The following is a 144179-nucleotide window of genomic DNA, read 5'->3' as shown; positions in this document are numbered from 1 at the left end:
ATGATACACTTCAGACAAGTGTAGATACATCACTTGCTGCTCTGAAAATGTAAGCTTGGACCTAGCTCCGAGCAGAGCTACTGTGCAAATGCTTGACACATTCTTCTTTCTGCTATTAGACAGCGTCTGTTAAAGCAGTGGAGGGAGGAAGTTAATAGAAGTGTATTGAGATTTTCTCAGATAAAATCAGTCATAGTCAATTCCAGGCTATAATTATGGCATTAAGGTTTATTAGTACAAGATCCTCTGATGACCCAATTGTTCTTGCGCCACAGGGCCTGGCAATGAGCCAATAGTTTCCAAATTTGATTCCTGATAAGGCATATACGAACTGGAGAAGACCATTCCAACCTTTGTTTAAGTTTAATGTTTATTTATTAGTGCCACAGGTAGGCTTACATTAACACTTCAGTGAAGTTACGCCACACTCCGGCGCCTGTTCGGGTACACTGAGGGAGAATTTAGCACAGCCAATGCACCTAACCAGCACGTCTTTCGGACTGTGGGAGGAAACCGCAGCACCCAGAGGAAACCCACGCGGACACGGGGAGAATGTGCAGACTCCGCACAGACTGTGACCCAAGCCAGGAATTTAACCCAAGCCCCTGGTGCTGTTAGGCAGCAGTGTTAACCATTGGACCACCGAGGCTGCTCCACCAGGAAGAGGCTATTGAAGGACGGGGAATAAAGGCAAAATACTGCTGATGCTGGAATCTAGAACAAAAACAGGAAATGCCTCAGAGTTCACGAAGGGTCGTCCTGACTCAAAACGTTGGCTCTATTCTCTCTCCAAAGATGCTGTCAGACCTGCTGAGTATTTCCAGCATTTTCTGTGTGAAGGATGGGGGAGGCTGGCAAAATCGGGGAGAGTGGGATCAACTGTGATCAGCTATTTTATTTTAATTTATTCTTTTCACCGGATGTGGGCATCGCTGACTAGATCATCATTTGTCGTCCATATCTAAAAAGGAAGAGAGATTGACAGAGACAAGGTCAAACGCATTCCCATTTTTTCATCTTTCAGCCTCTTCCACCCGTTCACGTTGGAGGAGTTTAGTATCGAGGCCAATAATATTTAACCGGGTTCAATGGCTTTACTGTTCATTATATTCTGAGAATAGTTCTAATATTAAAGAGAATAAAGGGATCCTAATTGCTTAATAAGTCAAAATCTGAAAACAAAATTGGAACGTGCTGGGACTCCATTTATTTCTAACAAGTATTATTACTATAATATTGAGGTAATATGTTACATGAATTAAGGAGAAAGATTAAATTAAGGCTGGTGTTTGAGGTGGTATATTGTAACTGGGTTAAACATTGGTCTCTTGTTACTCCTCACTGTTTTATAGATTAAATATATTTTCAGCCCTAGCTTGCGATCTAATTGATCCATTTCGTCTCTCTGCTAATGCAATCTTATATTCTGCAGAAACCCAATTCCCCTCAGTGATTTTTTTTGCTTGTTATGTTGTTTCTGGCACAGTGACACAGTGCTTAGCACTGCTGCCTCACAGCACCAGGGACCCGGGTTCAATTCCCGGCTTGGGTCACTGTCTGTGTGGAGTCTGCACGTTTTCTCCCCGTGTCTGCGTGGGTTTCCTCCAGGGTGCTCTGGTTTCCTCCCACAGTCCGAAAGATGTGCTGGTTAGGTGCATTGGCCGTGCTAAATTCTCCCTCAGTGTACCTGAACAGGCGCCAGAGTGTGGCGACTAGGGGATTTTCACAGTAACTTCATTGTGTGTTAATAATGTAAGACTACAATGAATAAACTTTCCTTTTTTTTTATTCGTTCATGGGACGTGGGCATTGCTGGCAGGACCAGTATTTGGTTACACCTAATTGCCCTTGAAGTTAATTCATAGAGAAGGAAATGTGCTGTCCTTACCTGGTTTGGCCTACGTGTGACTCCAGAGCCACAGCAATGTGGCTGACTCTCAACTGCCCTCTGAAATGGCCGAGCAAGCCACTCAGTTGAAGGGCACCTAGGGATGGGTAATAAATGCTGGCCAGCCAGCGACGCCCATTCCCACGAATGAATATGAAAAAACAAATGGCTTACGAGGCCATTTCAAAGGGCATTTAAGAGTCAACCATATTTCTGTAGATCTGGGGCGAGATTCTCCGGACTCCCAGCCACGTGCTTCCCGCCAGCGGGAGGTGGCCTGATGTTTGCTAGTGGCGGGATTCTCTGGTCCTGCTGCTGTCAATGGGAATTCCCATTGACGTCACCCCACACCGGCAGGAAACCCGCGGGCGGGGGTGCGCTGCCGGCGGGACTGGAGAATCCCTCCGGCATGAACAGCCTGAGAATTCCGGCCCTGGAGTCACATGTAGGCCAGACCAGGTGAAGATGGCAGATTTCCTTCCCTAAAGGATACTAACGAACGAGATGGGCTTTTGCATCAATTGGCTTTCAATTCTAAATTCTATTTATTGAATTTAAATTCCACCAGATGCCGTAGTGGGATTTGAACCCGTGTCTCCAGAGCATCAGCCTGGGCCTCTGGATTTCTCGTGCAGTAACACGAGTCTAGCCACCATCTCTCCAATTCTGTTAAAGGGAAGAAAAATATGGCATAATGTTTTCTAGTCTTGTCCTACAAGAAGTTATGTGAAAATACCTCCCAGCTTTTATGTAGTTTCTTTGACAAGAATCCTTTCTTGAAGGGCAGGAGTTGAGGTCAGCTTCTGGGACCTCACTGACAGAATCATAACATGGTCAAACACAATAATGAGTTATTCAGCTTATTGTGCTTCCCCCTGGTTCTTTGTGAGAACTATCATGTTAGTGCCACGCGCTTTCCCATTTCAAGCATTTGTCCAATTCCCTTTTACAAAGTTACTGTTGAATCTACTGCAGCCTCCTTTCAGGCAGTGAATTCCAGATCCGAACAAATTGCTGCTTAAAAAAGTCTCCTCAGCTCACCAATGTTCTTTTGTCATTATTATATGGCATGGTGGCAATGGGCAGCACGGTGACACAATGGTTAGCACTGCTGCCTCACAGCGTCAGGGACCAGGGTTCGATTCCCGACTTGGGTCACTGTCTGTGTGCAAACTCCATGTTCTCACCGTGTCTGCGTGGGTTTTCTTTGGGTGCTCCGGTTTCCTCCCACAGTCAGAAAGACCTGCTGGTTAGGTGCATTGGCCATGCTAAATTCTCCCTCAGTGTAGGAGAACAGGCGCCGGAGTGTGGTGACTAGGGGATTTTCACTGTAATTTCATAGCAGTGTTAGCGTAAGCCTACTTGTAACAATAATAAATTAAATTAAATTTCCATCTGGGACTACTGACCATTGTGCTACTGGAACCAGTTTCTCCTTATTTACTCAATCAAAACCTTTTATGATTTTCAACACCGCGAGCAAATCTCCCCTCAACCTTCTCAGCTGATGTGGCACAGTGGCACAGTGGCAAGCACTGCTGCCTCACCGCACCAGGGACTAGGGTTCGATTCTGTCCTTGGGTGACTGTCTGTGTGGAGTTTGTACTTTCTCCAGAGTCTGCCTGGGTTTCCGTCGGGTGCTCCAGTTTCCTCCCACAGTCCAAAGATGTGCAGGTTAGGTGGACTGGCCATGCTAAATTGCCCTTTAGTGTCCCAAGATGTGTTGGTTGAAGGGATTAGTGGGGTAAATACATAGGGTTACGGGGTTAGGGACTGGGTGGGATGGTCTGTCAGAGAGTTGGTGCAAACTCAATGGGCCGAATGGCCTCCTTCTGCACTGTAGGGATTCTATGATTCTCTGCTCCAAGGAGAACAGCCTCAGATCCAGCGCAGAAAAAAGCCATTTGGCTCACTAGGCCCGTTGGGATTCCATTTCTACTGCTCTGTTCTTTATTATTTCCTCTTTAACTCTATACATTCTTCCTTACCAAATACTGATCCCATATTCTGAATAGAGCTACGGTGCGGAATTCTCCCATTTTGGGACTAAGTGCCGTGGCGGGGGTGGCAATGTGGAATGTTTCCCACTGCGGTGGCTGGCGGGAAATCACAGCAAATCTCCCAGCCCCAACTCAATGCACCCAGGCATTTTATGCCATTTTCAGCGGCAGGGCAGGCTTGGATGGCACGGAGTCCGCTATTGAGTTTGGGTGCCATATTGAAAAGGTGTCCAACATTAGTGACCCGCTGTTGAAGCAAGAAGGTGGACCTCTTGAGAACAGAGATGGATCTCCAGGAACATTCTGAGGCTGGAAGATGGGCCCTCTCCAGTACACCAAATCTGGGAGGTCCACCCGGGGATGTTTCCCCCACTCTCTGCTGTGGTGTTCCAGGATTCAGGGTTGCCAGAGGCTTCCATCACAAACTACTGAGGGGGCCCCAGGCATTGTTCAGGTGAGTCCTGACATCTGCATGGGAATGATCAGACGTGGAAGCCTGATGATGACATACAAATCTATTGTAATGGGGATCCTCATCTTCTACATGGTATTCCCATTACGTCACTGGTGAGAGGGGGGTGCAGCGGTGGGAGACAATCATGATGAAATTTCCCGCCAATGTAAATATACAATTTGAGGAGATTTTCCACTCCTGTTACCAAACTTGCCCGTGAAGAATGGGAGTGGAAAATCCCGATCATGCCTTCAAGTTGCTCTGCGGAGAGTCTGAACTCCCACAAACTCTTTTTTTTAGCTATATCCAATCAAACCCAATCAAAGTCCAATTCGAAGTCTCAACCAAGCTGACAAGACAGGCAAGCCTCTTCCCGTCTTGGGCTTGATCTACATGATCCAAGCTGATAGGAGCAGGCATTGCATCCCCTCCAGTGCTTGATCTCATTTGCATCTTAGCCAAAAGGCCGAGATGCCATTTAAAAAAAAATTGCTTCAAGTGAAGCCTCAGTGTAACCTCTTTGACTTCTATCAAGTGCAGGATTGCCAATACTACACTTGATCTTAGCCAAAAGACCGAGAAACTGGCACAAACTCTTTCCGCTGTATAAATGAATCCCAAGAGAAGGCTGTCCACAAACCACTTGCTTTGTTCTCTGACAAAACAGTAATGACTGCACTTCAAAGTAAGTCATAACCATGAAATTCTGGGAGAGATGCTGAAGCTGTTGCAGATCCTGTAACAATGGAAAATCCTTTGTTCCAGTCACAGTTTAAGAAGGTTTGCATGTATTTCCTAAAATTGTTAATTGCAGAAAATTCCACACAATAAGAACAATTCTTATCCATTGTCCTTTCCACTTTGACCTTTCACCTTGATTCTGGACTTAGTTCACTTTATTCTAAGTTGCTGTGTTGTCTCTTTCTCAGAAGTGGATACCGCCAGCAAGGGCCGTACTTATTGTTGATGCCTTCTTGTCCTCAGAGGTGTTTTTCTTTTCACCTTACGGGATGTGGATGTTGCTGGCTAGGCCAGCATTCATTCCTAACTGCCTGTCCATTTGAGAGTCAACCACATTGCTGTGGCTCTGGAGCCACATGTAGGCCAGGCCAGGTAAGGACAGCAGATTTCCTTCCTTAAAGGACATTAGTGGACCTGGTGGGCTTTTATGACAATTGGCATCATTGGACTTTTGATTCCAGATTTTTTTTATTGAGTTCAAATTTCACCACCTGCCGTGGTGGGATCTGAACTGTCTGGTTTACTAGTCCAGTGACTACACCACTATACCACTGCCTCCCCCATGATGGGCCTTCTACTTATACCATTTTAATACATGCTCCCACAAGGCGGTTAGGTAGGGAGTTCCAGGGTTTGGAATTCAATTCAATTCAATTCCCTCTACCCCCCCCAACTCCACCCTCTCCCTCTACACCCCCCAATGCCGGTGTTTCCCAGCCAAGTCCCACCAATACCCTGGACTTACCTGCTGTCCAACCTGCATTAACTCCTCTTTGTCAGGGACTGCCTGTAGTCCCTGCAGTGGCCACCACTCAAACGTACAGAGAGCTCGGGTCTACAGCGCGAGTGGCCAATTAGCTTGACCAGCAGCTGTCTATGACAGTGCATCCTCTGCAGACATGAATCCAAGTCTTGTGGACTCAACGGTGAGCATTGAATGGCTGCAGAGCCACTGGTATCAGCATTCTGTGTCAACCCTTCAGGTAGGATCACTGGAACCTAGGCATGAGGAGTGGGAGTACGCAATTCAGCCCTTCGAACCCGCTCCGCCATTTAACACAATCATGGCTGATCTTATCCTGGTCTCAACTCCACTTTCCTGCCTGCTCCCCATTGCCCTTTATTCCACTTTCCATCTAAAACATATCTATTCCTTTCTTGAATCTATTGATTGATTCTGCCTCCGTTGCACTCATGGGGCAGTGAGTTCCACAGATTCACAACCCTCTGAGAGAAGTAGTTTCTCCTTATCTATCAGTTTTGAACAACCTCCCCTCACTCTATGGGGAGAATTTACCCGACAACCCACCATGGGGCGGGGGGGGGGGGGGGGGGGAGGGGGGGGGAGGTGTGGCCATGCAAAGGTTTGTTGACCTTGGGCAGGATTTTCCGGTTTTGCGGCAAGCATGGGTGGAAAATCCCACCCGATATCTATGACCTGATTTGGTGGATTTTCCCCAGTAAGTGCATAGGTTTACGGGGGTAGGGCAAGAGGGGTGGGCCAGGGTAGGATGCTCTTTCAGTAAGTCGATGGGCTGAATGGCCTCCTTTTGCACTGTATGGATTCAATGGTTCTATGGTGGCAGCAAGTCCCTGGCCTCTGATTATTTAACATAAGAACATAAGAACTAGGAGCAGGATAGGCCATCTGGCCCCTCAAGCCTGCCCCTCCATTCAATAAGATAAAAGTTAAAGTTTATTTATTCATCACAAGTAGGCTTACATTTGCACTGTAATGAAGTTACTGTGAAGATCATGGCTGATCTATTCATGGACTCAACTCCACTTACCCGCCCACTCAGCATAACCCTTAATTCCTTTATTGTTCAAAAATTTATCTATCCTTGCCATAAAAACATTTAACGAGGTAGCCTCAGGTGCAGTTTGTGGATGGGAAGGTTGTCCATCTAACAGAAAGATTAAACTTCTTTCCTTGAATTTATTGCAAAGCAATGCACAACAGAAGCGCAATTACTGTACCAGTCCGATGGATCATGTAAAATATTCATGCCACACAATTCAAAAATAGAGGCAATCACTGATTCCTGCAGCAAGGCAGGGGCACAGCTTGCTTTCAGTGGCTGTGTATTAAATACTTGCCACATTCACGGCCCCTGCAACCTTTGCTTTTCTTCTCTGGCATTTAGAGAGTGAGTGAGTGACTGTCGGGGGCACCCATTTTACTGAGTGCACCGTGCATTACAGTTCACCTGGAAGGAAGATATTCTATTAGTTTGTCTTTGAGAGAGACATCACAGGGCACAGACTTATTGTCAATCCATTTTGAAAGCATTTTAGCGCATGGAAGGTTTGGTGTACTGGCTGCGTCTCCAGTGCTGACGCTTTTGCTCATAAATATATTGCAGATTTGAAAAGCAGCTGTTCTTTTTTTCAGCGAATCTGCCAACTTGATTCAACTTTCAGTAAAGTCATGAAATATTTACATACATAATAAGCTAGTTAACAAGCATTTATTTATGTTGCAGTTGCTTGCACGTGATACACAATGTAAACCAAAATCTGCTCAGCCAGCTAGAGAAACCATAGAAACCTTACAGTGCAGAAGGAGGCCATTCGGCCCATCGAGTCTGCACCAACAACAATCCCACCTAGGCCCTATTCCCGTAACTCCACAACCCCGCTAACCCCTCTAACCTACGCATCCCGGGACACTAAGGGGCAATTTAGCATGGCCAATTCACCTAACCAGCACATCTTTTGGACAGTGGAAGGAAACCGGAGCACCTGGAGGAAACCCACACAGACACGGGGAGAATGTGCAAACTCACATAGACAGTGACCCAAGCCAGGAATCGAACCCAGGTCTCTGGAGCTATGAGGTAGCAGTGCTAACCACTGTGCTACCATATCGCTTATCATGCACCTCGTATGACAAATTGCTTTACATGAAGTCAGTGACGGTGGCTGCTTGGCCGAATAGATTATAGATTCAGAGAGCCACATGCCCAGCAGAGAGCACTGCAGGGTCAGGGATGGCGATACCAATCCTCTCTGAACAGCATTCCCATTCAGTTATCTTTCCTTGCCAGTGATATCGGAATGCTAAGTGAACCACTCAGCATTTCTCCCATTTCCTCAATTCACAATTCCGTTTTCCTTTCCACTTAGTAGCTAATAAACGGGCAGAATTTTCCCATCCTGCCACCATGGGAATCGAAGCGGGTGGGACACAGACCATGCAAAGGTCCGTTGACCTCGGGCGGGATTTTCCGGTCTTGGGGCGATCGTGGCTGGAAAATCCCACCCTCTATTTCTATAGTTGAAGCCAAAATGTTGTGTGATTTCAAGAAGAAATTAGATATAGCTCTTGGAGCTGAAGGGTCCAAGGGATAGGAGGGGAAAGACGGGATCAGGATATTGAATTTGATGATCAACCATGATCAAAATGAATGGCGGAGCAGTCTCGAAGGGCTGAATGGCCTACTCCTGCTTCTATTTTCCATGTTGCTACCTTTAAGTCAAGAAAGCCTGGTTAAATTGACTCCTTTTAAAACATAAATAGTGGGTCAGGGTGGGATTTTCCAGTCGCGTCGCCCCAAGACTGGAAAATCCTGCTCGAGGTCAATGGACCTTTGCATGGTCCAGTCCCATCTGCTACGATTCCCATGGTGGGCAGGACGGGAAAATTTGGCCTCCTTTTGTACTTTAGGGATTCTATGGATAGCCTGGCAGTACAGAGATTACAATCGGAGAACTAGTAATTGGAATTCAAGGACATAGGGAAGGACAGGGGAAAGACAAACCTCTGGGGAACCTCACATGGGGCTGGTCGTAACATCAATCAGAGCCAACTGGCCTGGTTTGAATTTCAACAAAAGCTTGGCAGTTAACTGTTCCCTGGTGCATTCTTCCTAGCAACGCCTCTACCAATCAGTTGCCAACCAATCAGCAGACCTTGCTCATGTTGGTTGTTCCCTTTAGAATTGTTATTCTTAAGAATCTGTCATGATGAATGCAAGACAAAAGCCTTCAGCAGCTTATCTCTTTTTTTGGTAGTACCTTCAGTAATGTGTTTTAAATTGGTTCATTAAACAAGCAATTTCAGGCAGATATTCCCACCCCAGGGTGCCATTTTCCTGATTGGCCATGCAATGATATTCAATTGAACGATATTTATTTAATCTTATCATCCACCCTTTCTGGATAACTCTTTCATGAATATCTCTGTTCAATTACTTAGGTTCTTGCCTTCCATTCCAACAAAGCAAACTCTTTATCAACATGTGTAGTAATTGCAAGGACTGGCAACCACCAGTTAGTACAATGAACTACGATGGTTTATTTACAAGCGGATAATTATACAGAGTACTTGCCTGATGTTAACACTGCCAGCTCGAGGATCTACTCTGGCTGCAGTAGCCCACGCTCTGCACCAAGATCGCCGCACTCTTCCCTATTGGGTGACTGGGTCACATGATCCTCCCAATGTACTCCCCTTAAAGGGGCCAGCTACTATGTCCCGCCGCCCTTAAGTCCCTTATTATACAATACAAAACTAACTTATACAATTTCCAAAACAATAATGAACATTTTAACACAGTTTGTCAGAAACTCAGTCTCTCAGGGGACTTTCTCTTTTTCTGGGAGTGACAGAGCTCAACTGGTTGTGGTTCCACTGTGGAGGGAGCTTTGATTGGACGTGCTTCACTGGAACTCTCTGGAATCTGTGTCTCACCTCCCAATATTCCCTCAGTTTCATTGGGTGCAGCACTTTGGCCTGCCATTGGCTGATCAGCCATTTCATCCTTCGGACAAACAACAACACTTGTTGGGCACGATTGGATCAGGCCGTAGCACTGGCTCTTGGAATGGCTTCCACCTCCTCAAATGATCCACGTTTTTCTCCACTAACTTGTCCTGCACTTGCACATCACAGAACAGTGGCCCGTCCCAGCCACCACAACTCCTCAGACCCAAGCTGATCTGCTTCCAAAATTCTTCACAAAGACTGGATCGTCTATCTCAAATGCTATTTGTACTTCCGATGAATCTTTTCTGACAATTCCCTTTTCTGACAATTCTGCCGTGTCTCCACCCTCCCCGCCAAATTTAGAATGACCAGTCTCACCCTGGCCCTTAAGCGTCACCTCATTAGCAGCTCGGATGAAACTATTCCAGTTCTAGTATGCAGGGGACATGTTCCTTTTACCTGCAGTGGGCAGGACCCTGTGCATTGATATATATAACTTCCAGCAATTGTTAATGAGCCATGTTGTGAATCATAGAATCTCTGCAGTGCAGAAGAAGGCCATTCAGCCCATCGAGCCTGCGCCAACAACAATCCCATCCAGGCCCTTACCCTGTAACCTCACATATTTACCCTGCTAGTTCCCACTAAGGAGCAATTTAACATGGCCAATCAACCTAACCCACACATCTTCGGAGTGCAGGATGAAACCGGAGCACCCAGAGGAAACCCACGCAGACACGGGAAGAATGTGCAAACTCCACACAGACAGAGACCCGAGGCCGGGATTGAACATGTGAACACGGGTCCCTGCAGCTGTGAGGCACCTCCACACAATGTGAGCCCAATTATTAATTTAAACTGATTGTTGGTTTAATTCTTAGCACACTTGGGATTGTTCAGCAAGTGCTATCCAATTATGGAATTACATCTCACGTTAGACATTATGGGTGGGGTTTTATGGCTTCGCTCGATCCGAGACCAGAAAACACTGCCCGAGGTCAACGGAACTTCCCATTGTCCGCCCCTTGCCCGCTCTGATTCCTGTGGCATTCGGGGAGGTAGAATTCCAGAGTATGGGCTGGATTTTCTGGCTATGTTCGCCCCAAGACCAGAAAAACCTATCTGAGGTCAACAGACCTTTGCGTGGTCCGCCCCCGCCTGCCACAATTCCCATGGTGGGAGGGACAGGAAAATTCCACCCTATGTTCTGATTTTTGCATTTACTCATTTCCTGATAGAAGATACACAACACCAGGTTAAAGTCCAGCAGGTTTAATGTGGAATCACGAGCTTACAGAGCACTGCTCCTTCACCAGGTGTTGTGAGACTTCATACTGTGCCCAACCCAATCCAGTGCTGGCATCTCCACATCATCATTTCCTGATGCAAACTGTTTTGACCTCCATTCCCTACTTCCTAATCCAGTTCCTTTATTTACTCCAATATTCCCCATTATCCTCCTCCTTCCCTGGAATGTTGATTCCTTGTTGGAGTTCAGTGCTGCAAATATTGGACGCCTTCCAAAACATGTCCCATTTGGGTCCATCTTTCCACGGAACATTCGCCTAGCATATGCCAACAATGTTAGAAAAGTAGAGGATAAATCTGAAGGGGAAATAACAACTAAAAGCACAAAGAAAGAAGCAAACATCATGCAGAGTAATGTAAATCCTGACGGGACATTATAATATTCAGGAAATGTGGATTATCCATTGAACACTAAACGAATATTTATGATGATTTAAACACTGCTGAGAAATCTTAAGAAACATGTCAGCTAATTGGAAGTAATTTAGTTTGTGGACTTAATAGGCAACCCGTGTTTCATTATTTATTACGTGATGCGCTCTCATTATTGTCCAATTTAAAAAAGAAATGTACAGAAACTCACGGCGGAATTCATCGGCCGCGCTGGTCTAAAAGCTGGAAATTCCCGCCCGACTGTCAATGGCATTTCACATTTTCCGAACCCGCTCGCTAAAATTCCAGTGGCGTGCGGGATGGGAGAATTCCAGCCATTGTTCCTCTTTGACACATACCATGTGAACATGATATGAGTGAAATTGTAAGTAAGATGTGCAATCTCCTGATCCAATTCATTCTTCCCCAGGAATCACAAGATGGTGGCATTCCTTCAATTCCATCACTCTTCACTCTATGCACATCTGAACATCCATCATCACGCTTCCTCTTTTCACCTGTTCTTTGGCACATTGATGATGCCTTGCTCTGAAGGCATTGCCACCTCACCCGGATTTCTCAATAATGAACAAAAATTCCTTGGAGTTGGTTAGCTGGAATGAGCTGACTGACTGAGTGATTAACTGAATAACTAACTGATGAGGAAGGAATGACAAGCAAACAGGGTGGCACGGTGGCACAGTGGTTAGCACTGCTGCCTCAAAGCACCAGTTACCTGGATTCGATTCCAGCCTTAGGTGACTGTCTTTGTGGAGCTTGCACGTTCTCCCCGTGTCTTCATGGGTTTCGTCCGGGTGCTCCAGTTTCCTCTCCCAGTCCGAAGACGGGCAGGTGTACATGTTCATGCTAAAATTGATCCTTAGGCCGGAATTCACCCATCCTGCCCGCCACTGGAATTTTAGTGGGGGGTTGCGGACAATGTAAAACTCCATTGACAGTCAGGCGGGAATTTCCGGCTTTTAGACCTGCACGGCCAGAGATTTCTAGTTAGTGTCTAAAAATGTGTAGGTTAGGGGCACTAGCAGGATAAATGTGTGGCGATTACGCGGATAGGGCAGAAGGGTGTGCCTGGGTAAGATGCTCCGTTGGAGAGCCGGTGCACATTGATGGGCCAAATGGCCTTCTTCTTCTGTAGCGAGTCTATGATTTTAATAGATATTTATGCTTCGATTAATGACAGCTTGACCTGGCCTTTGTGAACCCAACCATCCCCTTGAGGCACAGGTCCCAAAGGAACTCCTGAAACCCATCTCCTTATTACATCCCTCTCTGCCTCTTAAGAGCTTCTTCAGATTCTATCTTTGTGACCATAATTTCACTCCTCTTTTCCAATTCTTTTATTTGGGCCTCCTTCTCCGGTGTGAGATTTACTCTGGTGAAGGCACACCATAAACGTAAAGTGTTGCTGTAAGTCGAACCTGATCATTGTTCAGGTTCACACGAGCAGATGGGTGTCAGATTTCTCTGGAGGTTCTCCTGGTCTTGCTCTTCCACCCAAGTTCTCCTGGTGGAACTTGGGTGGAAGAGCACCAGACGCCCCAGGATTATTGCTGTGAAGTTACACCGAATGAGGTGGAGAATCCTTATGCAATTTCACCATATGATCTCAAATTCAATGCTTGGACACATTTGGGGCATTGGTCCGGTTCTCCGTTATCTAGTCACAGCACCACATTGTAATGTACGTTCGGAGTGATGATGAGTGATAAATACATCCAGCCACAGTGACTGGCCATAGCTCAGTATTTCCAACAGTGTTGGGAGATGACCACATAACTACAAAATCCATTCTCTCTGGGGCAAATCCTGCCAGCAAGAGTCAAGCGTTTATAACCATAGAATCCTGCAGAACGCAGAATGAAGCCATTCGGCCCACCTATCTGCACAAACTCTTTGAAAGAGCATCTCACTCAGGCCCACCCCTCCACCCTCTCCCCCCCACCCCCCCGTAACCCCGCTTGGACCAGACTGTCTCAGCATCTGAGGAGTTGTGAATTGTGATGAATATCATGCAAGGAACTACAGTGGCACAGTGGTTAGCACTGCTGCCTCACAGCGCCAGGGACCCGGGTCACTGTGTGTGAAGTCTGCACGTTGTCCTCGTGTCTGCGTGGGTTTCCTCCAGGAGCTCCGGTTTTCTCCTACAATCTGAAAGACGTGCTGGTTAGGCACATTGGCCATGCTTAATTCTCCCTCAGTGTCGGCGCCAGAGTGTGGTGACTGGGGGATTTTCACAGTAACTTCATTACACTGTTAATGTAAGCCTACTTGTGACACTAATAAATAATCCTAAATCATTAGCGAATATCCCCAATTCTTATCTTACGATGCAGGGATTGTTACTGATGAAGCAGCTGGAGATTATTGGGCCCAACACCATTCTGAGGATCTACTGCATGTTTACTATGGCTAATCCATCTAACCTATACATCTTTGGACGTTAAGGGGCAATTTAGCCCGGCCAATCCATCTAACCTGCAACTTGCTTTTGGTGTTTTTTTAACTCCGATTTGAATGAAAAAGGTGCGCTGATTGGAGCAGAATAGTTCAAACCTGTTGCCAATTGTAACATTGCCAGACACTGATTCCTAATGGAATGCCTTCATGTTATTTAACTGTGGCACGTATAACAGTAAAGGAAATCTATAAATACTGGCACTGCATTATTTCAGCAATTTATCTGCAAGCTGGGAAAGTGTGCAGTATGATATAGTTCGGAGCCATTGATAAAACATCTCCAGGGATTACAAAGGAGCTAGCACTAGCCAGACAATTTTGACATTTAAATCAAAGTTCTAGCCGAATTAGGGAATCTGTGTCCTATGTTTTAAATCTGGAATGTGCTAACTGCAGTTACTAACCAATTTAAGATTGTTGAGCTCATAATGTGGCTCACTTATGCTTGCTAGATGTGACAAACATCCCTTCACAGGGATCCATCAGCCACTAACAAAACGAACATGTCCAAGCTTTGCACTTTTTTGAATTGCCCAGAAGCTTAGGGAGCCTATAGTTTGCTGTTACTTTCTCAATGCCAATGCCTCGGCCATTCAGAGTGTTTATGGAAGAGATTTACAAGGATGTTGCTCAGGACTCAACAGACTGAGTTATAGGGAGAGATTGGACAGGCTTTTTCATTTGAGCATAGGAGACTGAGGGGCGACCTTGTAGAGGTGTATAGGATCATGAGAGGCATGGATAGGGTGAATGCACTCAGTCTTTTTCCCAGGGTTGGGGAATCGAGAACTAGAAGGCATAGGTTTAAGTTAAGAGGGGAAAGAATTAATGGGAACCTGAGGAGCAGCTTTTTTACACAGAGCGGGTATGTATGTGGAATGAGCTGCCAGAGGAAGTGGTTGAGGCAGGGACATTGACAACATTTAAAAAGCATTTGGAAGGATACATGGATAGGAAAGGTTTAGAGGGATATGGACCAAATGCAAATGGGATTAGCTTAGATGGGCATTTTGGTCGGCATGGACCAGTTTGGGCCGAAAAGCCTGTCTCCGTGCCATAGATTCCATGATACTATGATATGGCTGGTCCAATCAGTTTCTGGTCAATGGTAACCCCCAGGATTTTGATAGTGAGGTATTCAGCGATGGTAATGCCTTTAAATGTCAATGGGTGATGGTTAGATTCTCCTTTGTTGGAGATGGTCATTGCCTGGCACTTTTTGTGGCGTGAATATTACTTGCCAATTGCCAGCCCAAGCCTGAATATTGTCCAGGTCTTGCTGCATTTGAACCAGACTGTTTCAGTATCTGAGGTGTCGCGAATTGCGATGAACAATCATGAGCGAATATCCTCAATTCTTACCTTACAATAGAGGGAATGTTATGGAGCAGCTGAGGATTGTTGGGCCCAACACCACACTGAGGATCTCCTGCAGTGATGTCTTGCACTGAGATGATTGACCTCCAATTATCATAACCATCTCCAGCGGAGAGTTTTCCCCAGATTCCCATTGACTCCAGTTCAGCTAGGGCTCCTTGATGCCACACTCGGTCGAATGCTACCTTGATGTCGAGGGCAGTCACTCTTACCTCACATCTTGAGTTCTGCTCCTATGCCCATATTTTAACAAAGGCTGTAATAAGGCCAGGTGATGAGTGTTTGATGGAACCCATCAAGGCGGCACGGTGGCACAGTAGTTAGCACTGTTGCCTCACAGCACCAGGGACCTAGCTTCGATTCCCGGCTTGAGTCACTGTCTGTGTGGAAGTTTGCACGTTCTCCCCGTGTCTGTGTGGGTTTCCTCTGGGTGCTCCGGTTTCCTCCCATAGTCCAAAGACATGCTGGCTAGGTGCATTGGCCATGCTAAATTCTCCCTCGGTGTACCCGAAAAAGGAGTGTGGCGGCTAGGGAATTTTCACAGTGGCTTCATTGCAGTGTTGGTGTAAGCCTACTTGTGACACTAATAAATAAACTTTACTTAACCCAAACTGAGTGTAAGTGAGCAGGTTATACGGGGAATTTGGCCCTCCAGTAGAGGGCCTCCTTCTGCTCCTATCTTCCGTGTTTCTATGTTCTATGTAAGCGCCGCTTGACAACACTGCCAAGGATACCTTCCAATACTTTACAGACGATTGCGAGTAGGCTGATGAGTTGGTAATTGGCTGGATTGAAATTGTCCTGGCAGGTCATATCTGAGCAATTTTCAACATTTCCAGGTCGATGCCAGTGTCTTAGCTGCACTGGAACTGCTTGGCTAGGGCATGGCTAGTTCTGGAGCACTGCAGGAGCACTCTAAGGTTCCTTAGGCAGTATCTTCCAAACCCACAGCCACTAACATCTCAAAGTGCAGATACCTGGGAATACCACCACCTGGAATTTTCTCTCCAAGCCACACACCATCCTGACTTGGAAATATATCGCCGTCCCCTCACTGTCGTTGGGTCAAGAAAATGGAATTCCTTCCCTACCAGCACTGTGGGTGTACTTACACCTCAGCAGATCTGACAGCATCTGTGGAGAGAGAATAAAGATTAGGGGCAGGATTTTACAGCCTTGCTCGATCCGTGACTGGAAAATCCCACCCGAGGTCAATGGACCTTCCCATTGCCTGCCCATTCGCCCGCTCCGATTCCTGTGGCGGACGGGGCAGTAAAAAACTGGCGAGCGTTTTGAGTCTGGCCATAACTTTATTCTCTCTCCACAGATGCTGCCAGACCTGCTGAGAGTTTTGCGGCATCTTCTGTTTTTGTTTCAGATTCCAGCATCCGCAGTATTTTGCATTTAGCCTTCTCAATGGCTCACTTTACAAGAATGGTTGGCTCTAGTGTTGAGTTTGTATCGACAGAGGAAATTTGATAGAAGTGTTGAAAATAATGAGGTCACAAAATAGAATAGAAAGGAGAAACATTCCCAGTGGCATAAGGATCGGGAACCAGAGGTCACTGATTTAATGCTTACAGCAAATGAACCGAAAGTGTCAAGAGGAAATACATTTTTATGCCGAGGTTTTCCATTCCCTCATGACCTGTTTTCCAGTAGTGAAGACAGCTTGCCAAAATCCGCCAACAGGATCTTCCAGTCCTGCCGAAATCTAAGCATTTTGTATGGCTGACCCATCCCGCCTTCAGGAAACATGCTGTGGCGGGGGTGGGGGGAGAAGCGGGGTGATTAGGGGAGCAGGGGTGGAGTGGAGAGGGGGAGCCTTCTGCAGGATTAGAAGTCCCACTCTTGGAAAGGAAGAAAATACCATCCAACAAGTGGTCAGGATCTGGAATGTACTCCCTGAGAGCGTGGTGGAGACAGTTTCAATTGGGGCTTCGAATTATCTGAAGATAGATTTGCAGAGTTATGGAGAAAGGGCCGGGGAATGGGACTGGCGGTGTTCATCATGCAGCGAACTGGCACAGACCTGATGGGTCGAATAATCTTCTTTTGTGCTGTTACTGTTCTATGTTGCTCCCGTTTTCTTGTCCCAAGGCAATTGCAGCCCTTTGGTAGGATATTCCTCTGGCTAGTCCTCAGGTAGGCTGAGGGTCAGCACTGGCCAGCGATTTCCCATCTCTCCTCCTATCAGCCCAACACCAGCTGAATCATCCTGTTACCCAAACTATGATCAGCTAAGTAAGAGCAAAGCAGGGACTGAAGTTAGGATGTAGTTTGGTACAACAGCAGACAAGACGTGTACTCAGTGAGCCATCGGGGAATTGTGAAGTGAGTATTCTAACCAAGGGAGCTCCATATTCCACAACTTGAACAAGACAACATCTCATTTGTGGTGATGTTGATGGGTAATTTCTGCAAATATTGTTTTGAAACTCAAGGCGAGGAAATACTTTACGAAAATGGTTTAATTAAGGAGATTAAGCAACCTTTAATTAAAGCAAGGTTGTGGAATGCCTGGATGATCCCTTGACATTTATTTTTCTTAAACTTATCAACATTATCGTGATTTGAGTTGAGTCATATTTTTAATTAGCGATATAAATGCGATCACACATTGGATAATCAGGGGACTGCTTTTGATGAGGATATCAGATAACTCCCTTGAACCAGAGTGTTCTTACTTAGTGTCCTTACTTGAGTTTGCTTTTAATTAATTGGTCAAATACTAGAAATGGAGATGAGAGACTTGCTCTGACTTCTGTTGTCAATCAACAATGCCTGTTCCTGGTGATTCTGTTGTATTCTTTCATGGGATCTGGGCATCGATGGTTGGCCAGCATCTATTGTCCATTCCCTATTGCCCTTGAGAAGTTGGTGTTGAGCTGCCTTCTTGAACCACTGCGGTCCATGTGGTGTAGGTGCAACTGCAGTGCTGCTGGTACGCAGGCTGATCAACATCTACGACCAGTTTGAACTGGCCTGGGGAAAAATGTAAATCATGGCAAGAGTGAGGCCATGTTCTTGGGGAACTGGAGGAACTGATCCCTTGTCCCCTTCACTGTGAGGTCAGACGGCTTAAAGGTGCTGGTGAAATGGTTCAAAGGGACCAGGGCATGTGTTAAAAATTAGAAGGAGCAATATAATGATCAAAAACTAGGTATGTGGGAGCAACGCTCCCTCTATTGCAGGTAAAAACCTGGTCACCAGGTGTGAGGCACTCTCGGTACATGATGTGAGTCTGGCCCATTCCCCACGACTGTGCTGTGGCAATCACCCGAGCCGTTTTTCGCTTCATCTGGGGGTCAAGTATAGGTCATGTTAGAAGGGAAGCAACGCACAAACCTCTAAATAAATGGGGGAAAGACGTGTCCAACATCACCCTAATCCTGATGGCCACCTTTGTGTGTGGCTGCATCAAGATGTGAGTAGATCCTCGATACACAAAACATTGAGTGTCACTAGGGGTTCTATCTGTCCCCGGTGTTGCGAAAGATAGGCTGGCCAAGCTGTCGCAGAATGCTCCAAGTAATTGGACCATGCAGTGTCGCCTGTCCCTTGTGGAAACATTTAGGCAGAGAACTGCCCTTGGATGTGGGTGGTGAGGCCAAGTATCTGGTCTTCTGTGTGCGCCCAGACCTGATCCCCATAACCCCACGTATGTACTCTACTAATCCCCCTGACTCCATCTACGCTTCCTGCTGCCTCGGAAAAGCAGCCAGTATAATTAAGGACCCCACGCATCCCGGACATTCTCTCTTCCACCTTCTTCCGTCGGGAAAAAGATACAAAAGTCTGAGATCACGGACCAACCAACTCAAGGACAGCTTCTTCCCTGCTGCCATCAGGCTTTTGAATGGTCCTACCATATATTAAGTTGATCTTTCTCTACACCCGAGCTATGACTGTAACAGTACATTCTGCACCCTCTCCTTTCCTTCTCCCCTATGTACTCCATGAATGGTATACTTCGTCTGTATAGCGCGCACGAAACAATACTTTTCACTGTATCCCAATACATGTGACAATCATAAATCAAATCAAATCTGTAAATAGCCATTTCTGTGAGTAACCATTTCTATGATTCTGTGTGTAAATATCGCAATCAACCATCCTAGCCTCATACAGGATATAAGCAAATTATTGCGGATGCTGGAATCTGAAACCAAAAGAGAAAATGCTGGAAAATCTCAGCAGGTCTGGCAGCATCTGTAAGGAGAGAAAAGAGCTGATGTTTCGAGTCCCGATGACCCTATCCTCAGACAGGAACTGTCCAAGAGGAGTCAACGACCAACAGTCAGCCCTGGCTAATTTCCCCCTTCCCATCATTGGGCCAATTGTGCCAACTCTATCCAGTCTGCTTTGACAAACTTCTGCTGGTACAGAGTGTTATAGTGAGTACACTAAGCATCTTCCTGGTTGAATATGTATTCTGATCTCTTCAGTAAGTTGTGAGCATGTGTGAGTGATGTCAGCGGTAGCATGGGTTTACACAGGTTATTATTGCTGGCAGGAGAGACCTGTGCACAGCTGCCGTCAGGTTCTGTGTCCACGCTGTCCTGTTTATTTTATATTTTTGTAAGCAAAGAAGATTAAGCATCAAATCGCGTTTGTCTCCCTTTGTCAAGTTAGCACAATTACATTCAAATAGCTCATCCTGCATATGTTGGGGGCGATTCTCCCAAAAGTGCTGAATTGGTGGGAAAACTGATCAAGATCACGATTGTTTTTTCAGTGCAGCTTCAGACCCCAATTTTCACACTCTGTGCAATGCAGAGGTCCCAGTCGTGAATATCATTAAAAGCTCAGGGAGCAGGGCCTATTCACACCAAAGAGCCTGAAATCGATGGGATGAGCGGGAACCTGCGCATGCGCACATCTCTGGGAGATCGCGGACAAGACCTCCCGGCATCCAGATCACTGCCATCCAAACCCTACACACATCGCTGCCCCCACAACCCCCCCACACACATCACTGACCTCATCGCTGGCCCCCACAACCCCCCCACACACATCACTGACCTCATCGCTGGCCCCCACAACCCCCCCCACAGACCTCGCTGGCCCCCCTCCCCCATGCAGACATCGCTGCCACACACCCCACCCCCCCACCTTATAGACATCGCTGCCACACCCTCCATCTCCCCCCCCCCCCCCCCGCCCCCCCACCCCCAGGTATCGACATGGCTGTCCGCTCACATCATGTCTCCATGGTTCTGGATAATGCGGAAAAGCAATCCCTCCATCCCTTGAACATATTGTCCTCACTGCTGCCCTGCAGAGAACTAGCGTTATGCTGAAGTGCACAACCCCAGCTTGTGATCATTCCCTTTCTTGAATGGGAGCCTCGAGTATTGCATCCCCCCCTGGACACAACAGCCTACTGAATGGCAGCCAATCAGCATCCTGAGGGATGCATGACACTCAACTGAATGCAGCCTTTCAAATCTCTCACAAGTATTTGTTGCCAACGGGCCCCTGACTGGCCGCACTCACTGTCCCCGCACTCCCCTGACTGGCCGCACTCACTGCCCCCGCGCTCCCCTGACTGGCCGCACTCACTGCCCCCGCACTCCCTTGACTGGCCACACTCACTGCACCCGCACTCCCCTGACTGGCCACACTCACTGCACCCGCACTCCCTTGACTGGCCGCACTCACTGCACCCGCACTCCCCTGACTGGCCACACTCACTGCACCTGCACTCCCCTGACTGGCCACACTCACTGCACCCGCACTCCCCTGACTGGCCACACTCACTGCACCCGCACTCCCCTGACTGGCCAAACTCACTGCACCCGCACTCCCCTGACTGGCCACACTCACTGCACCCGCACTCCCCTGACTGGCCGCACTCACTGCACCCGCACTCCCCTGACTGGCCGCACTCACTGCACCCGCACTCCCCTGACTGGCCACACTCACTGCACCCGCACTCCCCTGACTGGCCACACTCACTGCACCCACACTCCCCTGACTGGCCACACTCACTGCACCCACACTCCCCTGACTTTCCTCACTCACTGCACCCCGCACTCCCCTAACTGGCCACATTCAATACACCCGCACTTCCCTAATAAGCCAGGGCTGTATATAAGCTGCAGGAATGGACACAGTCACGCCACAAAGATGTCTGCGCACAAACCTGCACCTAGATTCACAGAGGCCGACCAGGAGCACCTGCTGGATGCCATGGAGGTGAGGTGTGAGCGGATCTTCCCCGGACACGGCCCTCGCCCTAGGGGTGCATCCACCACGGCATTGTGGGAGGAGGTGGCAGAAGTGGTGAATGCTGGGAGCCTGACACCGTGCTCTGGCAGGCAGTGTCTGGAAAAAATGTACTACCTTCTTCGAGCGGCAAGGGTGAGTGAGCGTCCCACTTGGAACCCCGCACATGCTTGGCATGGATCTCCAACTCTGCGTAGACACCTGATGTGCATGCAACAAGTTACCCTTCCCCCAGGAACAGAATCTAACCCCTTCCCCTCACCCCTCAACGAGCACCCTTCAGTGGGGACCGCTTTCCCCAAAATTGCCAGCACAATACCCGAGACACAGGCACGCATTGCGCACCATGCATTGCAATATATTAATGCTTGCTATCCACCTTATGTTCCCGCAGGAAAAGACCATCCACAATGCACAGGAGATGGCACAGACTGGTGGTGTTGTGCCTGACCCGCGGCAGCTGACCAGCATGGAGGAGCGTGCCATGGAGCTGGCAGGGGGTGATGGGCCTTCCCGATTGATCATTGACAGCCAGGTCGGCGTCCAGCATGCAAGTGAGCAGACGCACACTCTCAACCTTGGTCCTCCTCGAAGTAAAAGTGCGATGCTGCATGGAACGTTTTGCCTCCCTTCCCCTAATGTGTGTTCTTTTTTCCAGCTCTGGACCCAAGGGAACCTGGCCCTCCGGGTGTTGCCGCTGCCCCTGCTGCTCTGGAGCAAACTGCCCACGACCCCCTGGATGACACCTCGGAGGGAGGCACTGAGGAATCCTCCGAGGACAGCACCACTGAAGCGTCACCGGCACGTACCACACAACCCACCCACACAGAGACTATCACCACGGTGGGTACCTTTAGTGTTGAGGCTTCTGGGTCATGAACTGGTGAGCACATCACAGCCCGCTGATGCACATCGGGTGGAGGTGGGCACACCCGAGGGCTCGGGCACACGGAGGTCTGCCGGAGGCCAGGATTCAGCTGTCTCCAAGCCAGCTGCTGGACCTCTGGGTTTGTTCCTTCCAAGGCTGATGGAGATGCATCAGGAAACCCGAGGAGTTGTGGAAGGACTCTCAGCAACTGCAAGGCTGTTTAGGGGAGTCCAACATAGTGCTGTTGCAGGAGGTGGTGCCGACACAGCGTGAGACCCAGGCCAACACTGCAAGGGTGGCGACCGCAGTGGAAAGTCTGGCTCAGGGCTCTGTCCTCATGGGTGACAGGGTCCAGGCCATTTTGGAGACACAACATGCCACGGGTGAGTGTGTTTCTGGCATCCAGGAGGCACAGTGCTCGATGTCCATGGGTGTCGGGGGCATGTGGGAGACACCGCTGGCCATGGCTGGGACTCTCGCTGACATTCTGGAGACACAGCAGGCAGTGGCTGTGAGCCTCGACAACTTATGCCAGTCTCAGAGGGCTAATCCTGAGGAGCTCCAGAGCCTGTCTTGCTCACAGAATGCTGTAGCGGTGGGGCTCCAGAGCTTGGCCGAGTCTCAGAGGGCCATGGCTGAGGGATCACAAATCATGGGGCAGACGCATCTAGGCCTCCAGGACTGGCAGGACCAGGTGATGCTGGAGCTTCTGGAGCTCAGCCCAGCTACCCTAGCATCCCATGGAGTGTCCCCGGGGTCTCTGAGCACCCCAAGGGAGGGGGTAGGGCTTGAGCCCATGCCAGGGCCTTCCATCCAGGAGATCCTGGACGTCCCGAGAACTTCCGACTCTCTCCTTCCTCACACCGGTGCATCTCAAGGGCCAGCAAGATGAACAGGGTGGCACCAAAACAGTGCCATCCGCAAGTCAGCCGGGGCCTTCCAGGTCCCGGCCACCCAGGGGACATCCGCCAAGGGCATCACAGGCAACGGGGCGTGCATCACAGCTGCACACCTCCACCTCCGACGTGCATCCTGGGGTAGCATCTAGAAGAAGCAGTAGACTGCACAACGTAAGAAAGTTGTAGTTCACTAAGCGGGCACGGGTGAAGGTCACCAGTCGTCAGGGTTTATTAATCAATAATGTTAAGAACACAATAAACTGTTAATTGCACCTCACAACTGTGACTAATGTGCCTCTGATTCTCATGCATAGAGGTTCTGTTTGTTGTGCCTTGCGAGACTTAGCCACATGTTACAGAGTGCCTGCCCTACCTTCCCCAACATCCACCAGACCTTTGGTGCAAGTGCCCGCCTACCCCCCCCCCTCCCCCCCCCCCCCCCCCCCCACCCCCCCCACGCTCCACCCTGATCAAAAAACATGCATCTGTGACCTGCTGCACAAATCTGTGCACGGAGGCCTGGGAGATCCCAGCTCGGTCGCCACTGGGTGCCTGGAATGATCCGGAGGCATTAAAATTCAGAGCAGCCATAACCTTCATGTCCACAGGGGGAGGGTGGCCGCCCCTCCCCTGAGGTGCTAGGTGTGCGAGAATCTCACAAGTGTGTCGCACCGTGGTCTTGGAGATGCCACAGCTGGTGATGGCACATCTCCTCCAAGAGGGCCTCGAAGGAATTGTGGAGCCTGTACCTCCTTGCCCTCGGCACCCTCTGCCTACTGTGCATCCTCTCAGGAGACAGCTCACCAACCTCCTGGCCTTCAGCGACAGCCCCCTGCCTTCCTTCCTGAGGGTCTGGTGGTGGCTGCTCCTGCGGTGATCTCTCCACGCCAGCCACCTCCTGAGCCGCCACCTCCTCCCCTGCTGCCACCAACATGGCCATCTCCAGATCGAGCAAACCGAGATCCATCTGCACAGTGGGGTTTGGAAAGAGCATAGAATGACGGATTATTATCATTGGCTGCATAGACGCAGCATCGCCCCAATCCCTCACTTGGGCCAGAACCCCCACTTGTGGGAGCTGGCAACCCCACACAATCCATGATGCCATGCGTGGCCCGATTAGGGTTGTGTGAGATTCCATTGCTATGTGAGCAACTACAGCATCCGTTACAGGCATGTGTTACTGGTCCGTGTCACAGGGCAGGGACAGAGTGCAAAGCAGCACCAGATGTGTTCCCAGTGACAGCAGATTCCATGTATGAACCTGTGCACCCCGGCCTGAAGCAGCAGCTGCTTCATCTGGTCTGGCCTCAGTCAGCACATGGTGCACTCCTCCCCCACCCCGGAACATCAGCACTCAGTTGAGTCCCTGACCACACCCCGCAGCAAGACAATGCCACTGCAAAGTGCCCTGGAGGGGAAGGGTGAGCGGGAGCCCTTGAGGCTGCCTCCCACACTGAGCTGCAATGCAGCCCCTGGAGGACAAGGGTAAGCAGGATTCCTTGAAGGAGCCTCCCACACTGAGCGCTGTGAAAATAGAAGCCCCCAGATATCACTGGTCCATGGGCAGCACCTGAAGACAGCAGGAAGAAGCCCACCAGGCATCTCCAGGGCCTACCTGCAACATCCTCCACGCTCCGCTAGCAGCTCTTACCTCCTCACGCCCGTTCAAGGCTACCGCGCCAGGTTGAGACTTTTATATACCCACTCTGATTCACGCCAAAGTGATATTGCGGCAAAGCGATGGGAGACGCTAACGTGGGTGGAGATTGCCATCCCCAGAATGGCATGCAAGGTATGGAAAGTGATGCAAATCAGCAGCACGCCGGTTTTCTGCGTGGTCCCGGCGGCGCCATTTTCTTCCGGTTGGGAGATGCGCGCCCGCGGGGAACCCGCGAAATGGCCGACACGCGCTTCTCCCGATCCAACCCGTCAGAAAAGGTATGGATCGCGATGGGAGAATCGCATGGATACAACCTCCTCTAAACTGCAAGTTAGACAATTGATTGATGTCCCATTGCATTGCAGTTATGAATAGCTTCTTGCCTTGCAGCAGTTAACCCAAGCATAGCACAGGAGCACCTAAGGTTCAGAGCCCCTTAATCGCATTAACGGTAAAGATAAAATTGAAAGAGATTAATCAAAGCCTCATTATGGCTGAGGCAACCTTTACCACTGAGAATAATCAAGACCATGCGATATCCCTGACGCTTGTCCATCATAATTGTGAGGATGACAATCCCATTAAGAGCAATTTATCATAGCCAATCCATTTAACTAGCATGTCTTTGAGACTGTGGGAGGAAACCGGATCACCCGGAGGAAACCCGCGCAGACACAGGGTGAACGTGCAAACTCCGCACAGACAGTCACCCAAGACCTGGATTAGAAACTCTTTTGGAGAGTTGGTGCAGACTCGATGGGCCGAATGCCCTCCTTCTGCATTGTAGAGATTCTATACAAGCTGAATATAGCACTAGCACTGATGCCGATACCATGGGGCGGCACGGTGGCACAGTGGTTAGCACTGCTGCTTCACAGCGCCAGGGACCCGGGTTCGATTCCCAGCCTCGGGTCGCTGTCTGTGTGGAGTTTGCACTTTCTCCCCGTGTCTGCGTGGGTTTCCTCCGGTTTTCTCCCACATTCTGAAAGACAAGCTGGTTAGGTGCTTTGACCCGAACAGTTGCTAGACTGTGGCGACTAGGGGAATTTCACAATAACTTCATTGCAGTGTTAATGTAAGCCATACTTGTGACTAATAAATAAACTTCAACTTTATAAAACAGAAGTTGACTTAATTCCTCTGAGTTTCTCTTAATTCCCTATTCTCTTTTTTGAACTAACTGATGCTATGGAAACTGAATTCTGTGTTGGTGTAAATGGTTGTAATGTAATTACAGTAATGTGGTCTCTGTGGATAAGCACTGCCTTTCAAAGAGTTGTTGCCAGTACTTCTGATAATAGAATACTTTTTGAAGGTTTGAGAAATACTAATCAGCAAGAGGTTTGATCATTCTAATTACTGAGTGTTCTTCGGAGTTTGCGATGGACAAATTTGTTTTGTCGTATTTAAAATGGTTTTTCGGAAAAGCGAAGAGTTGCTTCATTGCAGTGATGCCCGAATACATTCTTCCCAGTCCTTCAGATTACATTTTATTCATCCTATGTTTCCAATCCAGATAGAGTATTCCCTGGATAGAAAAAGCACATGTTTGATTTGATTTGATTTGATTTATTATTGTCACATGTATTAACATACAGTGAAAAGTATTGTTTCTTGCGTGCTATACAGACAAAACACACCGTTCACAGAGAAGGAAACGAGAGAGTGCAGAATGTAGTGTTACAGTCATAGCTAGGATGTAGAGAAAGATCAACTTAATGCAAGGTAGGTCCATTCAAAAGTCTGACAGCAGCAGGGAAGAAGCTGTTCTTGAGTCGGTTGGTACATGACCTCAGACTTTTGTATCTTTCTCCCGACGGAAGAAGTGGAAGAGAGAATGTCCCGGGGTGCGTAGGGTCCATAATTATGCTGGCTGCTTTGCCGAGGCAGCAGGAAGTGTAGACAGAGTCAATGGAAGGGAGGCTGGTTTAAGCCAGTGCGTTCCCAGCTTCCATTGAATTCAGTGGGAATAAATATCAGGGGAGATGCCAAACAGGCTGCTGCCTCATCTATTTATACATAATCACTTCGTAAACAGTAAAGATCTTTCACAGGTTTTCAAGTAAGGAAGATAAATAATGAAAGATCATTTTCTCCATTTGCCAGGTTTGTAACCAGGGTGGAAAGCGCTGAGGGAGAAGTTAAAGTAGGATTTCTCAAACCTTTCCAGCCACGGACCCCTTTGGATCTCCCAAGAGTACTGACAGAACCTTGAAGAAACATTTGTATTCTGTCGAAAAGTGGAACTGCGACAAATTGATTGTTTTAGGTGCAAACATGCAAAAACAAACCAATAAGGGATTTTTCTATTGCTTTTATGTAAAGAAAGGTAATGTCGCCATTGTCCCAGATGACCAGAGGCTGATTTTACTCTGAGGATCATCATACCAGGTCAGCAGCAAGGTGGGGAAGGCTGGTCTTCATGAGTAACCTCAGCCGGTACGGGAATTGAACCTGCGCTGTTGATGTCACTCTGCAGCACAAACCAGCTGCCCAGCCAATGGAGCAAACTGACTTTATCATTAAAAAGTTCCCTTATTTAATAAATCCTTTAGTCTCACCTTCTCTTGGTCTTTGTTAGTGGGAAAAGTGATGCTGCGTGTTTTGTTCACATTCGTTCAACATTAGGAGTTGGAGAGCTGGATTCTCATGTTAGACATGTGGACACACGCGCCCCCCCCTACACAAACACACACACTCACACACATGCACTCACACACGTGCGCACACACACACACATGTGCACATGTGCACACACACACACACACACAGATATACAGACAGACACACACACACATGCATACACATTGTAAAAGAGGCAAAGACACACTCATTCTTCCCCCACCCTGTCACACGCACACACACACACGCACACACATTCACACTCCCTGTCTCCATGTCTCTCTTTCCACCCGTACTCTCTTTCTCTTGTTTCCTGCACTCCATTCCCCAGCCCCTGCTCCCCAGACCTCGCTTTCTGGAATCCGCATCCCTGACCCCACTTCCCCAAATCCCTCTCCCAGGCCCCTGTTCCCTGCACCCTTCTCCCCAGCCCCCTCTCACTGGACCCCTCTCCCTTGACCCCTCTCCCTTGACCCCTCTCACTGGACCCTGCTCCCCAGCCCCCGCTCCCTGGATCCCACTCTCTGGACCCTGCTCCCTGGATCTCACTCCCAGGAACTGCTCGGCACGGTGGCACAGTGGTTGGTATTGCTGCCTCACAGTGCCAGGGACCTGGGTTTTTTAAATTGGTGGCATTCAGTCTTTTTTTGGACTCGGTTGTGGGGTTGTATTTACCATTTTGACAGTCACGGAACCTCCAAGTAATTCATTGTTTATGATAGAATCCCTACAGTGCAGAAGGAGGCCATTTGACCCATTGAGTTTGCACCAACAACAATCCCACCCAGGCCTATCCTCATAACTCTACATATTTATCCTACTAGTCCCCCTAACTCTAAGGCTCAATTTAGCACGGCCAATCAACCTAACCCGCACATCTTTGGACTGTGGGTGGAAACTGGAGCACCCGGAGCAAACCCACGCAGACACTGGGAGAATGTGCAGACTCTGCACAGACAGTCACCCGCGGCTGGAATTGAACGCGGGTCTCTGGCGCTGTGAGGCAGTAGTGCTAACCACTGTGCCAACGTGCCACCACAGTAACTTCATTGCAATGTTAATGTAAGCCTACCGGTGACACTAGTAAATAAACTTTAAACTGAGAGAAGTGCCGCTGAGTCTGTGTTCCTCTGTGGGGAATCACACGGAGCTCCCTGATCATTCTTCCAGAGTTTATTTCCTGCATTTCAAAGGCCCTCAGCTTCCCAGTGTAACACCCGGAGAGTATATCAAACACCAAAGCAGATTCAAACTGAGTTTACATAAACTGACGAATGTTTGAGGTTAAACTAAAGGAGTCTGCAGCTCAAGGGCAACTCTCTGCTGTGGTAACCACAGAGCAATGATTGAATCCATCACCGGCTCAGCAGAAACCTCTTGACATTTCAAAGGGTATGATTGTATTTATAAATAGAGGAGCACGTGCAAGCACTCAGCTTGGCGATAAGGTATTTCATGTTCTAAAAATCTTCTCTGTGAAAGCATTCCCTTTTGTTTTTCCAAATTGGATTCTGTGAAACTCTGGAGTCGCGTGGGACTCATCCAGGGGTTCTGCAGTTAGTTCAGTTCTTTTCAAGTTGGAAATAGCAATCTTTCCAGCTTGTCCAACCGAAGGTAGTTTTCCCACTGTGCTGGCTATCGGTAAATACATTAGTCAGACTACCAGCAGCTAATACACCAAAAAAACAGCCTCTGATTTTTACAGATGCACAATAGAAAGCATTCTTTCTGGTTGTATCACAGCTTGGTATGGCTCCTGCTCTGCCCAAGACCGCAAGGAATTACAAAAGGTCGTGAATGTAGCCCAATCCATCACACAAACCAGCCTCCCATCCATTGACTCTGTCTACACTTCCCGCTGCCTCGGCAAAGCAGGCAGCATAATTAAGGACCCCACACACCCCGGACATTCTCTCTTCCACCTCCTTCCATTGGGAAAAAGATACAAAAATCTGAGGTCACGTACCAACCCGACTCAAGAGCAGCTTCTTCCCTGCTGTCAGATTTTTGAATGGACTTACCTCGCATTAAGTTGATCTTTCTCTACACCCTAGCTATGACTGTAACACTACATTCTGCACTATCTCCTTTCCTTCTCTATGAACGGTATGCTTTGTCTGAGTAGCACGCAAGAAACAATACTTTTCACTGTATGCTAATACATGTGACAATAATAAATCAAATCAAATCAAATCAAATAGACAAGCTGGAAGTAGAGGAAAGGTCAGGTGGCGCCAAGGTCATTTTTGATTTGGATTTGATTTATTATTGTCACAAGTATACATTATTGTTTCTTGCGCACTATCTAGACAAAGCATACCATTCAGAGAGAAGGAAACAAGAGAGAGAGAGCGTAGGCGACCAGATGGCCGAGCAGGCAGCAGGATGTGAAGTAGGTCACAGCCACGGAGTGGAGGTGGGGCAGACTCAGCGGCCGAGGCTGGGAGAACGGAAACAGAAAGTGGAGAGTGGAAGTGAGGGAGCAGAGAGCAAAGCCCAGAGGGCAAAGACCAAGGAGCAGTCCGGGGAATGAGTTATAGAATCATAGAATCCCTACAGTGCAGGTGGACATTTGGCCCATTGGCTCTCTGACAGAGCACCTTACCCAGACCCTATCTCCATAACCCCACATATTTACCCTGCTAATCCCTCTAACCGACACATCCCAGGGCACTAAGGGAGAATTTACCATGGCCAATCCACCTAACCCGCACATCTTTGGACTGTGGGAGGAAACCGGAGCACCCGGGGGAAACCCATGCAGACACGGGGAGAATGTGCAAACTCCACACAGACAGTGACCCAAGGCCGAAATTGAACCTGGGTCCCTGGCGCTGTGAGGCAGCAGGGCGAACCACTGTGCCACCATGCCGCTCCACAGACTTGCTTTCCCTCATGTATAAATACACGAGTGTTCATATTTATCTCTTCACAATTCTAGAAAATTCAAGAACATCCTACCCTTATAATCACTTTGATCTATTGCAGGAAATGCTGGGCTGCAGTTCCACTCAGAGGCAGTTGCTTTTCACACGACCTTGTCCATGTGTTATTTTTCTTGATTGTGAATCTCAGTAGACAGTGTTGTAATTCAGGTCAGAAACTCCAAAGTGTTTGATAAAGTCCGCCTGGATCATAAGTGTTGCACTTTGAATTTGGGTGAGCATGAGATATTTCACTTCAGGTAGGATTCAAATGATCCACTAGGGAGCTTTTATCAAACAAAGTTTATTTAAGTATATAGTTAACACATAGAAAGAAAACTAGCAATAACTTTTACCAACAAAAACAAACAATCATGATATTGTCTAAACCTTAACAGCTAAACACTGTTTCTGCAAAACCAATCCCATTAACCAAACCTTTGCCACAGGCTTAACACATAAAATATGAATGCTCATGTGATGCTGGAACCTAGGCCTTAGGGTGGAGAATTGAAACTCTGACTTCCCAACCTTGTAACTTTTAGCAGCTCTCTGGATATACACCCAGAACAGTTTGAAATCAGAACAGCTTCTCAAAACACCAGGGAGAGAGAGAGACTCTAGGCAAGCCAACCACCAACAGCAGGTTTTCTATTCCAGGAAGGCCAGGAAGCTTGCTTCCAGCTAACAGCAGAATTTCCAAATCCAGGGAGAGAGAGAGAGAAAAACATTGCTTTCAGTCAGATGTCCACCCCTTCTAAACCAAAACTGAAAATGAATCCTTAGATTTTTTTTCCTGGGGAGGAACCACCTGACTTTGACTTGTCAAGCACTCTTCCCCCTCAAAATGCAAGGTCATAAAAATCCCAGAGTAAAAATAAACAAAACCCCATTTAAGCCATTGAAGTCAATTATCTAGCAGACAGCCCAGCAACAATGAGAAAAAAAAACTGAAAAGGTCTGCTTACAACTGCAGAGAACATGATTTAAAAACAACATTTCCTAAAGGTACACTATCGCTGCAACTGTTTAATTGTGGAATGCATCGGTATAACATCTGTGGGCGGCATGGTGGCATAGTGGTTAGCATTGCTGCCTCACAGCGCCAGGGTCCTAGGTTCAATTCCGGCCTCGGGTCACTGTCTGAATGGAGTTTGCACATTCTCCCTGTATTCGCATGAGTTTCCTCCCACACTCCAAAGATGTGTGGGTTAAGTTGATTGGCCATGATAAATTGCCCCTTAGTGTCAGGGGGGTTAGCAGGGTAAATAAGAGGGGTTAGGGGATAGGGCCTGGTGGGATTGGGGTTGGTGCAGACTTAATGGACCAAATGGCCTCTTCTGCACTGTAGGGATTCAATGGCTCCATTCTATGGTTCTAAAGTCAAATCTGGTGCACACCCATTTATGTATTTTCAGTCTATATGGTTTGGTAGCTCTACACCAGTCCGGATTTTAACATCCTCGGCCAACACAAGAGGAACAACTAACTATCAGATGGCAAATTTGGCATGTCCATGGGCGGCACGGTAGCACAGTGGTTAGCACTGCTGCTTCACAGCTCCAGGGTCCTGGGTTCGATTCCCGGCCCAGGTCACTGTCTGTGTGGAGTTTGCACATTCTCCTCGTGTCTGCGTGGGTTTCCTCCGGGTGCTCCGGTTTCCTCCCACAGTCCAAAGATGTGCGGGTTAGGTTGATTGGCCAGGTTAAAAATTGCCCCTGAGATACGTAGGTTAGTGGGATTAGCGGGAACATATGTGGGGGTAGGGCCTGGGTGGGATTGTGGTCGGTGCAGACTTGATGGGCCGAATGGCCTCCTTCTGCACTGTAGGGTTTCTATGAAAACTCTCACCAGTTTTTACAGTTGCACCACAGAAAGCATTCTTTCTGGTTGTATCAGAGCTTGGTATGGCTCCTGCTCTGTCCAATCCAGCAAGAAACTACAAAGGGTCGTGAACGAAGCACAGTGGTTAGCACTGCTGCTTCACAGCTCCAGGGACCTGGGTTCGATTCCCGGCTTGGGTCACTGTCTGTGTGGAGTTTGCACATTCTCCTCGTGTCTGCGTGGGTTTCCTCTGGGTGCTCCGGTTTCCTCCCACAGTCCAAAGATGTGCGGGTTAGGTTGGTTGGCCATGCTAAAATTGCCCCTTAGTGTCCTGGGATGTGTAGATTAGCGGGTAAATTGTGTAGGAATATGGGGGTAGGGCCTGGGTGGGATTGTGGTCGGTGCAGACTCGATGGGCCGAATGGCCTCTTTCTGTACTGTAGGGTTTCTATGATTTCTATGATTTCTATCACACAAACCAGCCTCCCAGCCACTGATTCTGTCTAAACTTCCCGCTGTCTCAGAAAAGCAGCCAGCATAATTAAGGACCCCACACACCCCGCACATTCTCTCTTCCACCTTCATCTGGAAAAAGATACAAAAGTCTGAGGTCACGTACCAACCGACTCACGAACAGCTTCTTCCCTGCTGCCATCAGAATTTTGAATGGACCTACCTTATGTTAAGTTGATCTTTCTCTACATGCTAGCTATGACTGTAACACTGCATCCTGCACCCTCACATTTCCTTTTCTATGAATGGTTTGCTTTGCCTGTATAGCCCGCAAGAAACAATACTTTTAACTGTATACTAATACATGTGACAATAATAAATTAAATCAAATCACTTTTGTGACCCACAACAACTCAAAATATCGCCAAAATATTTTGGACAATTTGGGACAGTGAAAAATGAGAGTAAGTAATTGAAAACCTTGTAAGTTTAGCAATTTATACTCCATATGAAACTTCACTGAATAAAATATAAATCGTTTTTCTTAATTCCCCTCTTCAACTTATCTCCCCTTCTCAGGGCAATGATTGTGTTTGACTTCAGTGGGTTTTTGCTATTTTTCCCTTTCCTTATTCCAGCTTTGCTTGTTGTGTCTGACCAATGCCCTGATTGAGATTGATTAACAGCAAGGGGCGGCACAGTGACACAATGGTTAGCATTGCTGCCTCACAGCGCCAGGGACCTGGGTACGATTCCTGTCTTGGGTCACTGTCTGTACGGAGTATCCCCGTGTCTGCATGGGTTTCCTCTGGGTGCTCCGGTTTCCTCCCACAATCCGGGAGACATGCTGGTTAGGTGCATTGGCCATGCTAAATTCTCCCTCAGTGTACCCGAACAGGTGCCGGAATGTGGGGACCAGGGGATTTTCACAGTAACTTCATTGCACTAGTGACTAATAAATAAAGTTTAACTTGAACACAGCAAAGTCTGCAACACCGAGGTCTTTGTGTGATCCAAAAGAGAATAAGTGTTGCCACTAGGCTGGTTTGCAGTTGTAGCTTCTATATGTGGATGCAGGTTGCACATTAACTCTGAATATTGTGAAACGAAGTAAACATTTGCATGAAGCCTCTGAGTACACAGTGAGTCACACAGCAGCTAAAGGCCTCCTGCTTTGGAGATGAGATTCAATCATCTTCATGTCGCCTCTGCTTATAAACATCAGCAACTCTAGATTACAGGAAATGACAATGAATCATATCTCAAATTCAAATTTTGTCTACCCGAATGATCAGACTTCCAATCTTGAAATTTGTAAATTCCTTAATTTGATACAAATCTTGGCACTGATGTCTTTCGAAAATCACTTCACGTAGAGAAGGGAGGCAACATAAATTTGACAAAACAAAAACAGAAAATGCTGGAAAATCTCAGCAGGTCTGACAGCATTTGTGGGCACAGTAAGAAGTCTCACAACACCAGGTTAAAGTCCAACAGGTTTATTTGGTAGCACAAGCTTTCGGAGCGTTGCCTCTTCATCACCTATAGACAACACACATCTCTTTAACCTGTGCTTAACCCTCTCTCCACTCACATTGTCTGTACCTTTAAGACTTGATTACCCGTAAAGACTTGCATTCCAACCATTATTTTCTAAATTGAGTTTGTGTTTTTATATGCCCTGTTTGTGAACTGAAATCCCACTCGCCTGATGAAGGGGCAGCGCTCCGAAAGCTAGTGGCTTGTGCTACCAAATAAACTGTTGGACTTTAACCTGGTGTTGTGAGACTTCTTACTGTGTTTACCCCAGTCCAACGCCGGCATCTCCACATCATGGCTTCCATAGGTGCTGCCAGACCTGCTGAGGTTTTCCAGCATTTTCCTTCGGATTCCAGCATCTGCAGTATTGTGCTTTTATATAAATTTGTGAAGAAAAATGGTTGTGAAGTTTCAATATTGCAGTCTGAATAAAAGGATTGCCAAAGTATATAGCATTTGTCTATGATACTGATTAAACTCTCTGGTGCGGGCCTTGGGGAGTGCTGTGTTGTTTGAGGTGCTGTCCTTTTACATGTCAACTTCCAAACTTTGGAAAAGCTTCAAAAAGCTGGCAACACAAGGCACAGCATCCAATTGAAATTAAGCTGAATAAAAGTCATAGAGAGTTACAGCAGGAGGCCATTTAAAGTTTTTTTTATTTATAAAGTTTATTTATTAGTCACAATTAAGGCTTATATTAACACTGCAATGAAGTTACTGTGAAATTCCCATAGTCGCCACACCCTGGCACCTGTTCGGGTCAATGCACCCTAACCAGTACGTCTTTCAGACTGTGGGAGGAAACTGGAGCACCCGGAGGAAACCCATCAAAATGAAATCCATACATTTGGGTCCACGGGGAAAACGTGCAAACTCCACACAGACAGTGACCCAAGCGAGGAATCGAACCCGGGTCCCTGGCGCTGTGAAGCAGCAGTGCTAACCACTGTGCTACTATGCCGCCATTTACAAATCCCACAGTGTAAATGATAAGTTTTGCGTGGGTAAGGTGCTCTGTCAGAGAGCCAATGGGCCAAATGTCCACCTGCACTGTAGGGATTCTATGATTCTATAACTCATACCCCGGACTGCTCCTTGGTCTTTGCCCTCTGGGCTTTGCTCTCTGCTCCCTCACTTCCACTCTCCGCTTTCTGTTTCCGTTCTCCCAGCCTCGGCCGCTGAGTCGGCCCCACCTCCACTCCGTGGCTGTGACCTACTTCACATCCTGCTGCCTGCTCGGCCATCTGGTCGCCTACGCTCTCTCTCTCTTGTTTCCTTCTCTCTGAATGGTATGCTTTGTCTAGAGAGTGCGCAAGAAACAATAATGTATACTTGTGACAATAATAAATCAAATCCAAATCAAAAATGACCTTGGCGCCACCTGGCCTTTCCTCTACTTCCAGCTTGTCTATTTGATTTGATTTGATTTGATTTATTATTGTCACATGTATTAATATACAGTGAAAAGTATTGTTTCTTGCGCACTATACAGACAAAGCATACTGTACATAGAGAAGGAAAGGAGAGGGTACAGAATGTAATGTTGCAGGCATAGCTAGGGTGCAGAGAAAGATCAACTTAATATAAGGTCGGACCATTCAAAAGTCTGATGGCAGCAGGGAAGAAGCTGTTCTTGAGTCAGTTGGTACGTGATCTCAGACTTTTGTATCTTTTTCCCGACGGAAGAAGGTAGAAGAGAGAATGTCCGGGGTGCGTGGGGTCCTTGATTATGCTGGCTGCTTTGCCGAGGCAACGGGAAGTGTAGACAGAATCAATGGATAGGAGGCTGGTTTGCGTGATGGACTGACTCTAATTGATCTCCCTGTGGGGCTCGTTGAATACGAGTTCCCTTGATACCAGGACAGGGCTTTCCCAGGTGGAACTAATCACCTGAGCCCTTTATAAGGCAGTCACCGGGAAGGGTCTGCGGAACTGTTGTTCTGGTTGGGGCGCATCTAGGCAGCGGGCAACCAAGGGGGTCGTCCGACCAAACTCTCTGTCCGTCTACTGCAGCTATATTCAAGGTTGGATGTCCCAGAGGGAGCATGCGATGTCCGAGGGCACCATTGAGGCCTTCCGTGCTCGTTGGGCACCGCAGGGTCTGGGGTGTATCATCGACCCCTTTAATCACATTTTGGTTTAAAGTTTTAAATTTCCTTTCCGGTTTGTTTTTTTGTTTCTGGCAGTTCCCCCTTTTTTGAGGGTTGCCCTTCTTGCTTTGTCCCTCAGTTTGTTCACTTTAGTTCAAGTGATTTATCAAAAGAATGTTGGGTTTCGTGTGAGAACTGTTCTGATTGGGCCTCGTATGTCCTCGAAGGCAACACCCCGGAAGGTGACAGATAACTTCCAATGGACTCTATTTTCATTGGAAGGGAGATTTCCTGCTGTTGTATCAAGGAGTAGAAATAGTAAAGGATAAGATTAAATAGTATTGATTGTGATTAAACCCACGCACTATTTTAGTTAACCTGTTCATATAATTAACATACAAGAATATGAACTGTTTTCACTGTATAAGGTATATTTGCTGTTGACATTGTGATTTTATCACCTTGTTTTAATAATTTATCATTGCATAAAAACATTCAAGCTATTAACCTTTGTAGAAAAGAGGCTGGTGCTGATTGTCTACCATGTTAACGGTGTTGCCATGGTTTTGCGTCAAGGTTGACTGTGGCAGTTTGCTCATTACAGGTGACAATTCCAGTGGAATTGGCCACCTTGTCAAATTTATTGATAAGGATACGGGGCAATTCTGCCCTCCCTGTCAATATTTAACTCTCAACCATTTCTCAGTAGAATCTAATTTGAAGAAGCTGATAAAATGGACTGAAATTATAATGTGTTTGCAATTTATAATGTATTTGGATAAATTGTAACACATTTGGATAAATTGTAATGTATTTGGATAAATTGTAACATATTTGGATAAATTGTAATGTATTTGATAAATTGTAATGTACTTGGATAAATTGTAATGTATTTGGATAAATTGTAATGTACTGAATAAATTGTAATGTACTGAATAAATAGTAATGTATTGGATAAATTGTTTAAAATAAAAGAAAGTTGGGACTTGTGTATGTGCGCCATGGAGTAGCGGATTTATTTTGTATTTCACAATAAATACTGTTCCTTTCCAGTTGGGATTCCAGAGTTATTACAACTCCAAACCTCTTTCCTTCCTGACTCTCTTGGTGTTGATTTTAAATTTATGATTCCTTATTCCCCAGATGAAATTGGCTTTCCTTGTTCACGTAATCTGATCCTCCATTTTGAAGATGATTTCAAATAGCTTTCTTTGCTTCAGTGAGTATTTTGATTCCCTCTGTGCAATGATAGCTTCCATCCCTGATAACACCCTGATGAATTATGTTGTACACTATCCGGCTATAATGTCCTTTCTATCATTTGGCGTGCAAAATTGCACAGAACACTCTTACGCCCATTTTGTATGAATTTATCGCTACTTCTTTACAGTTGTATTCTGTGTTCCTAAATATATAATCCAAAATATTGATGTCTCTTATAGTGCAAGCAGCAACACCAACACTTTTGGAAAATTATGATCACAATACACCTGCATTATAATGGCCACTTTGGGGTGTTTAAAGTTTAAAATTTATTTATTAGTGTCACAAGTAGGCTTACATTAACACTGCATTGAAGTTACTGTGAAATTCCCCTAGTCGCCACACTCTGGCGCTTGTTCGGGTACATGGAGGGAGAATTTAGCATGGCCAATGCACCTAACCAGTACGCCTTTTGGGCTGTGGGAGGAAACTGGAGCAACTGGAGGACACCCATGCAGACATGGGGAGAACGTGCAGACTCTGCGCAGGCGGTGACCCAAGCTGGGAATCGAACTCGGGTCCCTGTCGCTGTAAGGCAGCAGTGCCACTGTGCTACCCGGTTTCTGAAATATGTCACACGACAGCTTACAAAGAAAGAAAATAAAGACTGGTATTTATATAGAGCATTCCATGATCTCTGGATGTTTCAAAGCACTTTACTACAAAGAAGTACCTCTGAAGTACAAACACTAGGGTAACAAAGGCAAATACATGTGTTTGATTTTAAATGTAATATCAAACTTCGAACGCTGAGATAATTTATTTTGGCACATCCATTCCTCTGAGGTAACATGGGTATTTACACACAAACGGTGCTAAATACAAAGCACGCCAGAGTTTGATCTTATAGGTCCAAGGTCTGTACTTTTTGTTGTGGACATACCTTCAGCTTCCTAAACCCAAATCTCTGGAATTCACTCCCTAAGCCTCTTCATCTCTCTCTCTCTCCTTCTTATGGGTGGCATGGTGGCACAGTGGTTAGCACTGATGCCTCACAGTGCCAGGGACCCAAGTTTGATTCCTGGCTTGGGTCACTGTCTGTGTGGAGTCTGCACGTTCTCCCCGTGTCTGCGTTGGTTTCCTCCGGGTGCTCCGGTTTCCTCCCACAGTCGAAAAGGTATGCTGGTTAGGTGCATTGGCCATGCTAAATTCTCCCTCAGTGTACCCGAACAGGCGCCGGCATGCAGCAACTGGGGGATTTTCACAGTAACTTCATTGCAGTGTTAACGTAAGCCTACTTGTGACTCTGATAAATATTGTATTGTACCTTGTGACATTTTAAATAGAGAAGAAGCAGGAGGAGGCCATTCGGCCGTTCCAGCCTGCTACACCATCAATTTTGATCATGGCTGATCATCGAATTCAATAACCTGATTCCCCCCTTTCCCCCATATCCCTTGAACACTTTAGCCCCAAGAGATATATCTAATTTCTTCTTGAAATCAGACGACTACTTTCTGCGTCGTGAATTCCACACATTTACCACCCTCTGGGTGAAGAAATTCCTCCTCCCCTTAGTTCTAAAAGGTTTACCCCTTATCCTCAAACTATGACCCCTCGTTCTGGACTCCCCCACCATTGGGAACATTCTTTCTGAATCTACCCTGTCTAACCCTGTTAGAATGTTATAAGTTTCTATGAGATCCCCTATCGCTCTTCTAAACTCCAGTGAATGTAATACGAACCAACTTAATCTCTCCTCATAGGACAGACCTGCCATCCCAGGAATCAGTCTGGTAAACCTTCGCTGCACTCCCTCTACAGCAAGGACATCCATCCTCAGATAAGGAAACCAAAACTGCACACAATACTCCAGATGTGGCCTCACCTATACAATCACAAAAAAACATCCCTATCCCTATACTCAAATCCTCTCGCTTTGAAAGCCAACACACTATTTGCTTTAATTTCAGCAACTGATGCATGAGACACCAAAGTCTCGCTGTGTATTTTGTTACATTAAAGCTCCGATTATACACCCTGCCATGGCACAGTGGCACAGTGGTTAGCACTGCTGCCTCACAGCACCAGGAACCCAGGTTCGATTCCTGGCTTGGGTCACTGACTGTGTGGAGTTTGCACATTTTCCCCGTGTCTGCGTGGGTTTCCTCCGGGTGCTCCGGTTTCCTCCCACAGTCTGAAAGACGTGCTGGTTAGGTGCATTGACCCAAACAGGCGCCGGAGTGTGGCGACTAGGGGAATTTCACAGTAACTTCATTGCAGTGTTAATGTAAGCCTTACTTGTGGCTAATAAAGAAATAAACTTTAAAATAAATAAATAAACTTGAAACTTTTAAAAGCGCTCACACAGCGAGTGCTTCAGGTCTGGAACACAATGTCTAGAAATGCGGTGGGGGCAATTCAATGAGGCATTCAAGAGGATGATAATTTGAGTAGAAACAAGATGCAAGGATATGGGGAAAAGGCAGGAGAATGGCACAATACTTGCTTGGAGATCTGGTGCAGACATCTCGGGCTAAATGGCCTCCTTCTGCGCTGTAAGAATTGTTTGATTGTGTGAATTTGTTCATCTCTATTGGAGTAACTCAGAACGCTGATCATGCTCCCACTAAAAGTGTGTTTGCAGAAAATGTTTTATCACCTGTTTCACATCTTCTTCAAAGGCAATGAAAAGAGGTAAATGTGCTTTCTCCTGAGAAGGGGCTGCAAGGTGAAAGCTTACGTTGTTTAAATTATTCTCCAGCTCTGTTTGATGTTAATATCAAAGACTGGAGCGATTGCCAGAATCCAACAAACATCAGTAATTCTTACCATGAATAAATTTAAATAGTATTGTTGAAATTCACCATAAACCCATGATAAAATAATGCCGCAGAATTTTATAATTCTGAATTCTTGTTACTGAGGGACCAGAAACTGATCAGATGATGATTATGAATAGGGCAAATTAACGTCAGTGCCTATTGTTCTGACTAACACTGCTGTTGCGCTAAGTTTTGTGCTAACCTACACTTTGCTATTCAGAAAGTATTGGTTTGAATCTTATCCTGGCTTAGGAGTCGTGAGCTGGCAGTGAGATAGTGAGTGGGTGCAGAAGAAAAAAAGGTGAACTCAGTTATACTGTGGCTGCTGCACCGCAGCACGGTGGCACAGTGGTTAGCACTGCTGCCTCACAGCGCCAGGGATCCGGATTCAATTCCGGCCTCGGGTCACTGTCTGTATGGAGTCCGCACTGTCTGTATGGAGTTCTCCCCGTGTCTGCGTGGATTTCCTCCGGGTGCTCTGGTTTCCTCCCACAATGCAAAGGTGTGCGAGTTAGGTTGATTGGCCCTGCTAAATTGCCCCTTAGTGTCCCAAAGTGTGTCGATTAGGGGGATTAGCAGGGTAAAGACGTGGGGTTATGGGGATTGGGGCTGGGTGGGATTGTTGTCGCTGCAGGCTCGATGGGCCGAATGGCCTCCTTCTGCACTGCAGGGATTCTACGATTCTATGAATGATAGAAAAGTTACAGCACAGAAGGAGGCCATTTGACTCATCTTGTCCATGCCAGCCCTTTCCAGTCTCACCTTCCTGCACTTGGCCCATAGCCCTGTAGTTTATTGCACTTGAATTGCAGATCCAGGTACTTTTAAAAAAAGTTTAGGGTCTCTGTCTCCACCAACAACTCGGGCAGTGAATTCCAGACGACCACCACCCTTTGTGTAAAAACGTTTTCCTCATGTCCCCTCTACACTTATCTTGAATCTATGTCCCCTGTTTCTAGAATTCTCCACCAAGGGAAATAATTTTATCCTGTCTACTCTATCTCTTCCCCACATAATTTTGTGCATCTCTATCAAGTAACCCCTCAGCCTTCTTTGTTCCAAGGCAAATAACCCCAACCTATCCAATCACTCCTCACTGCTATACTTTTCTACCCCTGGCAACATTCCTCTGCACTCTCTCCAGAGCAATTATGTCCTTTCTGCAATGTGGTCACCAGAACTGTACACAATGCTCCAGTTGTGGACTCATCTGTGTTTGTTGAGGGGATATTCAACTCTGCATACGTGGCCTAGCACCCACCTATTTATTACGCTTGTCACTGGCCTCCAAATGTTCCTTTAATTGGGCAGACTCCATCAGTGATTGTGGTACTGATTCAAAATTGCATTTTTAAAAGGCGTCTGAATGGCAGCTGCTTTTTGACATTGAAGACTTTGACAAGGCTTGTTGACTCTCCCTGAATATTCAAATTTGGAGCAGAATAGTGCAAAAAGCTTCTGAATCTTCAACGTACACTGGCTGAAATTATACCGCAGCTGCGCGAAGCTGTGTGAATTGATCTTGCATCCTGTCCAAATTTGATGCTATAATTTCAAAACCGAGTTCCAGACATATTTGGCATTGATTTGAAAAGACTAAATTTTACTGGAGAACATAGGAGCAGGGGGAGATCACTCAGCCCCTCGAGCCTGTTCCACTGTTCATACAGATCATGGTTAATCTGTACCTTAATTTGATTTAATTTATTATTGTCACATGTATTAACATACAGCGAAAAGTATTGTTTCTTGTGCGCTATGCAGACAAAACATACCGTTCATAGAGAAGGAAATGAGAGAGTGCAGAATGTAGTGTCACAGTCATAGCTAGGGTGTAGAGAAAGATCAACTGAATGCAAGGTAAGTCCATTCAAAAGTCTGACAGCAGCAGGGGAGAAGCTGTTCTTGAGTTGGTTGATATGTGACCTCAGACTTCTGTATCTCTTTCCCGATAGAGGAAGCTGGAAGAGAGAATGTCCAGGGTGTGTGGGGTCCTTAATTATGCTGGCTGCTTTGCCTAGGCAGCGGGAAGTGTGGACAGAGTCAATGGATGGGAGGCTGGTTTTCGTGATGGATTGGGCTACATTCACGACCTTTTGTAGTTCTTTGCGGTCTTGGGCAGAGCAGGAGCCATACCAAGCTGTGATACAACCAGAAAGAATGCTTTCCATGTTGCATCTGCAAAAGTTGGTGAGAGTTGTAGTGGACATGCTAAATTTCCTTAGTCTTCTGAGAAACGGTGTGCACCTATCCCCACCTTGGTTCTGTAACCCTCATTAACCCTGCTTAACAAAAATCTTTCCATCCCTGTTTTAAATTTTACATTTTTCAGCCAAGAGTTCCACATTTCCAGCAACGTGTTTGTGAATTGCTTCCTAATATCACCTCTAAATATAGGTTTCACATCTTGTCCTGAGCTTTCCCACCAGAGGAAATAGTATCACTGTACCTATAATACAACCTATATTTATATGGCAGCTTTAATCTCACACAACATCTCAAAGTGGCTTGCAGAAGCCTTATGTGTTATATACTTAAAAGGGTTGAGGGTGTAGCGGGATCCCCTTTTTAACTCCACTGGGCTTATTTTAGGTTTGGTTCTCCGTTATCCAAACCCCACCAATGCCCGAGTGATTCTCTCTCTCGCCGATGGAACAACGGCCACCTTGCGTCTACTTCACTAGAGTAGCGCTCCCAAGAGAGAGAAAAGGAAACTGCTGCCTATCCACTACCTGGCAGCCTTTCCTGAGTGGGCGGTTTCGAAGCGCCCAGAGTACCCTCAGTTGTAGACTCCGGAATTATGGTAAGGGATATTTAATATTGTGACTTGGTCAGAGATCGTTGGTGAGAAATTGAAAAGATCAAAACGGACTCCAATGGAAGTCAAAGATATATATATATTTGTTAAAACATCAAGGACAAGATCACCAAACACCAGGAAAACAAGACACAATACCTTTTGCTCTATAAGACTATAGCTATGGAAGGAATACTAAAACGGGCACAATGGGAATGCTTACTTTACACAAGTTTACCAGTGTCTTAAACTATGAAAGGTGCATGCAAAAGCCCCCCCCTTTCCCCAAAGCCTCATCCACGATGATGATCTCGGGAACTTCACGAATTACCGGAGGATACTCACAATCCTAGTTTAAATTGCTCAGTGGGCTTCGGGCTGCGTGCTGGAGACGAACGAGAGGCAGGCAAGAACAGGAGAAGAGAGAGGGGAGAGGGAAGCCAGAGCTTGCTTGTCCCTTTTAAAACCTGAACCAGTGATTCTCTCACACAAAACAGTTTCTGATCATCGGTAGTTTTGATTGACTGGAACAAAAGGGCCGGAGCTGTCGGGACCGCCCTTAATTGATATTTTAATGTCTTTTAAATGTTCTCTGAGTCAGCCTGATTGGAATCCCATCAACAAGCTGAGTCTTGATGTTGTCCGTGGATGGAATGATCTCTGTTCTCATTGTCTTGCTGCTGGGCTATTTACTCCTCGTCTGCTGGCCATGGTTTCTCCTTTGTTTCCTGTTGATTAGATCATCCCTGTCTCGACCTTCTCGTTATTCCCAGCCTCTTGCATATTCATGTGGCCTGACAACCAGCCGGCCATTTTCCTTATCCCTGGGTTCTTTAATCATGGAGGATTTGCCCTAAAACTTACACAGGTTGCTTTAGGAGCTGATCACATGATTTAATGGTGGTATCATTAGGGTGTTTGCAGAGGCTAAAAGCAGATTACTGCGGATGTTGGAATCTGAAACCAACAGAGAAAACGCTGGAAAATCTCAGCAGATCTGGCAGCATCTGTAAAGAGAGAAAAGAGTTGAGGTTTTGAGTCCAGATGACCCTTTGACAAAGGGTTATCTGGACTCAAAACCTCAGCTCTTTTCTCTCCTTACAGATCTGCTGAGATTTTCCAGCGTTTTCTCTTTTGTTTTGCAGAGGCTGCTGTTTTATTTTGTTTTGTACTCTGCGCGGTGCAGGGAACATCTCTTTCAATAAAACCCATTATGTGTTAGTGTGAATCTCTGTGTGCAAACCATGGCTGGAATTTTCCGGCCGTTCACATCCTGCCGCCGCTGCAGGCGAGGACAGAAAATTTGGCACTCAGCCAAATTTACCTTTAGTGCAGTGGGACCAGAGAATCCTGCTGGCATGAAAGACCGGAAAATTCCAGCCCACGTGTTTTCTTCCTGTTAAAACCCACAACCTCAGCATAGTCAGGACATTACATTATTCTCCCACATTCAACACATATGCAACACATTGCCCACATTCTCCACTTTGATTTGGGGCAGCACAGTGGTTAGCACTGCTGCCTCACAGCGCCAGAGACACGGGTTCAATTCCCGGTTTGGGTCACTGTCTGTGTGGAGTTTGCACATTCTCTCTGTGCCTGTGTGGGTTTCCTCCGGATGCTCCGGTTTCCTCCCACAGTCCAATGTGCAGGTTAGTTGGATTGGCCGTGTTAAATTGTTCCTGAGGTGTCAGGGGAACTAGCTAGGGTAAATGCATTGGGTAGTGGGGATAGGGCCTGGGTGGGATTGTGGTCGGTGCAGACTCGATGGGCCGAATGGCCTCCTTCTGCACTGTAGGATTCTATGATTCTAACAAAATATGACACCAGGCGATATCAGCGTACAACAAGGAAGCAGGTTTACTGGAGTAACTTAAAGGAAGAATAGTGAGCTAAAGAATTTTTTTTATTTATTAATGTCACAAGTAGGCTTACATTAGCACTGCAATGGAGTTATTGTGAAATCTCCGAGTCGCCACACTCCGGCGCCTGTTCAGGTACACTGAGGGAGAATTCGATTTGATTTGATTTGATTTATTATTGTTACATGTATTGGGATACAGTGAAAAGTATTGTTTCTTGCTCACTATACAGACAAATCATACCCTCCATAGGGAAGGAAAGGAGAGAGTGCAGAATGTAGTATTATAGTCATAGCTAGATAGTAGAAAAAGAACAACTTAATGTGGGATAGGTCTATTCAAAAGTCTGACGGCAGCAGGGAAGAAGCTGCTCTTGTGTTGGTTGGTACATGACCTCAAACTTTTGGATCTTTTTCCCAACGGAAGAAGGTGGAAGAGAGAATGTACGGGTGCGTGGGGTCCTTAATTATGCTGGCTGCTTTTCCGAAGCAGCGGGAAGTATAGACAGAGTCAATGGATGGGAGGCTGGTTTGCACGATTGAGTAGAGGCAGTGGTGGGTTTTCTTAACTATAGTCGGGTACACAGAGGGAGAATTTAGCATGGCCATTGCACCAACCATCAAGTCTTTCGGACTGTGGGAGGAAACCTGAGAACACGAAGGAAACTCATACAGCCACAGGGAGAACGTGCAAACTCCACACTGACAGTGACCTAAGCCAGGTTTTGAGCCCGGGTCCTTGGCACTGCGAGGCAGCAGTGCTAACCACTGTGCCACTGTGCTGCACTGTGTAGATGTTTATGGAGTTAAGGGCTTAAGGCCCAGGAAGTTGAAGGCACAGCCACCAATAGTGAAGCAATTAAACCCTTTCAGCTACTTTAATTATCTTAAACATTCAAAAGGATCATCCCTTAACCTCCTATTCTCAAGGTAATATGAACCTAGCCTTTGCAACCTGTTCCCATAATCTTTGTTAGCCCATGTATCATTCTGCTGAATCTGTGCTGCTTGATTATTGGATTCATTTGGTCTGCTACTTACCCGAGACAGATGGAGAATAATAGTAGGTGGAAATGCAAAGTAATAATCCTCTCCAAAAATAGCTTAATAATGCTCATTAAAACCTTTTCAACTCAAAGAACCGTGGTAAATTAGGTTGAAAAACCTATAGAAATGTGTCTTCTAACTTATCATGTTTTGCAGTTCTATTGAAATTGCTTGAATCTGAAACATTGGGTCAACCGTCCATTCTGGAGGCTCGATCCGATGCTAGGTGCGGATCAGAGTGACTTCCACTAAACAGCAGGGCAGCAGGACACAATAGGTGGGAATTTCTGGCCGTGTTCACCCCGGTCCAATGGTCCACACCACCCCCCCCCCCCCACCCACCCACTTTGGCCGCTGTGATTCCCGCGGCGGGCAGAACGGGAGTATTTCCCCCAATGTTTTCTGCTCATTAAGTATGCATCTGTGAGGAACACATTGAACCTTGTGATTGGGCAGTCAGGAAATGGTTCGCACCACAACTTACCTCATACGTGGGGTCCTTGATAATGCTGGCTTTTCTGAGGCAGTGGGAAGTGTAGACGGAGTCAATGGATGGAAGTTTGCGTGATGGACTGGGCTACATTCACGACCCTTTGTAGTTTCTTGTGGTCTTGGACAGAGCAGGAGCCCATACCAAGCTGTGATACATCCAGAAAGGATGCTTTCTATGGTGCATCTATAGAAATTGGTGAAATTTGTGCACCCAATTCTATTCTAATTGAATGTTAGAATGTGGGCACAGTGGTTTCCGAATGTTACAGTTGAATTCCCATGGCACTGTGGGCCTTTCTCTTTTATCTGCCTTCCTCAATTAAAATGTACAGTCAGCTAGCAGGACTTTCAGGAGGCCTATTGATTTCCAATAACATCAGAGGAGATTGCATGATTGTTTCCACACTCTTGACTTTGTTACAATCTAAAAATAAAGCTTCCATATACTCAAAGTCAGAACAGAAGTCATGAGGGAAGGTGTACGTTTATCTATGATCTTGCCTGTCAGATACCAGGCAGATTTGCTTTGTGTCTCCACAATCTCACAAATAAATCATCATTTCAACATTACACCATTTTCACATCACACAGTTCAGGGCGGCGCGATGGCACGGTGATTAGCACTGCTGCCTCACAGCGCCAGGGACCAAGGTTCAATTCCGGACTTGAGTCCACTGTCTGTGTGAAGTTTGCACGTTCTCCCCATGTCTGCGTGGGTTTCCTCCCGCAGTTCAAAGATGTGCGGGTTAGGTGGACTGGCCATGCTAACTTGCCCCTTAGTGTCAGGGGGACTAGCTGGGGTTAGGAGGCTAGGGCCTGGGTGGGATTGTGGTCGGTGCAGACTTGATGGGCCAAATGGCCTCCTTCTGCCCTGTAGGATTCTATGGTTCAGAATGTATCCATTGACAGTTTTAAACACTTAGGAAGACGGGGTGGTGCATTGATTGAGATTTATTTTCTGGGTAAGTCTGGGACCATGGTGTCATTGAAAATGCGGCTTTTAGTTGCATTTGGATAATTTTTTTTAATGGGGAGTGGTTCAGTGACAAGAGTGATTCCTGCACTTGAATAAAGTCCCGCAGTGAGTTATTTGATGCTAACTCGGTTTCTATAGTCATTTTTATAAATCAGAGTCTTTATAAATCATAGAAACCCTACAGTACAGAAGGAGGCCATTCGGCTCATCGAGTCTGCACCGGCAATAATCCCACCCCAGGCCCTATCCCCACAACCCCACACATTTACCCCACTAATCCCTTGAACCTACATATTCCAGGACACTAAGCATGACCAATCAACCTAACCCACACATCTTTGGACAGTGGGAGGAAACCGGAGCACTTGGAGGAAACCCATGCAGACACGAGGAGAATGTGCAAACTCAACACAGACATTGACCCAAGCCGGGAATCGAACCCAGGCCCCTGGTGCTGTGAGGCAGCAGTGCTAACCACTGTGCCACCGTGCTGCCCTGATGATGTTTAAATTACTTTATATGAGGTGGACCAAATCCAATGATCAACACTGAATTGTACGCTGTCGTGATCTATTGTTAGTTACAGAAAAACAACTTAACTTGGGATGAGGCGATTAAAAAACAGCAGAAATGCGGAAACAAATAAAAATGAGAATTACAGAAGAAATATATTGGAATACTCTCCACTTGCCTGGATGAGTGCAGTTCCAATGACCCTCAAGAAGCTCGACATCACTCAAAGACACAACAGCCTGTTGACATCCCGTCTATTACCCTAAACCAATGAGGGGCAAACTAGGCTAGTGAGTGGGCTGCATAAATGAGCCGCCTTCATCTCAGTGGACCGCAAGATTGAAATCAGACTTATTCACTAACCATAACCCTATGAATAAGATTAAATACATATATTACACACTGAATATTTCATAATGATACAGGAAATGCGAAATAATCCATATATTAATAGAAGTGTCATCATCTTCAAATCCATCTCAGATCGCAACTTTTGGATTTCCTTCTTTAACTGTTCACCTTCTCTTACTTCAAGTTTCTGTAGTATTTGTGTATAAATAAAAGTGAATATTTTACATCACACTGTTACTTTGATAGCAAATAATGGCCCAATGCATTAGGATGGAGCATCTTGCTTCCTATCAGCTACTGGAAGAAGTGTGTTAAAACAGAGCTGTTTAATAGATCTATACATTGTTATTATCTTCCTGCAGAGGTGCCTGATCTCCACCTAATAGTTGTCCATAGCAGAAATCAGAAGGTTGTCATATGAGAAATTACAAGTACAAATCTTTCATAGAATCCCTACAGTACAGAAGGCCCATTGAGTCTGCACCGACAACAATCCCACCCAGGCCCTATCCTTGTAACCCCATGTATTTACCTTGCTAATCCCCCTGACACTAAGGGGCAATTTAGCATGGCTAATCCACCTAATATGCGCATCTGGGCGGCACGGTGGCACAGTGGTTAGCACTGCTACCTCACAGTGCCAGGACTGGGTTTAATTCCTGGCTTGGGTGACTGTCTGTGTGGAGTTTGCACGTTTTCTCCGTGTCTGCGTGGGTTTCCTCCGGGTGCTCCGGTTTCCTCCCACAGTCCGAAGAATGTGCTGGTTAGGCGCATTGGCCATTCTAAATTCTCCCTCAGTGTACCCGAAAAGGTGCCAGAGTGTGGCGACTAGGGGATTTTCACTGTGACTTCATTGTAGTGCAAGCCTACTTGTGACACTAATAAAGAAACTTAAACATCTTGGGTCACCAAGGGGCAATTTAGCATGGCCAATCAACCCAACCCACACATCCTTGGAGGACACCGGGAGCACCCAGTGTGTGGTTACTAGGGGATTCTCACAGTAACTTCACTGTAGTGTTAACGTAAGCCTACTTGTGACATTAATAATTAAACTTTAAGTATTTTTGGACTGTGGGAGGAAACCGGAGCACCTGGAGGAAACCCACGCAGACACAGGGAGAATGTATAAAGTCCACACAGACAGTCACCCAAGCTGGGAATTGAACCTGGGTCCCTGGTGCTGTGAGACAGCAGTGCTAACCACTGTGCCACCGTGCCACCCAGATATGCAGATTAGGTGGATTAGTCATGTTAAATTGCCCCTTAGTGTCAGGGGGAATTAGCAGGGTAAATATACGGTGCCACCTTGTTGTGGACCATACTCCCAACCAAATATAGAAATGCTAAGCCAGTGAAATAGTGGAAAACTGGCTGAAACAGAACACCTGAAGCAAATGCATTCATCGCGGGTGAGCCTTCAGTAAGATTATATGACATTTCGGAAAACAGAAGCGGAAACTCAATACGAACAGCTATTATCACTTTTTTAACAGCAGTTGCTAAAGATTAAGATATTGCTATTTAAGAGATCAGAGTAGAAGGGATATTGAACGAAGGTTATCTAAACTTTTAAGTTCCAAAGGCACCTCAGCCTTCTTTTCCTAATCCAATTTAGTAACATTACTATACTGGTATTAAGTTTGGCCTTTCCAATGAGTGCTCTGTGGTTGCGATAAGAAAACTAAGTTTCAACGCAGGATGGGCACAATCGTGTTCAGTGCCTAACAGAGAATCTGATACCAAATGCGCTAATCTAATAGTCTGGTTTTAAATTCAGCCTCTGTTGTCATACACTCCCATTAACCCTGTCACATAAACTTCATTATCCCCAAAATCTTAACAGATCCGAGGAAATAGAAACGGAAAATGCCAGAAATATTCAGCCAGTCAGGCAGCGTCCGTGAAAAGAAAAACAGAGTTAGTGGGCAGAATTTAATGCGCTCCTCTGCGGCAGGTTTTGAAGTGGGACATTTAATCGGGTGGGATGTTGGCAGGTGGGGAGCCTGCCACTTTCCTGTCTCTTCCCTGATTAATGACCATGCAGCTGCTATGACAACGGAACAATCGCCAGGCAGGAGTGTTCCCTTCCTGTCGGGGAACACTTCAGCAGTCAAGGACATTCAGCCTCCGATCTTCGGGTAAGCATTCTCCAAGGTGGCCTTCAAGACACACAACACAGAATCGCTGAGCTGATTGCCAAGTTCCGGGCACATGAGGATGACCTCAACTGGGATCTTGGGTTCATGTCACGCTACTTGTAACCCCCACCATACTGCCTGGGTTTGCAAAATCCTACTATCTGTCCTGGCTTGAGACAATTCACACCTCTTTAACCTGTGATTATCCCTCTCTCCACGACAACCTATTTGTACCTGTAAAGATTTGATTACCTGTCTCGCATTCCAACCATTCTTCACATTCCAATTTGTAATTATCTTGCAGTTGTGTCTCTGTCCATATACGCCCTGTTTGTGAACCTACCTCCACTCGCCTGATGAAGGAGCAGCGCTCCGAAAGCTCGTGATTCCAAATAAACCTGTTGGACTTTAACCTGGTGTTGTGAGACTTCTTACTGTGCCCACCTCAGTCCAACGCCGGCATCTCCGCATCCTGATTAAGTTTGGGATGAGGAGCCGCGTGGATGACTTTACTCTGGCTTGCCGCCAATTGGAGCTCTTAAGTGGACCCCCAATCCTTGCTGCCAACCTCCCTACCCCACTCTCCTGCAATCCCCATCCCATCCACATTCATCTGTGGCCTGGAGTCCCTCGCTCATCCTGGGCCTTTAGTCGTTGCATTGCCAGCAGCCGCTACCACTCCAGCTGGTGCTGCCTGCAATGGACAGCTGCTAGCCTTTGGCAGACAGCTCTCATGAGGCAAGATTTCAACCCCCAGAGATCACGGATCCTGAGAAAAACCCACCACTGGTACTTAAATGCCTGAAAAGTACTTCTGCAAGTCTTCCCCAAAGGAGGTAATTCAGGCACTTTCCAGCTGGTGGGTGAGATCTACTTGAAAGGGTTATAAATCACACCAGTTTAAAATCACATAAGCTGCTATGAGAAAAAAAACCAGAGGTCTTTATAAGGGACTTCACAGATAAGCACCAAAGCCTTTAGTCTGAGAGAATTCATTAAATTAGGCATCTGGAACTGGAAGGGGTGATATCCACAGACACAAACTGGGACATCAATGATAACTTGTAACAATGATGGATTAAGTCAGCTAACATCATTAAATCTTCACACTGATTGGATATTATAATTAAGCAAGTGTAAGGTGATTGTGGTTGGTTTTAATATCTGTATCTTCGGAATGATGCAACATTAACCAATAACTGTGAGTGGATATAGATATCTCCTATACTTTGATTGGTATATGCTAATCACTTGTAATCAAATTTGAAGCTATAATTGCTTGTGTATTCCTAAATTCTGGGCTCTGGCTGGTTACCGGCACTGACCCGTGACTGTCCAGGATCCCCACTATAGCTTGCATTACAACAGCTGTTTAAGAGAACTCCGTGACTTGGTCTGGTTACTTGAAGGGTAAAGTTGTGATCAATTAAAAGGCTGACATCAAAGCCCGCCACACTCCTGTTGCCAGGATTAAATATAAAACAACCTTTCAGTTTTGTAACCCTTCATCAGAACTGAGAAAAGTCAGAAATGGAATAGGCTTTGAACAGGTGGAAAAGGGGAGGGAAGGGAGAAGATAAGGAAGAAGAACCAAAAGTAGAGGGTCTATGGTAGAGTGGAGGGCAGGAGAGAGTAAATGAAAGAAAAGGTTTCATGGTACAAAAGCCAAAGGGACTAATAAAGAAACAAAAAATGTCCGGTCTATGAAGTGTTAATGGCAGGGTAGCAGCTGTGTAAATGCAATGTTAAGGGATTAAGGAAGAAATGAGAGGGGGCATGGTGGCACAGTGGTTAGCACTGCTGCCTCACAGTTCCTGGGACCCAGCCTTGGGTGACTACCTTTGTGGAGGCAGTGTGGTTGCACATACTTCCTGTGTCTACGTGGGTTTCCTCCGGGTGCTCCGGTTTCCTCCCACACTCCAAAGATGTGCAGGTTAGGTGGATTGGCCGTGCTGAATTGCCCCTTAGTGTCCCCCAAGATGGATGGTGAGATGGATTAGCCATGTTAAAGGTGTGGGGTTACAGAGATAGGGCATGCAGAGGGCCTGGGGAATAGACTCCGTCAGAGAGTTGGTGCAGATCGATGGGCTGAATGGCCTCCTTCTGCACTGTAGGGATTCTATGAAAAAAGAGGGGGAAGCTCAACCAAAAAAAAATCACAAAGCAAAATAGAGACAGAGATTATCATCTAAAAGGATTGAATTGAATGTTGAATCCAGAGGGTGGCAATGTTCTCGGTCGAAAGGTGAGGAGCTGTTCCTCCAGCTTGCACTGTGCTTCATTGGAACACTGCAGCTGACCAAGGACTGAAAGGTCAGAGTGGCAGAAAGGTAAAGAACTGAAACAGGAAGGGACAGATTGTGGACTGAATGGAGATGTTCCACAAAGCAACTCACCAGACCGTGTTTGGTCTCCCCAGTGTAGACGAGGCAACATTGTGGGCAGCAAATGCAATATAACAAATTAAAAGCAATACAAGTAAACTATTGTTTCACTTGGAAAGTGTGTTTAGGGCGATGGATGTTGTTGGGGGTTGGCTGAGAAGAGAATCAGGGTGTTGCGGAGGGAATGATCCCTTTGAAAGGGGAGGGGAAGAGGAATTTGTGTCTGATGCTGGCATCATGCTGGAGGTGGCAGGATATGGTGGAGGATGATCAGTTGAATATGAAGGTTGGTGAGGGTGGAGGGTGAGTACGTGGTGAAACCTACACAAGGAAAATACTGAGGAAACTAGCAGCAAACAACGAGACCCTTGAAAGTAAAAGGGTGGCAGAGAGTGAGGTAATTGTATATGGATAAAATGCAGAGTACAGGAAGGTCCTAGGTTCAACCTTTAAGTGTGCTGAGGTAGCTAATCTCAGTGCTACAAGTGCCCAGAGTTGACAAATTGAAAAGATCAGCCATGGTTTCAACTTCTGATCATTATGCAGACAACCCTGCTGGAATGTGTGCCAACACTTGATCAAGAACAGGCTCGGGCTGAATTTTAATATGGTTCTTATTCATTGGGGAAATGTGAACATCACTAACAAGACCAGCATTTGTTGCCCATCCCTAATTGCCCATGAATGCAGTCATTTATTAGATCATTTCAGAGGGCAGTTACATAAGAGTCAACCACCTTGATGTGGAGTCACACGTAGGCCAGACCAGGGCCGCAGATTTCCATTCTTAAAGGGCATTAGTGAACCAGTGGGTTTCCAGGACAATCAATGACAGTTTCATGGTCATGATGTGGCGATGCCGGCGTTGGACTGGGGTAAACACAGTAAGGAGTCTAACAACACCAGGTTAAAGTCCAACAGGTTTATTTGGTGGCAAACGCCACTAACTTTCGGGGCGCTGCTCCTTCGTCAGATCCCCCACTCACCTGACGAAGGAGCAGCGCCCCGAAAGCTAGTGGCGTTTGCTACCAAATAAACCTGTTGGACTTTAACCTGGTGTTGTTAAACTTCTTACTGAGTTTCATGGTCACCAGGGACTCGGGTTTGATTCCCGGCTTGGGTGACTGTCTGTATGGAGTCTGCATGAGTTTCCTCTGGGTGCTCCGGTTTCCTCCCACAGTCCAAACACGTGTGGGTTAGGTTGATTGGTCGTGCTAAATTGCCCCTCAGTGTCAAGGGGGGTTAACAGGGTAAATACATGGGGCTGCGGGGATAGGGCCGGGTTGGATTGTGGTCGGTGCAGACTTGATGGATCGAACGGCCTCCTTCTGTGGGATTCTATTCTGTGATTACTGAGATTATTGACTGAACTTACTTTCCACCAGATGCTATGGCAGGATACGATTCTATGTCACCAGAGAATTAGCCTGGGCCTCTGGATTACTATACCAGTGATATTTCCACTATGCCACCTCTCCATTGTATGCCTGTAAATTCAAACACAAAGAATGGCATTTGTGGGAGCTGCTGATAGCCATGGCAATGCCAAAGTTTCGGAAGCTAAATGAACACAAGAGGAAAAAGGAATAGAGATGTGCTGAGAAAGAGGAGTGGGAGGAAATTCATGTGGAGTATAAGTTTCACTGAATGGCTTGGAGGTGGTGGGGGAAAAGGGAAGGGCAGTCAGTGTTTGTTAATTGTATGTCTACAGAGAAGGAGGGGAGGAACAGGGGATTTTATCATGGTAAAAATGATAGTGGTTCAGAATGAAAATACACTCTCCTCTCAAATTCTTTGTTCTTCTTTGTCTGGGCACAGATAAACGGGACGTGACTGCCAACAATGAGCTATGATTGCTTCATTTATGTGGCACAATTTTTCCTGCTGAATGCTCCTCCACAATGGTCCATCTTTCGACTTATTCTGGGAAATGAAGGTCACCAACAATGAATGGAACAGAACATGACTCACTTCACTTACAGTAAATATTCTGGAGATACATTTTAAGTTGCACATTGCGCTCAAGAGCAAAAACCCAAGATTTTTGTCGACAGTTAAATTGCGTGGTGTTGAGATACTTGAGCGTTGCCTGAACTACACTCTCCAGGCAAGTGAAGAGTATTCAACCACATCCTGGCTGGCACCTTGCAGATAAGGAGAAGTTTTTGGGAGTCAGGTGAGAAGCCAACCACAGAATATCGAGCTTCTGACCTGGAAGACCAAACCCACAACCTCTACCATCTAGAAAGACAAGGGCAGCAGACATATTGGAAAACCATCCCCTCCAAATTACACACCATAGCGACTTGGAGAAATATCACCATTCTTTTGTTATTACTGAGCCAACATCTTGCAACTTCCTCTGGGACAGAGCTGTGGGCATACCTCACCACACAAACTTCATCACCAATTTCTCAACAGTAATTGGGAATGGACAATAAATTCTAGCCTTTGCCAGCACCATCTACATTCTGTGAATGAATAAAAGAAAAACCCAGGTTCTGGTTTCAGTAGACTGATTCTCTCCTGAGCAGCCAACATTGAATATACAACCAAGATCAGGGTCAATGGTGGCGATTTTCTGGCCCCGTTATGCCCAGCGCCAATGCCACTATGTCGAAAAAATTCAGCAAGAGGCCTAAACCATGATTTGCGTGGGTGCAAGACAGTTTGCAATCTTCCTGGGACCTGCCAGCAGTATTTAGATATGCAAAAGCGGCTTAACACCAATCCTCCAGGAACATCATGTTTCCACCCACCAGCATGACGTAAAGCTAACGGGAACCACTACTTGCCTCCTCAAACTGGGGAGGCCTTGGAGACCATTGCCCTGGCACCGCCAGGTTAGCACTGTCATGGAATGGGACCTGAAGGTGGCGAGGCCTGAAGGGTGACCCATTGGGAGGATCCTGATGCCAGTGGTCTATGTTCGGGGGAGCTCGGGGAATGTTTAAATTCAATTTGAGTTTGCGGTGTTTCGTTGAAGCCGGGCTTGCTAGCATCTTTAGGCCCAACCCCTCAGAATGACGGCATAAAACAGTGTGGGAAGATCGCATCGGCAAACCATAGAAACCATACAGTGCAGAAAGAGGCCATTTGGCCCATCGAGTCTGCACCGACCACAATCCCACCCAGGTCCAACCCCCATATCCCTACATACTTACCCACTAATCCCTCTAACCTACGCATCTGAGGACACTAAGGGGCAATTTTAGCATGGCCAATCAACCTAACCCGCACATCTTTGGACTGTGGGAGGAAACCGGAGCACCCGGAGGAAACCCACGCAGACACGAGGAGAATGTGCAAACTCCACACAGACAGTGACCCAAGCTGGGAATCGAACCCAGGTCCCTGGAGCTGTGAAGCAGCAGTGCTAACCACTGTGCCACTGTGCCGGAGAAATGGTCTTCTGGCTGAACCTGACATTTTTTTGGGAAAACTCCCCCCAATGCTCCTTCTAAACTACAAAACAGAAGGCCATGCACACAAGTCAGCCCCTTGATGTGACAGGCTATGCTAAAAACATGAAAGGTACTGCACACTTAAACAAATTGTTTGCGTCTGACAAAAACATGAGGATACATCGGCCCAGCGTGAGCCAATTTCACCTTCCTTGCTGCAGCTAACCAGAGCACTGCATTACTGAGATTAGCGGAATCACCACCTGCTTTTGGAGCATGGCCTCGGTAAACTTGGTCAGCTCCCCATGCTGCTTTTAGGTTGAGAGAAAGATGGGCACAGATATCTTGGCCACATCCTTCCGCACTGTTTCCAAATTTTAAATGGAGAATTATCCAAAAGTAAAACTCTGCCAATGACTTGCACTTCCAGCCAATTCAACTGTCAGGCAAATCCATGATAAATGTAGCAACCTTCAGATCCATGCATTGGAAACTGCACAGATTTTTATTCCTATTAATGATTGCACTCCAAAGCAACTTTTATGAAATGGAGTATCAATTCATGCCACACGGGAGATTTTATTTAACTGTATTTTTATTCACTTTTAAAAGAAAGATCTCCCCTGACAGATTACAAGGTAAAATAATTAAGTACTGTAGCACAGAAATAATGGTGGTTCTTACTCAAGGCAGGAGTAATTGGCAGGGAGAACACTAAAACGAAATGGGAGACACAGGATTACAATTTATTAAACAGAGACAACGGAGTGCAAAACTCTGTTGCTGGTGCAGAACATCACTCGCTGAATGTGTGGTTAGAGATAGAATTCATGCGAGGCTCCATGGCAGCAGTAAAGCCTCAGACAATTATTTCTACTGTTTCAAAACTAGTGTAATAAATAGTTTCATGTAGTGTCGAGGTGCTGCATTTTGGAACAGCAATGCAAAAAGCTACCACATGGAGCAACTCAAGGTTAAGTACGCCCTCACACTCTCTGCAGTCTGTGTAATCTCCAATTTCAGTTGCCTTGGGTTAAAGTTTCTTTATTAGTGTCACACGTAGGCTTGTATTCACACGGCAATGAAGTCACTGTGAAAATCCCCTAGTCGCCACACTCCGGCGACTGTTCGGTTACATTGAGAGAGAATTTAGCATGGCCAATTCATCTAGCCAGCAGTCTTTCGGACTGTGGGAGGAAACCGGGGCACCCGGAGAAAACCCACACGGGTACGGGGAGAATGTGCAAACTCCACACAGACAGTGACCCAAGCCGAGAATCGAACCTGAGTCCCTGGTGCTGTGAGGCAGCAGTGCTAACCACTCTCATCCAAAGAGGAAGATCTGAAAGCTTCACTTTACGAGGCCATGCAGTAAACTGAAAAGAATCGGAAATCCTGGACTCCAATCTCAGCGGGGCTCGTTGTTATCTTGTTGAACACGCTGTGCTTTTTTTAGTCTCTCTCCTTTCGTTGACTAACATGGCGTGCTGCTGAAGCTGATTCCAACACTTTGTCATTTCTTCATTTCTGCTCTCCACGGAGTTCAACCTTAAACACACATCAACAGCAAAGACAAAATTATCAGGCCGAACAAGAGACCCAATCGTAAACCCAGTAAGTAAATGAACTGATCAGTATGGGCTGCCAGCATAACAGGCAGGGAAGTTCCAGATTTCTCCAGTGCTGAGTTACTAATCTCAACATCACCTGACCTCAGTACACATTTGCTAGGAGAAGGGGAAAGGAAAGTATAAGCCAGTGCTTCTTTCTTACATAGAAGATAGGAGCAGGAGGAGGCCATTTGGCCTTTCGAGCCTGCTCAGCCATTCATCACAATCATGGCTGATCGTCCAACTCAGTAGCCTAATCCTGCTTTTGCCCCATAACCTTTGATCTCATTTGCCCCAAGTGCTATATCTAGCTGCCTCTTCACTCAATTATCTTGATGAGCCTTACTTGAAGTTGCGAACAAGCAGGCACAAGGTAGAATGTGGCTGAGTGACCCTCTCCCTTTCAGTACTTCCACTCTCTTGCAGCTGAATAATCAGCCAATACAAAATACATTAAACAAATGGCCAATTGGGTAGTTAGAATGGTCAGTGCCTGTGGAGCCATGCACAATCATAACCTTCAAATGAGGAAAAAAAAATTAAAAATATATGTTAGTACTGCTGGTATATTTCCTGTGGAGTTTATCCTTCGCAAAACGTATTAGAAACTTTGAATACAGAATTATTATATTTCTTTGGTCTATCTTAAGGAGCGATCTTTTGTAAAAATAATTAACTCACCGTTCCTGCAGAAATTGTTCACATCTCTTTTCCCAAGTATTCTGTGTAGGAGGCTGTGGGAGCACTTTCTCCATTTTACAACTGTCCAATGGAAAAAGGAAGAGCAAGGAGAAGGCAAATAATGAGCTGCTGCTTTCCGTCCCGTCGAGGGAGTCTTCCTCCATCTTTTTATCTCCTGGGAGCAATAACAAAGAGGGCTGATCGAAGGATTCCAAACACCCCCCCAGGCAGAATGTCACATTTTGGGTTGAGGCACCGACATCAGGGTCAAACGCACGTCCCAACCCTGCACTGTGTTGGGCGGCAAGAGGCGGCTGGATATAGTACTTGGGGTGAATGGGGTCAAATATTATGGGGAAAAAGCAGGATTAGGCTACTGAGTTGGACGGTCAGCCATGATCGTGATGAATGGCGGAGCAGGCTCGAAGGGCCAAATGGCCTCCTCCTGCTCCTGTGTTGGGATAGTCACCTGATGGTGATTTTGCTTTGATTGGCCATTAATTGCTCAGAGGGCTCGCTCACGAGCCAATTGAAGTTGACTGGCTCTCAAAGCTGAATGGCCAATAGGAAGCCTTCCTTCACGAAACCCTTCCATTGCTGGTAGAGTAGAGAGAGGCCACCTACATCGAGGGGTCCTCTCAGGAGCTTATTAAATATTTTCAATTTTAAAAATGGACACAGTTGTTTGACCATCATTGTGGAGGTAAACCCTCCCCCCCACCACCCCACCCCACAGGTTATCCTGTGGTTACAGCTGTGGCCCGGTAAGATGCGATAAGAGTCGGAGGTGGTGGGGTGGAAGCTGGCGGTATAGCACAGGAGTCTACCCTTGGTCTGGAGAGTTACAGGGAAGCAATGAGACTCAGATGCATGGTCAGTAAATACTATCAAGGTGTGGGCTCGTTTTTCACCAAATGGTGACTGTTTAAAATGGTGGGCAGGACCTGGATGTGGAGGTCTCGCACCCGTTTCTGACAGAACCTATTTTTGCCAACAGTGGGTGAAAAACACAAATCTACTGAGCCATTTGAAATTAGTGCTATTTAAATTAGTTAAATTAATTCAAACAGACACTATCGTCGCTGTTTCAAGGACCTTTATCCACAGTGTGGGGACCATGAGATGTAAATGTTTGTGAAGGGCAGATTTTAGGTCACTTTAGAGTAAAAAAAAGACACTTGCTGTTGTGCATTGGTTGACAAGGCAACTGATGTAGCTTAGAAAAAAAAACATATCCATCTGTTTCTGTAATTTTAACAGACTCCATTGTTTAGATTTGCCAAGATTCATATTACAGCCTGATGGGTATGCATTAACACATCAGCAAAGTCTGATGGTTAAAAGGGCTAATTCTGTATCTTTTTCCACGGTATCAGTTGACCAGAGTTTGAAGGCAACAGTACTGACGCTTGGCTGAGTTTCAAATGGTCCAGAACCACTTACCTCAGTTTTAAGAGGTTATTACATGATTAGTTGACTTTGATATGGCTGGTGAAATAGAAGTCTGTTTTTACAACAATGGCCTATTGGCCATTCAGATTGACAACTTGAGCAGATTTACATTTTGATGGGTTTCATGAATGAGAGTTTTTGTCAATATCACGGCTGTTCGAGTGAGACCTCTATTAGATATTGAGATGTTTAATTTTTTCATCTCTAAGCCTCCTGAGGTTTGCCCATAGTGGATACCGGTGAGTAGCTATGGGCAAAGTATGGTAGATATATGTTGGAGGGGGGTAGGAGAATGGAGGTGGCCTGGAGCATATGAGTGAACATGGCGGAGCATGAGGAATAAAAGGATTATGAAGAAAGCCTGGGGTACCTGGTGGCCATAAATTGGGCTGAAATCCAACAGAACTGAGATGGGCCATCTAACCAGCCTGCATTGGCGCTTGCACACCTCCAAACTGCCTCAGAAGGCAGCGGGTCTGATTGCATCCAACCTCTGCTTTCCCAGAATGAAAGTCTGGTAGATGGGGGCCCTCTTAAAGGAGGTGGATCTGCTGGGTTGGCAAGTTTCCCAACTTAGCCAACCGCATCGTCCATCTGCCCCTTGGAGCTTAATCCAAAACCACTGTCCAACCTGTGGACCTCTGTTGCAGATTTCTTTCCATCTTTCCGATATAAGTCAGCCCTCTGCCTCAGGGTAACCTTCCCTGACCTTGTAATTTGGGCAATACATATTAAACTTGCACTGGCCAAGTTAGAAGCTCTGAACCACAGTTTGCTATGCAATACAAAGCAATCGATTCCAAAAGCTCACTGTACACATTAGAGTAACCTAAAAAATAAATGAAATTAAATTATGCATCTTTTTCTACCTTTGATAAAGAGGAAACTGCCATCTCTGTCAAAAGCAAATACTGGCTCCCATGGTGATGCTATTACATGTGGGTGAGGCAAAATACAATGGCACAAAACATCCTCTTGGGTCAAGTCGTGTAACGCTATTGTGCCGTTTGTAAAGACCAGTAGAAACTAGGGAAAAGAAAAATAAAGAGTGTTTTTTTGTAGAATTTTAGTTTACTCAGTTTAAAATACAATGGCTGGGATTCTCCCAAAAAACCTCTAAGTGCCGAATTCACGAAAAAAACGGGAGTAACTCCTGCTGGTTTTTTTAGTGGGGTTTCCAAAATGAATCTCCCATTCTGAGCACTGCAGAGTGCCTCAGGGAGATGCATGCTGAAAATCGGGGGTGGGGGTGGGGTGGGGGGGGGGGGAGCATATTCCCACTGGAGAGGCTGGCAGCATAGCACATTTGGCCCCTCAAGCCTGTTCTGGCATTTGATAAGGTCGTAGCTGATCTGTGTGTGTTTCAAGTTCCACATTCCCACCTATGCCCAATAACCTTTAATTCCCTTTCCTAACAAAAATCTATCTACATCTCTTCCATCTACACCAACTTCACATTTTCCCACATTATACTCCATCTGCCAGATTTTTGTGCACTCACTCCGCCAATCGATATCCATCTGCAACCTCCTCGTTCCCCTTCACAACATACTTTCCGATCTTTGTGTCATCTACAAATTTAGCTACCACGCCTTAACTCCCCTCACCAAAGTAAGAAGTCTCACAACATCAGGTTAAAGTCCAACAGGTTTATTTGGAATCACGAGATTTCAGAGTGCAGCTCCTTCCTCACTCACCTAAGGAAAGCTCTGAAAGCTCGTGATTCCAAATAAGCCTGTTGGACTTTAACCTGGTGTTGTGAGACTTCTTACTGTGCCCACCCCAGTCCAATGCCGCATCTCCACATCATGGTTATCCCCTCAAAGTTATTGATATAAGTTGTTAAAAGTTGAGGCCTCAGCATAGACCCCTCAACATCATCTGGCGCTGCCAGTCCTGGAGGCCCACCATTGTCTGAACCACACAGTTGAAGCCGTCAGCCATGGTCCTCAGGGACTGAGCTTTCCACTGCAGATGCCACCCTTGTAGTATTGGCCTGGTTGCCACACATCTCCTGTGACAGAGGCTGAGAGACTCCTCCATTTGACCTTGCAGTTGCAGGGGTGTCACTGGCACCCCTTCCTGCTATTCCCAGCTCTGCCTTTGCATCTCCAGCAGCTGAGGGATGAGCGTGTCCAGAGGGTAATAGCCTCCTATTAATACAATCCCTACAGTGCGTAAGGAGGCCATTCAGCCCATCAAGCCTGCACTGACAACACCCCACCCAGGCGCTATTGCCGTAACCCACATATTTAGCTGCTAATCCCCCTGACACTAAGGGGTAATTTAGCATGGCCAATCAACCTAACTCACACATCTTTGGAGTATATGTCTTGTGCTATTTAGTTATCTCCTGTTTTCCACACAAACATTCTACTGATCACTTGATTTCTTCTTAGGTGTGTGTGTTTTCTCACATCCCTTTTGTTCGATTCCTTTTTAAAAGTTCTTCATTTGTAATATCTTCTAATTTTGACACCTAACTGCTCTTGTTCATCACTTGTTCTGAGATTATCTGTTTCACCATGCCCCTCTGGGATTATAATACATTTTATTTTGTTTCAAATATCCAGCATTTGCAGCTTTATGTCTTTTGTTTGAACCAGAAAACGGTCTGATGTTATCATGGGCCAAATGTTCTTGGTGCTTTGCTCTGTTACTGGATGTGCAGCAGGGCAGAATGTCCATCCACTGGTGTATTCCACAACTCAGGCACAAATCTTGGGTGGGCACTTATATGACTTCTGACATGGGCCTGGGCAACTGCCCCTCTTGGGAGCAGCAATTCCTTTGCTACTTTATGGAGGGGAAGAAGAAGCTGAGACATGTCGGGGGTCAGCCAGAGGACCCACCGAGAAGGCCCTGATGCCAGCAACCCATGATGGTGTGGGGGGAGAACATGCCACCGATGAAGGGGGGGTGGTGTCTGATGTTCGTGGGGGTGGGAGGAGATCTCTCAGTTCACTGGCTGATTGGGGCACCCTTGAAAAATGGCGCCCAAGTACTTGGAGGCCGGTTCCACCGGCATGTCAGGCCCTCACCACCTTACCAATGCCGAGCTGTGCAAAAGAGTGACTGAGGGTCAAAAGAGTGTGATCCAGAGCACGCCAAAAAGACCAACACGGAGTACTCCTGTTTTCTCACCATTACGACACTAGAATGTTTTGGGAACAATTCCACCCATCATGCCACCATTCCTATCTCCTCTTTTACCTTCATACAAAGCAGGTGCAAGTGGCACCTAACCCTAATTTTTTTGGATGGAGCTCCAACAGAACCAAGACCCGCTCTAAGGGTGGAATTCTCTCGTCCCCCATGACAGGTGTTCCCATGGTAGAGGTGGCTCACCACTGGCCGGCAGTGGGATCTTCTGGTCCTGCCAAAATTGATGGTGATTTACATTCGTTGCCTGTGCTGCTGTCTGGAAACCCGCAGTGGAGGTTGACATGGGCAGGACTGAACAATCCCGCCGGCAGGACTGGACAATCCCTCCGACAGGACTGGACAATCCTGCCGGCAGGGCTGGACAATCCTGCCGGCAGGGCTGGACAATCCCGCCGGCAAGGAGGGTTGGAGAATTCCACCCTAAGTTCTTGCCTGCTTTTCAAACTTACATTGGGTAAGTGTCAGTGCCATTTCAGGCCTGGAAACTTGGGGATAATGCTTTCAACTCTGAATTATTCTAGCTGGATGTGGAAACTACAGGAGCTGCGGATGCTCCATTCATGGAAGTGTTTAACAAGTGCACTCAAAATCTAGATACTACTTTCTGCTGGAGGGTCCCAACTGAAGCGTGGACATGCACTTTCTCTTTCTGATGCTGACAGGCCTACTGTCTATTTTGATTTCACAGCTATATCACAGTGCACTGATGTGCTGTTGTGTCTGTATGTGATGTGGTGGAAGCAATGGCTGAAATCCCCAGTTCACAAATATCCGAAAAATAATCAGCATCAAGACCATTCATTCCCCACAAAGAAATAAAGGACAGGACAACATTGGAGCGTGAGTCTCCATCTCTCATGCATCCTGATCCACAGGCTCAAGAGAGATACAGGAGCAGCCATCTTAAAAAGGGCAGTCTCAGCTGGACTATTGTACTTAAGATGCTGGAATATAAGGGTCTGGTATATATAGGGTTAATGTGGGACTGAGTACAGTACCATCCACAGAGAGATATAAGTCAAATGACCCAGACCTAGGGTCAGTGTGATGTTGGCCAGAGACGTGTTAAGACACAGAGATGGAGATTGCCTCATGCCATGTAATGATGTTCAGTGAAGACTTCCTGCTTAACATACAGATGTCTACAAAGATCTCCTTAACAGACATTTCTGTGAGCAACACCATACCAACAGATGTGGCCAAAAGAGAAAGTAATAATAAAATACACTGTCAAAATGTTCCTAACATTTCAATTCCAATTGCAAAATTGCTTCTTTAAAGGCTACTTTAAATGTTTTTTAAAATTTAATTTCTGATAAAATTCTGGTACGCGAGCCAGAAACATTTACAATTACATGACAGCAGGTATGAAATGGGCAGAAATAAAGCAACAGGGAGTTAGGTAACCATTGAAAATTCATATGATGAATCACCCTTATGGGACAGAAATAAAATAAAATTGATTTTCTTATCACTACGTGTATTGTGTTGAAGGTGAAAGGGAGAGAATAATTTGGAAACTTTCCCCCAAGAAAATTCATCAGAGATATTTTCCACTTACGTGCTGTGTGTGTGATTATCTCTCTATAACAATTAATGGGTGGAAGAGAACAGTATGATAAATCCAGAATTCAAACCCAAAGCCTGCTTGTCTGTAATTAGAGTTACTGGTTTATGCTGATTTAATTTGGTCAAACTGAACCTTTGTTGTGTGTTTTTATCATAAGACTCCAGGACTTTTATTGGTGTCTTTTCAGAGCCACATTCCATGATTCTATTCATATTTTCACATGAAATGGAAACCAGTGGGCGGCACGGTAGCACAGTGGTTAGAACTGCTGCCTCACAGCACCAGGGACCAGGGTTCGATTCCCGGCTTGGGTCACTGTCTGTGCGGAGTTTGTACATTGTCCCGGGTGTCTCTGTGGGTTTCCTCCGGGTGCCCCGGTTTCCTCTCACAGTCCAAAAGACGTGCTGGTTAGGTGCATTGGCCATGCTAAATTCCCCCTCGGTGTACCGGAACTGGAGTGTGGCAACTCGGGGATTTTCACATTGCAGTGTTGATGTAAGCCTACTTGTGATTAATGAATAAACTTTACTTTTTAGTGGCAGAACCAATACAGATTGCTAGACCATTGAGACATTAAAAAAAAAAATTCCACCTGCCTTTAAGAGTTGTGGTATAAGTGCTGCTGCACTAACAGTAATTCCTGGCTCTTCATTTCTGGATGAAAGAAAATGTGTCCAGTTAGATTTTACTTCAAAGAGCTCAGAGGCAAAACATTTCATGTGCTCACCACAGTATCACCTCATCTGCCAGCTCCTTTTGGGTAGTGCTAACAAGGGAGCCACTCGCACACAGTTTCCTCCTCACTTGTCAGCCCTGCACAAATGAGCTGTTGTGTGAGAGACCCTGGATCACATTTTATTTTAATGTTTGGAACAAATGGGAGATAGCAATAGCAAGTGACTCTGATGGAACAGGAACATGCTGCGCAGTAGAACGATGGAAAGCAGGATTGGGAATTTTGCCAAGCAGAGTTTTTGAGCTCAGGTGACTTATTCTGGGAAAATCTTAAGGCAATTACTGCAAAGTTGCCATTCTGTGGAAGCACCTCAAACAGATATAAAGCCAGCAAATGGGGCTGGAGTGAAAAGGAGAAAAAAAAGTGTTTTCCTTCTCTCCTCTGAGTAACTGGCTTGGTTTACCATTTGGCCATTTTTGGCAAAAAGGAAACATAAATGTAACAGAGAGAAAGTTGCCCCTCAGGTAAGATTTGAGTTGATTTGATTTATTATTGCAATTTGTATTAACTTCCAGTGAAAAGTATTGTTTCTTGCACGCTATACAGACAAAGCATACCATTCATAGAGAAGGAAACGAGAGTGTGCAGAATGTAGTGTTACAATCACAGCTAGGGTGTAGAGAAAGATCAACTTAATGCAAGCTAAGTCCATTCAAAAGTCTGACAGCAGCAGGGAAGAAGCTGTTCTTGAGTCGGTTGGTACGTGACCTCAGACTTTTGTATCTTTTTTCCGAAAGAAGAAGGTGGAAGAGAAAATGTCCGGGGTGCGTGGGGTCCTTAATTATGCTGGTTGCTTTGCTGAGGCAGTGGGAAGTGTAGACAGAGTCAATGGACGGGAGGCTGGTTTGCGTGAAGGATGGGGTTACATTCACGACCTTTTGTAGTTCCTTGCGGTCTTGGACAACTTTGTGAGATATTTTAGCATGCACTTTGTTCAGTACAGATTTAATTAAGCTACTAATAAAAACAGAAAATGCTGGAAATACTCAAGATGTTAGCTGGTCAAAGCAGCATCTGCGGAGAGAGGAATAGAGTTAATGGTAGATTTTACATGTTTTCAGCAGGGGTGGATTGGGGACATGTAAAATAGGAATGATGCCCAGCCCACCATCTTCTCTCCAACCCCCAAGCTCACTGCCATATTGGCAGGTAACCTGCAACTTGCTCAGCATATGTAAATAATTATTTACGGGTCAACTGAGCTTCTTAGAAAGCCAAGTGACTCCGATAGTGCATTGCCCATGTCATAATAGTTAGCATGGGCAGGCAGGCAGGAATGGAGAGGTCGTTTTTCAACAAAGCTTTTAAAAGAGCAGGAAGGAACAGAGCACCATCTGTGGGAGGGGGCTTTGTATATCAGGGGCAGACTCCCGGGCGCCAAAGGTATTACCCCCTTTACTTCCTTCCTTCCTGCTCTCCCAACCTCCATTCCTAAACTAGCCAAACTTTCCCCACCCAATACACCAGACTACTTACCACCTTCTTGAGGGCAATTAAGAATTGGGCAATAATTGTTGGCCTAGCCAGCGAAGTCCACATCCAATGCATGAATTTAAAACACTTCAGGATCCATTGGCCCTTCAACTTGGGCTTGTCAGCAGCTCTTGAAGGCAGTACTTCTTCTCCAGTGATGGATGGAAGTGAGGAAACTTAGCTAACCCGCATCATATTATGGTTGGAGGGTGGGCAGACTAACACAAACCAAATGGCTTCCAGCCAATATTCCTTCTGCTGGGGTTGGGGGCAGCCCATATTTCAGCTTGATGACCCTTCAGTAGAACTTAGTGCCGAAAGGGCATCGACCTGAAACACTGGGCAGGATTTTGTCTGCAGGCTTAATGGCCCCACTGTCAAGCTCAGATCGGGGTCAGAAGCCAGCACAGTGTGAGAGAGAGGCTCACTCAATGTGATTTAACCCAGAATTAACGGCAAGACAGGTGTGTTCACCATCTAAGTAAAGATAGTAGGTGGAGCTGGAGGGTCAATCAGTGCCTTTCAGCTTGAAAGCAGCAGCAGGCAGCACAGGATTAAGTGAGAAAGATGGCACGTCAAATTGGAGGCACACTTGCCAATGTTTTAAAGATTAAAGTAAAAATGTCTTATGGCACGCCAGCACTGTGAGTAGTTGAAGGGAAAACCACTCTACACAGCAGTCTGCAGCTGCTGCTACACCTATTGGCAGGCAGGCAATGTCACCAAGTCTGCTCAGTGCTGGTCTTTTGATCTGCTGCTTGGGAGGCTGCACTAGACCCCAGTGGAAAAGCTGACTGGAAGATCTGGGGGTTGAGTGCTCTGAAGAAGTCATATGGATTCAAAACATTACTGTCTCAATTTCACTTTCCTGTCTGTCCCCTGCGTCTATCAAAAATCTATCTGGCTCCGCCTTGAATAAATTCACTGACCCAGCCACCACTGCTTTCTCGGAACGTTAATTCCACAGACTAGTGACTCTCAGTGAAAAAAGTTCACATCCCATAAACTCTAATTCTGGTCCCCCACAAGAGGAAATCTCCTCCCAATACACACCCTACCAAATCCCCTCCGGATCTTATACGTTTCAATAAAATCTCCTCTCTTTCTTTGAAATTCTAATGGGTATAATCCCTTGTTCAACCTTTCTTCATGAGATAAGCTCTTTTAAATAAGGAGACCAAAATGTATTTAGTACTGGAGCACTCACCAAGGTCTTGTAAAACTTTCCTACTTTTATATTCCATTCCCCTTGCAATAAACACCAATATTCAATTTCCCCTTCATAGTCACTTGTTGTATCTGCATACTATGTACTAGGACACCCAGATCCCTCTGTACCACCAGGTTCTGCTTTTATTTTTAAGCAATTTTAATGACCGAGGCTGGAATGTGAATACTGGAGGGTATTTGATATTTCAAAGAGATGGAAAGTTAGGAAAACATGGTGGGGTAGCTCTGTTAATTCAGGATGTTATTAGTATGGCAGTGAGAGATGATCTTGGCTCGAAAGAGGAAAATGTAGCATTGGTTTTGGTAGAGAAATAGAAGAGATAAAAGGTCGTTTGTAGGAGTAGTTTATAGGCCCACTGGAATGTCAAAGAAAGATACCGCGATAATGACGGGTGAATTTAATTTACACGCACGAATCAAGATGGCAAAGGTAGTCTGGAAAATGAGTTCACAGAGGGTATTCAGGACAATTTCCTTGAGCAGTGTATTCTAGAGCAACCAGGGAGCAGTTTATTGTGGAATTGGTGATGAGTAATGAGGCAGGATTCATCAACAACCTCACATTCAAAAGGAGCCCTACGTGACAGTGATCATAACACAATGGAACCCAGGGACCAGCACACAGGCTGCTGGCAGGGCTTTTACCAACCTGCGTGCCTTCGACCCGGATGTTGCAAAGGTTAAAAATCAAGTCCGTTTCTTACTTCACTGAAGTTGCTTGGACTGCTGAGTATTTCTAGCATTTTCTGTTTTGTTTTTAGCTCAGATTTCCAGCATCTGCAGTATTTTTGCTTTTTAACGAAGCCTCTTTCTGATCGTAGATATATATCAATGGAAAATGACATGATCTTAATCACATTTAAACAAGATTTTCTACTTGGACCTTTGACTACTGCAAGTTTCACACTCTAACTCACCTCTTTCTCAATGTGGAAATGGTGCCCTCAGTGTGTTTGGTGGCTGTCACAAGGTAAACTGCACCATGTTTGCAGGTTACCAATACCTGAACTTTGCTATATTCGTTAGATGATCCAAAAGGAACACAAAAACTGGACTCTAGAAACTGCAGACTCCAGATGGTACTGTCTGTTGAAACTGATAAGACTGATATTGGGATACCTGAAAGAACATGAGTTTGGATCTAATGATTTAATGAATTTAGAGTCAATAATTAGATTCACTTCTAAACTAATTAGATTCACTTCTGAACTAATTAGCAATAAACAAACGGCAATTGCTAATTCTTGAATATTAACTACTCAAATGCCCAAATAAAATAAACACTTACCCAAATATAAATCCCAGATTGTGATGGTCCCATCTGCAAGGGCAATCACTAGGAGAGATGCACACACTTTTGAAACAGAACAAGTGATTGGAGAGGCATTAGGCCAGACGATATCGGCTTTTGGTTCCAGTTCTACAGATCAAAAGAACAGCAGAAATATTATGATAATCCCATATTTTAGCCTTTGCATTTAAACCAAGATCTTAACAAAAACCCTCAGAAGTCACATATACAGTAAAGACAGTTGTATATTTCATTTGAGAAGCTAGAAGGAAAAGCTAAGGTCCATGTTAAAGGACACTTGCAAGTCTGAAAGAGATAGGACAGAAAACTAAATAAAATCTAATTAAGGGAAGGTGAGAGTTGGGTTTTAATGGCTTGTAATTTCTAGAGGGGAAATTAAAGGGAAGTCTTGAGAGATGGTAATTGTATGATTGTTTTACAATCACCACACTAATGAGGGCCTTGATTATAACAGTGTATGACAGAGGCTGTAAACACAAGTCTCTTCTTTTATTCTGTGCATCAGAAATTCTGAATGTTCAGAGTCATAAATTGGAGCCCGATTTCATTTTCAAAATAGATTCTTGTTCTGTTTGAAACTTTGAACAAAGGGTTTATTCTTGTTGGCATTTGAATCAATCGCAGGCAGAGGGGTAGCACAGGTACTTGTGGCAAGATTGAGTGATTACATTGGTTTGAGTCCCATCATGAGGAAACTGTCCATAACATATCTCAAATGACGTTTTTTTATGCACACAGGAATCCCAGTTTTATCCAGGCAGTTCCTATCAAGCGTTAATTCACCCCTTCAGAGCGCATTCTCATTGTATAGAATGGTATTTATACCTATCTTTTCTTTTCCTACTGGTATTTTCAGTACATAATGAAGTAGAACATGACTGCCATTCCACCACACACATAAGGTATTGGGAATACCTGGAAGGAAATTCAGATCAGTTCATCAAGTTCACAACAGCATTTCTAAAAATATATTCTTTCATGGCATCACTGGCAAGCACAGTAAGAGTTTTAACAACACCAGGTTAAAGTCTAACAGGTTTATTTGGTAGCAAATGAGACAACAAGCAGACGAGACAACATTTGCTACCAAATAAACCTGTTGGACTTTAACCTGGTGTTGTTAAAACTCTTATTGTGTTTACCCCAGTCCAACGCCGGTATCTCCACATCATCACTGGCAAGGTCAGCATTTGTTGCCCATGCCTTATTGCTCTTGAACTGAGTGTCTTGCTAGGCCATTTCAGGGGCAGTTAAGAGTCAACCACATTGCTGTGGATCTGGAGTCACATGGAAGTCAGACCAGTTAAGCATGACAGATTTCCTTCCCTAAAGGGCATGAGGGAACCAGATGGGTTTTTACAACAATTATAGCTTCAAGGTCATGACTGAAACTAGCTTTACCAGATTATGTTAACTGAACTTAAATTTCACTACCTGTGGTGGGATTTGAACTGACATCTCCATAGCATTAGCCAAAGCCTCTGGAGTACTAGTTCTGTGATATTGCCACTATGCCACTAAGTCCCTCCCCATTGTCCAACATGCAATTTTTGTGATGTAGACATCCATTCTCTTGCATTACCAAACTTATTATACAAATCTGGTGGTCTAGTGGTTAGGATTCGGAGCTTTCACTGCCGCGGCCCAAGTTCGATTCCCGGTTAGGGAGGTGTACTCTTGGGGCAGCACGGTAGCACAGTGGTTCGCACTGCTGCCTCACAGCACCAGGGACCCGGGTTCGATTCCTGACTTGGGTCACTGTCTGTGTGGAGTTTGCACGTTCTCCCCGTGTCTGTGTGGGTTTCCTCCCACATTCTGAAAGACGTACTGGTTAAGTGCATTGACCCGAATAGGCGCCAGATTGTGGCAACTAGGGGAATTTCACAGGGACGTCATTGCGGTGTTAATGTAAGCCTTACTTGTGACTAATAAATAAACTTTAACTTTAAACTTAAAAATAACTTTACTTTGATCTGCATAAATATCCAAAAACTCTTGTTCTTTCCAGTTTTTCCTTTCTATCTGTTTGCATTAAAACCAAGGCTTGTTGTCACCTTGCCACTGCATTCTATCAAGCAATCCATCACACAAACCAGCCTCCCATCTATTGACTTTGTCTACACTTCCCACTGCCTCGGCAAAAAGCCAGCATAATTAAGGACCCCACGCACCCCGGACATTCTCTCTTCCACCTTCTACCATCGGAAAAAGATACAAAGGTCTGAGGTCACGTACCAACCGACTCAAAGACAGCTTCTTCCCTGCTGCCATCAGACTTTTGGATGGACTTACCTTGTATTAAGTTGATCTTTCTCTACACCCTAGCTATGACTGTAACACTACATTCTGCACTCTCTCGTTTCCTTCTCTATGAACGGTATGCTGTCTGTATAGCGCGCAAGAAACAATACTTTTCACTGTATGTTATTACATGTGACAATAATAAATCAAATCAAATCAAATCTAATTTACTTACTTTTACCCTTCACTTCCCTTTGGACATCCCACCAGTGAAAATTTGACTGAAAGGCAGCGGCATTTTAATGTGCGCAGTTGCCTCTGTAAACCACGGATGGGTAAAATACAATCCACCCTCGTTTCACGTCCTTCTCCATCAGCATGAAAGTTCAGACTCTCGTATCAGCAACAAGTACTCTCAGGGGTCAGGAAATACATCGCACGGCTCTCTCTACACTGTCCCAATAATGCATCAAGCCCTGACTTTGAAAGGACTCTCCTCGGTTCACAAGTACAGCGAAATCAATCAAAAGTCTGCTAACTGTAAGGATTCTATGTGAAGTGAGTTTGGGAAACATAATCTGGCTCCAAGTGTGCAGGGACCCACATCACAAAGCTCCCCATAACTAACAGTGAATTAGTCATCACACACAAAACGCAAAGGGTTACAAAGATGGAAAGTGGTGCAGTAAGGGAGGTGATTTCAATGTTGGGGTTGGATGCATTATTGGAATGGTGTTGAAGGAGCTTGAAATCCTGATCACTGTATTTGGTGCTTGCAATGGAAATTGCTTTGTTTCAGCACCAATAGGACAGCACAGTGGTTAGCACTACTGCCTCACAGCGCCAGGAACCCAGGTTCAATTCCTGGCTTGGGTCACTGTCTGTGCAGAGTCTGCATGTCCTCCCTGTGTCTGCGTGGGTTTCCTCTGTGTGCTCCGGTTCCTCCCACAGTCTGAAAGACGTGCTGGTTAGGTGCATTGGCCATGCTAAGTTCTCCCTCAGTGTACCCGAACAAGTGCTGGAGTGTGGCGACTAGGGGACTTTCACAGTAACTTCATTGCGGTGTTAATGTAAGCCTACTTGTGACACGAATAAATAAACTTTAATATTTTTCACCTTGAAAAGCATTTACACAGAAATAAGTCAAAAAATGTTTCTATTTTTCAGCATTTTACTAAAAACCCAGAAAGATGGATTTTAAGATCAAAGAAGTGGAGGTACCGGTGTTGGACTGGGGTGGACAAGATGAAAGATCACACGTCACCAGATTATAGTCCAACAGGTTTATTTGAAATCACAAGTTTTCGGAGCACTGCCCCTTCATCAGGTGAAGCGGAGCGAGATGTACAGGCACAGAATATATAGGGGGAGTGACGATAGCCCGACACAAACAGGTAATCAAGAGTGTCAAAGGATAAGTACAGACAGTGTAGTGCTATTTTATCATTTTACCATTTTCATTCTAAGTGCTGGGCGAACCTGAAACTGGGAATGTTTCAGATCCGACTTTTAGACCCGTTCTCAGGCATCCCCATACGCACTCTGCCTGCAAAAATATCAGCGATTCCGAATCGTGGTGTAGAAGCCTGTGGGCGGGGCTTAACACGCCCGAAATCCTGCAGCTCCAATTGACGCCTCCAACTGCGCATGCGCAGAGGAAAAATGATAGAATGCTGCTCCCCTGCCACATCCCTCATGGGCCGGATAATGCCTCCCCCTGTCCCCGACAGACATTGCTCCACCCCCACAACATTACTGACCCCCTTATGCCCCCACTCCCCAACACCAAGACCGATTGCGGGCCCCTCCCTCTTCCCCTCACCGATCTCAGGCAGAGTGGCAGCAGACTCCCTTTCACTCCTACTGATCTGAAGCAGAGTGGCAGCGGATCCCCTTTCACCACCACCGATCTCAGGCAGAGTGGCAGCACCCCCCCTTCCCCTCCACTGATCTCAAGTAGAGTGGCAGAGGACCCCGCTTACCCTCCACTGATCTCAAGCACAATGGTAGCGGACCCCCCCCTTCCCCTCCACCGAACTCAGGCTGAATGGCAGCAGACCCCCCCCCACTTCCTCCTCACTGATCTCAGACAGAATGGCAGCAGAACCCCCACCCTCACCAATCTCAAGCAGAGGGCTATCGGACGCTAGACCGGACCTCCTCACTAATCGGAGTGCCCAAATCGGACTTTTGTGGACCATGTCTGTTTCACGCCGATTCTGGATGGACGAACACGGTGGTAAAGGAGGAAGTGCTGGTAAAGTTTGGCATGCAGTCCATTAAGTCAATTTAAATGCATGCAAATGCATTTAAATGGCTGTCCCGCCCATTTCGGGTGCAGTTCCAATCATGGCCATTTTCGAGCCTTGGTAAAGGGGGAACCGGCGCGGAAGCGGGCACGGATCATGCTACTCGCCTCACGCCTGACTTTACCAATTTTTCATGCCCGGAAACGGGCGCAACGCGACGGTAAAATCGGGCCCCCAATCTCAGGACTGTCAATGGGAAGTGTTAGACAAGTGTTACGCTGATGCAATCTTCACATCCAAGGTGAAGAATGGGGCACCAAGTTCCCAACCTCAGGTGGGTTGCCATGGGAAAGGACTGAGTAATGGTCAAGCAGTTTTTATTCCCACGAATTGAAGAAAGATTACTCCAGGTTGTTTTCACACGTGCATTGGGAAGATAACATTATTAAAGGTGGCTGAGGCAGACGCGTTAACGACATTTAAGACCTATCTGGATAGACACCTGAACAGGCGAGGAATAGAGGGATACAGGCGGTTGGTCTAGATAGGACAACGTGAACAGCGCAGGTTTGGTGGAGCCAAAGGGCCTGTTCTTTGTTTTTTGAAGGCATGGGAATGGGCTGACCAGCTTTGCTATCAGCTATACCTTTGATGGACTCTGGATGTCAAGGGTAACTTAAAAAACATGAGACGCATAAAAGGGACACTTACCCTATGGTAAAAGAGAAACAGATAAACAGAAATAAAACGTAAGTCTTTTTTTTGTATCAAGGAGACCATCTTACCAACTTGAGTTTTCTGTTCCATGCCCACTGGAAGAATTCGTCCGAGGTTAAGAAAGTGAAACGTTGCTTGGCTGAAACAATTAAAAAGAATTATTTTAATATGGCTGCTTCTATAATAATATTATTAATGGAAAAATGCACATATATTTTGGTTTAAAAAAATGTTTTTTTTTTATTCAGGGATGTGGGTGTTGCTGGCTGGGCCAGCATTAATTGTCCATCTCTAATTGAACTGAGGAAAAGTTTTTAAAGTTTATTTATTAGTGTCACAAGTAAGGCTTAACACTGCAATGAAGTTACTGTGAAATTCCTCTAGTCTCTCCATTCCGGCGCCTGTTCAGCTCAGTGCACCTAACCAGCACTTCTTTCAGACTGTGGGAGGAAACCGGAGTACCCGGAGGAAACCCACAGGGAGAACGTGCAAACTCCACACAGACAGCGACCCAAGTCGGGAATCGAACCCGGGTCCCTGGCGCTGTGAGGCAGCAGTGCTAACCACTGGGCCACCGTGCCGCCCATTTAAGAATCAACCACGTTTGCTGTGGGTCTGGATTCACATGTAGGCCAGACCAAGTTAAGAATGACAGATTTCCTCCCCTAAAGGACATTAGGGAACTAGATAGTTTATTACAACAATGGTTTCATGCTCATCTTTCAATTCCAGATTTTTAATGAATTCAAATTTCACCATCTGCCGTGGTGGGATTCGAACCCAGGTCCCCAGAGCATTACCTGGGGTTTCTGGAATACTAGTCCAGCGACAATACCACCAAGCCACAGCCTCCCCAAATAAGCAAAAAGTATAGAATCTCTCCATCTATCTACAAAATATATTAAAAGTTTAGTTTAGCACACATTTCTTCTTCCAGTCATTCTCCATAGTATCACGTTATTGCTTTGGATTTCTGTGCATGATGAGAGAATTAAACATGAAATTGCATAATCACAAAACTTCTATTAGTCCCGGTTTATTAGCTGACTGATAAACAGAGATTCACTTTTCCTTTTACAATTTGCAAAGCTCCCCATAACTAACAGTGAATTAGTCATCGCACACAAAAAGCAAAGGTTTTCAAAGATGGAAATTGTAAAGATTTTGGTGTAGTAAGGGAGGTGATTTCAGTTTTGGGGTTGGATGCATTAATGGAATGGTGTTGAAGGAGCTTGAAATCCTGATTGCTGTATTTGGTGCTGACAGGTACTTGCAATGGAAATGTGCAAGGTGCAAAGTTTTACATGAAATGGAACTCTTGCAAAGTTCTTTGTTATAAAGATTTATAGATTTATAAAGATGGCGGCATGGTGGCACAGTGGTTAGCACTGTTGCCTCACAGCGCCTGGGGCCCGGGTTCAATTCCCGGCTTGGGTCACTGTCTGTGTGGAGTTTGCACGTTCTCCCCGTGTCTGCATGGGTTTCCTCCGGATGTTCCGGTTTCCTCTTACAGTCCAAAGATGTGTGGGTTAGGTTGATCGGCCATGCTAAATTGCCCATAATATCCCGGGATGCGAAGGTTAGAGTGATTGGCGGGGTAAATTTGTGGAGTTGTGATGATAGAGTCTGGGGTGGGATTGTTGTTGGTGCAGACTCGATGGGCCTCCTTCTGCAGTGTAGGATTTCTATGATTTTATGATTTCCCAGACAGTTGGACTGCATATCAAGAGGTAAACCCTACCAAATACTTAGAAGCTACAAATGGGGGTAATCCTCATTCACATCTGTCTGGACTAGTTGCAATCAGCTTTGCAGTAACCAATTTAAATTGACATAAATTTCTATCAGCAAGTAATATTAAAAACAGAGGCCTTTTAAATTACTGCTTTTTTGGGTTGGATTTTGATGTGATAACTTAATAACATGCGTTCTTAGAGACTACTGCTTCAAATCTGCAGCAAAAAAACCTGAATTCCATTCTCAAAGCACAGCCCAATTTAAGGCTTGGTGAAAATTTGACCTACCTCATGTCTGGTGGTCAATTAGATTTATCCCTGCACAATTTAGCTCAAAACAGTTTTACGGGGAAAAAGCTGGAGTGGGACTAAATTGGACTGCTCTTCCACAGCCGGGAAAGGCATGATGAGGTGATTGACCCTCTTCTGTGCTGGATGATTCTATGATTTCACCCACATGCAGGCAATTCCTCTTTATGTATGTTCAAGGCTTTCAGTAATGCTGAGCCTTTCCCTCCCTGTTGTATTTCTGAGGCACTGGTTAGATAGAAAGACAACGTTAAAGGTATAAGAGTTTTTACTCATATGATAAGAGATTGAATAAACTGGGATTGTTCTCCCTGGAAAGATGGAGGCTGAGGGGCGACCTGATAGAATTTTATAAAGTTATGAGGGGCATAGATAAGGTGAACAGTTGGAAGTTTTTTACCAGGACAGAAATGGCAATCACAAGGGGGCACAAGTTCAAGGTAAGGGGGGAAAGGTTCAGTAGAGATGTGCGGGGGAAGTGTTTTTACACAGAGGATGGTGGGGGCCTGGAATGCACTGCTCAGTGAGGTGGTTGACGTTAGCGACATTTAAGACTTATCTGGATAGGCACATGAACAAGCGGGGTATAGAGGTTTCCTCCGGGTGCTCCGGTTTCCTACTACAGTACAAAGATGGGCGGATTAGGTTGATTGGCCATGCTAAATTGTCCCTAAGTGTCAGGGGATTAGCAGGGTAAATATGTGGGGTTACGGGAATAAGGCCTGGGTGGGATTGTGGTCGGTGCAGACTCGATGGGCCGAATGACCTCCTTCGGCACTGTGGAGATTCAATGATTCTATGATACAGGCAGTTGGTCTAGATAGGACAACGTGATCGGCGCAGGCTTGGTGGGCCGAGAGGCCTGTTCCTGTGCTGTACTGTTCTTTGATGAGTCTGAGATGATATGACCAGGTGAGAAGCAGTGATCTGACTCCCCTCTATTCAGCCCCCCTGGTTGGTCACAACAAAGGTTTAGATTTATTTTTAATGAGGATATGCGTTTTTCAAATTCAAATGTCTTTTTTTACGCAGTGAGCAATAAGGAGCTAATTAAATCAGATTTACTTGAGTTAAAAATAGAACAAATTCATTAGGGACTAAACCGATGAGTAAGAAATAATAAAAGCATGATGTGACACACACACACACAGTTACTGGCAATAAGGGAAATTAGAGTCCAATAAACAAGAGTAAAGGACTATACAATTAAGTGTCCTTTAATTATCCTTGAGGCATAGATTGTTAAACATTGTGGCTGATTAGGATGGCAAGTTTCTTGGATTCAGTCAGGTGTACATGATGTTGCAATTCTTACTCCACCCGTTTGTAGATTTCTGGTATGTTGACTCCTCAATCCTGTTAATTCATTTGTTCCAAAAGAGAGAGCTCGACCTGCACTTTATTTATATATTATATAACATTATGTAACTCTGTTATACCTCACCCACTGTATTTCCAAGGGATTTGGTGTGGGTCTGATTGTGGCAGGCATTGCTTCAATATCCAGCACTTTGGGCATTTTAATTTTTAGCATCTCTTCCTGAGGCAGTGTTGAGTTTCAATAGGTGGCTGGACTAGGAATGGTCTCTCTCTTCACAATTGCTTGAAAGCTCACCTTAGAATGTAACCTTGCATTTTAAAGCAGTTTACTCTGTTTCAGCTCAAATTGTGGAATTTGAATTGTAAGTCACTTAATTGGCGGCATGGTGGGACAGCGGTTAGCATTGCTGCCTCACAGTGCCAGGGACCCGGTGATGCGCGATTAAATCACTCGGGAGGCTAGATCGTACCCGGGAAATAAAGGCTTTTATTACTAACAAGAATGGAGCATACTATATACAATACAATCCCAGACTAAAGGGTCACCAGACAGTGCAGTGACCTTTATACTCCTCCAGGTAGGCGGAGCCAACTGGAGTGTACCACAGAACAATATCAACAGGTAGAACACCCCAACCCTAACCCCAACAGTGACAACAGTAACATATCTACAAGTACCCATAGTGCTGACCATCTATGGTTCAGTACCCATAGTGGTAACCATCTCTGGTTCACCACACCCGGGTTCAATTCCGGCCTCGGGTCACTGTCTGTGTGGAATTTGCGCATTCTCCCTGTGTCTGCGTGGGTTTCCTCCGGGTGCTCCGGTTTCCTCCCACAGTCCAAAGATGTGCGGGTCAGGTTAATTGGCCATGCTAAATTAGCCCTAGTCTCAGGGGGATTAGCAGGGTAAATATGAAGAGTTATGGGAATAGGGCCTGGGTGGGATTGTGGTTGGTGCAGATTTGATGGGCCGAATGGCCTCCTTCTGCACTGTAGAGATTCTATGAACTGGTAGCCATCTTTAGTCAGTGTTCAGATTAGGTTTGGTCAGTTGATGAAATTGCAGGTTGATATCACTCATGCACAAATCCTGTCATTGTGGCAATGCGTACTAGTCATTTATATAAAATATCCTTGAAGTCTTGGGAAAGGCAATCTGAAATGCCGGAATGGTTCCCTAGAAACATGCATGCTGAGCCAAAAAACAGTTTAATGGTAAGGTGATGGTTGTAGGTTTCTGAGGAGTAAAGGCTGTGCATTGTCCAGAGAATCAAGATTTACTTCAAATACCCTTGTGATGCAGTTTTAATCATACTGCTGGCTCTACTGACCGTCCCTGCATCCTTTCCAGATATATCACAGCTTGGTATGGCTCCAGCTCTGACCAAGACTGTTAGAAACTACAAAGAATTGTGAACATAGCCCGGTGCATCACGCAAACCAGCCTCCCATCCATTGACTCCACTGACACTTGCCGCTGCCTCGATAAAGCAGCCAGCATAACCAAGGACTTCATGCACCCTGGACATACTCTCTTCCACCTTCTTCCATCAGGAAAAAGGTACAATAGTCTGAGATCACATATCAACCAACTCAAAAACAGCTTCTTCCCTGCTGCCATCAGACTTTTGAATGGTCCTATCACACATAAGCTGATCTTTCTCCTCACCCTATCGGTAACTGCAATACTATATTCTGCACCCTAGCCTTTCCCCTGTGTACTCTATGAACGGTATATTTTGTCTGTATAGCGCACAAGAAATAATCATTTTCACTGCATCCCAATACACGTGGCAATAATAAATCAAATAAATTCATTTCATTTTCTTGCCCTCGATGCCCAATATTATTGCTCCTCTTGCTAAATGTAACAAAAATCTGCTGACCAGCCATTAATGACATTGAGGCTGCCAATATCGCAGTTACTGTATTGTCAGATGTGTCAGTGTTTTGTTAATTATTTTGTCTGGGAACAAATCTGATTGTTGGATTCAAAACAAACGAGGCTACTTCATTGAATGTTTTTAAGACAAGGATAGATACATTTTTGAACAGTAAAGGAATTAAGGGCTATGGTGAGTGGGCAGGTAAGTGGAGCTGAGTCCACGAAAAGATCAGCCATGATCTTATTGAATGGCGGAGCCAGATCAAGGGGCCAGATGGCCTACTCCTGCTCCTAGTACTTATGTTCTTATGTTGCCCAGGGAGAAAGCTCTTTCATTGAGCCACGTCAGATATTCAAACCAATTCACAGGACTATGCGAGGGTGTATGTGAGGTTGATTCACAGAGCTGGGCGATGCATGGAGTTAATTCTTGCAATTATGTCAGTCTCCCAATCCCTTTAATCCTGTGCCTAATCTAGCTTTAATTGTGCTTAATTCCTACTTTGGTGCAAGCTTGTTAAAGTCAAAATATTAATGATAAAACAAAACCTTTGCTTTTCTTCACTCTCTTCTCTGGTATCCTTAGAAAGATAGGTCTCATACATTCCTTCAAATATTTTCTTTTCCTCCATCCATTGCTGAGCAGAAATAACATGATTTTGGCCTGTGCCAATAATGTTGGCATCATCAAGCTTCTGAAGGGCATCAAATGGATTTTTCCAAAGACAATCTATATTAAAAGCAAAATACATTGTCAAATCAATGTAATTTTAGTGGTATTCTAATTAAGTGAAATGTATGGGAATAGAGGAACATTTAATTGGTCACACCCACATGGAAAATCATTATAAATACATCTCTAATTGTCCAACTGTAATTGTCTAATTATATCTTGATTTGATTTGATTTATTGTCACATGTATTAACGTACATTAACGTATTGTTTCTTGCGCGCTATACAGAGCATTCCGTTCAGAGAAGGAAACGAGAGAGTGCAGAATGTAGTGTTACAGTCATAGCTGGGGTGTAGAGAGAGATCAACTTAATGCAAGGTAAGTCCATTCAAAAGTCTGACAGCAGCAGAGAAGAAGCTGTTCTTGAGTCAGTTGATACGTGACCTCTTGTATCATTTTCCCAAAGGAAGAAGGTGGAAGAGAGAATGTCTGCAATTCTGCCCTTGAAAGCTTACTACCAGTACACTATATTCATAATGAAACATCACTGCTTAATAAGATAGGACAGATCTGTGGCTGGAAAGTTGTGGGAAAAAAATTATCAGGTTTTAAAAGAGGCAGGACTCATGGACGCAGTCATGACTTTCTGTATCAAGTCATTGTACCAAACATTCTCATGTCAGGTGGAATATAGAAAATGCTGGAAACATAACAGGTCAGGCAGCATCTGTTGAGAGAGGTTTAGCTCAGTTTGCTGGATAGCTGGTTAAGTGACACAGTGCGACACCAACAGACAGGTTCAATTCCTGTACCGGCAGAGGTTATTTATGAAGGCCTGCGTTCTCAACCTTCCCCCTTGCCTGAGGTGTGGTGATCCTCAGGTTAAATCACCATCAGTCAGCTCTCCCCCCTCATAGGGGAGAGCATCCTATGATTATCTGGGACTATGGTGAATTTACCTTAACCGTCACATGGAAAAATGTGGCTGATTACGAAAAGCCAGCTTGGATTTCTAAAGAGGAAATCATGTTAAGTTAATTTGCTGGAGTTTTTGAAGAGGTAACAGAAAGGGTTGATGATGGTAATGCTGTTGATGTGACTTTCAAATACATTCAATATAGTGCCACACTACAGGCTTGAGAGAAAAGTTACAGTTCATGGAATAAAAGGGACTGTAGCAACGTGGATATAAAACTGACTGCACAATGGGAAGCAGAGAGTAATGGTCAATGGATATTTTTTGAGCGAGAGGGAGGTTTGTAGTGGAGTTCCTCAGGGGTCAGTCTTGGGATTCTTGCTTTTCCTGATATCTTAATGATTTAGATATTGGTGTGCAGGGGATAATTTCAAAGTTTTCAGATGATACAAAACTTGGAAGTCTTGTAAACTGTGAAAAGGACAGTGTAGAACTTCAAAAAGACATGGAGGCAATCTTACCAAAAGAATTCTAAGTGCTAAACGAGCAGTGAATGCAGGAATCACGCCCATTTTTGGGGGGCGAGTTCCAAGATGCAAATGTATGGCACTTAGGAAAAAAAAGAGGCAAAATGTGATTCTCGCCAGCGGGGGGAGTGAGTGCAGCCTATTCACGCCGGAAACGCTGAGCTCACATAACGTTATTGCGCTGGTGCCCTGATCTCCCAGTGCACTGTGTACTGTTGACCAGCGTGGCAAGCTGGTAAGATCGCCCCCAAAGGTAAATTGGTGGAGTGGGCAGATAGGGGGCCGATGAAGATTAATGTGGAGAAGTGTCAGGTGGTGCATTTTGGTAGGAAGAATATGGAGATAATATAAAGTAAGCGAAAAGTTCCTAAGAAGGTGCAGGAGCAGAGGGACTTAGGGATATATGTGCATAAGTAATTAAAAGTGGCAGGACAGGTAGAGAGAGCAGTTAATAAAGCATATCGTGGGCTTGATTGATAGGGTCATAGAGTATAAGAGCAAAGAGGTTCTACTGAACTTAACAAAGTACTAATTACATCTCTTAGTTAGAGTATTGTGTACAGTTATAGGTGCCACACAATAGAAAGGATGTAAACGCATTGGAGAGGATACAGAAGAGGTTTAAAAATGGTTCAATGGATGAGAAACTTACATCATGAGGAAACTTGCATTGGAGAGGTTGGGACTGTTCTCTTTGGAGAGGAAATGGCTAAGAGGAAATTTGATACAACTGTTCAAAATCATGAGGGGGCTGGACAGAGTAGATAGGGAGAAACTGTTCCTGTTAATAAAAGGATCGAGAATGAAGTAGCACAGATTTAAAGTGATTTGCAAAAGAAGCAAATGTGATGTGAGAAAAAAAAATTTCACGCAACAAGTGGTTCAGGTCGGGAATGCACTGCCCGGAGGTGTGGTGGGTGCAAGTTGAATCGAGGCTTTCAAGATGGCATTAGATGACTACTTGAATAGAATCAATCTGCAGGGGTACCTGGAAAAGGCAGAGGAATGGCAATAAGTCATTAAACTCATTTGGAGAGCCGGTGCAGACATGATGGACCGAATGATCTCCTGCGTTGTAACAATTCTGTGATTTTGGATTTGCAGCATCTACTGTACAGTAGGGTATTTTGCTTCAGCTAACTTCACTACATGAACACAACAACATGGCTTTACAGGGTACTTTGCATATTCAATCCACCTAACACCCACATTTTTATGAATTTTGAGAACTGCTACTGAGTCATATTTTGGCATGAAGGTGCACCTAGGTCACAGGTTTCAATTTGTGTGTTGCCATCGCAAAAAGGCATTGTAACAAAAACTTGACGTTTAGTTGAGAGGAGATTTTCAATCTAACAGGGTGGCTTGCATCTATCACATTCATCTCTCAATTACACTTTTTGCAATTATAGGTCTGTCAACATTGGAACGTGCTAGATATTTTAAGTATCTCTTCTATTGTTGACTTTTACATTAAGTATGTTGCAATGTGGAAAGAGTTAAACTTTAACAGAACTATTTTAGAAATGTCAATTCCAATTTATTTCAAGGACTATTGATTCACATGAACCCAAAGACAGTTACACAGCTTCTAATCCCGCCATCTGGTGGCCAAGTCAAAGAGTGCAGAATTTGCTCGAAATGTAAATACTTTTCCCTGTCAAAATTGTCAGATTATATTTTGTAACATTTTTAATGCATTTAATAGTACTGTCATACAAGCATTGTATTACCCCTCCCTCACCTCCCACCAACCTCCTTAAAACATTCTTTGGTCAATTTTAATTTTCATCCTTACTGAAAGTAATGCGTCTTGCCATACTGCGATGTACTTTAATACCCTCCCCCAAGATGATTTTGGAGGTGAAGAGTATTTCATTAGACGGGGGTGTACCAGGTGGGGACCCCCTTTATGTCGGAGCTGGGAAGGTTTATAGGTGACCTTGGCACCATGCACCAATGCAGACCCTTAAATGACCAATTAATGCTCACTTAGGGTTCTCATCCCATCGTCACTGGTATTCAATCAGATAGACAATCGCCATGCTTGCAGAAGCATGTCAAGTTAACTGCAGGCTTCCAGGGATGGGGGTGGGCTGTGGCTCTGCCTTGCTGTAAATACCCCCCTCCGCCCCTCTATTGTGCCCTCGTAGCCCACAAACCCCAACCTGTCCATGCTCACCACACGCACCTGAGCCTCTGATGGCTGCATCGCCGACATCTCTCACCGCAACACCCAATGGGATTGCCTGCTATGCACAGTTGCCTCTGATTTGCTGGCAGCTCTCAGAAGCATCCCAGGGGTCCTTGATCACAGGGAAGACCTGCCACTGGTCATTTGGTGTCTGAGAGGCACTTAATTCCGCAGGCCTTCCCCCAAGGGAGGCGATACGAAGCTAATTGTCAGTAGGTGAGAGCCTCATCACCTGCATTAAATTTGTCCCATGGTTTTCATAGAATCCCTACAATGCAGAAGGAGGCCATTCAACCCATCAGAACAATCCCACCCAGGCCCTGTATTTACCCCACATATTTACCCTACTAATCCCCCTGACACGAAGGGGCAATTTATCATGGCCAATCAACCTAGCCCACACATTTTTGAACTTTTGGTTTTACAGGCACTACCAACCTGTCGCTACCTCACTCCACTGACATTTGTCGTAAGTAAACCTAAAAACGATGTTCCAGCAAGCAATTTTCTCATGGGGAATTTCTTTACTTTACATGTATTGTTCAGCAGATAATCCCACTCCACAACCCACAGTGCAAGCCTTGTTAAGACTAACTTATTCAACACGGACTGAAAGCCAAACCTTGGTCCTTTGGCTAAGTTGCACGTGGCTTTTAACAAAGAAACACCAGACAAGTTTTAAATGAGAAGTAACTCAAGATAATTCCCTACTACCAATAAGTATTCCTAAAGATGAAGACATTTTCACTGAAGATACTGTAAGTACAGGCTTATGGAAGTAATTCTGGTACATACCTGTTATCTGTTTGGGTCTCTGTTTCATCACCAGAACAGAAGGTGTCAGTTTAACATCTTGTAAATTTAGTGGATTCACTTGCTTAAATGGAAGTACACATCATAATTTAAAAATCATTTCCTGCTTTAATGACAAAGTAATTTTTGACAATTGAATAAGGTCAAGAAAATTTATATTTGTCTATACTTTACAGACATTGAAAGTCGAATTTCAGAGGTGAGGTGAGTGTGACTATCCTTGACATCAAGGCACTGAACATGATTGAGTGCCACATCAAAGAACCTGAGCAAAATTCAAGTTAGTGGGTCAAAACTCTCAGATAAAAGCAAAATACTGCGGGTGCTGGAATCTGAAACAAAAACAGAAAATGCTGGAAAATCTCAGCAGGTCTGACAGCATCTGTGGAGAGAGAATAGAGCCAACATTTCGAGTCTGGATGACCCTTTGTCAGAGCTCCACTGGTTGGAGTTGTGTCTAGTACAAAGGAAGATAGTTGTGGTTGTTGGAGGTCAATCATCTTACATAGGAACATAAGAAATAGGAGCAGGAGTAGGCCATCTAGCCCCTCGAGCCTGCCCCGCCATTCAATAAGATCATGGCTGATCTGATAGTGGTTTAGTTCCACTTACCCACCCGCTCCCCATAACCCTTAATTCCCTTATTGATCAGAAATCTATCTACCTGCGACTTAAACATATTTAACGAGGTAGCCTCCACTGCTTCAATGGGCAGGGAATTCCAGAGATTCACTACCCTCTGAGAGAAGAAGTTTCTCCTCAACTCTGTTCTAAACTGACTCCCCCTTATTTTGAGGCTGTGTCCTCTGGTTCTTGTTTCCTTTCTAAGTGGAAAGAATCTCTCTGCCTCTACCCTGTCTAGCCCCTTCATTATCTTATATGTCTCTATAAGATCTCCCCTCAGCCTTCTAAACTCCAACTTAGCTTACATGGACTGCAGAGGTTTAAGAAGGCAGCTCACCCCACCGTCTGAAGGGCAATTAGAGATCGCAAATAAATGCTGGCCTCACCCCAAGAATGAAATTTTTTAAAATGAAAATACCCCTATTTTGAGAGTGCCCATTATCATATAAATATAAATAAATCACAACTGAATGATATTAAAAGCAATAGACAAAAATTTAATGAAAAACTCTTTCTGGCCACCAGACAAGCTGGAGAGGCTTATTTAAACTTAAAAGATTTACTGCATCTCGAGGTGCAGGAGGCAGACAAGGCATATACTGATGTCTGTAATCTGTAGCTTGCTTTTCCCGGAACAGATTGCGAGCCTGAAGTTTGAATGGGTGCCTGAAGATAGCTTGAGGGCAACATTCTGTTTGGCTGCTTTATGAACACATCTTCTGTGACCGAAGTGTCTTGGAGTGTGACTTAAGCCTGGAGCTTCTGGCTCAGAGGCAAGGACGGTACCCACTGCGCAACAAGATCTCTTCCAACCTGAAGTGGCTTTTGAACTAATTAGGAATGGGACCAGCAATTGACAATTTAGAGAGACTTGAAAACAACTGGCATCTAAATAACTTCAGGAACACTGCCTCTAAGACAGGGCCTGTGGAATGGTTTTATGCCAAGCTAGCAGTTAAATACTGCAGCCTGTGAATAGGTGCTAAAGAATCTGTGAGCATGCCGAGAAAAATCCATTTTTACATATAAAGTAATGAACAATGGGATCGTCTAACAGGCATAAGCAAAGTAGAGGACACTTTTGAATGAATCTAATAAATCCAAATTGTCCACGTTATGTGTCAATTTAACTCAGTTGCTAGCCACTTTGATTCACTCCCTGAAGATTGTGGGTTCAAGATGGGTAACCAGATGTTTGTGTTCAGGAACTGAGTTCCGGTGTGCAGTATTGAGGAAGTCCTGTGCTGTTGGATGTACTACCCTTGGGATATGAGACAAAAACAACAGGGGTGATTTTCCCCCAAAAAATTAATGTGTTTTTTGGACACTCTTGAGTCAGGTGAATTTCCGGCACTCTGCGCTTCACAGAGTCTGCTGGGGGTTCACAACAGTAAGGAGGGTGGGGGGCCTAACCCCATCTGAGAGGCCAGCATCAGTAGGGAAATCGGTGCATGTGTACAGTTCTCCCATTGCCAGCCTCCCGATCGCCGGTCTCCCGATGGCTTCCCCGAACCACCCCCTCTACGATCGTTGGCTTCAACTCCTCCCCACCCCCCCCCCCCCCACCCCCACCCAATGGCCAACCCCGATCGCCCCCCCTCCTTCCCCCACTAATCAGAGTGCACAGCAGTTCACCGCCACCGATCGGCCTGCCCTCGGTTTGGTTCCCCGTCAGGCTCCACCCCCTTGGCACTGTCCATTGCCCAGTCCCACCTGGTGGGCAGTGCCAGGCTCACACTTCCAGGGTGCCAGGCTGGCACTGCCGAAGGGGCACTCCCCCTGCCCTCAACTTCCTGGGGGGGTTCTCAATGGCCTCTGCCCCCACCAGCAAGGCCATCACGCCTGGTCCCTGTGGCTGGGGCAAGCTTTAATCCCCGCTGGTGGGGTGGGAAACATTAGCGAGCCTGGACGATACCATTCTGGGCTGGCTAATGATATTCAAATTTGAATTTCAATATTGTAATCAGGCTCTGGATGTTTCCTGATGCGAGGTTGATTTTGCCGTAAAAAGTGGCCCGGGAAAGTCGCGACCGGCTGGATCACAAATCCCATTTCAGCCCTCCCACTGATATTTCCTGATCCGCTGTGCTACTCAAGCAGCGCAGCGGGCTGGGAAAATCACGCCTAACCTGTTTGGATGAATGTTAAAGATCCCAGATCCCATGGCAATAAGAGGAAAGGACAAACAATTGGAAGTTCTCCATGGATTGTGGCCAACATTTCTCCCTGAACCAACATGACCAAAATGCTGTATTAATCATTCACCTTAATACTGGTTGGGGATTCTTGCTGGGGCTGCGCAGCAGGCATAAGGTTTGGCTGAACGGAACGTTTCTGAAAGACATGATAAAGTGTTATATGAATTAAATCAAGCTAGGATCTTTAGAAACTTATAAAATATTTGTTTAAAGCAAGACTCCTGGTGGAATAATTCTAGAAGCATAAGACATGCATCCTACCAAGTAGCATGCTGAAAGAAAGCAATTCAGTTGGTGTCAAAAGGAAGTACAGCTTTCCTAAGAAGCAGCTAATGAAATGGTTTTGTTGGCTATGGGGTTTTGCACACTGCTTCAATACCCGGGTTCGATTCCCGGCTTGGGTCACAAACAAAAACAAAGAACAAAGAAAATTACAGCATAGGAACAGGCCCTTCGGCCCTCCAAGCCTGCACTGACCATACTGCCCCACTGAACTAAAACCCCCTACCCTTCCGGGGACCATATCCCTCTATTCCCGTCCTATTCATGTATTTGTCAAGACGCCCTTTAAATGTCACTATCGTATCTGCTTCCACTACCTCCCCCGGCAGCGAGTTCTAGGCATCCACCACCCTTTGTGTAAAAAACTTGCCTTGTACATCTCTTTTAATCCTTGCCCCTCACTCCTTAAACCTATGTCCCTGGGAAAAAACTTCTGACTATCCACTCTGTCCATGCCCCTCATAATCCTGTAGACTTCTATCAGGTTGCCCATCAACCTCCATCGTTCCAGTAAGAACAAACCAAGTTTCTCCAACCTCTCATAGCTAATGCCCTCCAAACCAGGCAATATCCTGGTAAATCTTTTCTGTACCCTCTCCAAAGCCTCTACATCCTTCTGGTAGTGTGACGACCAGAATTGAACACTATATTCCAAGTTCAGCCTAACTAAGGTTTTATAAAGCTGCAACATGACTTGCCAATTTTTAAACTCAATGCCCCGGCTGATGAAGGCAAGCATGCTGTATGCCTTCTAGTACTTCTCCACCTGTGTTGCCACTTTCAGTGACCTGTGTACCTGTACATCCAGATCTCTCTGCCTATCAATACTCTTAAGGGTTCTGCCATTTACTGTATATTTCCTATCTGTATTAGACCTTCCAAAATGCATTACCTCACTGTCTGTACAGAGTCTGCACGTTCTCCCCGTGTCTGCGTGGGTTTCCTCCGGATGCTCCGGTTTCCTCCCACAGTCCAAAGATGTGCGGGTTAGGTAGATTGGCCATGCTAAATTGTCCCTTAGTGTCAGGCGGATTAGCAGGGTAAATATGTGGGGTTACGGGAAAAGGGCCTGGGTGGGATTGTGGTCGGTGCAGTCTCGATGGGCTGAATGGCCTTCTTCTGCACTGTAGGATTCTATGACTCTAATACTATTTAATATCATGATATTTTAGCCAAAGCACAGTGTGCAGAAGGTGTGGGATATCCTGCCCAAAACTAGATTGCGAAATTTGTTCATAAGATCATAAGAAATGGGAACAGGAATCGGCCAGTTGGTCTCTCAGGACTGTTGCGCCATTCAATAAGATTATGGCTGGTCTGACTGAGGCCTTGACTCCACTTTCCAGCCTGCCCCCATAACGTTTGACTCCATTGTAAATGGAAAATCTGTCTAACAGAACCTTGGATATATTCAATGATCCATTTTCCATTGCTGTCAGACAAAGAGAATTCCAAAAACTAAAATCCCACTGAGAAAATAATTTTTTCTTCATCTCCATCTTTAATAGGGAACCCTAATTTTTAAACTGTACTCCCTAGTTCTAAATTCCTCCACGTGATGAAGAATCCTCTTAGTGTCTACCCTGTCAAGGCCCCATCAGAATGTTACGGCTGTTCACGCCGGTGGGATTTTTCCATCCCGCTGCAGTGAACGAAGATTTGGCTGGGCACCAAATTCTCCGCTTTCACTGCAGCGGAAGTGTAGCATGAACAGCCGGTAAGATCATGCCTGATATATTTTTCAATAAGATCAACTCATGCTGCTAAACCCCAATGAGTATAGGTCCAACCTGCTCAATCGTTCTTCTTAGGACAACCCCTTCATCACAGGAATCAGCCTAGTGAACTTTCCGTGAACTGCTTCCAATGCAAGTTTATCCTCCTTAAGTAAGGAGACCAAAAACAATACACAGTACTCTAGATGTGGTCCTACCGTTGTCCTGTAGAGTTGTAGCAAGACTGACCAACTTTTTAAATCAGCAGATTATGAGGAGTCAGTGTCACAACTCAAACCCACATCATTCCACGCTGTGGCATTGCATTGTACATGGTTTGCAAACCTCTGAAACTATCCAGGAAGATCATCCATCGATCATTAGTGCCAATGTTGCAAGCAAAATCCAAACTGCAATGCTCGATAAAAGGCAATGGAAAACTAGCCTGCAATATCCAGAGATGGGAGGTGAATAAGCCTGGATCTTCTAAGACTTGCGAGCTGCAACATTAATGCTCTATTGCATTGCTTCAAAGCACCACTCTCTAAATAGCTAATGATTTGAAAGCAACTTATTAAAAATCAATCAGATGCAAATAACATGAGCTACCACATCAGAAGTAAACTAAGATACAACAGGGAACAACACTTGAAAGGGATTTTCATTTCGGGTTGGCCATGTGAATCTAATCTAAGTTGCAATATTGTGCATATCCCACACTTCAACTGGAAGGTGTAAAATAAACAAATCTAGAGTGTTTACAGGGTTAATTGTAATGTAGAGCAGATAGGATTTTGGTACAAGCCTAAATTATACACACACAAAAGCAAATTAATAGCTATATTGTGCACTGAGCTGATAAAACATTCTCTATGGTTAATCAGGGGAACCACCAACATTTGCAGGAACAAATAAATGATAAGTGTTTAACCACTCTCCCACCTCCTCTCGTTCATCTTATCTCAAATAAGGTTAACCATTTTAAAGGGCATTCTTGTTATGGAACTGCTTTTGCGTGAAGGATTTGTAATTGCATACACCAAAATATATACTTCAAGGGAGCATTGCAAACAGTCCATTTCACGTTCAACAGTGAAGGAGGCTCAAAGGGCTGAATGGCCTATTCCTATATCTTATACTCCTTTGTTGCATTTGTACCCTATATGCTGGTAACACTGATATTTCAATTAAATTCCACCCCCCCCCACCCCGCCTCTGGGGAGGGGAGTCTTTCTGCGCCTGGTAGGTACAAATGATAGGGGCAGCCAAGAATGCTAGGTAAATCCTAATTCCTCACCTGTCATGTTAAACTCTTATAATAAAAGCAAAACTCTGTGGATGCTGGAGATCTGTAATAAAAACAAAGTTCTGGAAAAACTCAACAAGTCAGGCAGCATCTTTGGAGAGCGAAACAGAGTTAACATTTCGAGTCAAGGATGACTCCTCTTCCAAAATGAAGAGAGGGAGGAACGTGATGCATTTTATGTTGTTGAAAAAGTGGAGGGGCAGGTGGAGCAAAGGAAATCAGCGATAGGTTAGAGGGTGGGGAGACAAAATGACAAAGATGTCATGGAACCAAACACAAAGAGAGTGGTAATGATATTACTAGAAAAACTAAGGACTGGTCTCGAGTAGGTATAAATAGCAGAACAAAGGTCAGCGTTGTCGGGAAACAAAATGGCGCAACACGTTGATAGCAAATTAAGGATCTCTGAAAACAAAAACATAAGAAAAAGATACGGGCTGGCACTTGGGCCAAAATAATTTAAATGGAAGGCAAGAGTTCATGGTCCGAAGTTGTTGAACTCGATGTTGAGTCCAGAAAGCTCTAGAGTACCCAATTGGAAGATGGGGTGCTGTTCTGCCAGTTAGACGTCACTGATACATTGTAGCAGGCTGAAACAGAAATGTCAGCACGAGAGCCAGATGGTGAATTAAAATAGCACACTATCGGAATGTTGGGGCTATGCTAGCGGACTGAGCGAAGATATTCTTCAAAGCAGTCACCCAGTCTGCATTCGGTCTTGTCAAGGTAGAGGAGATGGTATTGTGGGCTTGAGTACTGTAGACCAAATTGATCACTGAAAAGGAATACTTTGGGCTATGAGAGGTGAGGAGGTAAAAGGTTACACCTCCTGTCTTTGCACAGGAAGGCACCAAGGGAAGGGGATGGGGCTCGAGGGTGATACAGGAGTGGATCAGGGTGTTATGGAGAGTACAGTCTCTTTGAAGTACTGATGGGAGGGAAGGGAAGGTGTGTTTGGTGGTGGCACCTTGCTGGGGTTGACAGAAATTACGGAGGATAATCCTTTGAATATGGAGGCTGGTGGAGTGAAAAGTGAGGACAAGGGAAACCATATTATGGTTCTGGGAGGAAGGGGATGGGATGCAAGCAGAGGCGTGGAGAAGTGGAAAATGTGTTGGATTTGGCAACGGTGCCCTGCCAGGGATGGGGGGGGGGGGGGGGGGGGGGGGGGCGGTTTGGGGTCATTGGCCAAGGAAAAGGGCACGTTGGAAATGCTGTTGTGGAAGGCAGCACCTTCAAAACAAATGGAATGGAGCCCTTACAGGAAGCAGGGCATGAGGAAGTGTAGTGGAGGTAGCTGTGAGAGTCAATGGCCTTGTAATGAATATTTCTTGGAAATGGAGACAGAGAAGTCGGAAACAGTAAAACTACCAAGACAGTTCTGTTTGGGATTTTGGGAAGGAGACAAAAATGGATTTTATTGGATTGTGGGATTATGAGGTTGGCGGCTGTGGAGGGAAGATCATCAGAGGAGATGAGGTCAGTAACAGTCCTGGAAACAATGGGTCATGGTCCAGGAGAAGGTAGAAAGAAGTGTCCTCAAGAATTGGTATTCAGCCTCCACATGGTATAGGTCAGTAGCCAGACAACAAAGCAACACCCTTGTCAGCATGTTTGGTATAAAGTCAGGATTAGACCTGTGAGAACAAAATACAATAAGTTCAGAGGTTAAAGTGTGTAAGAGGAACAGAAAGAATAAGGTGGCCAATATCATGCCAACATTTCACAATGTAAAGATCAGGAGCTGGTAAGAGGTCAGCAGGAGGGGTGCAGGTGGAGGGTGGGTGCAGGTGGAGGGAGAATACTGGGGGCAAGTGAAAGGGTCTGTGAAGTGGGGAGAGGACTCCTGCTCACAAAGTGAGCACAGAGACGAATGCAATGGAGGAAGAGTTCAACACCATGCTGAGCCCAAGATTCATTGAGGTGAAGATGTAAGAAGATAAAATTATGTTAAAGTCCTACCCACGCTCATGTGGCCAGCAATGGCGAGTAAAAGCATCGCTTATGTATCCTCAGCAATGAATGTTTGTCTTTGAAATCGGAATTGACAATATTGCATGATCAGACCTACTCAGAAAACCTGCCTCCCATGAGATGTTTTGGAGCTGCAAACAGAAGTACTATTTAGTTGTTTACTCTGATGGAGTAACCCTGTAACATTAATGGGTGTAATGTCCAGCTGTCTAGAATGTTCAGCTTGCCCATGAAATTATAATCTGGTAAACTTTAATATTTGCCCATGTATTTTAAATAGGTTCACAGCTTCAAGCAGCGGGATGCTTTCAGAAGCACATTAAATTTATGCACATTAGTATCCCGTAGTGCAATTTCAAGATTTTTGACACTGAATTCTGCTTGATAGGAAGTTATAATAAGGTTGTGTGTATGATTGACTGTTACCAAAACTAATTGTCCTTACCTCATTCTGAAATTCTCAGAATTGCAGCACTAATGGCAGTGTATAATTGCTTGGCTAGTTACTATTATTCTTCTGTCACAGTAATTTTAGCTGTTGGCAGCCACCATTGTTCTGCATTAATCGGCAGAGTGGGAGTCAAAAATTATAAAAATGAGAAAAACATCACTCCCTTAGGATTGTCCACTGGCAAAACCCTTATATCAGGACCACATAATCTTAACATTCACATAGCCTTGTTTAGTAATTAATTGTGCACTTCACAAACTCATTAAATTTGCACAGCTAACTCTCTCACTATCAGAATTCAATTCCTATAGGTCTCAGTTGAAACATTAACCTGTCCTTTTTCAGAAATGTTGAATTATCTGCTGTGTATTTCTAACAGTATTGTTTTATTTCAGATCTCCAATATTTGTGCTTTATATTTCAACATAATATTTTCTGCACTAATTCACATTACGCAAAATTATTAATTGCAAGGCAAAAACATTAGGTTTAGAGTGAATTGTTTTTTGCCCACTTATTTCTACCTGAAGCCAAAAGAATAGATGACGTGTTGCTATGCTTAATTATATAGTGCTTCATAATCTTCGCACGTTGCGTCACTCCTGATTGGCTTGGCACCCTACATCCAGTGAACCATCAAGACTGCATTTTTGTACCTTAACACAATGCTTATTCGAATTCTCAAAGTTTACCACCTCACCAAATAATGCCTTGCCCCTTCCCTTGCTCACTTTGTTCATCTTTCTAAACTTAGGTTTACTAACTCCCATGGAGGTATATGCAGAGTCAGTGCCTTCAAGAAAGGAGGGAAAAATAACTCAAGATCTGGAATTGCTCAGCCTGCCTGAAAAAGGAATAAAAAGATTAAATTTCGGTTCATCAGATGGAGGGTTTGAAGCTGAAATGTTCTTTTCAAAAGCTGATCAACATGTCATATACTTCCAGCATTTGTTTGCATCTACATGAGGCTTTTGTTGATGAGCAGCCTAAAAAGTAAAACAATGGCATGTCGCTGTTATCTTCTGACATACTCCGGTTTGTTCAGATTGCGTCATTAGCTTTTCAAACTGATCCAGCTCTTGTACCCAACTGTCTTTTGGCAATCGATGCACCTCCAGCCAGGACTCGCCTTTACCTAAAAGAGAAAGCTCCAATTGAAACTGAGAAATAAACCAGAGGCTGATAAAACCAGCAAAGCAACAAGGTAAATGTTGATGTTTGGTGGTGGGGGGTCAGGGTCCAGAGGTAGAAAGAAGTATCCTCAACATGTTGTCAATGTTGGAAATACAGGTCGCTGAAGTGGAACTGATCCACTTCAGATCAGCCATGATCTTATTGAATGGCGGGGCAGGCTCGAGGGGCTAGATGGCCTACTCCTGCTCCTAGTTCTTATGTTCTTTAAGAATAAACCAGATCTTGCATCAGAATTAATTGAGAGCAGAGGGTGGGGGTGGGGGGGAAAGGGGGTGGGGGGGAAAGGAGGGGGGGGGGATGCTCTTTGAAGCTTGTATTTAAAAGCTGGGTTTTCCCCCAGCTTCTAGACAGGGAGGAGATCCAGCAGGGAAGAGAGGAAACTAGCTCTAGTATCACAATAAGACAATTGTGAATCATCAGAATGACTTCTGCTACTTAATTCAGTAAGTGGACATTCACTGGTAAAACAAAACCATGATGTGGAGATGCCGGCGTTGGACTGGGGTAAGCACAGCAAGAAGTCTCAACACTAGGTTAAAGTCCAACACGTTTATTTGGTAGCACAAGCTTTCGGAGCGTTGCACTTTCTTCAGATGAGCAACCTTCTTCTGAAGAAGGAGCAACGCTCCGAAAGCTTGTGCTACCAGATAAACCTGTTGGACTTTAACCTGGTGTTGTGAGACTTCTTACAAAACAAAACTAACCATGACAGTACAGAGGGGAGTACTGCCTTATCAGAAGAGATGTGAAATCCAGGTGCCTGCTGTGGATGTCAGTGGGTTCCACGACATTACTCTAAGGGAATTTTCCTGCAGTCGGGTAATAGCAAAGTGAATAAATGATATGCCAGTAACCCTGTGGGAAAATTTAAGGGGCAGGACATTTCATGGAATTGTTGCATACCTTACAGTACTGTGGCACCTCACAGTGGAATATATTTTTTGGAAAAAAGTTGGATTTTATTGCACTCTGTAACCTTCAGTTTGAAATGTTTTGTCACATACTTTTACACATTTTATGAATGAAGTAAACTTTTGGGAAAAAGTTCATTACACTTGCTATTCTTGTTTTGTATGCAGAGCTTTCCAATATGATCTATTAAACAGGCAATTTATTGAGAAGCCAACTGGCTGTTCGAACAATTAGTAATGCATAGATCAATAAAGCAACATTTATCAATAAATACTCCCCTCTGTTAAAATATTTTTCATAGGATCATAGAATCACCACAGTGCAGTAGGAGGCCATTTGGCCCATTGAATCTGCACTGACCACAATCCCACCCAGGCCCTATTCCCATAACCCCATGTATTTACCCTGCTAGTCTCACGGACACTAAGGGGCAATTTACTTTGGCTAATCAACCTAACCTGCAGAGTTTTGGACTCTGGGAGGAAACCGGAGCACCCGGAGGAAACCCACAAAGACACAGGGAGAATGTGCAAACTCCGAATTTTGAGACACAACCTTAAATTGGAATAAACATAAATATATTTGTTCTTTATTATCCATGCAAAACAGTGAATTCATTATTGGAAGTGGAGAAAATGAAACGTTGCATTGATATAGCACGCTATTACATCTCTGAGCTACATCTCCACATAGACACAAATGGCCTCCTTATGAGCTGCATCAGGCTACAATCCCAAAGCTACAATGAAACTATTTCTGAAGCGCAGTCAAGAAGCTGGAAGCTGCAGCCACAGTGAATTTTGAAGCAAATGGCATTAATTAGATTAATCTCATCTCTGTCGACACCTTGCTACATTTGTACTGCTGATTGCTAGAACATCAACAGAATAATGGCACAGTGATACCAATGCTACATCTTGAATCTCACGAAAGCCGCTCCATGTGAGGATTCCCCCCTTCCTCTCCACTCTGCATTTGGTGGTGTTGGCTGAGAAAGAAATGTTGGTCAAGAGACCACGAAAAATCTCTTTGTGAGTAGTGCCACAGAACCATTGGCATTCCCATGAACAGGTAGTCAGATCAGGGCATTTGGCCTGAGGTGGGAGTGCTTGCTGCTGGACTGCCAAAGCTGGAAAGTTATTTTATTTCTTTGTACTCACTTTTTGCATTAAACAAAACACTGGGAGATTAAATCTATAAATAAGAAAAAGAAACTTTGAAACACCCTTAATTCAGAGTTGTTTTATAAAATCACATTTCACACACAGAACATTTTCTTCCAACTTAGCTGTTTGTCTCTATAATTTGAGTTTTATTATATTGCAATTTATGTCAACCCACATTTATCTTAGAATAGAAAATACAAATGACTTTTTCCTCCCCCTGACAACTCTTACATATTGATGCATTTGGTGTATGCAGTATTATTCATCTGGGAGAGCTTACTGCAGAGAGTGGGTACAAAAGCTGCATAAGTATTTCATCTTTTATTTATGTTCTTTACACTCAGTTGGGGATTAAACTTCAGTGGGGGTATGTGGTAATAGATCCACCTCCCAATTGATACCTTGCTTGATATTCTTTTCCATTGAAGTCAATAAGATGAAAATTGATCTGCTATTGGCCACGCTGACGTTGAATTCTAACTCTCCATCAAGCGATGTCAAGGCGAAGGCTAAAACATCTCTTACATTCCTGGATGAAACATTTAGGGTGGAATTTAATGCCCTCTTCCTTGGCAGGGTTAGTGGCTGGTGGGCTTCTCGCTGCCTTTCCTGCCTCTGGCCTGATTAACTACAAAGAAGATTCATGTACAACCATTCTGCCCTGCCACCCATTGAGGCACTTAGATTAGCAAGTAATGTCCATTTAAGGGTCTCATCCTGCTGCCGCTGGTGGGTGGGTGGGGACTCACCATACATGAACCTGAGAATCAAACCTTATCAGGTTTGATTGCAAACTCCCATTGGGAATTGCTCATTCAAAAGCTCTCAGTGCCTGATTAAGGGATTGGGAAGAGGGAGGCCTGCTGAGAGCCAACCATCTTCCCTTGCTAGCAACCCAGCTCCAGCTCTTTCCCCACGACTCGGTTAACTCCCTTCCACCATCACTAATTTGTGCACTGGGTCCCTATGTGATCCTAGGCCTTGAGTGGGTGTAGTACCAGCAGCAGCCACCACCTCTCACCTGGCACTGCCAGTCAATGAAGAGCTGCCAGCCTTAGATTGATATAGGGATATAGGAGCTGCAGTAGACCATTTGGCCCCTCAGGCTGTGCTTGACACTTAATTTGGCTGGCTTTCTTGAAAAGAGGAAACATAGGGCTCTCGCCAGCTCTCCAGCTGGCAGGTGAGACCCCCATGCCAACATTAAATTATGTTCAGGTAAAAGCTTGTAACCTGAGGCATGATCCTAATACAACTCCATCCCTATTGCAAATGCACCTATCTTATTTCTACTCTATCATACAATTGCTCTGACATCCCCTCTCCCCATAGGCTACATGTGCATTCATCTACTGATCAGTATCTTCTCTGGATCTGATAAATCGAGTTATGTGAATTGCAAATCAAGATGTAATGGCTAAACAGAATGGTAAGGGGGAAGAGGGTGAGATCATGATTTAAGTTTGGTTTGCTGCTGATAAGTTCAAAATTGTAATAACTCATAATTTCCAGAGAGGCATTCATTCACTTGACCCTAATCACCCTCAGCTCCTCCCTCAAAGATCACTCATCTTGCTTCTATTCTTTGGAAATTGATTTCTCTCCTTTGCTTTTCGTTCTCCCTCTTCCTTTCCTTTCTTGAAATCTATCTCCTTGCTTGTGTCTTCCATTCTCGTTTACCTTAAATCCTTCCCATCTCTTCCTCTGTATCCTCCTTTCCCTCTTACGAAGCACGCAGAAATGTAAAAGATGCTATATAAATGCAACTTCTACTTCAGGAAAAGAGCATCAGCATTTTCTAAATTGTCAGACAGCCTGCTCAGAAACCTGACGGCGAGGTTTAAAAGCAGGGAGTGCTGTTCACAACCATATGTTTGTGGTGAATCTAATCACAAAGACAATGGGGGCGGTCTTGAGCCCATTCTCATCGTCCGTGCGATGCCGGCGGGAGCTCAAGATCCGGAAATCGCAGACCTCGCCGATGAGATTGCGTGAACCTGCTTTACATGAATTTCAATGCATTTGAATCTCATTAACCCTCCCCCTCGCCATACATTGACATACCACCAGCCGCCACCGCCCCCCCCCCGCCCCACCACATTGATACCGGACCGACATGATGTTTACAACAAGTTCACCTAGATGTGAACCTGTAATGGTGGTCTCACTGGGGGCATAAAGATGAGTATAGCCCCTGGGAGAGAGGAACATAGCCAGGCAGTGGCCTGGCAATGCCCCCCTGGCAGTGCCAATCTGGCAGTGCTAACCTGTGCCAAGGGTTGGGACCTCGAAGGAACCTTTTGGGGTTGGGGGGGGATTCGTTTGTATGTGGTGGTGACCAGGAGCGGACGGTGGAGCTGGGGATGTCGCTGATGGCCATTGGTTGAGGTGGGGGCCGGGGGGTGGGCTGCTGGCTCTGACTGTGGGAGCGGGTGGGTGTTGAGCCCCCCCCTCCGACCCTCCGACCCCCGCATGACAGCGTGAAACATGCCCCCTTGATTATCTTTTAGGCAACATGACGTAAGATTTCAAGAGAAACATGTCAGTTTTCTCGCTGGAAACAACTCTCTGCCATTTTTTGGCAAGATTCCCCCACCGCTCTCCCCACCCATGTTGCAAGAGAGCGATTGATGGGTTAATGTTGACAATCCAATCCTCGAATCAGTAATACAATCACTTACTGGAAATCAAGATGTAAAAAATGAACAGAAGTTCAAGCCGAGTGATTGGAACACGTCTCAGTGTAGTTATTTATACAGTTATCAATCCCAGGTGCTCAGAGAAGCATATGCTACACTGGTCAGAATTACCATCTCATTTCATGGCACAATTGATGAGAATGTACAGAAAAGAAAATACATTTTGCAGAATATTAAAGATATGCTCAAGATTTTCAATGTGTTCTCTGACAGCAATGATGTTGAGGACATTATAGTTTTAATGTTGCTGATGACAGGCACACTGAACTGGATTTATTGATGATTTCTATCACTCACATCAAAACTGAATAACCAGACCTTCAGTTCAGAGTTCATTGAAAAAAATATAGGGTGAAATCTTACCAAAAAATAAGTGTCAGGATCTGACTGAAAACTGGTGTATTTCTCTCCAGAGAAACGGGCTAGTTTTCTCTCCAGATCTTTTGTCAAGAGAAGCACAGGGGGCGCATTTCACGTCGTCATGTTGAGGGGCAGGGTCTAAACATGTGGGCAAAGCCCAGCTGCACTGAGATTGGAGTGCCTTTTTTAAAGGGCTCCCCGATCAGACCAAGATCTCAGTGCCAACCAGACAGTGCCAAACTGTGTCAGGAAGCAGTGCCTGGACATGTCGCAGGTATCCACTCCATCTGATGAAGGAGCAGCACTCCGAAAGCTAATGGCATTTGCTACCAAATAAACCTGTTGGGCTTTAACCTGGTGTTGTTAAAACTCTTACTGCGTTTACCCCAGTCCAACGCCGGCATCTCCACATCATGTCCCTCTCCCCCAGGGACTATACTCAACTTTGCACCCCCCGGGGGGTGGGGGTGGGGGGGCCGAATCCTACAACAGGCTCACATTTGGGTGAAGCTATTATAGACCTCGTTGACGTGGGGGGTGGTTAATAATATTAAAATATATTTAAAATTCCATTCAAATGAGGTTCTTGCCCTTTGTGTGCATGAATGAATCTTGCTACGCCACCGGCAAAGACTGGGGTTAATTGCAGAACATGATTATCCCCATTTCCCGATTCTCTGCAGATTTTCAGCCTGCGTCGCTGTTCTCTCTGACGGGGAACATGGGCTGAAAATCATCCCCATCAACTGGAATTTTCAGAATAGCTTCCGTGTAGGCAAAATTTAGTCTGAACTGCAGTGTGTTCATAGGTGAAATGCTATTGCCTTTGAGAAGGGACAGAATAAAATAAAGAATTTACATCATAAAGAAATGTTAATGAAATTGCCCATGCTTTATCTGGAAAAGTGAGCTAAATGATTGTTTGAATATTGTTATGGAAATTTGACAAATGTTAATTTGGTAACTTGGTTCAGACAGGGTTGGGGGATTAGGTGCAGAAAAGAGCAACAGAAAAGAATGATCCTCCATGTAAGGCACGATGGAATGAGTTATAATGATAATTCATTCTCTAACACTACCAAAGTTCACTGAAATAGATAAAATATTAACTAATTTTGATAGGGCCCTGAATTATCCTAATTATTTAAAATAAATTAGGATAACAGGATCAAAGGAGCAGGGGTAGGTAGCTCAGCTGACTAGACAATATGTGGTTCAGATTAATGCCAAAAGCACAGGGTTCAAACCCCACTCTGGCTGAGGTGGACCTGAGGCCCATGTCCTTGCCCTAACTAATAGCAAAATCATAGCATAAGCCACACTTTAGTAGTACTCAAATAATCGAGGATGCCACTGGAGAGGAATAGTCATAGAGTCATAGAGGTTTACAGCATGGAAAAAGGCCCTTCGGCCCAACTTGTCCATGCTGCCCTTTTTATTAAAACCCCTGAGCTAATCCCAATTGCCCGCATTTGGCCCATATCCCTCTATACCCATTTACGCATGTAACTGTCTAAATGCTTTTTAAATGACAAAATTGTACCCGCCTCTACTACTACCTCTGGCAGCTTGTTCCAGACACTCACCACCCTCTGTGTGAAAAAATTGCCCCTCTGGACACTTTTGTATCTCTCCCCTCTCACCTTAAACCTATGCCCTCTAGTTTTAGACTCCCCTACCTTTGGGAAAAGATATTGACTATCCAACTGATCTGAGCCCCTCATTATTTTATAGACCTCTATAAGATCACCCCTCAGCCTTCTACGCTCCAGAGAAAAAAGTCCCAGTCTATCCAGCCTCCCCTTATAACTCAAACCATCAAGTCCCAGTCGCATCCGAGTAAATCTTTTCTGCACTCTTTCTGGTTTAATAACATCATATCTCATATAAAATGGTGAAAAAATGTATTTAGATTGAATACCATACGATTTTTTTCCACAAATGAACGTTTGAAATAGTTTGCCAGACTGAGGGGCACAGACAGATACTAAGGGAGCTCAAAACACAGTAGTATGGTAGTTAGCGCGAGTGGGTGGAATTATGTGGTCAAATAGCCCATCCTTGACTTTGGCTCTTCATAGAATCATAGAATCCCTACAGTGCAGAAAGAGGCCATTCGGCCCATCGTGTCTGCACCAATAACAATCCCTCCCAGACCCTATTCCCGTAACCTCACATATTTAGTCTGACACTAAGGGGCAATTTAGCATGGCCAATTAGCCTAACATGCACATCTTTGAACTGTGGGAGGAAACCGGAGCACCCGGAGGAAACCCACACAGATACGGGGAGAACATGCAAACTCCACACAGAGAGTGACCCGAGGCTGGAATTGAACCCGGGTCCCTGGCGCTGTGAGGCAACAGTGCTCATCGCTGTGCCATCGTGCCGCCCTTAAGTGTTCTTAAGTTTGTCTCAATCATATTCAACTGCAGCCAGAAAGAAGGAAATGGTTCTCTTCAAAATGTGCGGAAATGGGCAACACAAGTATGTTAAACAGAAACAGGGCTAAGCTGATCAACCCCTTGAGCTTTTCCACCATTCAATTACATATAGCTGATCTGTACCTCAATTCCACTCATCCGCCTTTGATCCATATCCTTTGTTGCCTTTACAATAAAAATCTATCCATTCCAGTTTTGAATATTCCTAGCATTCTGAGCTTTTTTGGGGAAGAAAGCTCCAGATTTCCACTCCATTTTGAGGGAAAACATGCTTCCTGATTTCACTCCTAAATCCCTAAGCTTCTAGTTTTAAGATTGTGCCCCTTTTTTTTGCTGAGGTACAAAGTACAGAAAGAAAGAATGAACTCGCATTTGTATAGATGTTGGGCGCGATATTCCCGCTTGCCATTGAAGCCCCCCCCGGGAGATCGGGGGTACGTGAATCATCTGACTGCCTCACAGAGTGCCGTAAATTATTAAAACTCAGCTTGCCCAAAAATCCAGCAGGAAAACCTCCTGTTTTCCCGCCCGTTGGGCACTTAGAATTATTTCGGGAAAAACACCCCCATTAAGTTTCTGAAGATACCTAAAATGCAACAAATTAATTAATTATTTTGAAGTGTTGTCTCTATTGTCAAGCACGCACCCAAGAGAAATGTGTTGAATAATCGGACAAAGTAATACATGAACACTGAGGAATAATCAAGAATTGAGAGAATGGTTTACCTTCAAGCATTAGACCAGCATAATCTCCACCTTCTGATAACTCAAATTTACTACAAATAATCTTTTCAGTCACATTGTCCTAAAAGAAAGATAAAAATCTATTTTGTTTCATGAAAACAGCATAAAGATTTACCATTTTCAGGTTTGTTTGATACGAGTTTCATTACATTAAAATATTTAAGCAATAACAAAATATCAGGTAGCAAGTCCATTACAAAAATTAGATTTTAGGTTGTTTAACTAGATTGTTACCCTCAAATATTCAATCCAATGCACATGTAGTAGTATGATAGTTTTATTTTGTTGAATGCTTTATGCCATTGAAGATTTGTTAACTGAATACTGGGGAAGAGAGGCTATTATTTTGGATAGTTCAGGGGAGTGTGCCCTTTCTTTATAGGAGCCCACAGCTTTAAAATTACATTGGTGGTGAGGTTTCCAACTCTGGTTGGAGCATATTCTGGAAACTTTCATCACATGTGTTCCTGCCTCCAAGCACCCTGACACAATGCTCCCACCATTTGTCACCTGGCACATCAATTTGTGTGGTAATTGGTTGGTAATGGCAAAGGCATTATCAGCAATCTCTTGCAATGCATGTGTTTACTGGTTTGAGCACCCAGGTACAAGGACCAGATTGCATTATGAGCACATGAAGCCTTGCTACTTGTTAAAAGTTTGGTTAGAAGAAAAATGTCCCTATGGCTTTTCTCCCGGCCTCTGAGTAATTGCCCAAGAAATTAATCTTTAGTTCCGGGTCAATCTGGGACGCTTGGCAATCTGACTTGGAAGATTTCTTTTATCAGCAGACCAGAAACTATCTGGCAAGAAAGTCAATGTCATTTCCATGCCCAAACCCAAATTAAAATGCAGTTCAGGTGCTCTTGACATGACAAAATCCCAATTTTCAAAAATTCCTCAGACTTCTGCCTGTTTCTGGCGAGCATCTCACCCTCTTGCAGAATGTTACAGGTTAAAATGATTAAAGGGGCAAAGTAACTTGGTTAATTTTAACCACCCACCTGCCCGTGGAAAGAGTTAATAAAGATCCCAAGATAAAGCTCTCTCCATTCCATCACACCAATGTGACTTAAGTAGCCTGTCACCAAAACAAACTCCTCCACACCTGGCAATCCAAACTAACACCCAATATGACATATGGTTTGAGGTGGAATGTTTACAGATGAGAATCATGTCCATTTGAGCTAAATCAACATTCATAATTAACCCACCGCAGAACACCAACTATTGGCATGAAATTATTTTCCTCCTTTATTCTACCAATTTTCCTTCTCCTGAAGGTTTTGATACCTTCCCATGGTGTAGTTCTAAAGGTGCATTGTTATTTTACGCTGAGTAGGGAAGGATATTACAATTGGTCGCAGGCACATGGATATATACTTCCAAAAAGGGTCACAGGATTATACCTCCTAAGACTCCTAAGACAAGGTTGCTGAGGCCAAACGTGTACTGCCTGAGCTGGATTCAGCTGACTCTGTACACAACAGCACCAAAGATGGTACTTTCCTGATCTCTGTGATTTATTAAAAAATATGTTTTCTATTACAATTCCATAATTTACACGATAGAAGGTGACTTACGAATGCATTGAAAACTTTTATCAAAGAAAAGACGTCCGAGTAAGAAAAAAGAAGACGAGCAACACCTAAAACACAAAAGGAGAGAAAATACATATGAACCCATGAGTGAAGAGAAAAGGATTTGTACAGTGGGTCTATAATAATGCATAACCGATACATGTGTATGAGGAAAAACTGAGCGCTTTAAATCTGCAATAAAAACAGAAAATACTGGTAATGTGCAACAGGTAAACAGTATCTGGCAGAGAAAAAGGATAGGTCATAAAAATATATATTTTCATTCAAAATATTCCATCCTTATTACTGTGACAGGATCAAAATTCTGGGCTACCACCATAACAGCACTGTGGGTCACATGGACTTCATGTAGGCAGCCCAACACTTTCCTAAGTGTATGGACAATGCATGCTGGGTTTGCCCATATCCCATGATGAATTAAAAAAATATTATTACTAGATGGTTCCACCTTTTTCCTTATTGCTACTTTAGTAGTAAAACTTGGGATCTTTGATTGGGGTCCCACATTCTGCTGAAATCACTATATTTATGGGGGGGTGTCGAGCAAACAGCAGAATGGAATGCATCAGCTTGGACTGGTTCGCTGAGGCCGCTGGAGCCTCAACAAACTTTGTTAGCGGTTTGGAATGCAAACGCACAAGGATGATCTATTGCAGCAAGTGGTCCAAGAATGGCACAATAGTTCAAGAAGAGTAATCAGGTATCCCTAGCAATGTAATTTTCCATTCCAAGAGTGCAGGATTGGTGCACCACGTCTCATGAGAAGAGGTGAGCAGATCCCCTGTCTCATCTTGTCAGAGTAACAAGGCATAGGGGTTATCAATTAGACATTTTTTTCACTCAAACAGTGCTGAACCCTTGCCTTAGTGAAGTTTTGAAAAAGCCACAAGCAGATAGCCTGCTGATGTATATTTACTGAATGAACTTGTATGTTAAGAATGACAATGGATTCAAAACTCCTCCCGCCTCCTCCCAGAAATTAGAGTCTTTGTCAAGAGGATGGGAGAAATTTAGGAGAATCAACTTTTAAACAATAAGTATTTTCAAGTAAATACCCATGTCATCCAGGGCAGCGAGCAGATAAAGCTGGCCTCCAACGTGTCTGACTTGAAGGGCAGCAATCTCGATACCTTCCATATTCCAAACAGATTTAACAGTATGATCCTCCATATTCAGAACAGCTACACCTTCAGATATTCCAGCAAAGATATAATTTCCATGCACAGAATTTGCAAAACAGTTTAAAGTGCCAGGAACCTGTTCAAAACGTAAAGGAGATAGAAATCAGATTGCCAAAACCAGAACTGATTACCTTTCTGGCCAAATATATTTTAATTACTGGAAAGTTTACTCAGCAGGATTCAAAGTTACTGAATGAACTCCAATCTTCCCTGCTCTCCAGCAATGACATCACTTCACATTGATGAATTGAAACAAAAGAAATCAAGGATAGTATTTGATCTAAAGTTGTTAGAAAAAGTAGCAAGACTGAGGATTGGAAACAGTTCAGAATTCAGCAAAAGAGGATCAAGAAATTGATTCAGAGGGGAAAAATAGTGCGAGAGTAAGCTTGCAAGTAGCATAAAAGCGGACTGCAAAAGTATGTAAAAGAAAAAAGATTAGTGAGGACAAATATAGATCTCTTACATTCAAAATGGGAGAATTTATAACAGGGAACAAGGAAATGGCACAGCAATTAAACAATTACTTTGTTTATGGTGGAAGACACAAATAACTTCCCAGAAATGCTAGGGAACCAAGGGTCTAGTGGGATGGTGGAATTGAAGAAAATTATTACCAAAAAAAAATAGCGCTGGAGATATTAATGGGACTGAAAGCTGATAAATTCCCAAGGCCTGATAATCTACATCTCAGGGTACTAAAGAAAGTGGTCATGGAAATAGTGGAGGCATTGCTTGTCATCTTCCAAGAATCTGTAGATTCTGGAATGGTTGCGGCATTTGGAGGATAGCAACAGTAGTCCCACTATTTAAAAAGGAGGGAGGAAGAAAACAGAGAATTACTGATCAGTTTGCCAAACATCAGGCGTAGGGAAAATGCTGGACTCTATTTTAAAGGATGTGATAACAGGACACACAGAAAATATCAAAGGGATTAGACAAAGTCAACAGGGATTAATGAAAGGGAAATCATGTTTGCCAAACCTACTAGAGTTTTATGAGGACGTAACTAGCAGAATAGATAAGGGAGAGCCAATGGATGTAGTGTATTTGGATTTTCATAAACTTTTGATAAAGTCACACAGAAGAGATTAGTATGCAAAATTAATGCAAATTGGATTGGGGTGATATATTGGCATGGATTGAGAATTGGTTAGCAGTCGGGAAACAGAGTAGGAAAAATTGTTTTTTTGAATTGGCAGGCAGTGCCTAGTGGAGTCCAATAGGCATCAGGGCTTGGGGCCCAGCTATTCATAATATAAAATAATAATTTGGGTATGGGAACTAAAATGTAATATTTCTAAGTTACCTGATGAAACAGGTGTGAGTGGTGGGAAGGATGTTGTAGTGATTATGGGGTCTGTCTCTTTAAGACAGCACAGCAGAAGAGGGTCACCTGGCTTGAGGGAAAGCATTATTTCTGGTTGTATCACAGCTTGGTATGGCCTCTGTTCTGCCCACGACTGCAAGGAACTACAAAAGGTCATGAATGTAGCCCAATCCTTCACGTAAACCAGCCTCCCATCCATTGACTTTGTCTACACTTCCCGCTGCCTCGGCAAAGCAGCCGGCATAATTAAGGACCCCACGCACCCTGGGCATTCTTTCTTCCACTTTCTTCCATCGGGAAAAAGATACAAAAGTCTGAGGTTACGTACCAACCGACTCAAGAACAGCTTCTTCCCTGCTGCCATCAGACTTTTGAATGGACCTACCTTGCATTAAGTTGATCTTTCTCTACACCCTAGCTATGACCGTAACACTACATTCTGCACTCTCTCCTTTCTTTCTCTATGAACAGTATGCTTTGTCTGTATAGCACGCAAGAGACAATACTTTTCACTGTACGGTAATACATGTGACAATAATAAATCAAATCTAATCAAAGGGAACTGAGAGTGAGTGATCACCTCAGAAGTGTCAAGATTCATCAGGAAAAGGACTGGAGCAGCCAGGGGCTGCTGCTCCAAGGCAGTTTAGGGCTGCAAACCCCTCTACATAGTTTCTCTTTAGTAATAAATACCTTTTGTTCCTAACAAAGTCTGAATTCTCTTGATGATGCCTGAACTGCCACTATCTAACAGATGTTAAGAGGCTTTAAGGTGATTAGGACAAGTTGAGTGAGTGAGGCAAATACATGGCAGAAGCAGTATGATGTGGATAAATGTGAAGTTATCTACTTCGTTAGGAAAAACAGAATGGCAGAGTATTATTTATATGGTGATAGATTTGGAAGTGTTGACTTACAAAGGGACATGGGTATCCTTGTACACCAGTCACTGAAGTCAAGCATGCAGATACAGCAAGCCATTAAGAAGGCAAATGAATGGTATGTTGGCCTTCATTGTATCAGGACTTGAGTATAGGAATAAGGGTGTCTTACTGCAGCTGTGCAGGGCCTTCATGAGACAACACTTGGAATACTTTGTACAGTTTCGGTCTCCTTACCTAAGAAAGGATATACTTGCCATGGAGGGAATACAGCAAATGTTCACCAAACTGATTCTGGGATGGCAGGATTGATGTTTGATGAGAGATTGTGTTGATTAGGCATGTATTCACTGCAGTTTAGGAGAATGAGAGGGGATCTCATTGAAACATATAGAATTCTGAAAGGGCTGGACAGACTGGAGGCAGGGATGTTATTCCCTCTGGCTGAGGGCTCTAGAACAAGGGGTCACAGTCTCAGGATATGGGAGTAGGCCATTTAGGGCTAAGATGAGGAGAAACTTCTTTATTCAGAGGGTGGTGAACCTGTGAAATTCTCTATCACAGAAGGCTATGGTGGCCAAGTCACGGAATATACTTAAGAAGAAATAAATAGACCCCGATACTCTAAAGGCATCAAGGGGTAAGGGGAGTGTGCGGAAATATGGCATTGAGATAGAAGATCCACGTGATCATATTAAATGGAGGAGTAGGCTCGAAGAGCCGAATGACCTACTCCTGCTTCTAATTTTGATATTTATATTAAAGACAATTCACCAAAAAAAATCACATTCTGACAATTTATCCGGACCACAATAAGCCCTGACAATAATTATTGCTATCTCATATCTATCTCACACATGATCAACAGACATCTAGGTGAAGTACTGTAAGACTGCTTGTGTGCACGGCAATATACTCCAGCAACAACCATTGTCTTTCAGAAAATGTTTTTTAAAATGTTGGAGAGACAAATATTAAAGATCAAATAGGGAGAGCAGGCAGAAGTGGAGTGGGGTTTGGTGGCTCAAGTGGAGAAAGAAATGGAAGTAGAATTGTTGAACCAAAGTTTCTCTTGTGCTGTAGCATATACTGATTCTATGAATCAACTACAGAATGTGTGCCCTCTGCATTTTTACATGAGTTATTTGATGTATCTACAGACAACACCTAGACAATTGGTTACAGCAAACATGATAAAATGATGCAGAATTGAATAGTGACATTTGCTGGATTACAATACATTCTCCTACCTGAATTTCCTCTGATGATTCACGAGTAGGTGGTTTGATCTTTAATTTTTCAGCCTCCCTTTCTGCTTCCCTTCTTTCAATGCTTTCCCAAGCATTGTCAACAATGCAGCCAATTAATTTATCGATCATCCTGAAGGGTTGGGGCAACTCATCGATTCTCAGCTCTGGATCCTTCAGGTAATAGTCTTCTTCATCACCTTCATTAAAGTTATGTTCAGAAGGAGTTGGAACTGCCAGATATTTCTTACTGTAGCTCAGCATCCTCTTTAATATCTGGAGCCTCACTGTTCTTCAACACTCTGAAATTTGACCAGAATCATCTTAGTTGTCTTCCTAGAGAATTTGACAATCCTTCCTCTCTTGTTCCATCCAAGAGTCAGATCCTATATTTTTTATTCACTCTCAGTTAAATTCAGAGCTCATCCCACCATTTCAAACCCTAACTCATTTTATTCCATACCTCAAAATTGCAGAAATCCCTCACACCTACAACATTCCCTCTCCTCTACAATATCAGGCTTCTCTCAGGGAGTAAAGGGGATAGGCAGGAAAGTTGAGTTAAAGTTAAAGATCAGCCATGACTGTATTGAATGGCAGATCAGGCTCAAAGGACCATGTGGTCTAGTCGTGCTTCTAGTTCTTATGTTCTCAAAAACAAGCTTACATCATTGAGCGTTCTTCTCTGGGAACAGGATTCAATCGAGCATGGGCAGAAAGAATGAAAATTTATCTGCTGGCTGTACAAATCTTAGGTGCAATAACTTTGGACATTGTTAATTCAGTTCCTAGTCAGGCGAACATTATTTTTGTCAATTTAGCCATCTCACTCAGACAGGTCACAAAATGGTGAGTGTGGAAAGTGGGACGGTTCCACACAGACAATGTTGAGAATAAAGTTTATTTATTCATCACAAGTAGGCTTACATTAACACTGCAATGAAGTTACTGCGAAAATCCCCTAGTTTGCCACACTCCGGTGCCTGTCCGGGTACACTGAGGGAGAATTTAGCACGGCCAATGCACCTAACCAGCACGTCTTTTGGACTTTTCTTTGTTCTTTTGAAGGACCTCAACTGTTCTTTTGAGGCCAGAATTGACTTATTTTGGTTTTGCCAAGTTGAATTAAGTTTTACTCAGCATCTAATTATATTGCACCTGATATGGCATTGCATGACATGTCTGTGTAATAGGAAGTGCACCGTTCCTGTGAACTGGAGACCCTAGCATTGGTGAGTTCAAAATTCACAAGGAAAATATCTGTCCACTTGATTATGTTTTCCTATAATCTTCAGCTGTGATGTTGTTTGACACTATGTGACTAGATCCTTCACTTTAGCTTCCAACAAAAAAAGGATATCTTAAGAGCTAATTGAGTTTGAAGCAGTTAATCTGTGCTTCTTATCGAAGCAAATATAATTTCTTAAAAATCCTGTCAGCCATTAAAATACTCAGAAGAAAGCATTAAGATCCAAATTATCCAACTGCAATTACAGAAAAAAATACATTATTATTCAAAGTTTGGGATTATGGAACAAATTAATCTGGATAAATTTGCAATATTGTTGGTACTATAACTCCAGCTTTTAATCAAATACGAACAATGTTCAATCATAATAAACAAATCTAGTTTGCCAGGAACTGCAATGCTTGTACCAAACTAATGTCAGACTCCTATTTGTTGATTACAGCTCAGCCTTCAACACCATTATTCCCACAAAACGCATCTCCAAGCCCTGGGCCTCGGCTCCTCCCTCTGTGATTGGATCCTGAACTTCCTAACGCACAGACCACAACAGTAAGGATAGGCAACACCATCTCCTCCACATCCTCAACACCGGTGCCCCACAAGGTTGTGTTCTCAGCCCCCTACTATACTCCTTATACACCTATGACTGTGCGGCCAAATTCCCCTCCAACTTGATTTTCAAGTTTGCTGACGACACCACCGTATTGGGTCGGATCTCAAACAATGATAAGACAGCGCACAGGAATGAGATAGACAATCTGGTGAACTGGTTCGGCAGCAATAATCTCTCCTTCAATGTCAACAGAACGAAGGAGATTGTCATCGACTTCAGGAAGCGTAAAGGAGAACATGCCCCTGTCTACATCAACGGCGTTGAAGTAGAAAGGGTCAAAAGCTTCAAGTTTTTAGGTGTCCAGATCACCAACAACCTGTCCTGGTCCCCCCATGCCGACACTATAGTTAAGAAAGCCCACCAATGGCTCTACTTTCTCAGAAGACTAAGGAAATTTGGCATGTCAGCTACGACTCTCACCAACCTTTACAGATGCACCATAGAAAGCATTCTTTCTGGTTGTATCACAGCTTGGTATGGCTCCTGCTCTGCCCAAGACCGCAAGAAACAACAAAAGGTTGTGAATGTAGCCCAATCCATCATGCAAACCAGCCTCCCATCCATTGATGCTGTCTACACTTCCTGCTGCCTTGGCAAAGCAGCCAGCATAATTAGGGACCCCACGCACCCCGGACATTCTCTCTCCCACCTTCTTCCATCAGGAAAAAGATACAAAAGTCTGAGGTCACGTACCAACCGACTCAAGAACAGCTTCTTCCCTGCTGCCGTCAGACTTTTGAATGGACCTACCTTGCATTAAGTTGATCTTTCTCTACACCCTAGCTATGACTGTAACACTACAACCTGCTCTCCCTTGTTTCCTTCTCTATGATCGGTATGCTCTGTCTGTATGTGTGCACGAAACAATACTTTTCACTGTATGCTGATACATGTGACAATGATAAATCAAATCAAATGTTATATTAGGAGTAGACTGCAGGATATCAATTTGAAATGACCTGCACCAAATCCCATTTACATTGCCGAGTCACTAATTATTCTTAAACAAACTCATACAACAACAATGTATATTTATACACAATGCCTTTAAAATTATAAATTATGCTACAGCACTTCCAGGAGCTTTATAAAACAAAATATGTCATCTAGCCACATAAGGAGCTATTGGACCCGATCTTCTGATATCGGAGTGACGATGTACTGAGCTTTCACTGCTGGTGCTAGTCAGGAGCCTGAGGAAGTCCTGATGCATGCACATACTCTGTAATTGCCCAGGAAGTTTAAACTGCCATTGGGCTGATTTGCACTGCCCAGGATTCTATGTGAATGCCTCTTACACTGATCTCAGTGTTAGAGACTTGGGCTAGATGTAAGTCTGGTGATCTCTGGTGTCATGATGTGGAGATGCCAGTGTTGGACTGGGGTAAACAAAGTAAGAAATCTAACAACACCAGGTTAAAGTCCAACAGGTTTATTTGGTAGCAAACGCCGCTCGCTTTCGGAGCGCTGCTCCTTCGTCAGGTGGAGTGCTCTGGTGTAACTCAGTGATTATCAATGCAACTCAAACCTCTACCTCCCATGCCTACTCCCCACATCTCCAACCAACTCATTCGACCTGATCCTCCATGACCTGACTACCCACTTCCCCAGACCCAACTATGCACCACCTGACACAACCCAAATACACATACCCCGCCCCCAACACAACAATCTAACCAGACCCAACTACCCACACATGAACCGACTACCCACACCCTAACTTAATTATCCACTCCGGTCCTAGCACACACTCACTCATCCATTCACCCACAAATCCTACTAAAAGTCTTGAGACCTTTAAAACCTTAACTGAATATGGCAGCTGATGTCATAACAAGAGTGTGTGGCCTCTTCACTGCTCCCATTTGCCAGTTTTTCTCTTGATTGCGACACCGAGGTTTCACTGTTCCAGCCAGAATCAGAAGTCCCGACTGGAAGGGCACAAAAAAGTAAGTGTACAATGCTCTCTGTTGTCAGTAGTAATGTGTGTAATATCGCCGCTAGTCAGAAGATCTGACCCAGGTCAGATGATCAAAACTTTGGTTAAAGAGATGGAATCATAGAATCCCTACAGTCAGGAGGAGGCCATTTGGCTCGTCAAGCCTGCACCGACAACAATCCCATTCAGTCCTTATCCCCTCAACCCCACATATTACCCTGCTAATCATCCTGACACTAAGGGACAATTTAGCATGGCCAATCAACCTGACCCTCACATCTTTGGAGTGTGGGAGGAAACCGGAGCACCCGGAGGAAACCCACGCAGACACGGGGAGAACATGCAAACTCCACACAGGCAGTGACCCGAGGCTGGAATTGAACCCGGGTCCTTGGCACTGAGAGGCAGCAGTGCTAACCACTTTAGGAGTTTCCTAAAGGAGGAAAGCAAGATATAAAGGTAGAGAGATGAAGAGAGGGTATTCCAGAGCCAATGACCCATGCAACTGAAGACGCAAGGAATACAATTGGGGATGCACAAGAGGCCAGAATTGGAGGAGCTCAGATATCTCTGAGAATTGTCTGGCTGGAGGAGATCACAGAGATAGGGAAGGGCAAAATCATGGAACGTTGTGAAAACAAGGATAAACATATTTCATATAAACATGATTAGACTTCTAAAATATCCACTTCTCTGCAAAACCCAATAGTAAATGGACCATGAAGCTAACCATTGGTATACATTGTGCCCCTTGTTCAGGCATAAAATAGAACATTTCTGACAAATTTAGCAATGAGATGAAATTAGATGAGCACTGACCAAGGGTCATCTAGACTTGAAACGTTGGCTCTATTCTCTCCCCACAGATGTTGTCAAATCTGCTGAGATTTTCCAACATTTTTCTGTTTTTGTTTCAGCTTCCAGCATCCGCAGTATTTTGCTTTTATGTTATATAGCAATGAGATGATCTGCATTTAAAGTGCACCTTTATTTGTGCCACTGCTAAATATTTCAGACACATCCTTTGGACATGGTGCCTTGCATATGTTAATTAACCACCTATAGCCTGTTTAAGGATTCTTATGAGAAATTTATTTGAGGAATAGAGCAGGTGTTAAGATTGAAAGTGGCTTCTTCAGCTGCCAATAAAAGGCAAGTTAAAAAAAAAACTCTTTTGTGGGACCTGGAGGAATAGAAATGTTTCCCGACTCCACAGGCCCTGTGGTGAGATCATAGATTGAACCTGGAGTACTTCTTGTCTATATGAGCCAACATCTCCACATTTGATACTGCATCTATCCTGACTTATGTGCTGTATTATTCTGATTTAATACATAGCGAGGGAGATGATCTCAAGAATATATTTAATTTCCTTCAACTGCTTGAAATGGAAGCTCTAGATTAAAAGTTTGATTTGTTTATAAAAACACGGAAGTTCATTTTTATCTTAGTTTACTGGGAATGTCATAGAACTTGTTAACTTGGTATCAGTCTTGGTATTGGAGTTAATGAAGTTCACATTGATCTCCAATACATTGGATGAGGGCAAGTGCAGATTTGAAAACTTTCTATCACCTTGTACATCATTAATAGAAAATCTTCAGTGAGAGCTGCAGCAAATGGGGTCAATAGTTTTCCTGAATTATATAGGAGTTACTTTCCTTTCAAGAATAAATGGCTCAGGAAGAGCACTGACATTGGTGTCTTGCGTTGGATCATTTGCTTTATTGCAAATGAAAATCAACTGTGAACCTTAAGAAGAAACAGAATTTCAGTGTTCAGTTTAAATATTCAGATGCATTCAGGGATATTATAACGTGCAGGGGAGAAAGAAATGGGAGGATATGCTGACAGGGTGGGATGAAGTTGGATGGGAGGAATCTCATGTGGTGCATAAAACACATGGCAGAGATCTATCGGGCAGAATTGGTTTTTTTCCCCTTCCCTACCCTATGTCATACTGTGTGATTCTATGTCAGGGCATCCTGCTGTAAAATAGTGGGCGGCACAGTGGTGCAGTAATTAGCACTGCTGCCTCACAGGTGCCAAGGACTTGGGTTTAATTCCAGCTTCGGATGAGTATCTGTGTGGAGTTTGCACGTTCTCCCCGTGTCTGCATGGGTTTCCTCTAAAGTCTAAAGATATGCAGGTTGGGTGGATTGGCCATGCTAAATTGCCCCTTAGTGTCAGGGAGAATTAGCAGGGTAAATATATCAGGTTGCGGGGATAGGGCCTGGGTGGGATTGCTGTCGATACACTGCTCCTTCTGCACTGTATGTAGGGATTCTATGGAAACTGAACAGCAAGCATCCACGCAATCGATCCTGCCATGGAATGAGCAGGGCATCAACCCGCATCCTGAAAAATTCAAAGAAAACTTACAATTCTGCAGGAGTTAAAGGCGCACTGATTCAGAAACTTGAGCAAGTTGGGCAGCAGCTTTGGGGAGGGATATTATATTATTTCCTATATTTCAATAACTGAGGGGGGAAGGGGAGAAACTGGTACAGAATTTAAAACAGATAAATAAATAATAAAATCCAAAGTCCTCCACCAGCTTGATTAAGACTTTAAAACAAACTAACACCTCTCCCTGAGAACGAGTGGATTCTTCTGCTCAGGGCTCCAGGGTCTTGATGCTGCTGGGCCACTGGTTGCTAGGCAACCGGGACCGGAAGTGCGGTTCCGTCCCTTTAAAGTGTCCGCCGGTTCTTCGCCCATTCGTTCCCCCCCGGGGGAGGGGAAATGCTGGGTATTGTCCCCTTCTCCTCGAATATAAAAGGGTAGACGGTGCAATAGAGTCAATCGCATCTGCAGAGACTCTGCTTTAAACCCGCTTTTTAAAAACGCAACAGGTGAAGAGAGTGCAGCTTTGTGATGTGTTTAATCTTGTGGAGGATGGAGGGAGTTTAGGCTTCAGGAGTGTGAGTAAATCTCCTAGGCCTCAGGCTGATATGCATATATTTCCCAATACATGTGACAATAATAAATCAGATGTCTGAATGACAAACAACTTGTAAATTGGTTGGATTTGGGGAGGTAAACTGGGTGTTGGATGAAATGCTTTTGTTTTAATAATCATACATGTATATATTTATATACACATTGTGTATATATCCATGTGTATATATTTCTTGCGAGCTATACAGACAACACCTACCGTTCATAGAGAAGGAAAGGAGAGGCTGCAGAATGTAGTGTTAAAGTTATAGCTAGGGTGTAGGAAAAGATCAGCTTAATATAAAAGTAGGTCCATTCAAAAGTCTGATGGCAGTAGGGAAGAAATATTAGAAACTAGAAGCAGGAGTTGGCCATCTGGGCCTGCTCTGCCATTCATTTTGATCAGGGCTGACCATTGAATTCAATATCCTGATCCCGCCTTCTCTCCACCCCCCCAATATCCCTTCATCCCTTTAGCCCCAAGAGCAATATCCAATTTCTTCTTGAAATCTCTCAACGTTTTGCCCTCAACTACTTTCTGTGGCCGTGAATTCCACAGATTCACCACCATATAAAAGATGATTTGTTTTTAAAACAAAAGCATCTCAATCAGGCATTTAGCTTCCAAAGTTGAACTAATTTCCAAATTTACAAGTTGTTTGACATCTAGACACTTAATTTGATTTATTATTGTCAAATCTGTTGTGATACAGTCAAAAGTGTTGTTTCTTGGTGCTACAGAGACAAAATGTACTGTTCATTGAATACATAGGGGAGAAGGAAAGGGGTGCAGAATATAGTGTTACTGTCATAGCTAGGATGTTGAGAATGATCAACTTAATATAGGGTAGGTGCATTCAAAGGCCTGATGGCAGCAGGGAAGATACTGTTCTCGAGTCGGTTGGTACGTGATCTCAGACTTTTGTATCTTTTTCCCGATGGAAGAAGGTGAAAGAGAGTATGTCTGGGGTGCGTGGGGTCCTTGATCATGCTGGCTGCTTTTCTGAGGCAGTGGGACATGTAGACAGGGTCAATTGATGGGAGGCTGGTTTGCGTGATGGACTGGGCTACGTTTGCAACCCTTTGTAGTTTCTTGCACACACCTGGGTCAATGTGACTGAAATTCTCCAGCATTTTCTGTTTTTGACTGAGATGTCTCCTAGCTACTAAAAATAATTGACTAACACAAGCAAAAAATACTGGACAAGCAAGTCTGGCAGCCTCTTGTGGAGAGTGAAAAACAGAGTTAAACGTTTCCAGTCCAATATGAGGCCATACTAAATTGCCCCTTAGTGTACAAGATGTGTAGGTTAGAAGGATTAGCCATGGGAAATGTGTGTGGTTATGGGGCTGGGTAAAATACTCTGAGAATTGGTGCAGATTTGATGGGCTAAATGCATTATATGATGACTTAAATGACAAACCTAGTTTCATTTACACCTTGTGACTACAGTCTGAGGCAGCAAGGCTGCAGAAACAGAAATAATTACACAGTATGTTATGAATTTGTATTTTGATTCCTCTTTATTTCAAAAGTTATACTGTGTTTCTCCTCTTGTCTGTTTCCCCTGCTGTTTTGCAGTGTGAGGCTCCGGCTGCCGTGGACGAGTTATTGAGTTGAGTCATTCATTCCCTCCAGGGTTCAAAGATTTTCTTTCAGTCTTAACCTCCGAGAAACTCGGCTCTTTGCTGCCTCCCGTTTCTCGCCATGGATTCTTTTGTGAAATTCACTTCCCTTAGCCAAGGCAGGGACAGAATCTTCAGGTATGGTTTTTAGTAATTAAACTTTCACACTGCCTTTCAACATCAATCCGACAGGTGGAATCTATTTTATAATTTTAGTAGTGTTGCATTTTCATTTATAGCTTTTTTTTTGATTATTGACCTTTTTCTTGTCTGCCATTTTGACAAATGTGTTTAATGTTCTAACCTAGCTCGCTTGTAATTAAAATATTTATCCATGTTGTAACCGAAAGCAAACATTATTTTCCCATGTATTTACAAACTATGGCTGACAGTTGAGGCCTGTCTAAAGTATTTCAATCCTGTGTTTAATTTCATGATCTCAAATGCCCTATTCTCTTTGCATTTCAATAGCTAAGTGCATTTATTTTAATTGTGCTTTCATCTGTGTGTTTGTTTTGTCGTTTTCTGTTGTAGTTCGAAGACATTTTAGTCGCATTTAATCGCAGTAGCCCAGGTTTATAGTAATGCAGGCCAGTGTCTGAATATCAATGCTACCTGTACATTTTGAATCCAGTTAGATTTGAAGACAAATCAAACTACTTTGAGTGCCTGGATGCGATGCGGGTCACGTATGTCTGGATAGCTCGTGTTTGGGAATTTGCCGGTGTTTATTTTGCACCAAGTTCATCCTCAAATGCTGAATAATTTATAGTTTACATTGACACCAGCCTTGCGCTGTAAAGGCACAGTCGGGGGTCACAGACTGGAAAGGGTAGTAAAATCAAGATGTGGAGATGCCGGCGTTGGACTGGGGTAAACACAGAAAGGAGTCTAACAACACCAGGTTAAAGTCCAACAGGTCAAAGTTGGACTTTAACCTGGTGTTGTTAGTAAAATCAACGCAGTCCCGAGCTCAGTTTGGAAACTGTTGGGTTAGCTGTCAGTACTTCTCTTGCCTCGAGTCAAATTTTTGTGAATGGTGAGCTGGGAGCTGTCCTTTATGCTTAATAAACATTGACATTCTTAACTGTTGGAAGAGACTTCATGTTATATTCAGGAATATACAGAGCTTTTCTCCTCAAGAGAGTAATTGTAAATACAGCCAAAGTATGTAAGATCTGTCTCAACTCATATTTAGAATGAGACGTGCCCAATCCGATTGCATATTAATCACCTACTTCCCCCCAGGTCTTTTTTCCATGTTCACAAGCATCAGCTTCTGAGCAAGGCATTACTGGTCAAGACTGTTTTCTGATTCCAAAGCTGTTGGAAGATTGTCATATAAAGTAGCGTTGCATACAGTTTACATCTCTAACTACTCACCCAACATGATAGACTTGTTACTGAAGGAGTCCATTTGGCCTATTGGCTCTCCAAACGAATCTCAAGACTAAATGCCATTCCCCTGCCTTTTCTCCGTACCCTTGCACATTGTTTCTATTCAAATAATTATCTAACACCCTCTCGAATGGCTCGATTGAACTTGCCACCAGCATACTTCAGGCAGTCCAGACCCGAACCACTCACTGTGAAAGATTGTTTTCGATCACATTTACTTCTTTTGCAAATCACTTTAAATCCATGCCGCCTTGTTCTTGATCTTTTTATGAACAGGAATAGTTTCTCCCGATCTACTTCACTCTCTCCAGTCCGCTCATGATTTTGAACATCTCCATCAAATCTCCTCTTAGCCACCTTCTCTCCAAGGAGAACAGTCCAACCTCTCCAATCTATCCTCATAACTGAAGCCATTCTCAGAACCAGAATTATTCTTGTAAATCTCTTCTGCACTCCAGTGTGTTCACGTCCTTTTTATAATGTGGCGCCCAGAACCATATTCTAGCTGAGGTCTAACTAATGTCTTGTATAAGCTCAGCACAACATCCTTGTTCTGGTACTCTATGCCCCCAGTAATAAAGCCCAGAATACTTTATGTTTCATTAACTGCTTTCTCCACCTGTCCTGTCACGTTCAGTGATCGATGCACATAGACACCCAGGTCCCTCTGCTCCTCCACCTCCATAGAATTTTAACCCCTATTTTAGATTTGAAACATATGAGATCCTTTCCTGAGAGGTCTTGACAGGTGGATGTGGAAAGGATGTTTCCTCTTGTGGGAGACTTTAGAAGTAGTGGGTCACTGTTGAAAAATAAGGAGTCATCCATCCATTGAAGACAGAAATGAGGAGAAATGCTTTCTTTCAGGGTTGTGAGTGTTTAGAACACTCCTCAAAAAACAGTGGAAGCAGAGTCTTTGAATATTTTTAAGGCAGAGGTAGGTAGATTCTTGATTAACAAGGGGGTGAAGGGTTATTGGGGGTAGGCAGGAACGTGGAGTTGAGGTTACAATCAGATCAATCATGATCTTATTGAATGGTGGAGCAGGCTCAAGTGGCCTATCTCCGCTTCTAATTAATATGTTCGTACAGAGCACATGATTGTCTGTACTCAAGGCTGAGGAGCTGGAAGATGTGAAACTGCAGTGACACATTGCACTACAATTTAATATGCCACTGTTTTATGGTGGCATTGCAAATGTGAAGAAAGCCATTTATAATGGAAAAAAGATACATATGTGTATACACTTAAATATATAATCAGTTTTCAAAATAAGGGCTAACAGAGTGCTATTTTCATATGCAGCATACAGAATCAGGGAACTGGATGGGGATGAAAAAGGAAAAATTTTGCAGAATTTGGGAAGGAAATCAAATGCCACAACATGACCTTTAATTTTGACTTTGACCCATTCATAATCTGCCTTACCTAGGCATTATATCGTGTGCAGGAAGCTGAGTTAATTGGTTTGCATATCTTTACATTCCAAGATCACCATCTTTGCTTTGTTTTATTATACAAGTCTATGTGGTCTCCAGAGGAGCAAATTAAATCTCCTGGATCATTTGTTTTTGGAATTCATTGCATGTGATTTCAAGTGCAGCTCCATTGAACCCTACAATACTCTCAGAGAACCGGGGGAGTTTACAGGAGGAACCATTTTGGCCTGTCATGTCTGTGCTTTGTTTTTGTTAGAGTAATCCTAAAACCCTGCTCTCTCTCCATAGGCTTGTATCTTCCCCTGCTTCAATATCTAGTCACTCCTTTCCCCTCTCTTGCAAGATTCATTTATCCTGTGGCAAAGCTTCTGTGCTCTGACCAAGCTACGTAAGGACCTTCCTTCGAACCTCTCTTTCCACTCTCCTTATGTTTTGAATTGGGGCTTTGTAAAGGTACAGAAATGACGCATCTCATTTGTGACTGCTGCACAACCTTAATTGATCTGTTTAAACAGTTCATGCAAAGACCTCTCCATAGTTCTTGCAACACTTGTGGAAGTCGCACTGCTGCTTGCCATCCTTTCACCCCTAGAATCTGGCTTTGAATCCAATCCAGGTGAAAATCTTTTTCTCTCCTCTTGTACGGATCATACGTGAAATCAATAGTATAACATCTGATGCACCTTTTATTAGTCTAGCAGAGCTATCATGTTGTTTTTTTGATGCAATACATTTAAGGATAGTGCATTTGCCAAAACATTAAACGCTATTTGCCACGTGTAGCAGGAAATAAGCTTTGTGCTTCTTGCATTTTGTTTTCTTTCAGAACCACTCAGTATGCATGCACGTTACTTAATTATCTAATTCACAAGAATGGTAGCAACAAGGAGCTGGTTTCAAAGCTCAAACAGTTGGAGTCTAACATGAGTGCAGGACGTAAGCGTAAGTATATGGCAAATTTGGGAAGGGGGGGAATAAAGCAACACCTCCATAGCCCTGTTTAACGCTCAGTGGAGTGAAGTCGCTCTTTGGGATGTGTGAAAGTGCATTAAGAAATTCAGGTAAAATTATTTTGTGCTCAATTATTGCATTAATTAACTCCTCCAAAATGAAGAGATTAATTTATTATAAATAGTACTGAGAGTAATAGATTTCCCATTTATCAAAATGAGGAGATTTCCTGCAGCGTTGCTCCAGCGTTGAGGCCGGAGTACATTTGTGGCGCTTACCTGCTAACCTGGGTTGTGATTTTAAGGAAGCGCTAGCATCTGTGTAACACTTCCCACATCTTCAGGATCAGCCAATACACTTTGCACTTAATGGATTACAGTTGACAGTCTCTGTTATACAGGCAAATGTGATGGCCAAATGGGAACAGGAAGGTCCCACAAAAATGAATGAATTAGATGATTTGTTTATTGGTTGAATATTTTTCAGATTTTGCCTTGGGTTTTTTCCATTCACTTGAGAAGAACGTTAATGTCGCATGAAAGACAGATCGTGCAGCAGTTTGACACTGGAGTGTTGACTTAGATTATGGAGTAAAGTTTCTGCTTTCTGCACAATTGGGAAATTGAGTGTAAAATGTGCTTGAAAATGCTCTTATTAAGCTAAACTTCCAAGTTTCCCCTAAAATTGATTTACAGAATTACAGATGATAAATTGTCATGAGTAACACAAGTGGGCAGAGTAATAGAATGTAATTATTTCCTTTTTTTGCTTCATCAAAATGTGTTCCTTGATGTATTTGAGTGGTAATTTGATGCAGTTTTGTTATTACAACTGAAAATGGGTTTATTGCCAAAATTAAGCATATTTTAATAAGGTTGTCCAGTCCTCTGTCTGTAAATATCCCAATATAAAATCACTGAAAGTGGCCTAAAACCATATTGGATCAATTTTAATAGTTTAATTGATGGACACTGGTCAATTTCTTTGTAAATTAAGTACATTTTAATGAAATGAAAATGGGTATAATTTGAAAAGCTTTCCTGAATCAGTGCAATGGGTGGAATCTTGCAATTTGGACAGCGGGCAGGGCGTGATTCCGGCCAATTGAAATTTGAGTCAGTGGAAAAGTATATGGAGAGCATAAGTGTGAGTTACTTTGGGTGGAACTCCCTTGTGTTTTGATCTTTGGGTGGTTAGCACTGCTGCCTCACAGCGTCAGTGACCCAAGTTCAATTCCGGCCTTGGGTGTCTGTCTGTCAGGAGTTCGCATGTTGTCCCCATGTCCATATGGGTTTCCTCCGGGTGCTCCAATTTCCTCCCACAGTCCAAAGATGGCAGGTTTGGTTGATTGTCCATGCTAAATTGCCCCTTAGTGTCAGGGGAGTTAGTGGGGTAAACATGTGGGGTTAAAGGGATCAGACCTGCGTGGGATTGTTATCAGTGCAGGATTGATGGGCTGAATGGCCTCCTTCTGCACTGTAGGGATTCTATGATTCTTTTGGTTGATTCTGCCCAGATTGCACAAAACTAATTGAAGCTTGCCCCTCCAACGTCTTTAAGTGAATTGTGGTCTTGAAGATACAACCTTCTGACTCAGGTCAAGGTGAGAGCCAGTTGAGCCAAGACCAGAAATTAAGGTTCTAAATAGGTTAATCTGGGTAATTGTAGCTGTTTCTAAATCTGAGGTTAATCAGAGGGATACATGCACATTCGAAACTACAGGTCAATGTTTGACGTTTTTCATTTTGCCTGCCTTAAGAGTCAAGTCAATCAAATCGTTGAAATTGCACTTGTAACCCAACTTGCACTGTATTCTGGTAGCAGATCCAGAAGGAAGTGAAAGGCACAGGGGGCACGAGGGTGTTGAGCAATACAAATAGGTGGTCAGAGTTGTCAGTGAAATGAACCACGAGCAAAGTGGCGGCTATGAAGTTGAGGAGAATTTGACCTGAGGAGAATTTATATGGAGGAACCAATTGACTAGGAAGAATAGGATAAGTGAACATGAAGGAAATACTTTCTTTCAGGGTTGAGTGTTTGGAACGCTCTAAAGGAACATGAAGCATGGGAAACTGAGGCAGAGAGTGATATCACTAAGGATGAAAAGAAAGACATGCTTGTGAATATCAGCCTTTACGACCTTCTCATGTTCCAAAGAGCTTTACAGCATTTGTTCTCTCCATTCATGAGTTGTGGGCATCATTGGCAAGGCTAGCAATTTTTGCCCATTCCTAATTGCCCTTGAACTGAGTGGCTTGCTTGGCCATTTCAGAGGGCAGTTAAGAATCAGTCACATTGCTGTGGATCTGGAGTCTCATGTAGGCCAGACCAAGTAAGGATGGCAGATTTCCTTCCCTCAAAATACGGCATTAGGAAGGCAGTTTTTAGGACAATCGACGATAGTTATGGTCACTTTAAATTCCATCAGCTGCCCATGGTGGGATTCGAACTCATGTCCCCAGTGCTTTGGGCTGGGCCTTTGGATTATTAGTCCAGTGACATTACCACTGATGCCACCATCTTCCCCTTAAGATGTACTTTTGCACTGTGGTTGTTGTAATATCAGAAACTCTGCAGCTAATTTGTGCACATCAAGCTCCCACAAGCAGAAAGGTGACAATGATCAGATGATCTGTTTTACTGATGTTGATTAATGGATACATATTGATTAGGACACCGGGGGTAATTACTGCTGTGGGAGCTTTTTAAAGTCCCACCTGAGACAGCAGGAAGGGCTGTTATTTCTATAACGTATATGCAAATGAAAGCAGTGAGTGGTTGATTACTTGAGCACATCTAAGGAGACACATATTGACAATGGTGTGGGAGTAGAGTTAAGAGTTATATACTTGTAATGGTTTCACTGTAAATAAATCTTAAAATAGAACAAAGATTGGCTTTTGGTCTCCTATTTCACCAACCGGCTGTTCAGAGTTTAATAAATGCCACAGTCTTCCAAGAGACAACATCTCTGTGCATCGCTGACTCAGTACATTACTGAGAGTGTCAGCTGAGACTTTTGTGCTCCATTCTCTGGACTTGAACCACAACCTTTGACCCTAAGATTAAATTGCTACCAACTGAAGCTCTACTGATATGCAGAGTCGTTCATTGTGCAGGCTGTAGGAGAAACTGCAACTGTGCAAGGTATTGGTGAAACCACACCTGGAGCACTGTGCACAGTTTTGGTCCCCTTATTTGAGGAAGGATGTCGAGGCAGTTCAGAGAAGCTTCACTAGATTGATTCTAGTGATTCCAGATATGAGGGGTTTGTCTTATAAACAGAGATTGAGCAGTTTAGGCCTATACTGTCTAGAGTTTAGAGGAATGAGAGGAGTTCGAATTGAGGTATAAGATGATTAAAGGTATTGACAAAATAGATGTAGAGTGGATGCTTCTTCCTCGTGGAGCAATCTAGAACAAGATAGTTTTAGGATAAGGGGTAACAAATTTAAACCGAGATGAGGAGAAAAAACCCTTCTCAAAGGGTCATGAATCTGTAATTCATTACCCCAAAGTGCAATGGATGCGACATTGGATAGATTTTTAATTGGTGATGAGTTGACAAATCTCAAGGGTAGATATCTTGGAAAGAAAGTCAAGTTTTGGGAGAATTGGGATGGCAGACAGAGTCAAGCTGGGGGAGATTTGGGGGGGCAGACACTGAGTCAAACTAAGGGAGAGTTGGGGTGGCAGACAGTGCACAATGAATGCTTCAAAGGAGAGGCAAGAGAGATGGCATAGAGTGAAATGCTCAAATGAATAGAGAGAGACCATGGCATGGTTTAAGAGCCACATTACAGCAATATGGGCAGACTAGATGATGGAAAGGACCTATGTGCCAAATTTGTGTTTAAACAAACAAGATGTGGCTGCTGTTGTCAGGTGGTAACCAAAGTCCACCCTAAGCTCTGTGGCCATGCAGCAACTCAAAAGCTCCCATGTAGGCCAGAGCATAAGTCGACCTCTTTAACACGCGCACTTGTGTTTCAAAAAAATAAGGGCAGCACATTTAAGCAAATTGCAAGCAGACTCTCAAAAAAACATTAGAAGGTACTTAGGCAACAAGTATCAGATGCCTTGAAGGGCTGTTTGCAAGAGATTGGGCCAGTGGCAAGGATTGGTGATCAGAGGTGTGGGACTGACTATCCCTGAGGGAAGAAACAAGAGGCAGAATGCCTAGGAAATAGAATGGAGAGGAGGGGCCAAGAGAAAAAGATGCTATCCATTTTCTTCCAGTTTGGCGACTGGCTTGCTGAATGTTTTTTAAAAAATGTTTGTTGCTGTTGCATGTTCATTTGTCCAACATCACTCACTGTGCATTACAGTCATCAGTGTCTAATTTTACTTATCTTCCTGAACGATAAAATTCATTGTGAAAAGACTCTTATTATGTGGTCATCGGAGAGAAATAAATTGTCAAGGGCAGAACTCCAACACAGCTTGTGAGATCCAGTCACAACAGAGCTTGAATTAAGTCATCAATAAGTCAGCAGCAGTTTGCACTGTACTAGTGCCAGGGAACTACATCTGTCTATACTATCTTTCGTTTGATTTTGCCCTTACATGTAACATCTTTTTATTTATTGATTGAGAAGAGAAAGAACTTGCATTTAAAAACACTTAATCATGCCCTTCATACATTACAACCAGCGGATTACTTTATAAAGTGCGGTCACTGTGATTACATGGGTGGAAGATGTGCACACAAGATCCCACAGGGGTAGTAATTAAATAAATGGCCATTCTGTCCACCTGAACAGGTGGAAAGGGCTTCAATTTAAATCCCATCCAAAAGTTAGCAGTTTTGAGAATGTAGCACTTTCTCATTACTGTACTTGGATATCAGTTCCGTAAAGAGGCTTGAACCCCTAACTTTTATGCTCAGGATAACAGTGCTAGCCAGCTGATTGATTTTAACTGTGTACTGAAATGAAACCACAGCCTTTTCACTGGTGAGAGCAATTTGTATTCAATTCTTTTAATTATAACAATATTGCTTAGAATATTTGCCATGCGATTATACAATATTCATAAAGCAAGATTTTATTCCATGGATTCTGTTCTTGATGTGAGTTGTATGAATCATGTTTCAATCCAATCAACACTTTTTAATGGTCAGATATGGCTAATATATATTAGCTAATATAAATAGCCTCTATATGAGCATGTATGATTCCCCCAAGATGGAAGAGATTTAGCTTCTGAAAGCTCAACTAGAGAGAGAACCTGCCTGTATTTATATTTCTAATGCCTCACCCATAATTTAATTTTATTTCAAATGGTAAAAGCCAATGCTGTATGAAATCCTTTCTCCTTTATTTCAGTATTCCGGCTAGGTAACACAGTGGATGCAGTTCAGGCAGCAAGAAGGAATGTCCAGCTTTCGGACCCAATGCTTCGGTTTTGCCTCACAGTCATTCCTCTTAGTCGGGCTGTGTACTTCATCTGTGATAATATTCTGTGGACGGGAGCAGTGGGACTTACTGATGTTGACAAGGAGAAATGGAACAAGCGGTGCAACCGCTACTACTTATTCTCATTGATTATCAGCCTGTGCAGAGATGTCTATGAGATTGCCCAGCTTCTGAAGGAAGAAGCACAGGTCCAAAAGGGGCGACAGCGCAAATCTGTAAACCGCCTGGAAAACAACCATGTGCAGAGAGATATTGTCTGGACGCTGAGGGTCACGGCTCAAGCTTTCTTCATACTGCTTTTTCAAAGCCTGAAAAGCAATCCTCCTGTATTACTTGACGTTGTTAAAAACCTCTGTGATCTCACCCTTCCTTTAGACAAACTAGGCATTTGCAAAACTAATGCGGGAGTGGTGGGTCTCTGTGGGCTTGTTTCTTCAATTCTCTCAATTCTAACTTTGACACACCCAGCACTGAAACTCAGACCATGAACAAGTCATGTGCTCCCTGAACAGAAGTATTATTCCTCCTTTAATTTTTTTTTGTATATTTGGATGGAAATCAATTGCTTTCAAAACGTAGGCTGCAGCTTCTGAAAGCAATATGTACAATGGTGTATTTTAATATTTTGCTCTCAGCACAAACATTTCTTCTATTTTCTTGCTGTACCTTAGAGTACAAAAGTTTGAGGCAACTTCCAACGTGTGCTGTTACATATGAACTTGGAACTTTTTTATTGAAAGTGAACATTCCTATAAACAAATCAATTAAGATTGTTATGTTTGGGTCAGTTTGACAACATGCCACTTGGATAGTAAAGCAGACAAAAAGCGCACAGACTGTGACCCGAGTCCTGATCAGGACACTGATTATAACACTGTAATATAAATACCTGCCTCGCTTCACTCTAGCTCTGTACCATCAATAGCCTTATTCACAGTGAACATGATTCCCCAGTTTTCAATATCCATATCGAGGATGAATAATGAAAGATTCTTTCCACTTGCTGGATATCGGGTAACAAGTGATTGTGGATTTTGGATTATCACTTAAAGAGAAATAGAGAAGAAATTTTAGAATTTCTTTAGTGCAAATATTAAAAACTTGCCCCTGCCTCAATACCTAGCCAAGCTGTTCTAGTACAGCTGCAACAATGGCATCTATTCGACAATGTGGAAAATTGCCCAGGTATGTCCTTTACACAAAAAACAGGGCAAATCCAACCCCGGCCAATTTCAATCCTATCAGTCTACTCTCGATCATCAGTAAAGTGATGGAAGGGATCTTCAACAGAATAATCAACTGGCACTTGCTTAGCAATAACCTGCTCACTGATGTCCAGTTTAGGTTTTGCCAGGATTCCTCAGCTCCTGACCTCATTCCAGCCTTGGTTAAAACATGCACAAATTCCAGAGGTCAGTTGAGAATGGCTGCCTTTGAGATTACGACAACGTTTAATTGAATGTGGCATCAAGAAGCCCAAGCTAAACTAGAGTCAATGGGAATTAAGGAGAAAACACTGCTGGTTGGAATCATACTTGGCACAAAGGAAGATGATTGTGGTTATTGGATGTCAATAACCTCTGTCCCGAAACATCGCTGTTTGGTGTCCTAGGTCCAACCATCTTCAGCTGCTTCATCAGTGACTTTCCTTCCATCATAAGGTCAGATGTGAGAATGTTCGCTAATGATTGTTCAGCACCATTTGTGACTCCTCAAATACTGAAGCAGGGTGGCACAGTGGTTAGCACTGTTGCCTCACAACGCCAGGGACCTGGGTTCAATTCCGGCGTCGGGTGACTATCGGTGTGGAGTTTGCATATTCTCCCAGTGTCTGCGTGGGTTTCCTTCAGGTGCTCCGGTTTCCTCCCACACTCCAAAGATGTGTGGGTTAGGTTGATTGGCCATAGTAAATTGCCCCTTAGTGGCAGGGGGACTAGCAGGGTAAATGAGTGAAGTTATAGGGATGGTATTGTGCAGACCCGATGGGCCAAATGGCCTCCTTCTGCCACGTAGGGATTCTATGATTCACGTCCAAATGCAGCAAGACCTGGATAATATCTGGTCTTGGGCTAACAAGTGGCAAGTAATACATGTCACACATGTGCCTGCCAATGACTCTATCAACAACAAGAGGGAATCTAACCATCACCCCATGAAATTTAATGGCACTACCATTGCTGGATCCCCTACTGTCAACATCTTGGGTCTTACTATGGACCAGAAACTGAACTGGACTAGCCATATAAATGCTGTGGCTGCAAGAGCAGTTCAGAGGCCAGGAATCCTGTGCAAAGTAACTCACCTCCTGACTCCCCGAAGCTTGTTCACCATCTACAGGGCACAAGTCGAGACTGTGATGGAATGATCTTCACTTGCCTGAATGAGTGCAGTTCCAAAAACATTCAAGAAACTCAACACCATCTAGGATGAAAGAGCCGCCATCCACAAACAACCACTCTCTCCACCATAGATGCACAGTGGCACCAATGTATACCATTTACAATATGAACTGCAGGAACTCACCAAGGCTCCTTAGACAGCACCTTCCAAACCCATGACCGGTACCATCTGGAAGGGCAAGGGGAGCAGATGCATGGGAACACCACCACCTGGAAGTCCCCCTCAAAGCCACAAACCATCCAAACTTGGAAGTATATCACAGTTCCTTCACTGCCACTGGGTCAAAATCCTGGAACTCCCTTCCTAACAACACTCTGGATCTACCCAACCACATGGACTGCAGCGGTTCCACTAGGCAGCTCACCATCACTTTCTCAAGGAGAATTGGGGATGGACAATAAATGCTGGCCTAACCAGCGACACCCAATACACATGAATGAATTTTTTTGTTGAGTCTGAGACTGATATGGATTTAAGGGGGATTATAATGGGCATCTGAAATGGAAAAGGATATGAGCTCTAGTTTATTCTGAGCACTGACACAGATATAATGGAACAAATTGATGCCTTTTGTGCTATAACTTCTGAGAAAACAATTAATCAAATTATCAATTATTTCGAACTGAAATCTGCCTGTAACTTTATTTATCCTTGCTAAGAAGACTAATTTTAATCTAATTAATAATAATTTTAAACTAATCCAATATTTTAGTGTCCAAATGCACAATTTGATATGGTACTGAGATTTTTAGACCATAAGATCCCATATTTAGTCTCACAGTTTCTGCTTATGAACCAGTCAATTCCACCATTTTGCACAAGAATTGAAGCATTTGCTTTTTCTATAATTTAATTTGTATCACAATTAATGTGGCATTCAAAATAAGTTAAGAGGGCATAGTGCTTTGTAAATTATTTTAATTTACTCTGGAACATTTCAGACAAACTAAGTAATTTGGAGTAATTAAATTTTCACCACGTTTCACTTCTGAATGAAGCCTGCTGATAAGGACTGCCTTGATTATTCTTGGCCTTCTCTGTAAATTGTGGAAACAACCATGTTGAAAACCGAGATGACTCACTCTGCCACTGCCGTCTAAGATGTGTTGCCCGGATCCCAGAAGAAAAAGACTCGCGCAGGCGTTTATCAGGCTTGTTGCATTAAAATGCAAACCCAAAATGAAACCTGCAGAATTATATTGTATTTTTAATCCTCTGAATGATTTTCCAGTCTCATCATTAGACTGCTGTCACTCACAGATAAGGGCAAGTTGGGTGTTGAATCCTGGCTTGCTCTGAATCACAGTGTTGGCTGCAAATATATGTCACTCTGTACATTATCCTCTCCCGTAATCATTACGTTCGCACTTTTTATCCCCCCCCCTTTTTTTTTACTTCCTGAGAGGTATGTACAGAATATTGTTCTCTGGTCCTTCCTGTATCTTTCTCATTGTGATGTTCCAAATTTTTAAATTTTGAGTGGCTGCATCACAGCTTCTATCTTTACTTAACATTCACATAAACGCTTTCCAGCAACCGTCAAATGATAGCGATCACAAACCAGATTTTGTCCTTTTTCGTCCTCAAGGCAGGAGAATACCAAATCCAGTTAAGATATCCTCGATCCTGTGGTTGAGATCCATTTACTCAGCGACATTGAGGGTTTTGTGTGATGTTGTACTTTACTGCACAGTGCACTTCCCCACTCGGGTATTGAGGAACACCAGCTATTATGCTTTTCCAGCTCTGCATTCGAGTCAGGATTCACTGACTGGGATTTACCGGTGTTTTCAGAGCCTTAGTACTACACAAACGCAGTGTAGTGTCACGCTGCAATCTACCTGCAATGTAAGCCAGGTTTTGGAGAAATAACCCAATTTCTCAGTTAATTTATTTGAATGACCTCTTGGACAATGAGTTGTTTCTCAGTCTTCCTCACGCCTTTCTATTCAGAATAGTAAAACCTTTATGAAAAATAAAATTATCTTCGAGTTGAACTTTTTATTTAAGGGGCTCTTTAACAAGAAGCGTTGTATGTGAATTTAGAATATTTAAAAAATCATGTTTACTGAACAAATGTTTATGAAAACAAAGCTATGCAAAAAAAATGTTTTAAACATCCAATGACAGAAAATTTTGCGATGGGAAGATCTTGGCGTGGAACCTTGCTTGAAAGGAATGTGGACTAGAGAGAATACAAAGAACAAAGAGAATTACAGTGCAGGAACAGGCCCTTCGGCCCTCCAACACTGCACCAACGAACCTTAAAACACTAGGACTAAGTATGCAACTCATGCCCTGGTCTAGCGAGAGTGAACATCAAGATTTTTCCCTTCCAATTTTTCCTTCCTGAACAATATTTGGGAAATTAACTGTCTCTGTATCCTAAATTAGGAAACTACTAGTTTTCAGTGACTGCTGCAAACCAATGCTGCTGTACTCAAAGGAATCGGAATTATTCCACTGTTTGTATTTTTTGTGTGCTCTAATAAACTAATACATTAATTACAACATTGTTGCTTTATTTTACGTCTCTATCTGAAATGCGTTGCCATATTGCGGTCACAGATTTTAGAAGCCTGAGGGTTTAATGAGAAGGAGGAGACAAAGGGATAAAAAGAAGTCCACGATTTTAAAGTTTGTTGGGGAGAAGAAATTAAGGTGAATAGTAGACGGTGTGAGAAATCTAAGCACAGTAGGATGTACAGAGGAGGAAAGACTTGGAGGATAGTGTATTTAGAGTTTGGCTGGGCCATAAATATATGTGACAAAGTTGGCATTGACCATTGGAAAAATATTGGGTGCAGCAAACACTTAATTCATAACTTTTCCAAGCACTTTGTTTTGTGAAACTGAAATTCTGCCCACTTTTAAAGAAAGAAAATTGCATACTTTGAGCATCTGATCTCAAAGGTTTTGAAGGTCATAGGATCCCTATATTGCAGAAGGATTGCCCATTGAGCCTGCACCGGCAACAATCCCACCCATGCCCTACCCCGGAACCCCACATATTTACCTTGCTAATTTACCCCTGCCACTAAGGGGCAATGTATCACGGCCAATCTACCTAATTCGCACATCTTTGCACTGTGGGAGGAAACTGGAGCACCCAGAGGAAACCCACGCAGAAATGAGGAGAATGTGCAAACTCCACACAGTCACCTGAGGCTGAAATTTAACCTGGTTCCCTGGTGCTGTGAGGCAGCAGTGCTAACCAACATGCCGCCAAAATATTGAGAGTTGCCTTCAAGCCCAGTACTTGTGTAAGCAAGTCTGTAAATCATTCTGTATGTGGACAGCTGTTTTAACTAGAGCTGTTTTGTGATCCTTTCTATTCATATTTATCACAAAGTCACCCTCAATATGCAAGTGCATTTTATGAACTGAAACTGGACCTTGTACAGACATATTTAGGATGGTCCATATCTATGTGTACAGTGAACCCTTTTACCATGGAAATATGCACCTAAAATAGTACATCTAAAATCATGTAGGAATAGCACATTAACAGAGCACTTGAAAACCGAATTGAGTTTATTAAAAATAGAAATTGTAAAACAGAAAAATCGCTTAATTTGCAATCGATGTTCCAAACCTATAAAAAGCTCTAAATCCCCAAGGATCTATCTGTCTCTGTGAAGCTATATGTGAGACTAATGTTCTCCTGGAGGTGTTTCTTGTTCCTAAGGCTTGACTGTGATCTGAAGCAGTTCAAAATGTGGCGGTTATTGATAATCAGCTTGTCAGCCCAGAGCTCAAAACTTGCCCCTCGAAAACAAAAAGCAAAACCATAACAACGGGCAGCTTGAAATCCATCTTAATTGGCAATCAGATCTAGTTTCTGCTTTTAAAAGATTTGTTAATACTGACACAATTAGGGACAGCACGGTGGCACAGTGGTTAGCACTGCTGCCTCATAGCACCAGGGACCCGGGTTCAATTCCTGGCTTGGGGCACTATCTGTGTGGAGTTTGCACATTCTCCCCTTGTCTGTGTGGTTTTCCTCCGGGTGCTCCGGTTTCCTCCCTCAGTCTGAACGATGTGCTGGTTAGGTGCATTGACCCGAACATGCGCTGTAGTGTGGCGACTAGGGGAATTTCACAGTAGCTTCATTGCAGTGTTAATGTAAACCTTACTTGTGACTAATAAATAAACTTTACTATATGCACTTTGCAGGGATTTGAAAGATAAAAGATCATTTTGACGGTTCAGCTATTAGGAACTGCAATAGCCTATCCTCATTGATCAAGTTTCTGTAAATCTTCATTTAATAGGAAGGTAAATAAGCTCCAAGGCTGGTTTTGTTGCCAGTTGTCTCATTGTGTTATGATCGACACTGTCAGATGCTGAATCGAGGCAATGTCATATAATACAATAAATACTTCACAAATTATAATTCTGCTGATCCTGAATTCGACTGACAAAGTGCTGTCAACCCTTGATCATAACAAACATATGACAACATTATTGGCAGGTCAAGATGTCAGTTCAGTTCGTAGCAAGGACTTTGATGCTACATTTGGCACTTAGTAAAGGACAGTCACATATGTCGAAAGAATATGTTGACAAAGGGTGATTTGCTTTGCCCTTAGAGAATAAACATTCAATTTTACCGGCAATTCTGCCCGAGGTCAATGGAGAATGCCATTCTCCGAGCCTCATCCGCTCCCCCGGATTCAGGGCGGGCGTGCCGGTAAAATTCCGGCCATGGTTTGTACAATGGTAGTGAGGGTGTAAACCTGATCTCGGTGTTCAACGTGGAATACCAAGGATATAGGCTAGATACTTACTCTATTTGTAAAGTTGGGAAACGAGGAGCTTTCATTGGTACAAAGATGGCCAACATCTATTCACATGCATATGAATTTGCAGTGTCTAGCAAATCTTTTGATGTTTATATCATTCACTCCATTTTCAATTGTACAAAATGTTTCCGAGATATTAGATACAAATAGTGTCTACAAAAAAAGGTCCTCTAAAAGTCAATGCTTCAACATTTTGTTTTGTAATCTCTGTGGAGATGTTGTTATGACCACAACAGACGTTAATTGCTGAGCAAATCAAATCCCAGAGGTAAACCTGGAGCATAATTCTCCCATTTTGAGACTAAATCCCATGGCGGGGCAGGAACGTGGAGTGTCTCCCGCTGTGACAGCAAGTGGGAAAACGCATCAAATCTTCCGTCCTGACTTCGCTAATTATGCACCCGAGGGTTTTGCATTCTATTCAGTAGTGGGGCAGGCCTGTGGGCACATAGTCCACCTTCGTTTCTGGGTGCCTTATTAAAAAGGCCCCCAACACTGCTGACCCACTATTGGAGGAATAATTTAGGGGGCGGCATGGTTGCACAGTGGTTAGCACTGCTGCCTCACAGTGCCAGGGACCTGGGTTTGATTCCCGGCTTGGGTCACTGTCTGTGTGGAATCTGCATGTTCTTCTCGTGTCTGTGTGGGTTTCCTCCGGGTGCTCCGGTTTCCTCCCACACTCCAAAGATGTGCGGGTTAGGTGAATTGGCCATGCTAAATTGCCCCTTAGTGTCAGGGGGACTAGCTAAGGTAAATGCATGGGGTTATGGGGATTGTGGTTGGTGCAGACTTGATGGGCCGAATGGTCTCCTTCTGCATTGTAGGGATTCTATAAGGTGGACGTAATAGCGACAAAGAACTGACGACCAACAAGGCCGATATATGAAGAGGAGTCTGTTCAGGGGAAAATAACTACACACAAGACAAAGATAAGAATGTTTCTGACCTCCACGACTCCTGGACTCCAACAGCCTGTAAGCCTGTGCTCCTGCTCTCAATTCACAATCCTCACTGCAATTGGCCCAATGGGTTACGTGACCCCTCAATAACTCACCCCTTAAAGGGGCACACTGCATCCCTCCCCTTTAAATCCTTAATTGATGTTTTACAATAACAAAATTATCTGCAATATTCAACAGTAAAAAGGGGGAAGCTTAACACACTCTCTCATGAAGTAAGATTAGCTGGAGACTTTCTAATTCTGTCAGAGTGTTGTCATTCTTTAGCAGGTGCTCCCCGCCAAATTCAGAAATATTAAGTCGAGTCTTGTTGGAAGACATCTTCCCATGAGCATTTTAGCAAGGGTAATTCCTGTAGTGACATGAGGAGTTGTTCTGTACGTTGGTAGAAAAAGTTGCGAAGGTCAAGAGGACTGTCTTTTCAAAGCAGCTTTAAATGTCTTGATGGCCTTTTTTAGCTAATCCACTTGAAACTATAAAAGAAAGAAGAAACTACAGAAGGTTGTGAATGTAGCCTAATCCATCATGCAAACCAGCCTCCCATCCATTGACTCTGTCGACACTTCCCGCTGCCTCAGAAAAGCAGCCAGCATAATCAAGGACCCCACGCACCCCGGACATTCTCTCACCATTAACACAATTACAACTGGGGCTGACTTGCTCGCTTTAATATGAATAGTTTAATCCATAAACTTCAGATTCTTCTTCAGAGTCATTTTCTAAACTATGCACCGGATTCATAGATTTTTTTTGTTGGTCCTTAGTAGACTTTGCTTGGCTCTGCATTTAATCCTAATCTGCCCCCTTTTTATAGACAAAACACATAACAGTTTTAAAGTTACATTTCTCCTGGGGGTGCTCTTCCCCACACCAGTAGCATTCTTCTAAGTATTTGGTCTGCAGACTTGACTTTCTGTATCTCTATGCCCTATCCTGCTCACCGGTCTTTAACACGAATTTCATGCCCACAACCCTGGCACCACAACTCCCCAAGGTTTCCCACCAAAGTTGGTTGACCTCACCTTTGCAACTCTAATGCACCTTTTTGGTGCATTCTGTGGCCTGTGCAATCTCTAACGCTCCACTCGAGATAATTTCTGTTTCTGCTAATAGGTTTTTTTTGTATGGTGAGGTTATTCACAACACAGACTAACCTATCCCCTAGCACATCACTGAGTGTTGATCCGAATTCACATTGCTCAGCTAATTGCCTTAACCATGTCATGACTGCTGCTATTGTCTCCCCTGGGTTTTGCGTTGTTGAATTGAATTTATATTGCTGCATCATCACCAATGATTTTGGCTGATATTGTTCTTTGACCAGTGAAACCAGCTGTTCGAATGTTTTTGCATCTGGGGCCTCTGGAGAAGTCAGACTATGAATCAGATTGTAAGTCTGAGCCCTGCAGACTGTTAGAAGGATCACCTTCTGCTTTTTCTTCCCCCGCCCCAATTTCTATGGCCCTAAAAAAATAATTAGAGACGCTCCACATATTGGCCCGTGATGACTTCAGCCAGGCTAATGAGGTTGGCTAGCTAGAGTATGAATTACCGAATGAGTCCTTATTCGTGGCCAGGTGTCCCTGGAGAGGGAGCATGCGGTGTCCACGGACGCAGTTGACGCCTTCCGTGCCCTCTGGGCACCGCAGGGGCTGGGGTGTATTATAAACCCCGATAACCACATTATGATTTGATGTTTTAAAGTTTCCTTTCGACTTTGTTTTTTGTTCGGGCTGCTCCCCCTCCTTTTGGGGAGTTGCCCCTTTTAATTTGTCCTTAAGTTAATTTGAGTTAGTTTAATTTGTTGGTACCTTAAAAGAGCTACCTGATGAGTCCTTATTCGCGGCCAGGTGTCCCTGGAGAGGGAGCACGCGGTGTCCACGGGCACAGTTGACGCCTTCCGCATCCGCTGGGCACCGCAGGGGCCGGGGTGTATTATCGACCCCGATAATCACCTTTTGATTTAATGTTTTAAGTTTCCTTTCGACTTTGTTTTTGGTTCGGGCTGTTCCCCCCTTCCTTTTGGGGAGCTGCCCCTTTTAATTTGTCCCTAAGTTAATTTGAGTTCGTTTACTTGATTGGTATCAAAAGAAATACCTGATGAGTCCTAATTGATGGTTAAATCAGGGAGCCTCATGCTCCCTATTTAAAGCAGGTGTGTCAGACTCCCAGCCTGCATTCAGCAGGGAGCAACTGGAGAGCTGGCTGTGTACAGATGTATGGTGTAAATAAAGTAACTTGGTGACGGGACTTTCACCTCTGTGGAGTTATTACAGGCTCCACTGCTCTCTTTCAAGGTCAAATGGTTCCAACTTCCCAATTAAAGTTTAAATTTATTTATTAGTGTCACAAGTAGACTTACATTAACACTGCAATTAAGTTATTGTGAAAATCCCCTAGTTGCCACAATCCGGCATCTTTTCGAGTACACTGAGGGAGAATTTAGCATGGCCAATGCACCTAACCAGCACGTCTTTTGGACTGTGGGAGGAAACCGGAGCACCCGGAGGAAACCCACGCAGACACGGAGAGAACGTGCAGACTCACGTTCTCCCTGTGACCCAGGCCAGGAATCGAATCTGGGTCCCTGGTGCTGTGAGGCAGTAGTGCTAACCACTGTGCCACCGTGCTGCCCATTCTGTGCACTTGTTGTAGTAGCGTTCTTCAAAAGGGTTGCAATTCGAGATCTGCCCCCCTCCCAATGTGCAGCAGATGACAGAAAGAAAACTCCATCGCCAGTTGTAATAGCTACAAGGAACTGATGGCCAACAAGGCAGATCTACGCTTGATCCCGATTCATGCATCTCACCGTGATTGGCCCAATGGATCATGTGACTCCCCCACGATAACTCACCCCTTAAAGGGGCATGCTACCACAGTGGGCCTCCTGAAAATGAAGATAGATCTCTGGGAGCACTCTGATAACAGGAGATGTACCTCCTGAGAATGATGATCGATCATCTGGAACATTCTGAGACTCAAAGATGGACCCTCCCCAGGATAGCTAATCTGGAAGGTCCAACTGCAGATGCTCCCTTGACCTATTGCTGTTGTATTCCAGGGTCCAGGGTTGCAGGCGGCCTCATTCTTCTACACCAGAGGCAGCCCCAAGTATTGCCAGGTGAGTCCCGGTATCTGCAAACCATGTTGTTCCAAACATGTTTCACACCGGTGTGTTTTCCTGCTGGCATCTCAGAGAATCAGGTCGGGGTGGCGGGGGGGGGCGTGGTCTGGCCTCCATCTGCATCCCATTAGTTCTCAGTACATCTTTGAACTTATTATTTCTAAAAATATGGAAGTTCTTAATGTCTCCAACATTTGGGATCAAATTTAATAACTTTCCATTGGTTACTTATAAAACCTTTGCAAACTGTAAAAGCCTTTTATTCCCATTTGAAACTTAACAGCTGAAAAATGTTCCTTTCTATCTCCTAATGCAAATTTCTAACTACTTATTTACATATAAAGCCACTTGTCTGTAGCTTCATTGCAAATGCGTGCATTTAGCACCATCACACTTTTCATCCCTAAGCTCTGCCAGACAAATTAACCTTTCCTCAGCTTAATTAAATAATTTACACACAGCCTTCTTTACAGAATAACACAATAGTTCCTTCCCCCAAAAAATACATGTGTTAAATAACATCCATTTTCAGTGTGATATCTCTCTGGTCTTGCAGCACTCCATGCACTGAGAGGACAGAATGGTGATCTTCCCTCAGGCCTTCACCAATGTCAAACACAGTGATTTGTGCAAATCTAATTTCTCTTTTCCTTTGTGCAAAGCAACCAGTTTATCTCATGATGACAAGCGGTCATGGGGTAATCCCTCCTGTCTGGTAACTCACCTTCTATCAGGGATTCTGACTGCAGGTGCCTCAAACAATCCATTTCTTGGCTCCTGCATGACATGGAAACTTCTATGTTGAACCCATGGACAATCAACAACTAACCAGCAACCATTCCCCATCCTCTCACTTCCCTGGTCGTGCATTCAAATCTAATCAAGTGTGGAAAATCTGCCTGTGACAATCACCTATTGAATCTGACTGCACCTTAGTGTTGTTCCCCGCTGTTTTATACAGTCAATGCCACGTGGGTTTTCATATGATAGTCTGGTCTCAGGTACATATTTCTAGTGTAAGTTATAATATGATGATAATAAAGGAGAATGCATTCCACTGTTGAGATTTTGTCATTATGCTTGTTATTTTATTTTGGTGGTGACACAGTGGTTAGCACTGCTGCCTCACAGTGCCTGGGACCCAGGTTCAATTCATGGCTTGGGTCACTGCCTGTGTGGAGTCTGCGTATTCTCCCCGTGTCTGCGTGGGTTTCCTCTGGGTGCTCCGGTTTCCTCCTACAGTCCGAAAGACGTGCTGATTAGGTGCATTGGCCATGCTAAATTCTCCCTCAGTGCACCCGAACAGGGGCCAGAGTGTGGCGACTAGGGGATTTTCACGGTAATTTCATTGCAGTGTTAATGTAAGCCGACTTGTGACTAATAAATAAACTTTAAACTTAAAAACTTAAACTTATAAATTATTATGAACAAGTTCGGTAACCTTTTGGAATATGAAGTGGTTACAAAGAATGTTTTTGTTTTGTTTATTTACTGTCTGTGTTGATTTTTTCTGAATGTTTATATTTAAACAGTGATGTGATTGAGGAACTGGCGTCAAAGAATTGTTTACTCAGAGTGTGATTGAGTTAAACTAATGTCAGTGATCATATAATCATTAATCCAGATTCTTCAGTGGTTGAGTCATTTGAACTGTACAGCATAGCTCCCCTCACACTGTTATAAGTATAAGTAAGTTTATTTATTAGTCACAAATAAGGCATACATTAACACTGCAATGAAGTTACTGTGAAAATCCCCTGGTTGCCACAGTCTGGCACCTGTTTGGGTCAACGCACCTAACCAGCATGTCTTTCAGAATGTGGGAGGAAACCTGAGCACCCAGAGGGAACTCATGCAGACACGGGGAGAAAGTGCAAACTCCACACAGACAGTGACCCAAGCCGGGAATCGAACCTGGGTCCCTGGTGCTGTGAAGCAGCAGTGCTAACCACTGTACCACCGTGCTGTTGTCGGGCAACTACATCCTAAAACCACCTAATTGACAGAACCATTGATTATGCATGTGTAATAAACATTATTGGACTCTCAGGCATTTGTAAATTCTCTTGATTCATATGTTTTAATACTTTTGCTAGGCATAAATGGCTTGGGATTTTTAATGATACAAGCTGCCCTCCGTATTACTGAACATGTATTGCGAATCACAACTTCACACAAGCTTCGACATGACAGTGACCAGTCTGTTGCTACTGCAATAGGTATCAGGATACCCATTTGATTGGAATTGTAGGTGGATGCCATATTCCAATCTGTCAATTTTGTAAAATTATTTATTCATTACTGGGATGCAGGCTTTGCTGTCTTGCCCTTTCCCAATTGCTCTTGAGAAGGTGGTGGGTGAGCTGCCTTCTTGAACCACTGCAGCCCATGTGGTGTAGATACACCCACAGTGCTTTTAGGGAGGGAGTTCAAGATTTTGTCCCAGCGACATTGAAGGAATGGTTCCACCTAGGATGGTGTGTGTCTTGGAGGGGAACTTGCAGCTGGTGGGGTTCCCATGCACGTGCTGGAGCCTTGGCATGTTGCATCTTGTAGATGATGCACACTGCTGCTACTGAACATCAGTGGTGGTGGGAGTGAATGTTGAAGGGGGATGGGGTGGCAATCAGGTAGACGAGCTTCTTGCGTGTTGTTGGAGTGGCTCTCATCCAGGGCATGGTGGCACTGCTGTCTCAAGGCGTCAGGGACCTGGGTTCAATTGCGGCATTGGGTCACTGTCTATGTGAAATTTGTATGTTCTCCCCATGGCTGCGTAGGTTTCCTGCGGAAGCTCCGGTTTCCTCCCACAGTCCAAACATGTGCAGGTTCGATGGATTGGTCATGGTAAATTGCCCCTTAGTGTCAAAAGATGTGTAGGTTAAATGGATGAGCCATGGTAAATAGGCAGAGTTACGGGGATAGGACAGGGGAGGTGGAAGGGGGTTTGCCTGGCTTAGATGCTCTTTCAGAGAGTCGGTACAGACTTGGTGGGCCAAAGGGTCTCCTTCTGCATTGGGGGGATTCTATACGTGACCCAGGCAAGTGAACAGTATTCCATCACACTCCTGACTTGTACCTTGTAGTCAGTGGACAGTCTTTGGGGTGTCAGGAGGTGGAGTTACTCTCCATAAAATTCCGAGCTCTCATAGTTACAATATTTATATGGCTAGTCCAGTTCAGTTTCTGGTCAATGGTAACCCCCAGGATGTTGGCAGTGGGTGATTCAGTGATGGTAATGCCAAGGGGAAATTGTTAGATTCTTTCTTGTTGGAGGTTGCAGGTGGTCATTGCCTGGCACTTGTGTGATGCGAATGTTATTTGTCACTTATCAAACCAAGCTTGGATATTTATCTGAACAAGCATAAAAACAGAAAGTGCTGGAATTACTCAAAGGGCATGGCACTATCTGTAGAGAGAGAAACAGAGTTAGTCTTTTCTGGTCTCTGCCTTTCATCTGCCATATTTTTGCTTTTGTATCAGTTGGTCTGAGCTGGACTCAGGGAATGTGCACAAGACAAATCTATTCCTGATTATGTTCCCTCTAATTTTCCTTTACCCATGGTTTTACCTTCCAATGCCTTGGTTACTGGGACAAGAACAAAATACTGGAGATGCTGGAGATCTGAAATAAAAATAGAAATTGTGGCAATACTTAGCAGGTACTCCCCGTGGTATCGACCATGAAGAAGGATAAGGGCAGCTGACACATGGAAGCATAACCACCTGCAAGTTTCCCTCCAAGCCACTCACCATCCTGACTTGGAAATATATCGCCGTTCCTTCACTGTTGCTGGATCAAAATTCTGGAACTCCTTAACGGCCTCATGGGTGCACCTACGCCACATGGACTACTGCGGTTCTAGAATGCAGCTAACCACTACTTTCTCAAGGGGCAATTACAGAATCACAGAATCCTACAGTGCAGAAGAGGCACTTTGGCCCATCGAGTCTACACTGACGCATGAAAGGCCCTGACCTGCCACCTAATCCCACTCGTCAACACTTGGCCCATAGCCTTGAATGTTATGGTGTGCCAAGTACTCATCCACGTACTTGTTAAAGGATGTGAGGTATCACCACTCTCCCAGGCAGTGCATTCCAGACCATCACCACCCTCTGAGTAAAAAAGATTTTCTTCAAATCCCCCCCAAACCTCCCACCCCTTACTTTTAACTTGTGCCCCCTCGTAACTGACCCTTTAACTAAGGGGAACAGCTGCTCCCTATCCACCCTGTCCATGCCCCTCATAGTCTTGAACACCAAAATCAGGTCGCCCCCTCAGTCTTCTCTGCTCCAGAGAAAACAACCCAAGCCTATCCAACCTCTCTATATAACTTAAATGTTCCATGCCAGGCAACATCCTGATGAATCTCCTCTGCACATCCTCCAGGTCGTTCACGTCCTTCCTATAATGTGGCGACCAGAACTGCACAGGGTACTCCATCTGTGGCCTCACCAAAGTTCTATACAACTCCATCATGACCCCTCTGCTTTTGTAATTTATCGCCTGATTGATAAAGGCGAATGTGCCATATGCCTTTTTCATCACCCTATTAACCTGCCTTTCCACCTTTAGAGATCTATGGACAAACACACCAGAGTCCCTTTATTCTCCAGAACTTCCCAGTGTCAGACCTTTCATAGAATACTTCTTTGTCAAATTACTGCTTCCAAAGCGCATCACATCACACTTTTCAGAGTTAAATTCCATCTGCCCATTTGACCACCTCGTCTATATCTTCCTGTAACCCAAGAAATTCAACCTCACTGTTAACCACCCAGCCAATCTTTGTGTCATTGACAAACTTACTGATCCTACCCCCCACATAGTCATCTATGTCATTTATATAAATGACGAACAATAGGGAGCCCAGCACGGATCCCTATGGTGTGCCACTGGTCACTGGCCTCCAGTCACTAAAGCAGCCTTCTGTCACCACCCTCTGTCTCCTACAGCTAAGCCAATTATGAATCTATCTTTTCAAATCACCCTGTATCCCATGTGCATTAGCCTTCTTAATAATGGACAATAAATATTGGCCCAACTAGCAATGCCCACATCCCATGAAAGACTGAAAATAAGGTCTGACAACATCTGTAGAGAGAAAAACAAAAGGTAATATTTCAGGTCTGTGAGGTCAGGGTCACAGACTGAACCTAAACTCTGTTTCTCTCTCCACTGATGCTGCCAGACTTGCTGAGCATTTCCAGTATTTTCTGTTTATTCCTTGGTAAGTGGTCTGTTGTACAGATAGAACCTGTTCCTATAGCCCTCCACTGCTTTTACACAGTGTATATGTAGTTCCAAGCATTACATAGATCACATCATGGCATCATCATTCTGCATACAGCCCAACAGAAGGATAAAAGCACAATGAGTGGCATGGTGGCACAATGGCTAGCACTGCTGTCTCACAGCAAGAAGTTTAACAACACCAGGTTAAAGTCCAACAGGTTTATTTGGTAGCAAAAGCCACACAAGCTTTCGGAGCTCCAAGCCCCTTCTTCAGGTGAGTGGGAATTCTGTTTCACAGCGCCAGGGACACGGGTTAAATTCTGACCTTGGGCGACTGTGTGGAGTCTGCACTTTCTCCCCATGTTTGCGTGGGTTTCCTCTGGGTGCGCTGGTTTCCTCTCACACTCCAAAGATGTGTGGGGTCAGGTTGATTGACTGTGCTAAATTGACCCATTGGGCAGAATTTTCCAGATACACTTGCCCCAAGGCCGAGGACACCTGACCTTTGCATGGAACTGTAGTGGG

General features: G+C 44.4%; 2 protein-coding genes across 7 annotated transcripts; one reads left to right on the top strand and one right to left on the bottom strand.

The window, feature by feature from the left end:
- Positions 1-57427: 57427 nt before the first annotated feature.
- On the bottom strand, positions 57428-116095 carry wdr93 (WD repeat domain 93). The gene is made up of 17 exons (XM_078241876.1): positions 115742-116095; positions 109562-109860; positions 105975-106176; positions 104902-104966; positions 103301-103379; positions 94831-94934; positions 88139-88207; positions 85232-85313; positions 80675-80855; positions 74941-75011; positions 70491-70580; positions 69642-69773; positions 69271-69472; positions 65511-65568; positions 61049-61205; positions 58728-58902; positions 57428-57984 (listed from the first exon to the last, which is right to left on the bottom strand). Exons 2-17 carry the CDS (start codon positions 109820-109822, stop codon positions 57861-57863), a joined length of 2052 nt encoding a protein of 683 aa, XP_078098002.1. The 5' UTR covers positions 109823-109860; positions 115742-116095; the 3' UTR covers positions 57428-57860.
- On the top strand, positions 116070-138417 carry pex11a (peroxisomal biogenesis factor 11 alpha). Of its 6 annotated transcripts, XR_013500766.1 has the most exons (5): positions 116070-116214; positions 117882-118063; positions 121589-121704; positions 127041-128144; positions 138356-138417. XR_013500766.1 is itself a non-coding variant. In XM_078241295.1 (4 exons), exons 2-4 carry the CDS (start codon positions 118008-118010, stop codon positions 127616-127618), a joined length of 750 nt encoding a protein of 249 aa, XP_078097421.1. In that variant the 5' UTR covers positions 116070-116214; positions 117939-118007; the 3' UTR covers positions 127619-132033. The 6 variants fall into 6 exon arrangements, 5 of the variants coding, with proteins under 5 accessions (XP_078097421.1, XP_078097422.1, XP_078097418.1 ...); XM_078241295.1 differs by lacking the exon at positions 138356-138417 and having other exon boundaries at positions 117939-118063; positions 127041-132033; XM_078241296.1 differs by lacking the exon at positions 138356-138417 and having other exon boundaries at positions 121589-121698; positions 127041-132033.
- Positions 138418-144179: the final 5762 nt, after the last annotated feature.

The sequence above is a fragment of the Mustelus asterias genome, chromosome 24 (genome assembly GCF_964213995.1).
Source record: "Mustelus asterias chromosome 24, sMusAst1.hap1.1, whole genome shotgun sequence".
Taxonomy (NCBI): domain Eukaryota; kingdom Metazoa; phylum Chordata; class Chondrichthyes; order Carcharhiniformes; family Triakidae; genus Mustelus; species Mustelus asterias.
Note: the sequence above shows the minus strand (reverse complement) of the source record. Positions and strands in the feature narration are given on the sequence as shown.

Excerpts from the sequence above, each read along its gene's own strand:
- wdr93 (XM_078241876.1), bottom strand. The coding sequence starts at position 109,822 with ATGCTGAGCTACAGTAAGAAATATCTGGCAGTTCCAACTCCTTCTGAA. Across the intron at positions 61,206-65,510 it reads TTATACCACAACTCTTAAAG|TTTCTACTGGTCTTTACAAA; the intron begins GCAGGTGGAATT and ends TCTTTTCCCTAG. Across the intron at positions 58,903-61,048 it reads CAGTTTCCTCTTTATCAAAG|GAGATAAAAAGATGGAGGAA; the intron begins GTAGAAAAAGAT and ends TATTGCTCCCAG.
- pex11a (XM_078241295.1), top strand. The coding sequence starts at position 118,008 with ATGGATTCTTTTGTGAAATTCACTTCCCTTAGCCAAGGCAGGGACAGA. Across the intron at positions 118,064-121,588 it reads GGCAGGGACAGAATCTTCAG|AACCACTCAGTATGCATGCA; the intron begins GTATGGTTTTTA and ends GTTTTCTTTCAG. Across the intron at positions 121,705-127,040 it reads CATGAGTGCAGGACGTAAGC|TATTCCGGCTAGGTAACACA; the intron begins GTAAGTATATGG and ends CCTTTATTTCAG.